Source organism: Carcharodon carcharias, chromosome 2 (genome assembly GCF_017639515.1).
Source record: "Carcharodon carcharias isolate sCarCar2 chromosome 2, sCarCar2.pri, whole genome shotgun sequence".
Classification (NCBI taxonomy): Eukaryota; Metazoa; Chordata; class Chondrichthyes; order Lamniformes; family Lamnidae; genus Carcharodon; species Carcharodon carcharias.
In genome coordinates, this window is record NC_054468.1 from 54,816,358 (window position 1) to 54,960,536 (window position 144,179).

The 144,179-nt window shown below is 42.7% G+C and overlaps 1 protein-coding gene across 1 annotated transcript; it reads right to left on the reverse strand.

Annotated features, from left to right (window-relative positions):
- Nucleotides 1-13,729: 13,729 nt before the first annotated feature.
- plch1 (phospholipase C, eta 1) lies at nucleotides 13,730-104,822 on the reverse strand. Its single transcript, XM_041205216.1, has 22 exons — nucleotides 104,807-104,822; nucleotides 94,681-94,827; nucleotides 92,388-92,618; nucleotides 91,818-91,948; nucleotides 84,148-84,318; nucleotides 80,074-80,167; nucleotides 70,914-71,117; nucleotides 69,677-69,797; nucleotides 65,192-65,363; nucleotides 59,698-59,802; nucleotides 57,873-58,034; nucleotides 50,934-51,017; nucleotides 50,628-50,716; nucleotides 45,205-45,302; nucleotides 43,354-43,533; nucleotides 40,930-41,037; nucleotides 38,868-38,992; nucleotides 37,249-37,333; nucleotides 29,766-29,912; nucleotides 29,583-29,662; nucleotides 24,917-25,262; nucleotides 13,730-15,907 (listed from the first exon to the last, which is right to left on the reverse strand). Exons 2-22 carry the CDS (start codon nucleotides 94,814-94,816, stop codon nucleotides 13,866-13,868), a joined length of 4,911 nt encoding a protein of 1,636 aa, XP_041061150.1. The 5' UTR covers nucleotides 94,817-94,827; nucleotides 104,807-104,822; the 3' UTR covers nucleotides 13,730-13,865.
- Nucleotides 104,823-144,179: the final 39,357 nt, after the last annotated feature.

Consider the following 144,179-nt stretch of genomic DNA (forward strand, 5'->3'; position numbering starts at 1 on the left):
GCCATGATACTCATGTAGAACTGAAGCTGACGGAGGGTCCTGGAGTCTCCTTCCCTACCTCATTAAAATGGGGCTGATTTTTAGCTTGGCGGGTGGGTGTAAAATGATGTGCGATGACGTTGTGATGACATCATCGTGCACTCGCACAATATTTCAGTCAGCAGGCATACGCCAGAGTCAGCAGCGCGCCTGCCAACAATCAAACTGCCTTTTAAGGCCATTAAAGAGGTAATTAAAATAAATTGTTTGCTTCCTGTCCATCCTTATGGTTGGTGGGCAGGCGAAAAGGCCAAGCGGCCTTTGAATTTTTTTATAAACCTCATCCACGGGCAGGATGATTTCCAACATTAAATAAAAAATAAAAATTAAAAAATTTATTTACTACTCATGTGACTATGTCACATGAGGGGACATGTTTTGTAACATTTTTAAGATCTTTATTTTTTACTTTGAAAACTGTTCATCTAACTGAGACAGCACAGAGCTGCCTAAGGGAGATTTTCAAGCATGCACTCGCATGCATGTACGAAGTTCACGCTCCTCCCCCACCCCCACACAGGCAGTGCTGAGCACTGCTGCTTGTGTTTCACGCTGGGCAGACCTTAATTGGCCCGCCAGTGTGAAATTGCGGTCCAGCCCTGAATAAAAAGCGGCGGTCGGTTTCCTGACTGCCCCTACCGAGCCCGCCCAACAAGGGCAAAATTCTGCCTGTGGTGTATTTTGTCTGGTTCCTTGACAGTTTGGTACTGACCTTGACTTTTCCCATCAGAATCTTCTCTCCATTGTCTTTATGTCTACTACAAAAATGCCATGAGATAAAATAGCTGATCATTAAAAAATTCTCTTATTCCCATGTTTCTTAACAATCCCTTTCATCATGGTCCATGTTTTGCAAAACTAGCATTCTAACCCCATTTTTCTCATTACTACCAAAACCACATCTTATCAAAGCTTTTCCTTGCTTAACCCAAGAAGACTTACACAAAAAGAGCTATGTTTAAAGAAACAATAAATCGGCAGGAGTGGAAGGAGGGACAGAGACAGCAAAGTAATAAGTTGGTACCGATCAGTTTGGCACAGTTGGTAGTACTCTGACCTCTGAATCAAATGCTTGTGGATTCAAACCTTGCTACAGAATATAGTGAAGTACCATGACAGTACTATACTGCATTGTCCGAGACGGCATCTTCTAGAAATTGCAAAGTGCCAACCTTCTGGTGCGAACTGGATGCAAAGAATGATCCCTGCAGTGGAACAGATAGGCCTGAGGCCCATTTAGAATTGGACCTGGGGCTTCATTTATACTAGACCAAGAAACTGCAGATGTCTGCTGTGCATCGCCAGGCAGTTCACCAGCAAAGTAAACGTGGTTGCATTTTATCCTCAGGTAGGTGTAGATCCTGGAAACTGAGGGTGGTGGGGGGCAGGTGGGGTGCAGAGGGCATTTCCTGATCCTCCTGGCTCCCCCTAAAGTTAATAACTTACTTTGAGTGGACAGCCACAAGGGTCCTCAAGAATCATGTGGGAGACAGGTCCAACATCTGTCATGGTCATCACTGATAAAGGGGTTCTTTTACAGCTGTCATGTCTCAGGAATATGACATATGTAATATGGCTTTGTCCTCCCTGAACATCTAGAAAAAGTGTCAAGTGTCTATGAGTTTAGCAGTGAGGCCACACTTGTGCAGATTGGTCGCAGGCCATCCCACTACTAAACTGACATGCTTTGCACCCATTTTACATCTAAAAATCAATATTTACATAAGAACATAGGGACCACATGGCCCGTTGAGCCTGTTCTGCCATTCAATACGATCATGGCTGATCTTTGGCTTCGATTCCATTTTCCCACCCGCTCCACATATCCTTTGATTCTCTCGGAGGCCAAAAATCTGTGTCTCAGCCTTTAATATATTCAATGATGGAGCATCCACAACCTGTGCAATAGAGAATTCCAAAGATTCACAATACTTTGTGTGAAGAAATGTCCCCTCATCTCAGTCCTAAATGATTGTCCCCTTATAATGAAGCTGCACCCCCGTGTTCTCGATTTCCCTGGCAGGGGAAACAACCACTCTAAAAAAACTCAGCAGATCTGGCATCATCGGCGGAGAAGAAAAGAGTTGACGTTTCGAGTCCTCATGACCCTTCGACAGAACAGTCACGAGGACTCGAAACGTCAACTCTTTTCTTCTCCACCGACGCTGCCAGACCTGCTGAGTTTCTCCAGGTAATTCTGTTTTTGTTTTGGATTTCCAGCATCCGCAGTTTTTTTGTTTTTATGAAACAACCACTCTGTCTACCCAGTCAGTCCACCAGAATCTTGTATGTTTCAAAGAGATCACTTCACATTCTTCTAAACGCCAGAGAATATAGACCCAATTTACTCAGCCTCACATTATAGGACAACGCTCTCATCTCAGGGACCAATCTGGTGAACCTTTGTTGTGCTGCCTCTAATGAAAGTACATCTTCCTTAACAATGGAAACCAAAACTGCACAGAGTATTCCAAGTGTGGTCACACCAAAGTCCTGTATAATTGTAGCAAGATTTCTTTGTTCTTGCATTCCATTCCCTTGTAATAAAGGCTAATATGCCGTTTGCCTTCCTAATGGCTTGCTGTACCTGCATGCTAACTTTCTGCATTCCTTGTGTGAATACACCAAAGTTCCTCTGAACATTAACATTTATAAGTTTCACACCTTTGAAAAAAGATTCTGCTTTTCATTCTTATGAATGTGAATAACTTCACATCTCCTCACCATTATATTCCCATCTGCCACCTTGTTGCCCACTAACTTAACCTATCCATATGCCTTTGCAGCCTCTTGTGTCCTACCCACAGCTTGCATTCCTACCTAGCTTTGTATTGTCAGCAAACTTAGATACATTACTCTTTCTGTCTTTGTCCAAGCCCATGGATTGCCACTCTGAAGTGGAAAGGCAAGTGTGCTCTGAAGACCTTTTGATAGATGCTGTTGGGAGCTCCTTGCTCCCAGTAGGGCCACCCACAGCAACAAGGTCGGGGTGGTGGGGTGGGGGGGAGGTGCCAGACAAAGTATGGTCTAAAAGGCCCTCAATGAGAGAACAAGTGAAGGAAAACTGTCGTCTCTCTGGTTGCGAAGGTGGAGGAAGGCTGCAGTGGCAAGGTGGGCCTGGTCATCATGGCTTGACACATCAGCGAAATCTGACCACCAACTCATTAAAATTGTGTGGACAATAATGGCACCCCAAGGTCTCCATGTTAAGAGAAATTCAGGCACAGGCTTCTACTAAGGTCCATTTGCCAAGTCCTGTGGCATGGAGAATTGATGGCAGATACAGGGCTGTGAACCTAGAAGTCCCTAGTCAAGAATCTGCACACAGATGACAGATGCATGAAGGTCATTGAACACCTATGTTTGGACAGAAATATCTTTGGGCAACAGCATCTGTGATTGAGCAGTCCTCTTCTGGGTAGCCTCTACTCACCCAAAATGGGGAAAGGGCTAGAAAATGTGCCCTAAAAACAGGCTGTCCCACTTTCTCCTGGCTGGGAAATCACACCCTGCATGTTCACTGGCTGGGATATTCCGTGCCCGCTGGCGTTGGGCGTGTTCAGTGGTGTGAGTGGACAATATGGTGCGATCAGTTTCACAAAGACGTTAAACCAGTTCATGATCGTCCGCTCAACCCGCCAATGGTGGGCCACGTTTCCTGCCATTGGGCATCGGGAACCTCATTGTAATTTATCTGCATATCATTATTAGTCAACCTGCCAGAATCGTCCCCCCCACTGCTGGATTGTCTGTCCACGCCGGTGGTAAAGCTTGCCAACGTGTTTCATAACAGCACATAAGAGGCGTGCAGTGGCGGGCTGCAATTTGAGGGGACCTGAGAGGTGAATGCACTTCAAGTTTGATTAGTGTTTTGGGGAGGGGGGAATCAAGGGCAGCCCTGGCGTTGAATACAGCGCACAAGCATTCAGGGTGGGGGGGGTAGGGCGGGCGAGAAAAGCGGCCATGCTCTAAGGAAACCGGCATAAAATTACCATCCCTCTGCAACTCAGACAGTTCAGGCGCAGCCACATTGATATGATTGGAGTCGGCCTTCTAGCTTATCTGCCCACTCAAGCAATGCAGTGGCATCAAAGTGCCACCAAGTGCTTCAAATCTTTTCACCTTCCCAGCACAGACTGCAAAGTCATGAGCATTTTAGTGGACTGCAGAACAGTTGGATGACAGCACATGTTGTACAATCTCCTTGCTACAGCTGACCATGGAACAGTCACTGCTAGAGGAACTCATAGCTCCTTGCAATTGTCAGCATCCTGGTTTGGACCAGTCTCCTCCATGGTTCAAGCTAACAGTGCAGCCTTGCAGCACGTGTTAGGAGAATGCCTGTGGCTGAACTGAGAGCACAGCATGCAGTCCAATGGGCAAAGCTGCCGCCAATCGGTCAGGTGCAGTAGGGCAGAGGTGGGTGGGGTTTCAGGTGGCCATGCAGCGCACTAATCTCTGGCTATCCAAGTGGTGGCCAGCACTCTCCGGGATGCATTAAGAGTTCTTCACACTTAACCAGGACAGGTTCTTCGTACACCTATGCTAATCATGTGTCTCTCTCTTTCATCTTGCAGGAGTATAACATCAGGATCATGAGGCCTGGTGAACTAGATGTATGCCTGATGGCCTACAGAAAGCGAAGAAGACTGAAGAGCGATTGACTGAAGCTCCTGGCCGCAGAGACAGTAGCAGCAACCTCAGGTAGTAGGGGTGGCTGGGGCTCCCACACATGCCACCGAAGAGCCACAGCAAATCGTCGCAGGCCAGCACCTAATGACACCCAGGATCTATAGACGTCACCTTTCATTCCTGCAGATAACCAAGAACCAGTGTCGCCTAAGACTGCGCATGTTTAGGGAACTGGTCAGTCACATCTGCCAGCTACTGCATGGGAACATGGAGGGCATCCACTGCCAGTGGCCGTGAAAGTGACCATGGTGCTCAATTTCTTTGCCAGTGGCTCCTTTCAGAGCTCCACAGGTGACCTCTGGGGGATCTAAAACCTCCACTGACCAATGCACCAATGAGGTCACGGATGCGACCTTTGCGAGGGCACACAACTTTGTGCATTTTGCCCGGGAACAGGACAGGCAGGATGCAAGAGTGATTGGATTCGCCCAGATCTCATGTTTCCCACAGGTGCGGGCTGTGTTCGACTGCACAGATCTCTGTCACAACACACAGTGGACTACATCAACTGCAAGGGATTCCACTTGCTGAATGTGCAGCCGGTGTGTGATCACCAGAAACGCTTCCTGCAGATGTGCGCACGGTCTCCAGGAAGTGTGCACGAATCCTACATCCTCAGTTGGTCATAGATTTCTGGAGTTTTCCAGGGCACACAAAAACTGCAGGGATGACTCCTCGGGGACAAGGGCTACCCGCAGAGGCCGTGGCTGATGACACCCGTGCGGCGGCCTCAGACTGCAGCAGAGCGACGGTATAATGAGGCTCATGCTGCAACTCACAACTTGGTGGAGCAGACCATCGGGTTGCTGAAGATGAGGTTCCAGTGCCTGGACCAGTCTGGTGGAGCCCTGCAATATAGTCCATAAGGGTGTCACTCATCGTCATTGTCTGTTGCACCCTTTACAACCTGGCACTTCAACAGGGAGGGGAGTTGGCTGAGGAGGAGATGGAGGAGCTGGAGGTCTCCTTTGATGAGGAGGACGTTGACAGGGATGAGGGTGAGGAGGTGATGATGACGGGGATGAGGCTCTTGCACTGGCTAGATGCGGTTGGGAGGCCGTCTTAGCTGACATATTTGTGGAGGATGATGACAATCACCTGCAGTGAGGTGACCCCCATAGATCCTCACATTGGATCTGTGAATGTTTGACTCTAGTCTGGCTTATGGCAACGCGAATACCCTCTGTGAGAATGCTCCTGTCAGGGAGACGCAGTGGAGGGCTTAATAGTCACCAATTGCAAGAGGTTGATGACAACATGCAGTGAGGATAATCCATAGATCTTCACATAGCCTCTGTGAATGTCTGACTCCTGTCTGGCCAAGGGCAGCTCGCTTGCGCTCTGTGATCAGGGTCATATCATAGAGACCCAGCCATGAAGCATCTGATCCTTTGTCTGTCTTCAGCATCTGACCCCTTCAGGAGCACAGCGTCACTGGTCACAGATGTTGAAGAGTTGGGGGCCAGTCTCACCTAAAAGGTGCTGAAAGCACACAGAGAGAATGATGGAACTCAGTGGTGCCTGCCCACTACATTCTAGCAGCAATGACAAGCACCGTTGAGGTGCAGGCATCAGTAATGTGTCCAGGCAGTATGAGGCCGGACCATCGCTTTGGTCTGAAAGCTGCAGAGAGCACCGGGAAGAGACCCTGGACTGAGACACTTGCCTTTATCTTGTGCAGAAAGGTTTCATGTCTGAGTGACATGAACACTGCTCATCAGAACAAGGAGCCATAGGCAGGGAGACATTCTTGGGAGTTTATTGACAATAGTGAACAATATGTATAAGTGATTAAAACCCATGCCCAGGCTGTGCAACTAATTCTTCTTAACTTTCCTGACCCTGCTGCTACAGCTTGGTGTTCCCCGGACATCCATAGCAGAGGTGGAGGCAGCCTGCTGACTGTGATGAGCTTGTCGGGTGTCCTCTGGAGGACTGAGACTTGGAGAGCCCTGGCCTGCTTTCGGGGTCCTACTGCATGGCAGTGGCACCCTCCTCGGCCTGTGGAGCTGGAGTTGCTGAGGTCACAGGAAGAGGGAATTCGGATGGGCTGGACACTCCCAGAGTCACTTGGATAGATGGCCCCGATGTACCTGGTGATCTTCCTTACTATGGGTGCCCGAGGGCCCCTGGTTGACTTCTTGAGGAGAAGGGGAAGCTGGAGTGAGATCAAGCTACCCAGCATCCCTCTCACATACACACTGTTGGAGGCCAACTATGGCATCAGTGATGGAGTTGAGCCCGCGCAGCAGTGCAGGACCAATGCCCTGGACTAAGGTCTCCATGATGGCCACCATCCTACTGGTTTGATCTCAGTGCATTGGCATGCCGACGCTATCAGCCCAGCCTGAAGGCGGACAGACACCTCCACCATGCCTTGCAATCTGAGGAGTGCAGCGGACATCCCTTCCTGATGTTCCTGAGCTTGCCTTTGCAGCTCCGGCAACTGTGATATGACCGACTGTGGATCAGACAGTGCAATGTGCTCACCAGATTGTGCTCCCGACGCTATTCTAAAGCTAGGCCCCACCGAAGTGTGTGTCTCTGCGCTGGTGGAGGGTGCGGGTGAGTGCTGTGATGGGTCTTCAAGGAGGGTGCCTTTAGACCCCTCTTCAGAGGTTTCTTCTGGGCTTGATTGGAGGCCCTGGGTCATGGACTCCATCGGCTGTTTGGCAGATGTGCCTGCAAAAGTAAGGAGAGATAATTAGTGCACGGCAGTGGCCTGTGAAACAGGACACATCAGTCACAGCATGGTTGTCTGATGGATGTTACACTGCTGGACCCTCACTTAGTAGAGCAGTGGTGACCTCACCATCAGCACAGGGCTGGTCCAGATTGTTGCTGGCCAGCTAGATGGCTCTGTTTTCAAAGTTGGTGAGAACCTTGATTTCAGACATTTCTTCACTGGCCTCCAACCCCTCCCTCTTGTTGTGCGCCAGCTTGTCCTGCATGAATAGGGATGGAGAGAGTGTAAGCAGGACACCTGCCAGAGTGGATGATAAGTATGCCTGGCATGTGTGGGTGGTGAGTGGTCCCATAGACAGGATGAGGACAATGATGGCAAATGTGAGAGAGTGAATGGTGATGTCCCTTGAACCGGCAGTGAGTGAGGGCCTTGTGGATGTGTGATGGGTTGGTAAGTTGACAGTGATGAGAAGAGTGACTTATCCTGGCGGAACGGAGGAGGTAATTCATCTTCTTGCGGCACTGGGTGGCTGTCCTCTTTTGAAGGGCATTGGCACTGACCACAGCTGCCGCTGCCTCCCAAGCCTGGTTGGTGACACCGCTGCTCATCCTGCGGCCAGAGTGGGGGTAGTGGACATCACGGTTGGCCTCTACGCTGTCCAAAAGGCGTTCCAGTGTCATGTCACTAAACCTGGGGCTGCAGTCTTCTGGCCTTTCGTGGACATCCTCCCTGCAGCAGTCATGGGCTGGAAGCACTGAGATGTGTGCACACGGCTGGATGGCACCCGGTGTGAGGAAGCTGTGAGGTGATGGCAAGCGGGTGAATGAGAGCCCGCCCACCATGGAAATGGCATGTTTTCTGGAAATGCATAAATAATGTGGCTTTTTACCTGCCCACTTCTGCACTTACTGCAAATCTGGGATGATTCCGCCCAATATCTCTATAGTCAAAGAAAGAAAACTTTAAGGTTTGCAACTTGGAATGTTAGAACACTCATGCATAATCTCAAGAGTCACCATGCAAAAAGAAGAACAGCAATAATACCACGTGAGCTATCATGACTCCAAGGGGATGTACTTTCTAATGGAAAGACTGACCGCGACCCTCGTGTCCATAGAGTTGGTTTTGCAATCTGGAATAGGATCTTGGATGCATTGCCAGAACTTGTCAATTATATAAATGAAAGGCTCGTGACACTTTACCTACAGCTCAGCCATAATCAAAATGCCACCATCATAGGCAATAATGCCCCGACCCTTGACGCTGATGACGATGTTAAGCAAAAGTTCCAATCTCACCTTGATGAAGTACTCAATGTCATCCAAAAATTAAGATCATCCTTCTGGGGGACTTTAATGTTAGGGTTGGCCACGACTTTGATGTCTGGAGTGGAATCATTGGATAAAATCATTGGTGGGAAAAGCCAATGCAAATAGTATCCTCTTACTGACAAAGTGTGCTTAGCCTCATTATAACAAACACCCTCTTCCGCCAGAAGGATAAATAGAAAACCACATGGAGGCATCCCAGATCAAGGCACTGGCACCACCAGGACTATGTAATTGTTCAGATTAAAGATCTAAGTTTGTCTGTATTACTCGGTCCATGTGGGAGATAGATGCCTGCTGAACAGGTCAGTGAATTGTTCAATCGGTGTTGAATATCCAACTTGCCTCATGACATTGCAAGGCCTAAACGTCCAAGAGGAAGATCAATGTTTCAGCCCTAAAGCAGCACAATCAGAGAGAGAAATTACAAGTGCAGCTCACAACCAATCTAGAAAATCGTCACACATCCAACCCAATTCCAGTGGAATCAAATATAGTCAGCTGTACCAGAATTCTGTGTCCAGGCCATTGGGTTCAAGCATCATCATCACTGGGACTGGTTTGATGAGAACAATGCTGAAATATGTGACCACCTAGAACAAAAACAATCAGCCTTCATTGCCTGGCAGAACAACCCAAATTCGTAGGTCAAGAAGGCAGCTTTCCAACAGCTCAAGGCTGATGCCAAAGACAAATCTGAAAGATAAAGGACATGTGGCGAAAAGAGAAAGCCCAAGAGATCTAACAATATGCAGACCAGCATGACATATGAAGCTTTTTTGAAGCCACCAGAGCCATCCATAAACCCAGGTCAAATGGACAAAGTCCCATTTGCTCACAGGATGCTGTTTCCCTCCTTAAGGATGACAATGCCTTCTGTCAATGCTGGGAGGAACCTTTTCAACACTCCTCAACCATGAATACAGAGTGGCAGCTGATACTCTCCAGTACCCCCCAGTACCATGGATGAACCACCATCAATGGGAGAGCTACAACAAGCACCAAAAGGATGAAAAACAACTAAGCCTGTTGCCCCGATGGTATTCCAGCTAAGGTCTTCAAAGCTGGTGGACTTTTGCTCCCATCAGGACTCCATGTACTCATCCTATGGATTTAGGAGCAAAAGGAACACTCCCTTTCAACTCCCAGCACCCACCCAGTCCCCAACCCCCAGATTCAGGAATGTGACAATTGTAACTATCTTCAAGAAGGAACATAAATCATACAGTGGAAACTATTGAAGTATTTCCACCTTGTTGATATCAGGGACAATCCTGAGGCACATTCTCTTGAATCGCCCAATTCCTTTGGCTGAGGAAATCCTCTGAGAGATATAGTGTGGCTTTAGGCCTTCCAGAGGAACTTGTGACATGGTACTCACTGCCAGACAATTCCAAGAAAAATGTCAAGAACACCACCAGGAACTCTACATTTCATTCAGTGACCTGACTAAAGCATTTGACTCAAGAAATCACAAGCCTCTATGGATTGTGCTCCAAAGATTTGGGTGTCCAAGAAACTTCATCACAATCCTGCAATTGCTTCATGATGATTTAACTACAACAATCTACAAACAGGCACCTTCAAAATCCAGATTGGGGTCAAGCAACGCTGTGCAATAGATCCCATACTATTTACAATCTACTGGACAGTGGCTTTTCACCTCAAACTGCCTCTTGTGTTGTATTAAATACCTCATAGATGGAAACCTCTTTAACCTCAGTCACTTCTGTGCCAAAATTAAACTGTAGACTACACACTATGTCTGAATGGCTGAAAAACAATTGTAGCAGGTCCTTTTTTCTCAATTCTTAAATGGCCAATGTTCCACGGGAAGAAAAAGTAAATGCTTCTAAGACACTTTGAAGCTTTCCATTAATGACTTGGAGAAACCTATCAATTGTTCAAAATGGTGACAGCTTGTCCATCAATTGCAACATCATGAGTCACAACCTCTTAATGATAAGGCAGAACAGTGGCAGGGAAGGGAAAAAAGGAAGCAAATCCTGCATTCCAGATCCCACTACCTCACTGAACATCCTGCCCCACGTGCCCAAAGATCTGTGGGTTGAGAATCAGCTGGTTCAGTCGCACAAAGACCCATGGCAGAAACTCTAGACCCTGAGTAGATGTCATCCTCGAATCAAGGGATTTGACAGTGGAGATGATAGATTGTAAATAGCTGATCTTTACGACACTCCACTAGTTAAAGCCTGCCAACTTGAAAATGCCCCATTTATCCTTACTTATTGCTGTCTGTCCATTAACCAATCCTCTATCCATGCTAATATATTCCAACTCCATGAGCTCTTATTTTGTCTATTAACCTTTTGTATGGCACCTTATTCAATGCCTTTTGAAATTCCACGTATACTACATCTACTAGTTCCCCTTTATTTACCCTATTAGTTATATCCTCAAAAAATTGTAATAAATTTGTCCATCACGGTTTCCCTTTTGTAAAACCATGTTGACTTAGTCTGATCATACTATGATTTTCTAAGTGCATTAAGACTTCTTAATAACGTTAGGAAATAGAGACAGTCTAAGTAAGTTATATTGGTATCTGTAGGTGTTAGAAATGAGTTTTAGCTTTAGTGTTTAAGTTTGATTTGTATTTCTGTATCTGTGTGTTAAGAAAGGTCAAATGGAGGTTTAGTTTCACTTTAAAAAGGTGCTTGCATTTCTAATGCGGGGTTTTATGGCTCCTAATGAGAAGGTAAGTATACAAGGGTAGAAGAATTGGATTGTTGGCCTAGCAACAGGGGACCAAAGAGGCAGGTCCCTCCCACAGACACACACACACAAGAGAAACAGCAGTTTGCTTTGGAAGCTGTTGGAGTTCAGTTGGTTTGACGACAGCTGTAAAGCAGAAGCAGCCTAGAAAGTACAGATATCAAGTCCCAAGCTAAAGAAGACCCAAAAAATCCAGGGGGGTGGAAGAAAAGAAAGTCCCAAGAAGACCATCTAGGCAAAGGAAGAACAGGAACCTGGGAACCAGGTCCTGTTAAATTAAGTTAAGAGTGAGGGGCAGAAAGGCTCCAAGCTTCTGATTTAAAGAGACAAAAGCTGCGGGAAGCAGATTTCAAGTGAGAACAGCTTGAAAGAGAGAACTGAAGGTTTGTAACTTTGCTATGGGCATGTGAAGCAGTGGTACTGTTGACAGTTGAGCCGGTGAGAGAGAGTGCATGGAAGACAGCTTGAATGCGTGTGGCAACCCAGGGAAGAGGAACATCGAAAGGAGAATTCGAAACACTGGAGGTGAATCCTTGCGGAAGGCAGCTGAGAGAAAGCGTTGGTTTGGGAGAAGATTCCAAGGCGAGGTCTTGGAGACTGGAGATTGGAGACCCTTGTGTGAAAGACGGGGTTGGTCTAATGTGTGACAAGTGTCTGGGGAGAGTTGAGGAGAGATCCATAGCATCTGGTTGAGGTGGCATCTATCACTTGGTTTCAGCATGTGATGTGTCTGACCACAGGGGGCCTATTGATACGTGGACTGTGTACTTACTGTGAACATTAAAGTATAAGATTGCTTTTGAAACTTGTGTTAACCTTACAAATCTGTATATATCTGTAAAGGTATAGTTGTGGGCGAAGGAGTATTGTAATATAGTTAATCTTTCCTTGTTTAATAAATGTTTTATTCTTTTGTTAAAAGTTCATTATACGTGGCTCCTGTGACTTTGTTCAGTAGCTACTTTCCACTTTTAAACAAACAAATAAAAGTTAGGATCTATCAAGCTGGGTTCCAGTCTGGGATCAGGCTTGTCCAGGGGTAACCTCAGCTAGGATAATAACAATAATAGATTCCAGCACTTCCCCGATGACTGACTCAAACTGGCCTTTAGTTTCCCTGTTTTCTCTTTCCCTCTTTTCTTGAATGAAAGCGTTACATTTTAGGTGATATGACACAGAAATAAAAGTAAATCCCATCTGTATTTATTCTGAACAAACTAAAGACATCAGAAATAATGTGTTTAAAGATAGAAATTTAGGAGTGCGTTTTCCTGTGGAGGCATAATCGTGAAGTTGCATCTGAAATTACTCCAATTCCTATGCCAATTTTCCAAATGTCAATTTATGCCAATCTAATCACTGTATGCCTGAATTTAACAATTGATGAAAACAAGCAGAAATCAGCATGAACAATCAGGCCCCAAGGAAAGTACCAGACTGACACGTTCTTTCTTTAAAAATTAAAATTAAAATTTGCAGCCTTACTAAACATCAATCATGCACATTAGACACATTAGAAGAAAATACAGTCACAGAAGCTTTCTAATTTTTAATGTCACAATACTGATGCCAAAGAAATGCATTCAAATAAACAGGAAATACAGAAAATAATAGAAATGTTTTCAAAAATTGACAAAAGCCACAGTAGATGAGGTTTTGTTTCCTGCTGTGCCTAAAATTCTGGAGCTAATTTTAAACCCATTCTGAAACATTGTAATTACAGTAAATTTTCATGTATGGCATTTAGCCTAGCAGCAGAGCTAAGATTCATTCAGGCGTGGGGATCAATAGGTGGGTGTAAAAGATTGAGGAAATTCAGTTTAATTACATACATAGCTCATGCGCTCATTTCTCAATGGCTATTTGCTTTATGTCCCAATTACACACATCCCTGGGGCACAGATACAAAGGAAATTTGTCCTCTAAATGCTATTTCTTGGTATCTATAGATCAAAAATGTGCTTCAAATTATGAACAAAATTTAAGCATCATCAAATGAAATGCATGCTTTTATTTCATCAAACAAAAAAATGTAACTTTCACAAATCTGAGCAAATTTACAAAAACAAAGCATACAAATGGGATAGAAATCATAGCTACATAAATGGATTTATTTACTCAATTGAATAACTTCCCACATCACCACTAAGACCCATAACAACAGCAGATTTTCATTTGCAGGCTCTAACATAGAATTTTATGCATTCAACTTTAACTACACTTTGTACATAAAAGTCAAGATCAGAGACATACTTTTAAGAAGATGACAACGCTTACATTTTAAACAGGTAAGGAAATACGCAACAAACTTCATTCTAAAATGATTTTTCAATAGGACAGTCATTTTAAAAAGGTTGCAAATGGCATGTTTAAAAAATCCTAAATCACAGTCGAAGTAAGAAATAAATTTCTGGCTCACTGAGAGTGCTGGGTTCAGTTTGCAAGATTGAGTTGTCACTGTAAAAGTTATCAAGATACCTGTGATGCGGTGTACTACAAGAACCTTCAGGAATACCTCGGCCTTCCAATCCTTCCTCTTCAAGCTGGTTCAGGTATCCTGCAATGTAGGAACCTGTGGAGTGCCTATTAACTGTATGGTGCTGTATGGGGGGTTTATTCCTTAAAACCACACCACCAGAAAATCTATGCTTGTTGGCTTCCTGAATTTGCTTTGCCCTGTTAGCAACATAACGGACTCTGCTCTGGCTTCTGGATGAGAGCTTTCTTACTAGTCCCCTTTGGTAACCTGATTCCGGCCTTATACTTGAAACCTGGGTTTCTTGATTCTCCTCCTGTTCTAATGATACAAGTTTGCGTAATTGTTCTGTTAAAGCATCAGCAGGCTGTGGCACATTTCTAAGGGAAGACGTTTGTTGATCTTTTATACATGGCACAATAAAGCCTTTGCTGATGAATTTGTATTTGCTTTCAAAGGTGCAGCTTATGTCCTCAGAAGTCAGATCACCAAGACTCTTGGATTTACATGCACTCGGTTGATTTGCTGCAGTAAAAGGATGGATGTCTGGTGAGGTTCTACATTTGGCTGAACACAGTGGATTCCAATTATTTGTATTAGAAGTACACAATGCATTTTCATCTGCAGCTGAAGCTGGTAAGTCCTCCAAAAATAAGCAATTGCTTAGTTTTTCACTATTTATGTTGCCCGACTGATAAAAATTCCAAGCTGATGAAGAATTTTCTGGGCCTATGTTTTCATTACAGTTTTCTGCGCCTGTCACTGGAAACTCAAAGTCATCCATTTCGACTAAACTGCTGCAAAAAGAATCAATCGGTAGAGACACATTAAGAATTGTATCATCAGCTGCTATACCTGTGGCTGTTGTACTATCACATTTACTGTAAGCATCCATCGAGCTCCAGCTTGCATCATAGATGCTGGATGTATTTGCGTTTACAAAGGTACTTGTATGGATATCCAGAGGATTTAAGGTTTTATTTAGTGTGACCTCCAACGTTCTATCAAATGTATTTCCATTTCTAGTGTTATGCAAGGAAACTGGAGAGAGAACTTCCTCATGAATTATGGTATATGTGGAATGGTCTGATGTTTCAGGGCTAGAGAAGATTGTAGTATCTGCTGTTACATCCAAACATGGTTTCTTGGTTTTAACATTCCTACACGGTGGGTCTGCAGGTGCATTCATTTCTAAGCCACAAGTATGTGACAGTCCAGACATCATGCTTAATGTATGATTGCCGGTCCCATGAAAACTTGAAACCATGGTCAGATTGGTTCTGTCAGCTGTTGTTTCAAATTGTGCAATGAGTGCTGAAATAGAACTGCCAACTCCACTTTCATTGGACAAGGACATGGCATCAATCAGATGAGAGACTGTGCTGTCAGGAGTCAAACCTAAAGATCTTGTAGCATCAAAATTGTTAACAGGGTCAGGTGAACAAATAGAAGACATTGTGATATAATGCGCCTTGTTGTTAGATTCCATTTTTTCAATATTTTCTTCACTTTCTACAAGCTTTGGATTACAAAATGGAACTGAACCAATTTCCACATTTGGTTCCTGTTGTCTTTCAGTGGGTTTTTGTTCTGGTACTAGGTTCTCTTTGGTCAGCTGACGCAAAATTTGATTACCTTCAAATTGGAGCAGTTCATTTTTGTGCAACTGTCCTTCATCACAAACCTCATCAAGGTCAACAGACTTAGCATGATGCTGCTCTTTGAAGGGTAGATTTTCAAAGGAACTATGCTCGTGTATTGGAATGTTATATGAAAAATGTTCTGTATTTACAGACAATGCTTTAGAAATATTCCTCGTCAAGTCTTGTGACTGAGATCCACAAAATTCAGTGGCAGCAGTTAATGGAACACAGTGAGGTAAAACAAATGATGATTCCATGCATTTATCTTCACAATGCTTTTTACTTGAGCTTGTGTTTGTTTTTGTTTCTGCAAAACAAATGACCAGAAAGTGAGTTTTCTAAGGAATGTCAATAATTTTATATTAGTTTAATGGTAGCTATTCCATTTTTGAATCAGATGACGGATTCAGGCCCCACTCCAGAGATTGTCAGCAAGTAAGGCCTAGAATATGGCCTCTAAATAGCAGGCTTCTTGCACTTGGATGGAATGACCACTGGTCAGTGGCAAAGTTCCCACTTGTGAGACAGAAGGGGTCAGTTTGAGCCCCAGTCCAGGCAATGCTGGTGAATGGAAACCACAGCACTGGTTCCGAATACTGGTCTGGCTTCCAGTTGGGAGCAGGGGCACTTGCATCTGATGGGTATGGGTAGTGGGTGCAATAAACATCTACCCTCTTTCCCCCACCATTGTAACTGGTAGATAGGGCTCTTTAGCCTTGCCTCAAAAGTTCAAATTATAAATGTTAACATCCATATTCTTTTGTATAAATTTAAATGCCCTATATACTTTCAGTGGTTTTGCCAATCCCAAAGGTTGGTAAGAATTATTGCCCAATTTGTGTGAAGTACATATTTTTGACCTTGGGCTGAAGAAAGTCATCTCAAGATTACCAATTTAGTCTTAACATTCTGATTGCAGATTTTAAGGATGTAAATTGAAACTTTTCATTACATCTTGAATATTCATCCCTACTGGATCCTTTCACTGAAGGGATCTGTTTTTAACAATTAGAAAACAATTTATAGAGATGCAGGTTTCATGAAAGTATTTTTAAAAACTTGGCGAGAGGAAGAGAAAAAAAATTATTGATGAGGTCCTTCACTGAGCTTCATGATATGTTTCAATTTAAATTTAATTACATTTCAAATCTGATAACAGCAAAAAAAGTTTATGAAATACATTCTTGATCCTTATCAGTGAAGCACCTTTCTCAAAGTTCAGATTTACCTGCAGAAGTTTCCTAGTCAGTTTTGAACTATAAAGAAACAGGACAGTAAAGACAGAACAAAAATAGAAACAATTTTGTTAAAATAATTCTCAAATCAGATTCACATTATAGAATTTCAAATGAAAGCAATTTAATGAAAGGGAAAAGCACAATTGATCATCGAATTTATGATACAGGAAACGTTTCGTAAACAACATTTACTTTTTGCTAGGGATCATATGGATATTTTTCATGAATTTACTTATTTTCAATTTAAAGTTGCCTTCTTAAAGAGAGAAAATTAACCGCTGATATTTAAAAAAAACAATGTAACTTGCTAGGTTGTATCAAGAACTGTTTTGATAAGACTGTGGCAGTAATTCTTTGAACAGAGATTCTTTGTAAATTCTTCATACAGCAAGTTCAGGTGAAGTGCTTTTTCGCACAAAGTGAAAACAAAATCCAGAAATAATACAGCAATGTTGATAGGGGTCAGACAATACGTCACCAGATAATTTTTAGCCAAAGAATGCATGGAATTCACATCATTTTACACCAAGCGGATGATGGAACAAACGAATTTGAAAACAAAATATTTTTTGCTTGTAATGTACATATAAAGAAGTCAATTTGTTAAAGAAAATAACTTGCCATGACTTACTAACACACTTATTACCCAGTGTCTATTTGTTTACATTGAAAGGCAATTACTTTAAGTCTCAATATCATGAAGCTGCTTTCTGTCTGAATATTCAATGTGCTAAACGTGAAAAGGCCACTGAACCAAGGCCAGAAACTTACCTGTATTGGGCGGGCTGGGTGGGGGCAGACTTGGAGCTGATTGCCACCCACGATCAACTGCGCACTGCCATTTTATGTGGGCGGGCCAATTAAGGCCTGCCTAGCATGATGCATGTCCGGTAGCGCTCAGTGCTTGGGGGGGGGGGGGGGGGAAGGCGAGAGTTGGGGCCTGCACAGCGCAGAAATCTCCAAGGCATGGAGCTGCCTCAGGGTGATAAAGTTGAAAGTGAAACTTTTTAATAAAGGAGGAAAAAAATTATTTAAACATGTCCCATCGTGTGACAGTGCTGGGACATGTTTGATGAGCTGGGACATGTTTGATGAGCTGGGACATGTTTGATGAGCTGGGACATGTTTGTGAATTGCGCAAAGATTAACTAATAATTTTATCAAGCCTTCAGGAAACCTCATCCCGCACGTGGATGAGGTTTCTTGAAAAATGCTTAGGCGTTTGCGCAACCTTAAGGTTGGATGTACAGCATTGCTAACAACTTTAATTGTTTTTTTAATGGCCTTAATAGGCCATTGACAGTTTGGCGGGCGCACAGCTGCCTCCGGCCTGTGCCTGCCGAACAAAATATCAAAATGACAAGTGATGACATCAGGACGCACACCCGACATCATCAAGCATCTTTTTGCATGTCGGGCCCGCCGACGGCAATATTCTGGCCCAAATCTAGAACATTGACTGCATGCAGAACTGGACTTGCAGGGGCGAGGGCACACACCGCACATACCATTTCACATGATCACAGACCCATATTAAGTTGGTGCTGGCAGATCATGATGACCCAGGCATTCAGCCATTATTCAATGCTTCTGGGTTTGTCCAAGGGTTGGGATATTGAGCTTCACTGGTGCTACATAAAGGAAGCTAGCATTTCTTAAAAGGAACATGCACGCTGGTCGCAGACAGCAGGAAAACTTTGCAGTGGAGAGATTACTGTAAGAGTTATATAGGGGGCATCCAGATTCTCTGAAGCTGTATTGGAAACCAAGATTGAGGCAGTGGGCAGGAGGAAAGAGGAGGGGCAGAAATCCTACCAGGCAACACCTCTGTTTCCAGTGGGCAGTGGTCGCCAAGGAGGTCATTGTCAGGACCATGGCTCCCAAAGATATGGCTACAATGCAGAAAGAAGTTCAATGGCCCCACCAGAATTTTCATAGTAAGATTTCTGCTTCTCATCCAAGGTTTCCTTTAAAGTATGGTTGTTGTGCACACCTGGTCTTTTCCAAGGAGTGGTCCCTTTGAATGCATTTGTGCAGCTGTGGAATTATTCTGGAGCATGGCCTATGAGCACTTTCCAGTCTGCTGCTTGTCTACACACTTATGCAGCTTAGCAGGAACATTGGTCTCAGCACACCTACTCTCTCCTCAGCTGTAACCTCACTATTGCTCTCTCTCACTTCCCTTCGATCTCCAGCAATCATTGCACCACACTATACTCCAATTCTTTCTCTGCTCACATAGTTAGTCTTTACTTTCATCACTTTTACGACTCTCACTTTCATAACTCAGATCTTACAAACTACATTCAAACTATCTGATCACAAGTCACCTTCTCTAAATATTCGGTGATGTTTCTCATGGCAGCCTATGGACACAAATAAGCTGGATGTTGAGGGAGTGGAATCCTTTTCTATTGAAGGTGATGGAGGTCAAACAAGGCAATGCTGGCACAATCTACAATACTTTACACCTGGAAATCCTCCAAGAGAGGTGAAACCCAGTGCTTTTTCACTCTGCTTCACTCTGTGCCTTGAGAAAGTGATGTAGCTAATCCACCTGGTATAGAGAGCCTCAGAGACCTCCCATTACAACATTGAAGAGTAAACTGGAAGGTGTCACTGGTGTCACCTGCTGCAGTCTAGAATAATTCTATGGCATAAAATTTAAGGGCCAAGATGACTTTGACAGCAGTGCTGTCCATGCATTGGTTTCAGCCTCGAGGCTGTGACTCGAGCAAATGATGTAGCTCGATGGTAACATTCTTGCTAGGTAGAAGTGCTCCAAAATTAAGAACGAAGGCCTGCTGTGACAATGGCCTCCTGCTTAGGACCCTCCTTCTTCCAGCTGCTCCTGCTCTCTCCTGTATCCTTGACAGCTCCCCCTTTTCCTTCAGCCCTAAAGATGGATCAACCAGACTACCCACAATTACAGTGAAATTCTTTTGGGGGCTGACAATACAATCCAATGCTGGCAAAATGTGAGGGCAGAGGACAAAAATCAGTTGTAGGTGGAGGAAAATATACCAAATCCGCCTGCAATATCCTCCCCCTCCCCTCCACCACAACCCCAGAAATGAGCCAGAAGCCTAAAATAAAAAGCCAGCACCTAAACCGCAGTGAGTGAGCTCTTTAAATAAATAAGAACAATCCATCCTGCCTGTTAACTCACTCAGCTACTCAGAGGGCTATCACATGACAAATCTTTTCTCTTTCTTTCTTTACATGCACTAGATCGGTCATGGAGGGGGAACCAACTAGTGTGAATTCTTGTACTGCTACGTAAGTCAGGTGAATTTTGCTTCCACCAGTTCTTTTTATTGAATCTCTCATTCTGAATGCTAACACTATTTCTTTGATCAATACAGGCAACAATAATATCCTAATAATGGAAACAATGCATCATCAACTTAAGCATTTTTAAATAAATAAGGATTAATCTATCACATACAAAGGAACTTTGCACATTGACGTGGACTTTCTTTCTAAGACAGGGAAGTCAGTTTCTTCATATACAAATTCTTGGAGGTTGGAAAGATATGGCCAAAATGAATGGTGGGATTTTGAACACTTGTACTTCAGGTGGAAATGGATTGAGTTCCAGAACCTACAACACAGATTGGTAGGTATACCTCTGATTTTCGCTGTATTGGACAAATATTTTCCATTTAGCTTTATAAGTCTTCAGAGTCTAGGCTTTTTGGAATGCAATGTATCAGCACCAATGATTGCTAACAACATTGGTTCCTAAGTGCCCTCTTCGGCACTAAGCTCTCAAACATAAGTTCACGGTGCATATTTGGCCTTTCATTCACAATCAAAAATTCTCTCTATAGAATTCTGAAAATATTGACCCATGCTGCAAGACAGAAGCTTTGAAAATTTAGATGTCCTTGGGTACAAAGTAATATGAAAATTAATATTATTTCTTCTTTCCTGATATTGGGCCAGGAACCAATGCAAGAATGGAAAAGAGGAATGTGTGTTTCGACTTGGCACAATTTTCTTATAATTTATATAAGTAGTTCAATGGGCTCAACACTAAATTTTATTAAGATAAATAGCTGACCAAATATCGGTAAGACACTGCACATTTAATGACATCAATTTTTCTTGCCATTTGTTTTGTCCTTGTCCGTGCATCCAGTGACAAAGATTCTGCTTCAAAGAATTAGGCCAGTGTTGGAGTGTTGTGATTGCTATTAGGATCATTAAGGCATTCATATGAAATGTCTCTTCATCTGGAGAGTAAAGAAGACATACTATTCTTCTCTGACCTGTGGACCATAATTGGACATTATGCCATGCCTGGGATTCTTAGAATCAGGGAGTAGTACAGCATAGAAGACAGTCCAAACAGCACTGTGGGTGTGCCTACACCACATGGACTGCAGCGGTTCAAGAAGGCAACTCAGCACCACCTTCTCAAGTGCAAGTAGGGATGGGCAATAAATGCTGGCCAAGCCAGTGAAGCCCATATCCTGTGAATGAATAAAAAAAGTCATTCAGTCAGGTTCTGCCTCAGCTCTAATTAAGGGTAATCCAGTTAGTCCCACTCTAGCACTCTTTTCCTGTATCCCTGTCAACTTTCTCCTTCAAGTATTTAACCAATTACTTTTTGAAGGCTACTAGTGAATATGTCTGCACCACCCTATCATGCAGTGCATACCAACTCCTAACCACTGGGTGCAGAAAAAAGGTTTTCCCTCATATTGTCCCTGGTTCTTTTGCCAATCCCTTAAATCTGTGCCCTCTGGCTATTGACCCTATTTACTCCATTTAAACCCTTCATGATTTTAAAATCTTCCATTAAATCTCCTCTTCTCTGCTCCAAGAAGAACAACCCCAGTTTCTCCAGTCAATTCACTAATCCCTCATCTCTGGAGCTATTCTAGTACCCTCTTCTGTACCTTCTCCAAAGCTGTCTGTTTTTCCTAAAATGTGATGCCTAGAATTGGATACAATGCTCCAGCTGGGTGTGGATAGTGTCCATATAGGTTTAGCATAATGTCCTGACTTTTGTACTCCATGTATCGCTTATTTATGAAGTCCAGGATTTCATATGCTTTATTAACTGCTTTGTTAACCTATCCTGCCACCTTCAAACATTTGCACACAAACAATCTAGGTCTTTCTCTCTTCTTGTGCCCCTTTTAAAATTGCACCATTCAACTTGTATTGTCTCTTCTCATTCTTCTTACCTAAATGTATCACTGCAAACTTTTCTGTGTTCAATTTCATCTGCCATGTGTCTACCCCTTCCACCAACATGTCTGTCATGTTGAGTCTATTACTATCTTCCTCACTGTTTGCCACTCTTCCAAGTTTTGTGTCATTTGTACTTTTCAAAATTGTATCCTGTATCCCTAAATCCAAGTCCAATGCATATCAAAAACAGTAGCTATCCTAGTATTGAACCTTTGGAAATGCCATTATACACTTCCTTCCAGTCTGAAAAACAGCCATTCATCACTATGGGCAGAATGTCCCCCCTGTTGGGGGGGGAAGTTGATGGGCGGGCATATATGGACGCGCTTCCAATCAGCACCCCTGATCAAAGGCATGGCGCCATTTTAAGTGGGCGGGCCAATTAAGGCCTGCCCAGCGTGACGACTGCAGGAAAGCGCTATGTGCTCCCTGTGTGGGCGGGGGAATACCTAAAATCGAGAGTGCGCTTTTTCGCACATGCCTACAAAAGAACGCACTCATCTCCCTGAGGCTAAGTGCTACCTCAGGGAGATGGCCTCTACTTTCAAAAATATTAATAGAAAAAAAAAATTCCCTTACAGATCCCTCATGTGACAATGTCATATGAGTTGGGACATGTTCATAGTTTCAAAAAAAAAAAATTTATTAAAATTTTAAAAACTCTACATGAAACTTCATCCCGCCCGTGGCAGGTCCATTAATTACTAGGCCATTGACAGATCGGCAGGCACGCAGCTGATTTAGCTGTGCCCCCACCTTCCTGAAAATTTAAACGGGGCATGGTGACATTGACAGTTCCGTCCAACGTCATCGCACGTCATTTTACGTTTCGGCAAGCGGGCCCTGCCCTTGCTCGCCGACGGTAAAATCCTGCCCTATGTTCTGTTTCTATTCCTTAGCCAATCTTGGACCATGTTGCTACTGCCCCGTTTATCTCAGGGGCTTCAATTTTGCTAATAAGCCATAATAACTTTATCAAAAAAGTTATTGTAATAACTTTATCAAAAGCCTTTTGAAAGTCCATAGACAAAACTCCAACTGCACTGCCTACATCAACCCTCCCTGTTACCTCATCAAAAAACTCAATCAACTTGGTCAAACACACTTTGCCCTGAACAAATCCACATTGGTTCTCCATTATTGGTCCATGCTTATCCAAGTGGCTATTAATTTTCCTCCCAGATTGTTGTTTCTATAGGTTCCTCACCGCCAATGGTAAACAGATTTGCCTGTAATTGTCAGATTTATCCTTCTCCCCTTTTTTGAATAGTGGTATAACATTTGCAATCCTCCAGTACCTTCAGCACAGCCCCTGTATCTAAGGAGGAACCTAGGATGCATCTCATCTGGACCAGGTATCTCATCCGATGTAAGCACCGCAGCCTTCTTAGGCCTTCCTCTATCTATTTTTACTTCATCCAGTATCCAATCCTTGTTTACCATAGCTTTACAAAGGAAGATGATTTTGTCAAACAGTGATGCAAAGTATTCATTTAGTACCTCAGCCATGCCTTCTGCCTCCACCAATAGTTCTCCATGTTAGTTGCTAAGTAGACCCATTGCTCCTCTGACAACCCTTTTGCTGTTAAGAGTGCATATGGAAAATCTTTGGATTCCCTTTAAGTTAGCCATACTGTCTCTCTTTGGTCCTTTTATTTTGTTTTTCATTTGCCCTTTGTACTTTTGATATTTGGCCTGATTCTTCCATGTATTATCAAACTGTGAAGGATGCCCTGACCCTCTATTTCTGCTTCATCCTGCTCTATAACTCCCTTGTCATCCAGGGAGCTCTAGCTTTGATGTCCTCTCTTTTCCCCCTTGTGGTAAGGGGCTCCTTATTGTTTTAAAATAAAAATAAATTAAATCAAATAGCTCCTTTATTGTTTCTCAACTCTAACCAAATAGAGTTGGTCTTTGATCTCTCAAGGACCCCATTCTCTTTCTAGCACTGTAATAATTTCCTTAATCATAACTGCTACCCCTCCTCCATTTTTTCCTTTCCTATTTTTCCAGAATACTTCATTCCCAGCAGCATCCTTATTTTGAACCAGGTCTCAGTATTGTTACCATATCATATTTCCACGTGGCTATTTGTACTTGCAACTCACCAATCTTATTAACCACCTTATTGACTTTTGCTAAAAATGGTACTTGACATATTTTTCACCTGAATTTAGAATATTCATCAGAATGGCTTTCTAGTAAGCAGCACAGTAATGTTAGGTCTTTTGTTAAGTTTGAAGCATGCTTCACATTTCTGAAAGTGGAGTGACATTAAAAGAAAGTATAAGGTATTGTAGATACTGACCATTGGGAAGGATTGCGATTTATCAAACAACTTTTAATACTAAGAGCTGGCTTTGATCAATTCGGAATTGATGGAGAAAGGTCTCAATGGGCTAATGGTGAATTGCAATGAAATACTGATCAAGAAAATGGGTGTAAATGATTAAAGGAAAGTAAAGTTTAGCTAAAACAAAATGGGGTAAGTTGTCTGGAATTACTTATGACCAAACTACACCAATTTAAATAAATTTTAAAAAATGAAACAAGAAACTCATTGCTTTGGTCAACAGTTTTACTTTGCTGATGAAAATATGGGGCTGCAGTTGAGAACAAGACTTTATATACATATAAACTAGGGATCAATGGGCCAGAACAGGAGCACTTTGCCTCAAATTTCTCAAGACACATCTAACTAATTCCCCTTTCCGCCATGTGACATCAGAAAATTGTATTTTTGTTATTGATAAATAGGAATAAACACTCTCTAAAATGTCAACTTTCTTTCTAAAAAGAACCATATTCCTGTGTATAACACTACTTAGAAATATGAACTGATTTTGCATTTTTATGTTTCTGTAGTGCCTTACCAGAGGTTTCTTGTCTTTCATCAACAGGTGGCGTTATTTCTCCATAAAGCAATTTATCAACTGGCATAGAAGTAGGCCGTGTTTGGAGTTTTTTCGTTCCACGTTTGCTGTGTGTTTCTTGCCTGCTGCAATTAAGAGGATTGGATTCTCGTTGCCGCAATTCAGTGCACATTTCCAGAAGCACACTTTTGCTCTTTTTGCTTCCCTTTGTAGGCGCACTGGCAGTGCGGCGTAGAATTCGGTTCCCAAAGGATTTCTTTTGTGTAAAGTTGCCACTGTTTCTGTTTACAGAGGCATACTTGGTGTTCTTGTTAAATAGACCTTTGAGTCCCATTAGTTGCTGCATCTGGTGGTTAAAGCATCAGTAGCTCAGATCAGGAGAATCAACTATGTACTTTTTGGCATTTTATATTCCTGATTAAGAGTTGAACATTAAAATAAAAGCTAAATACTGTGGATGCTGGAAATCTGAAATAAGGGAGTGGTAATAATAGTGTTAAAGACTAAGACAGGTGCTAATAGTGGCATAAAGGTCAGATAGCAGAATGAGTCTTCAACACTATCACTACCACTTTGTCTTGTGTCAATGACATCTTTGTCAAATCTCTCCTGAGCTCCCACCTATGCTTGTCCTTTTATTTTGCTCAACCCCCTCTCTTCAACAGTATAAAACCTGTCACATTTCTACCTCTATTCAGCTCTGAAGAAGTCATACAGACTTGAAATGTTAACTCTGCTTTTCTCTCCACAGATGCGGCCAGAACTGCTGAGTTTTTCCAGCATTTTCTGTTTTTATTTAAGAGTTGAAATTTTTGGTTTCAGATTTTTCCATACATCGGGAAAAACATGAGCAATTATATACCAGGCATGCTAATGAATAAATACAGTTCACAATGCCTAGTATACACCACTATAGAAACTTCAAAAAAATGAAGCTGTGCATTTTAAATGGTTATTTACCAAACTGGATGTGGTTTCCATTTGTTTTACAATTGTATATAATGGTCTTTCAAAGTTTTTGATTTATCTTAAATAATTCTAAGAATTAAATAATTGAGCCAAATGAAAACAAAATGACCCGTATTGTGTGTTGTCAGTATCACCATTGGTACTGTTTAAAACTGACAATAAATTCTGGTGTTCACACATGCGCTGTGAAATTAAAAAATCTAGAAGTTTCTGTCAGTGATGCCCTACTTCAGTTTTCACAGATACGATCAACACAGAATCAATGATTTGACATGAATGTAGGCGCTATTCTCACTAAAAACCATTGAAAAAGTTAAGCATTGTTGATTGAGGTGTAACTAAGTTTTTGACAAGTTTTAAGTCATCAATATTTCTGAATTTTCTGGAAAATCTAATTTTACAACTGTGGAGTGTCATTTCCTCACCATAATATGTAAAAAAATAGGATTATATTTAAACTAATAAGTTAATTTCTTTAAAGCTTATGATATTTCAGTTTTTACCTTAATCTTAATTATTATGTCCCAAGCTTTATTTTCCTCTCTGTAAAATGCATAAAAAGTGAATTATGATCTGTGCTTTTATTTCCTGGCATGCCAGCTGTGAAAATTCTTCAATCTGATTAGCTGATCTGCCAGTTTATGACTTCAGTGCTCTGGATGTCACAGATCCCTATAGATGGTGCCACATTCAAAGTCACATCTAGGAAAGGAAGGAAAAAGAGAAAAAGGAAGGAAAAAAATGAAGGAAAGAGGAAGGCTAGAAAGAAAAAGGAAAGGAAGGAAGGGAGAGAGTGTGTGTGTGCATGAGAGAGTGAGAGATTGTGTGAGAGTGAGAGAATGAGAGATCGAGTGAGCGAGAGCGAGAAAGTGTGTGTGTATATTGGAGAGAGACAGTGAGTGTGTGTGTCTGTATGGGAGAGAGAGTGAGTATGCGTGTGTGTGTATGGGTGAGAAACAGTGAGTATGTGTGTGCGTGTATAGGAGAGAGCGAGTATGTGTGTGTGTGTATGGGAGAGAGAATGAGTATGTGTGTGGGAGATAGTGAGTGAGTGAGAGTATTTGTATATGTGCCTGCGCGTGTGTGTGTGTGTGTGCACGCGCGAGAGAGAGCAAGTGAGTGAGTGTGTGGAGGGCGAGTGTGTGAAGATAAATGTTATTATTTCTTCAATATTTTTGGGAATATAGTGGTATTCTGTAAAGAAGGGTGTGTGTGTATCATTAAACTGGGGGAAGGTTAGTAAAGACAGCTTGTCTGTGGGAGCAGAGAGGTGAAAGGCAAAGGTGCTAAATGCACGCATTTGTAATGAGAGGCTATGGTGAAGGTGAATGTTCAAGTAAATAGGTTGGGTTTGAAATTTTCCTTATTAGATAGATACGTAGGAACTTGACTTTTCAGCTGTTAAATTTCAAAGAGGAGTTTAGAAGCGACAAGGGACTTTTACAACTCACAAAGGTTTCGCAGGTAAATAAGGGAATGGTTATTAAATTTTATTTGACCCAAAAGTGGAGGCAATAGGAAAACATGAAAAATTTATATATTTTGGAAAAATTGAGTTCAAAAAGATGCTTAGGTCAATGGAGTCATAGATCAAAGGGGAAAAGGATATTTAAAGAAAAATGTTTAGTTGAGTTGTGTTGACTGTGTGGGGGAGATGCCCTGAGACCAGCTCAGTGCTGAGAAAAGTTGCGAAATTGAGGCAGCCATCCAGTTTCAAGCCAGAAAAGTCTTTGTTTTCAGAAAGCAGCCTGTTTCTGAATTTCATTCGGTTCCACAGCAGAGAGTGGAAGAGAGTGAGATGCCGTGTGGTGTACTTTATTAAAGTAGCAGCAGTTTTTGCCTTGGGTAAGATTACTGGATTTTTATGGTTAAAAATCTATAAGGGAGTTGTTGCCAAGTAGTTACTTGTATGGTTTGACCAAGTGGGTTCTTTGGGGGGGAATGTTTTGTAAGACAGTTAACTGTGTAATTTTAATCTTTTGTGTGCTTAAGTATTTTTTTCTTCTTGTTAATAAATTGCCTAATTTTAAAATCCTATAAGTGTTACTGGAATTCTATGATTCTGGGATTAGTAGTTTTCCCCTCGTTTTCAAAATATTTTAAAAAATGTTATGATTAGTAAGACAAGTTTCCCTCTGGGATTTGGCTTGCTCAGCGAATATCAGCTGCAGTTGTAACAGGTGAGTGAGTGTGTATTGGTGGGAGAGAGAGAGAGAGTGTGTGTGTGGGTGGGAGTGAGTGAGGGGGAGAAGAATGTGTGTGTGTTTGTGTGTGTGTGGGGCGGGAAGGAGGGTGAGAGTGTGTGTCAGTGTGTATGTATGTGTGGGAGGGAGAGAGTGTGTGTGTGGGAGAGAGTGAACGTACGTGTATTTGTGGGAGACTGAGTGTGTATGCATGTGTGGGAGAGAGTGCGAGGGTGCCTGTGTCTGCCTGGTTCACTCCCAGTCTCAGGATTCTCAGTCACCCTCACCCCACACACAAACACAAATTCTCACCCACTTTCACAGTGGTCAAGGGTGAGCGAATAACCACCCTGAGACTGAGCCAGACACACTGACCCTGTTACAATCTAATGGTAATTTTTATTAATTACTCTTTTTAAAAATGCTTTTACATTGCTTTACTTTTGCTCAGCAGTTGTTTCTTTCCTTCATACTCAACTTTTTTTTGCAATTCATGTATCTTTCTGAAACCTGCTCATTGGCCCCTTGAGTGAGAAAAAAATGTGAATATGTCACCCCCCCATCCCACGCAAAATGGTTGGACAAGCCTGCTGTAGAGCCACTAAATCTTTGTGGCAGCTTTTTCTGAGATCTAGCATGCATCTTCTCTTTGCCGCTGGTTGTAATATCCAGGTCCAATATATCTATTCAATACGGTCAGCATAGTTTGGTGAGTTGCAGAGGCAAAAATTCCATAGGTTGGTTTAGAGAAATAACTTTTAGCAGTCAAATATAAGTGAGCTTTCATGCAGCAGCAATAGCCGTGCCTGTTTGCCACATGTCTGTGATCAAGAATATGCAAGGAAGTTAATGAAATCTAGCCAAAAAATCTAGTGGGAACTGCAGCAAAAACATCAACTCATGAACTCAGTCTCGAAAAACGAAAGGACTATTACTGGAAGTCCTAGAATATGTATAACATCAAGTTGCACTGACTAGGGGCGCAAATCCAAAGCAAAAGGCTGTTTATTGTGAACACTGGCAAGATTGATCAGTTTGAGAATGCAACCTTGAGATATTCTCATAACTGTCAAAAACACTCTGAATATAATGCCTAATTAGGCTTATGAGTTAGGAAAACTTAATTGTCATTTTAAAGGTAACAGAGGTACTTGGCATATCAGAGTTGATGAGCAGCCATTCCATTTCTAATAACATAGCAGGACCATCTCATTTCTAAGTAATAATTAACATTTGAAGGGGATCATTTACTCATCCTAATTTCAATTTGGATTCACAATTTAAACCTTTTATTGTTTATTATTGTCAATCCCTTTTCAAGTTAAATTGCTAACTTGCAATTTTACCTCATTCTACCTGAAGCTTTAAAATCACGCGAATTTGCCTTGCTAGATGTATTAAACAACTAATTTTGTATCATCAAAGAATACATTTCATACAAATAAAGCAGCAGTTTGAACAATAATATTTCCAAATCAGAGATGAAAATAAATAAACCCAAGTGAGTTACATACCTTTCCACAAATGTCATGAATCATCACATGCACAAAGAGCGAAGCTTCTTCCATGCCCTCCAGGTAAACATGCCTATATCCTGTGGAAGAAGGCATGTTGTTCAAACCTATATGTTACTGTTAACCCACAGCGATGCAATAATGAATGGTGTTTTCACAAATGATTTCAGAAGGTGTACTGACCAGGCATGAGAGTACTAAATGGCACCGTTCTTTGACCAACAAAGTCTCGACCAATAGGATCATGATCCCAGACTAGAAACCGAACCAGGGCTATTTCGGGCATGTGCACTGTAAAAGTTACAGTTTCCTCCCAGACAGGATTAAATCCTAAAGATGAGAATTAAGTTTAGAATTCCACTTATGTTTTGAACATCTCTTTATATCACATACACACACCTACCTCTGTCATTAACTGCTTTATTGGAAAAGAACCAATTTTAATATTGCTTTTGAGAGTAGAGTTAAGGAAATGCTGATGCTGCAATGTTAATCATACTGCTCTGATTGGTACCATTTTCTCACAATAGCTTTATGTGGTGAAAATTAAAATATGGAGTGTAATATTACATATTATATTGGATATGTAGAAACTCTGGGCAGAATTTTGCCCTTGGTGGGCATGCGGGCCCCACCGGCTCAGCGGCGGGCAGACAGCTGACCCCTGCTGGGGGGGGGGGGGAAAGGAAAGCCCAGCTGTCAAAGTGCTCTCTTTCGCGCATGCACACAAAAGAGCGCACTGCTCCCTGAGAAGAAGTGCTGTCTCAGGGAGATTAGTGACACTGTCAAAAATGTAAAAAATAGAGAAATAAAAATATTATTAATATGTCCCCCTCATGAGACAATGTCACATGAGATAGGACATGTTTTATAAATATCACATGACGTTTATTAAAGTTTTTAAAAAGGAACGTGAAACCTCCTCCCGCCAGTGGATGAGGTTTCATGTATTATCAGAAGCTCGCTGGCGCTCCTGGCCTGCCTGCTAACCTTAAGGTTGGACGGGCAGGGCCTTTAATTACTTTAATTACCCTGTCAATGGCCTCAATTGGCCATTGACAGGTCAGCGGGTGGACAGCTGATTTTGCTGTCCGCCTGCCTTCCTGAAAATTTAAAGGGACCGGGATGATGTCGGGGTCATGACGTCCTCCCGACGTCATCCCGCGTCATTTTCCCATTGGCGAGCGGGCCCTGCCCTCAAATCGCCGACGGGAAAATTCTGGCCTGTGACACTGAAATTTAAACAGCCTCATTTTATTTAGAGCTATCCAACCAATAGCATGCTAATTAATCAAAGACTGACAGTATAAAGCAATAAATGTAAATGTGGCAGATGAGTTGATCTGTACGAGAGAAAGAGTGTTTGTGCATACATGAGAGGAGGAAAAGAACCATGAACATATGAATGACTGAGGATATTGTTAATCAATGTGTAGTGTGGAGCCAGAGTCTCATGCCAGCTGGACTGGGTAAGGAGTGAAGAACATTAATGAACCAGTTGGATTTACAATAATCCAGCAACTCTACATTCTTTTTAAAATTCCTTTGCTAGCCCACAGATTACCAAATTTGTTGAATTCTTTTTCATAATAGGATTTGAACTGTTAGTTGCTGAGTGACTAATCCATTGCCAAACTGCTACGCTATTAAATCTGCAGGATCACATACCTAGGAAGTCTCCCTAATGGTCCTAGAGACAGGGCACCAAGACCCCAAGGCTTTTCCCAATGTAAATGAGTCCCTGGTACCTTTCACCTCTTCTCCAGTGCTCAAGAACTTAGAATACCTCTTCCCTCACTATATCCATACCCCAGGAATACTCCCCACTGCAGTTTTGACACCATCCAGTGCTCCGTTTCATCGTACTGACAAACCCTGGTACATCCTGCACTCAACCAGATTGCTACAACTCCATCTCAGTGCGACCACAACCTGGAAGCCAGAAATTTGGATACAAGCTAGGGCTGCCTCAGTGCTCCAGAACAAAGCACCCTTCCCATTCCCACTAATTTTTGGGACCCTCCAATGTTAGCGGTAACAGATGGTTATACCTCTGCAATGCCACATGTAAAAAATTTAGGTTGCATTTTAGTTGAACTCGACCATATTTATACTATATTCACTGTAATAACTAACAAGGTAAAGGGAGCCATTTTTACACTAACATGTGGCTGAAGAAGATATGTATTAATCAAAGTATTGTATTAAAATTAGTCTCAGTAATAGTGACCATGAAACCATTGTCAACTGGCGTAAAAACCCACCTGGTTCATTAATGTCCTTTAGGGAAGAAAATCTGTTGTCCTTACCTGGCCTAGCCTACATGAGGCTCCAGACCCAAAGTAATGTGGTTAGCTCTTAACTGCCCTCTGAAATGTCCTACCAAACCACTCAGTTCAAGGTCAAGTAGGGATGGACAACAAATGCTGGACTTGCCCCCCGACACCCACATCTCATGAAAGAATACATTTAAAAAAATACAGAGGCCAGATAGTATCAGAAGGGAAGTGAAAGCCAGCCCTATTTACCTAGCAACAGCTAGAGCCAATCAATAATAATAGTAATAATAATAATAATAATAGTTATACAGGGCATTGGTGAGACCACATCTTGAATACTGTATGCAGTTTTCGTCTCCTTCTTTAAGGGAGGATGTAAATGCATTGGAGGTGGTTCAGAGGAGGCTTACTAGATTGATACCTGGAATGAGCAGGTTGTCTTATGTGGGTGGGTTGGACAGACTGGGCTTGTTTCCACTGGAGGTTAGAAAAGTGAGGAGTGATTTGATTGAAGTATATAAGATCCTGAAAAGTCTTGACAAGGTGAACGTGGAAAGGATGCTTTCTCTTGTGGGTGAGTCCAGAATGAGGGGGCACTGTTTTAAAAATAGGGTCACCCTTATAGGACAGAGGTGAAGAGAAATCTTTTCTCTGAGGGTTGTGCGACTTTAAAACACTCTGCCTCAGAAGGCGGTGGAGGTGGGGTCATTGAATATTTTTAAGGCAGAGGTAGACAGATTCTTGTTAGGCAAGGGAATCAAAGGTTATTGGGGGTGGATGGGAATGTGAAACACAAACAGATCAGCCATAATCATATCGAATGGCGCAGCAGGCTCGAGAGGCCGAATGGCCTATTTCTGTTCCTATTTCATATGTTTGTAATAGTCTGACACTGACATGGTATGATGGTAATACAGCGATTCCATAACGTTTTGCTGCTAGCCGTCAATTTTTGAAGACTCGAGTAGTTCGAATTGCTTGACAATCTCCACAAGTGGGTTCCAGGCCAGACCAGAGACCTGAGAGAGTGAATCCTGTGGCCTATACTTCAACAGACCATGCAACCAGCTGAAGCTGTAAAAGCCATTATCCTAAGTTTTTAAGTTCTTTAATAAACTTCCTAAAATTTATGATCAAAGGCATCCTGTTTTGCCTTAATTCGTTAAGTCTCGTCTAATCAAAAGTCAATTTATTAAGTCACTTACAATTTGAGTATTGCTGAAAAGAAAGAGACATGCAGTTGAAGCTTTTCGTCTTGCACTCATCAGGACAGATTCGCAAAAATATTAAATCTCAAAGGGAATAGTAATTTATACTGCATGAGAAGAGGGGGCTATCAGCATGTCTCTTTTCTCAGCAATACTTATTCACTTACAATATTGGCAATTTGAGTGACTGAAATCAAATTAATACAATCAGAGTAAACCAAGTTACACCTGTCAAATTAACAGTTAATTAAAGTAACACAAATTAACAACTGACCCTCATTGGAACTGCCAAGTCCCAATCTTCTTACCAATAACTACAAATTCCTATGTTATCTCTCCATTTCTTCCAGATTCAGAAAGCAATATAGCAATATGACTTCAATTTCTATATAATTTCCATAAAGAATTCTAATTATCTTAACATTAACTTCCTATAAGCACCATCCATGTTGTGCCAAACTGTGGCAAAGTCTACCAGCATAACAATATATTCTGTTGCCTTGCTTAATAATGTACTTTTTAAATGTATCCCCAGAGCTACTATAAGAAAACTCATCTGGCCAAAACATCAGAACCTACACTATTACTAAAACAGTAATGTGCAGTGGAGCTTCTGATTTTCTCAAAGCCAAACCTGCCCAAGACTTAAGCCCTGCTCCTCCCATATCTACAGCATCCTTTAGCCCAGTTCACTTGGACAGGAGACAGGTACAACTTGTACTTTGGTAGACAAACTCCATCCTGTCTCTTGCTTCCAATCTCTATCTTTGTTTGCTGAATGTTTTTACAATGAGATCTCTATCTACCCTCTCAATTATTGAAGCTTTAAATATGTCATTTTGTATGATCTTTCACGCCATGGTGTTTGATCAAGACACCAGTATCTTTCCTCTTATTGATTCTTTCTCAGTAACTCAAAATGTAGCATTCCTGAAATCTCTCAGACTTTCCCTCCCCTTAAATCCTGAGGCATATTAAACTTCCTGCTTACTTTATCTCTTGTCCCTTCTAACTTGGTCACATCCTATACTTTGAACCGTGAACTTCAGCTTGATATCTCAATACAAAAGCCCTTTGCGGTGACCACAATTTCTCCAAAACATTTTCTTCTGATTAAATTCTTCCAGAAGAACAGGAAGTATGAAGGCAAATCGTATTTCAAACTATATTCATAAAAGCAGAGATTATGCATGCACAATAGAGAATCACCTGACATCCATTTGATAAGTTGAGACATCAGAAATCCATTGGTGCTGATTTGCAGATTCAGGCCTGAATTTTCGCAAAGCTGGAAGGGCTCCACACCTTAGCTAAAATGGCACCAGAGCTCTGATCCTGCAGTTCCTCCCCTGAACCTGGCACCCACCATTTTCGCTGAATGGGGTGGGGGGGTCAGGGGAAACGGGCAGGTTGTAGTTTGCACATCTGTGATTCATGGAGACAGCTGCACATGTAAAAACGCAGCTGCCTTCAAACAAGTGCAATTTTCATAACTGGGATGTCAAAAACAAGACTCACAGGCTTTAGGCATTTGCAGAAAAGATCTAAAGCTGCCAAATCCTTTTGGAGAGGCCCAGGTACACCTTTGGGAGAGGTCAGGTGCCCTTTGGGATTATTAAGAATAGACTTGGATGTGAATAAAAAGTGAATAAACACAGTGTAACTATCAAGCTGTCAAGTCATTTAAACCCCCAAGACCTGTGAATATTTGAAAATAAAACAGCCTGCTGTGGTTGCTTGCAATTTCATTAGTTGTCTATTGACATAAGCCTGAGGGTTACCATTATAGGATTAGTGCTGCATACCTGATTCCACAAACTATCATTACCGCAGTGGGGGGCCTGTAAGTTCACAGTTTGATTGACAGCTTCAAGCGGTTATAAAATCTTTGATGTTGGGCTATGAACACAAACAGTTTTCATAAGGGATTAAATACTTGAAGGAATTTAAATGTATTGAATGGGTTTTTATGAATGACCGTTTTTTAATAGTGAAGTCTGCAATACACATTCAAGTTAAGGTAGATGAAAAGAAGTAGTTTTGAGGTCTGCCCGTGGATGAGTTGACATGAAGGGTGTAAGAGAAAAGGTTGGTGGGTGGGGGTCATGGGTTGACATGAGTTGGCACTAAGTTGGCAAAGGAGCTATACTGAGCTGTGGGGTGGGTAGAGGGGCACAGGTTGGCAATGAGGGTATGAGAGGCCATGGGGGTGGGTAGATGGGCATAGATTAGCATGGAGTGCATGAGTGGCCATGAGGAATGGGTGGGGAATGAGGTGGCATGAGTTGGCAAAATGGGGCATGGGGAGTGTGTGAGGGGTGAGGGATGAGGGCTGTTTTTTGTTTTCTTATTTTTATTGTAACTGGGACAAAGTTCCAGAGCACAGAGGCAAACCTTTTGACCAGTCCGCTTTGGCAACCGGTAGACCAGGTGTCTGCCTCCACACAGTTTCCGTGGGTGTTAACACATATCCCTCTGGAATGAAAATCCAAGGATTCAGGCCATTTTCTCCCAAGTTGGGTTTGTGAAGTTGGGAATTTTCCTGACTCTGTACTCCCGACTCAGGAGCAAAAATTTGGCCCTCAGGCTTGCAAACCCAGTTTGCACTTATGACAAGTATTACTGAATGCACCAAGCTTTCCTCTCTAGTTGAAGGGATATAAGTGTTAGAACCATATCTACAAGAACTATATTTTCTTTTAAAATTTGGAAGGACATTGCATTATTGGGACACTTGGATACTAACCTGGATTTTTTTTTAAAAGAAAAGATCATAAGTTCATCTTGGACTGCAGCAAGCATGTCTTTTCCAAAAAAATCACAAGATGTTAGCTAAATGACCAGCATGGCAATTGTGGGGGAGAGCTATTTGTTTATTTGAACTGCAATCACTTTAATTGATGGGGAAAAAGTTCTTTTAAAGGCAAAAGCCTGGTGATTTACTGGAAATCACCTGATGGAGGAGCTTTATGTTTTGAACTTGTTTTGAAGTCAGTTGGGAATGAACAGAGAAGGGGAAAGGCTACCCAGCTCATGTTCTCCTTGCCTTGCTTGAAATAAAATGCGGTTATCAGTATCCAGCTAGGAATCCTCATCTCATGGAACTTGTCTGCATTTTGAAACCCAAGAGATTGAGGCCAGAAGGATTGATCGGCTCTATTTTCTTCCATGCTGAAGCTCTGTTGGTGAGGACCTCCAGACAGCTACTGGGACTAGCCACCAGTCCTCGCATGAGGGAGGACCAGATCAACAGCATCAAATCTCTGCAAACTTTATCTTTTTTTAATAAAGATTTTTTCTTCAACCTCCCATCTCTGTAGAGACCCTATTAATTTGTCCTTTGTTTGTGTGTGTGTGTGTGTGTGTGTGTGTGTGTGTGTGTGTGTGTGCGTGCGCGTGTACGCGTGTACACTGGGGAATTTTAAAAGGGACCGATTACAAATTGTGTGTTAACCAGTTCTTGCAATTAGTTTTTAAGAAGATGTTTTGTTTTATAATAAATCAATAATTGTAAGTTTATTGAAAAAAGTCTAGTTAGAGTCTCTATTATTCTAGGTCTAACAGTAACAATGGTAAACAATTGGCCATCTTGGTAAGTGGATTAAACATTTATACTAACAATATGACCTGTGGAATAGTGGGGCTTGATAAACATTGCTCTCCTCCCATCCTGATCGTAACATAATTTACAATAAGTTTTTATGGAAACTATTTGACTATCTAATTTTGCTTTTATCATTTTGACTGTAGAGAAAATAGAACACAATGAACACCTTAAATTTTAACAATTTTTGATCAGAACTCCTCCAAATTCCAGCATCAGAGGCTCCTTTTCCAAAAAAATATAAGGGAAAGCATCACCCTACGTTGAACATAAAGTTGTAATTCATATTCGAGCACAACAGTTTGTAAAAAAAAATGTTTGACAACTCCAGATGATGATCTTTATAGCAACTAGGAAATGTCCCTATAAAAGACACAACTTTATTATACACAAGTTCTGCTCTTATCCTGTAAATTTAAACAGGTGGCAGCAGACAAACATTTGTGACTAAGTGAGCAATGCAGAATTGAGCCAAAGCTGCTGATCAGCACTTCTGTTTCTTCATTGATAAAACTAACAGAACTATTTAGAACATACATAGACAGCATATAACATAATAGGCCCTAAGATCTCACCATTATCATCCACCACTCTGGTCTGTTCCTTAGAGCAATCTATTGGCAAACCAATGATTTCCACTTCAACAAAAGGATCAATTATCTGTTGAAGATCAAGCATATGAAAAGCAAAAATATGTGAATATTTTCTTAAGAGTCTCTTGATGCACTTGTTCAGTTTAATGAGCAAGAAATAATGTAATTAAGAAAAAAATACATATTGCATTAAAACACTGTATCTGTTGCTTTAGGAATTATTTGAATGTGTCACAAGAAATATAACTGCTGTTGCCTTGGAACCAGGGCCATATTTCCTCTCCACTAATTTTAGCAAAACAATAAGCAATCAATGGTTCAAATGGCTACCATCTTTATTTACATTTCTAATTTCTAGATTCAGCACTGTAACTTTTCACTAATGTTCATGTTTTATCTCTGTGTTCTGTGCTGAATCAGGCAACACCTTCCAGTCCTCTGTGCACTTGACAAAAGTATGAAGAAGTGGTACTTCTGGTTATTGCACAATACACACATGTAGATTGTATGTACAAGATTTCAAGCAAGTGAAGTTGGGCCAACTTTGACAGGAGAATGCACTTATGGGAAAGCTAGATAAGTACTTAAGGAAGAAATGAGTAGAAAGGTGTGCTAATAGGATAAGATGAAGAGGGGTGGGAGAGACTCATGTGGAGCGTAAACACTGACATGGGCCAGTTGGCAAAATGGCCGATTTCTGTGTTGCACATTCCACGTTGTTTCCTTTAAAATAAATGATAGTTCTATATCTTTATGTCTTAACTTGGTCTCTGTCCCAAGGATATGTTTATAAACTTTTTGTGGAAACTGAACAGTACCCACAAGAATAGTCTCATTCTAGAGCAGTCTATTGAGCAAGAACACTAATATCACCATAATTGGAGGTTCGTCAGTAATTCTTTTTAAACAGAAATGATTTTCCGGTCGGTGAGCAGGGGTAGGGCCCGCTCGCCGACGTGTAAAATGACATGGGATGATGTTGGGTGGAACTCCCGGCTTCACTCCACGTTATTTCCATTTTCATGTCGGCGGGGGCACAGCCGAATCAGTTGTGCACCCGCCATCCTGCCAACGGCCTATTGAGGCCATTGAAAAAGTAATTAACATCATTAATGGACCTGCCTGTCCAACCTTAATTTAAATATTTAATAAAGGTTTCAATAAAAGTTATGGACATGTCCCAACTCATGTGACAGTGTCACATGAGGGGACATGTCAGGGAAATCTTTCTATCATTTGTTTAACAATTTTTAATTTGGAGCTGATCTCCCTGAGGCAGCGCTTAGCCTCAGGGAGATCAGTGCACTCTTTCGCACACATGCACAGGGAGTGCATAGCGCTTCCTGGCAGATGTCACGCTGGCGGGTCTTAACTGGCCCGCCCATGTAAAATTGCAGCGCCCCCCACCTCCCACTATTGGATGCGTGCCTGCTTGCACCCGTTCCTGCACTTCCCCCTGCCAATAGGGGGAGGCGGGGTGAATTTTTCCCTTAATTTTCTTAGTTTCTTGGAAAGACAAATCAAAGCAAGGGTTTAAACAAAACATGAATTTTATTTCCATGATTAAAATATATACCGACAGCCCATTGAAATGATATTACCTCTCCTCTGTCCCCAAGCATAGAATGAGGTGGTTTTGGCAACTGCTGCCCACTGATTATTTTCAGGGTTAGCTGCTTTTTTGGGTGGCCATGCAGAGGATCTTCAGAGAACGGATTAAAAACATCTGAAACAGCAATTTAGCACAGTTTAGAATACAGCTGCAGTGTTTAATTGATTGGCTATGGTTTAGTTAAGGGAAACAGATTTTAATTTAACATAGCAAGCTTGTCAATATTGGTATGAAGGTGCAAACTAATTTAGTGGTATGTTACTTCCACTTGGCATAGCTCAAAATGCATCTGCCACAACTATTAAACTCCAATGAGCTGCTTGCACGAGATTTACATATCTGCTTTGCTACACAAAATGGACTTGGCAAAAATTAAAGACAATCATCCAGAAATTATTGTTCATAATAGCAGATGAAAGCTTAATGCATTTGTTTGGGATCCCACCGCACAAAAGAATAAACTGAAGTGTTGCTGTTTAAAATGGATTTTCATAAAATTGTGTTAAATGTTGTTTGTTTTAACCCCCAAAGTAAAATCTGACAAGCTTTGGGGAATTTTAACTCCCACTAAACAAACTCCCACTGAAACTGAAAGAGGAGGGGAATCAGAAAGGAGTGGAAGACTTCCCTGTTGCTCTCCAATCAGACTGACTGCAATTAAAAATTGCAGGCACCATAGGATACTCACATGAAGCTGGAAGAGTCCTTATTTAAATATGCTGAGTGGGCAGAAGTCATCTTCAGCCCCCACCACAAACTGTGTACCCTTGCAACTGATTCTATGTACCTCCCTGATAACTGTCTGCAACTGAATCAGATTGTTCACAACCCGTCTTCTATTTTGACCTTATGCTGGGCTTCTGAGCCTCAAATCCTGTACATCACTGACACCACTTGTTTCCTCTCCGCCCCTGCCTTAGCCCATCTACTGCAAAAACTACCATCTATGCTTTGTGATACCTCCAGATTCTGGTCTCCAGCAGCGCCTCTTGGCATTCAGTTTTAATGGCCGAGCAGAAGCTTCTTGTCCATTCCTGGTAGTTTCCAACGGAACGTCAGCCAGTGACACATTAGTGAAGCGAGGCCATTAAAATTGGCTGAGCTTCCCCAGCTGCCCCTCCCAGACAGGCCAAACACTTGTTAGGCATAATTCCTAACTGGAGGCCAAAATCAACTCCATTGTTTATTTTAATTCAATTAGTCCTAAACCTCATGTTTTGGGAGTATTGGGGCAGAAAAGTAGTTATAGCAAGAAACTTATTAACGGCCAAGAAGGTTTCAGATAAATCGATTTGTTCAAATTGTTTCAAGCATGAGCTGAGAGTTCTTGAAGCGCAGGCAATAACTTGCCTTATTGTAGGTTCTGGTAACAATCCTATCCACTGCAGAGATGCAGGGGGAAATGAGGCAGCTCATTCTTTTAAATTACAAAAAAGACAATTGATCGCCTGTACAATCAGATTGTACAAATTGTATACAGCATAAATGAACTACTGTTATATTGGCGTTCAAGCTCTGTAATTGCGCCTTTTAAAAAAAACTTCCTTGTGGAAAAGTACGCAAGAATCTTGTTCATAAACCTGCCTCTATCCATCAACAGCTAATATGATGTAAAATAATATATTAAAAACATATTTTCAATGCCATTTTGTATTTATAATTACTCCACAAGTGATGATGATCATTTTCTAGACCAAAACCAGATGCATCTACCTAGTATACCCACCACCAAATCCAATACACGCATAGTAACATCTGATTTCAGCAGACCCAGGAGGTAATATTTTTACAACTTGCGTTTAACATAGGAAAATGTTACAAGACATTTCACAGGAACATAATCAGACAAAAACTAATGCCAAGCCAAAGTAGGAGATACAATATTAAGAGGGCTGACAAAAACTCTTCCTTTATTAAGCTACTAAGATGTGCAAAAAACTAAATTTTTAGGTTACTTTGCTTAGAGTTAATAGATAAATGGAATCTTCCACCACCTATCCTTTATTCTTTAAAAAGGTAAGAAACAGATGAAATTTTAAACAGCAGAATACCTTGACACATCGACTGAGGTTTTAGGACATATCCACAATTTCCATTTAGCGTAAATAATGCCTTGTTTAGCTGCATCATTCGACCATCAGACTGGTAGTTTAATGCCACTGTGGATACAAAAAGAATGCTAGGATCACAAACTTTCTTTTCTTCAACACCTACTTTCTAATAATGAAAAAATCTGAAGAATAATTATAATTTTACAGATTAAGCTGTAGCAAAATAAATGATTTGAACTAAAATTAAGTTGCTGCTTTTGTTTGACTATGAACTAATACTTCATTTTTAACAATTCCAAAATACCCCAAACGCAAGAAACCTGAAAGGAACAGTTTGTTTAATCCATCCTCCTGTAAAAACATTCATTTTTCTAAACTAGGAGGTGGAGGAACCAAAATATTTAAATTTCATTTTTATTGGTTATGCACATTGTTACAATAGTTTAGATAAATTACCAATTCCAGGAATGAAAATAAATCACCTTATTTTATCCTTTTTCTTTTGTTTCCTATATCATTAGGTGTGTTGGAATTACCAGTGTACATCCTGATTCAATTAATCCCTTCCCTTTAAACCTGTTTCACCAGAAGCCTACAATAGGGTTTGACAATGTGCAAGAGCACAGGAAATTGACTAATACAACAGTTTCAATATGTTCTTTCATATTTCTATTCAAAACTCCAAGCCCGCTGGCCAAGATGCTTGTAGATGACACTGTGGTAGTAATTTCCCAGTTTATTTCCACTTGAGTTACATGATGCTCCTTTAAAATTATTATTCTTTCTTTACTTTTTGCAATGTCTTTCTTGTTGCATTTTTGAGACTGAGAGCTGGAGAAGTCTTCCCCAATTTTCACTGACTTAGTGACAAGCATGCTAACACTTTTGGTCACTTTAAAAGTTAATATATGGCCTTCCAACAGCTTAGGCAATCATGCCAGGCCAACCCCTGCCTGAACAATTGGACGCTACCCCACAACATTTCTGATCTTCAAAGCCTCTGGCCATCTCCATCCACTGGCCCAGGCCTCCCAACGCCCCCTCCGAACTCCAACTCCTCAAGGCTTTTGATCTCACAAGACCCCTAATCCTCACCATCAACCTCCCCCCACCTGAGACTTACAGCTCCTATCCTCCCCAACAAAAAAGCCTCCAACCTCTTCAATATTGAGGCCTCTGACCATCCCTGGAGACCCCAATGCCCCCCTTCATATTACCCTGGGATGGGACCAAACCTCATGGGACATGCACAGGCCTACTCTGGTCTCCTCTGGACCGCTTCCCATCCAACTGGAAGCCAAGCATGTCAATCAGGCTGACTTCCAGTAGGAAAACACATCGATGGCATTACACACAGGCTGTGGAGTTACAACTCCAGAGTCTGTGGGAGAACCGTGACTTCTGGGTTCCCTGTGCTCTAGCAGAAAACCATCCCCCATGCCTGTCTGGCTTTCGGCAAGTCAGTTAAGTTAAAATCCCCCCTAATATGCTTGTTAAAGAGTGTTGAAATCCACCAATTTCATCAGTTAAAGACAAATATAATCTAATTTCCAGTACAACCATGCCTTCGCCTGTCGTCTGTTTAGCAGTTCCATTCTGTAGCTTTGGCAGCCCATTTTTGGCCATCAATACTAACTACATCAGCTATTTAGCCACTTTGCAATACATTCTTACATAATAAACTCTTTTTCAAGTGTTAAAGTAAGCCCAAGAGGATGCCAAGTACATGCCGAACTTCCAACTATGTGGAAAACCCAGTAGATCATCTACAACAGGCACAGACTCTTTTCTCTCCACTCAACCACAACACTATCCTCCTCTTGCAACCTAATATCTTGGCCTTGACTTTGTGGGCAACACCAAGGTGTTGGTGCTAGTAATTTTAAATAAGTATGTGTTCTACAACATTTACAGAGATGATTTAGTGCCATAAAGTAATTGCAGTAACAACTTCAATTTTGCTTATATGTACATAAACGTATAACATGATTTTAAAAAGCTAAAGATAGAATCTAGCTGTCTACTTGCTAATTAGCATCATTTTGAGAGATCAGAGCAATAGGTAAACTAATACATCGCCAATATGTTTACTCGTAATTTAGTAAGATTTCTGCCTTTCAGAATAAGTACGTAAACATGAATTAAAATATGAGAGTTTGCACCAGATACAAGAGAGGCATGATAGATGAGAATCTAAGGAGCAAAGATTTCAAACCCTGATGACTGGTACCTATTCAAACAGTAAACATTATAGAAGGTTGTCGAGCATTTATTAAAGTGGCCATACTACATGCATGTACAGATTTACTGGCGTGCTTGCAGCTTGGAACAGTATGTGGCATGGTGAAACTAAAGAAGGAAAGAAAATCAAATGCATTAAATTTACTCTTTGAGATTTGATTTTAAAATCACGAACACACTTACCCATCTGACAGCCAACATTCCAGTACTCTTGTGGGTTAAAGTTGCTCGAGTCTATTCTGTAGGCAGATGGGTAGATGCGGGTGAGCTGTTTTTGGTTAAAACGAATGAAGTATTCAGGTTTTTGATGTAAAAGTTGGTTGGCTTGAGTCTCACTTAAAGACAAAACTTTCCCAGCAGGACCTGTTTGAGCATATTTAAAATATTAACCAGGAACTAAGCCTTACATATTAACTAATGCATTGACAACCATGATTATTTCATCTTTGTGTACTTTACCAAATTTAAAAGCAGAGAGAGTCATAGTATGAGTGTTATACGAGGGCGGTATTAGATTTGCTGTGCTCCCACTGATTAGGCACATGTTTAAACAACAGATGCTTGTACAAGGTACTGGAGAGTGCACTCAAGGCATTTCCACAAAAATGAATCATTATCTTGAGGATAGTGGGGTGACAGGAAAAAAAATTGGCAGGAAAGAGAATAGGTGTTTTATAAAGTGTATGATCAAGTGCTAGAGGGTGCATTTGGTCAAAGGGTTGACATGATCACACACCATCCTAACTAGGAATTATATCAACATTGCTTCACTGTAGCTGAGTCAAAAACCCTGAAACTCCTGCCCTAACAGCAAAGTGGATGCACCTACACCACAGCAGCTCAAGAAGGTAGCTCACCGCCATATTTTCAAAGGCAATTAGGGACAGTCAATAACTGTTGGCCTTATCAGCAGTGCTCACATCCCACGAACAAAATTTTTAAAAAACGATTGTGACCCACTTTTACTGTGCAAAAATATTCCAGTCAACCTTGAATTCATCACAAGTTTGAATTCACATGACAAGCTGCAGCAGTAAATAAATTACTGACCACCAGATTGTGTAGTAAATGTTTTAACTATGGTGTTACTGGGTCAATTACTATAATCAGTAATGAGCTTATTTGCAGCAATACTTAATCCAGATTTTAAAACATTCAAGTAGAATTTTATTTTTTCTGAACAGGGTTTTACAGCTATTTTATTTGCATCTTTCATATTGAGAATGAATATTGTATATATTTGAGTAATAATCGATTTCGTGCAAAAGTTGACCCCCATACTTTGGCCAAAAAATCCGTAATTTTTCAGATACCTCAATTCATTATTCATTTAAACAGTATTTGCAAATTATAAACAGTACTTACATGACATTTTCCAATGGAAAATTCCCATTCCCTTCCAATTCCTTCCCCTCCCCTGACCCCTGGGCAGCATTGAAACCACAGGCCCAGCCAATGCTGCTGTTTCTTCTCCTGGGCTGTGGGGGATTGTTGGAGGTTCCCTGAAGTGGGAACACAGTCTGATGAAACCATATTAGGGAGTGGGCTCAAATTCGATGCCTCTATGGGATTTTGGAGAGAGCAATATGTTGACGGGTAATTACGTTTGCCTAACACCTGATGAGTGCATTTCAATCTGGAACCAAGTGCCATGCTATCTGACAGGCCAGGAGTTCCATATCCAGTTAAAGTTCATGGGGTTGGAAAAAAAAATCTTCACTGTGATGGGTTAGTTATCTGGTATCCAAGGGACCGATTAAGCCCTGGCATCGTGTTTGAAAGCAAAGATAAGTTCCGTGGTTTACGACTCTTCATAGACACGGACCCAAATCACGAGAGTGCTGATTGGTATTTCCATCCTTCTCAGCGAAGGCTTCTATCATTTCCTTTCAGGTGAAAGAAAACCCTTTGAAAACATTACCTTTGCAAAGGTCGACTCCTTAACTTTTTGCCTAAAAAATGGGCTTCAGAAATTCAACTCCTACATGAATATATCTGATATTTGGTCATGATGGTCTCACAAATACCACTTACCTTTCCCTAGAAGATCCTGGGAAGACACAGAGTTGGTGTATATAACCAGATCAGAAAGACCACGGTATAGTTTCACTGTTTTTCTGTGGCGGCCCATTCTACGTAAAAACATAGAGAACTTACTGATGATTGGAAAAATAGTTTAACTTCACCAACCTACTCATCACTGTTCCTTAAGCAAAGAGTAACTAATGAGCTGAATAATTCTGTTTACAACTCAATTAACTTTTGTCCTTTAAATGGGTTTTTTGTAAGATTGCTGTAGCTAAATCTCCAAAGTACACTAAAAAGCACTTCCTGGAAAAGCTAATCTTACTGTTTCTATTTTAAAAAGTTATGGGTGGAGATAGATTCTTCCTAATTTTAAAACTAAAATAGAAAAATCTGGACATACTCAGGCCTGGAAGGCATTACAGATGTACATCACATAAAAAGGAACAAACCAAGTGAAAGGGGAGAGAGAAGAGAAGCAGGGAAAAAATACAGTAAAAAATAGAATGACCTGTGAATAAAGTGAATGGGTGAAGAGCTGGGATAGAAGAAGCAATATCAGCAGGAGACAGAAGGAGGCCATCATGACAAGAATCAAGGAAATAAAATACAAAGGAGATAGAGCTTGTGCTTATCTGAGTGGCATAGGCAGAAAGAAAGGTATGGAAATCATAAAGGAGAATGGACTCCAGTCTGGGAACAAGGAGAAACAAAAGGCAGATTGAAATCAAGGATGCTGACCAGCTGACTAGTAGTGTGGGGCTGTACCCCAAGTATTAGTGGCCAGGATTTTACCTATGGCGGGCGGGCTGGGTGGGAGTGGGCGCGGAGCTGATTGCTGCCCGCGATCGGCTCCGCACCGCCGTTTTACGCGGGTGGACCAATTAAGGCCCGCCCAGCTTAAATCGCAGCTCCCAAGATCAGCAGGGAGGGCCAGGCGGTGGTGGGAGGCCAATGACCGCTGGGTCCAATGGCAACTCGGCGGCCTACTCAGAAATGGTGCAGGCAGCCGTCCTGAGGCTGCCACTGATGTCGGACAAGAGGATGTTGGACAGCGCCCTCGGAGAGTAGGCCAGGTTGGCGGGGAAGTTGACTCCGACATTTTCGGATGAGTGCCTCACTGCCCTCCTTGAGGAGGTGGCAGCACACTATGAGATCCTTGTGCCAAGGGACAGGAGGAGGCTCCCACCCACATAACAAAATGTGCCTGGCAGGAGGTGGCAGAATGGGTCAGCTCCCACGATGTGGTGAGATGCACCTGGGTGCAGTGCCGCAAGCGGCTCAATAACCTCTTGTGATCGGGAAGGATGAATACCGTGTTGGCCTGGGTCCCTTAGCACAGCAGTTAGGTTGGCCCCCGTGTCCCCCCACCCCACCAACTCAGAATTTTGTTTTTGTATTCACTCATTCATGGGATGTGGCCTTCGTTGGGTGGGCCAGTGTTTATCGCCCAACCCTAGTTGCCCCTGGGAGTGTGGTGCTGAGCTGCCTTCTGTATCCGCTGCATGTGGTGCAGGAACACCCACAGTGCTGTGTGGGGCCGAGTTCCAGGATTTTGACCCAGCGACAGTGGTGGAAAGGCAAAATATTTCAAAGTCAGGATGCTGAGTGACTTGGAGGGGAACTTCCAGGTGGTGGTATAGCCATCTATCTGCTGCTCTTGTCCTTTTAGGTGGTAGTTCGCTTGGGTTTGGAAGGTCATGCAGTATGATTGGCAAATGTGATGGAGGCAGCATCTGGACAAGGAGATAAGCCCTGGCTGCTTGCAGTGAGTTTATGGCGGCTCCAGGGTCACGAATTGGATGAGCCCTGCAAGGTTTTCCTCAGGTGGGGTTGGCCAGGCTGCAATGGTGATCCAGGTACAGGATGGACTAATCAATGCTCCTCTCTCCTTTCAGAAGACAGCACACAATAATGCTGAGAGGCTGCGGACTAGCAGAGGGTAACCCCACCTTCTCATCGTGACCAGACGAACAGGAGGCTCTCAAGCTGGAGAGGCGCCATGCGCTCAGGCCAAGCAGCCGTGGTGAGGTTGAGGTGTTACTGGGAGGTAAGATGCCGTGCACTGAGGTCACAATGTCTGTCAGTGCAAACATTCCACTGTTGACTGTATATTGATTTCAGCATCCAACATGGGATGCCCATTGATAATGGAAGGAACAGCGCATCCTGATCCGGGTGCCAGGCATGCATATTTACAGTGTAACAACTTCCACTAATTAAATGTTCTTTCAGCCTCGCCAGAGCATGCCCGGACCCAGGACGCTGAGGGACTGCCACTGACCCGAGGGCCCAGAAGATATAAGTGCACCAGCGTCACACCCTCTCAACCAGATAGGTGTGAGCAATGCAATGACCCTCATGGCCGAGCGCAATGCCTCCTCCATGGAGAGAATGGCGACTCTCACGGAGAGTCTCCTCCAGGAAAACAATCAGAGCTTCTAGGGATGCACTTGGATCTGCAAGCCCTCACACTGGCAATGACCTCAGGTGGTTAGTGTCAGTATGGGAGATGGGGTGGACACCCAGTATCCTAGCTAGGTGCCCACCCATTAATGGTGAGCAGGAAGGTCCAAAGCAACCTTATGTCAGCGCACGAGCTGCCTGTCGTCTCTGTGGGCTCCTTTCAGGGTGCTCCAGATGACTGCTGCATCCATCTCTCTGCCAGTGACTGTGGCATCTGATGAAGCTGCAGCGACAGGGGAGATGCCAGCCGTGCCACTGGCCGCTCAATCCCAGTTGGGGCCAACACAGGCTCCACGGGCCAGAGGATGCCCGCCAAGGTCATCAAGGCCAACAGGACAGCAGAGTGAGCAGGCTGTCTCCAATGCTGATGCCAGCGAGGGGGGAGCCCCCAGACGTAACTCGTTCAAGCATAAGCGTAAATCACCTTAGGCACAACACGGGCTTATCATGAGTGGTTTTCTTTTGCCTCACGTGTGTTGTTTTTAAGTTGTTTTTAAGGTGCTGTTCAACTCTTTTTAATGGACTTTGATTTCTGTATGCAAGTAGGCAATTAGTAAATGTTTTGGTTCTCAACAAGTCTCTGGGTGCTTCATTAGTTCTGCAGGTGAAGGGGAACCCATGATTCTATGAGTGACTTGTTTGTCATTGAGCTTTATTGACAAGGTACATGGTTAATATGCCTGACCAGGCAAATGTTGCTCTAAGGTATTGAGTATGGAGCCTGCAGCCCTGGCATATGTTGGTGTTCATCTTTGGTAGGCTAGCTGAAAGAGCGTTGTGTCAAAGCCTCTCGGGTGTCCCTGCCTCTCTAGAGTCAGTGTCTATCCCCTCAGCGTTCTCCTGTGCATGCTCATCCTCGGACCCACTACTGGACTCATCGTCTGCAGCCAGAGCACCTGTGTCTACACATTCTTTCTCCACTGCATCTCCCCTTTCCAGCACCAGATTGTGGAGAGCGCAGCATGCAACCACTATCAGTGACATACGATCTGGGGGGTATTGGAGTGCGCCCCCTGAATGGAAGCACATCTTGAGAAGACCGATGGTTCTCTCTATCACAGCCCTTGTGGAGGCGTGGCTCCTATTGTACCGCTGCTCGGCCTCTGTTCTTGGATGGCGGAGGGACATCATGAGCCAGCTTCTGAGGGGATAGCCCTTGTCACCCAGCAACCATCCATCCAGTTGTGCTGGAGCACTGAAGAGCCTCAGCACCTGGAAGTTTCTGAGGATGTAGGCATCGTGGGAGCTGCCTGGGTGCCTTGCACAGACTTGCAGAATCTGCATCCTATGGTCATACACACTAGCTGCACGTTCATGGAGTGGAATTCCTTCCTGTTGACGGAGGCTCCTGGCTCACCCACTGGCACCTTGATGGCCACATGTGTGCAATTTATTGCACCCTGGACGCAGGGGAACCCAGCAATCACTGCAAAACCTGGCTGGTCTCGTCCGAGTGGTAGTGCATGAAAGTCAATGCACGCCTGAACAGAGCGTCTGTCACCAGCTTGAAACAACTGTGAACAGCTGACAGGGAGACTCAACAAAGATCATCACCGACCCTGGAAAGAGCCAGAGGCACAGAAGTTGAGGGCCGCCATGACCTTCAGAGCCACTGGCATGGGCTGTTCAGTCACACAGTTGGAGCTGATTTCAGGGCCGATCGTCTGACAGATGGAGGTCATTGTCTCTCTTGAGAGACCCAGCCTCCTTCAGCACATATTGTACCTCAGACATATTGAGGTAGCTGCATCGCTGCCTGTAAACCCTGGCAGCAGGATAGAGGCATCTTCAGTGGCTCCTTCTCCCTTGGACTTCCTATTGGCCCTGCACCTCTTGTGCCTGCGTCTGCCCTCCCACAGGTGGCACCCCTGGAGGCTGAATATGGACTCCTGGTCTCCTCTCCCTTCTGGCCCTCTCTGCCTCCTCAGAGGAGGTGCCTCCAGTGGAGAACACAATCATCATTCCCAGGCCAAGGGAAGACTGCAAGGCCCAAGTATTAAGATTCCTCTAGAGTACTGATCTGAAGCCTTGGCCTGTTCTTTCTGTCAAAGCAGCTCTGAAGAGAATTGAAGTTGTCCTGTTCACATAAGCAAGTAGCAGTAAGTTAAAAACTTAAGTTATACCTGCTCGCATTAGCGAGCCCACTCACCATTCTTATCCCACCCGTGGTTGAGGTTTATAAAAATTTGGCCTACACGCCTGCCTGTTGTGCCTGTGCGACACACTGAAAAACGCAAGGGCTGCGAAAAATCGTTCTCAACTGCTGCCTCAAGGGCCTTAACTGGCCCGTTAATTAATGGCTGGAGCTCTTTGGAACTCAGTGCGCCTGCCTTCCGAAATATCACGATGGCTAGTGATGGCGCCTGACGTCACTGCATGTCATTTTATGCGTTTGTGTGTTGGGCCCACCCCCACACACCGACCTGAAAATTCTGCCCAGTCTGTTCCTTCCCCTCATCCTCAGAAACACTAGCATACAACCACACATTGCCAGCACCTATTGCAAGAGAAAATAGGAGCTGTAATTAAGGTCTGAAGTTGTTAGGTCAGTGCTAAGGTGGGAAAATGTCTTGTGGGAAAATGAGGTGCTGTTCAGGCTAAAGACAGATTAGAATAGGATGGAAGATGGAAATGGTGAGTGACAGGAAACTCAGGGTCACACTTGAAGATGAAACAGAGTTATTCTACAACACGATTACTCAATCTGCATTTGGTTTTCCCGATGTCTTCTCTCAGGATGAAAGCATTCATGCAGCGACCACTATGGCAGTGCCAAGGCAGTTGCCAGCCAGCCCAGATTGCTGCCACTTATGGTGGGGGGCAGTCTAAAGCTGTGTTTTTTAGATGCCATTTTGCAAGATAAAGTTTTTCCAAAGGAAACGAATTAATAGTTTTATTAAACATTTTTAATTTTAAAATTATGATGAAATACTAATAATGAACAAGAGAATCACAGCATTCCTTACCTACAGCACTGCCCAGTTTCTTTCCCTGTGGAATCCTGCTGAACTTCGTCACTTGTATTGTACAGTTTTGCTTTGGATTTTCCACTCTTCTGGGATAACAAATTAAATAATCATATTTAATGCAACATGTTAACTCCACTGATTATAGGCTGTACTGCTGCTAAATTCAACATATTCAATAAGGTTAAACAATTAAACTATAGTAAGTGGTCTACTGTGTACAAATCAGTTATTCTTTTAATTGTCTATGTTTTAAATAATAGCTCTAACATATTGTATCAATAGATTAAAGTTAGCAAATCCTACCTTGTGTTTGGAAAAACTACTGATAAATGAACGGTTGTGCGCTTTCTTCCCACTTTCTTTAACATTTTCTTTAACCTCTAATTTCTGGAGGGCAAGAAAAAAGGAAATTTAAAGCAGTCAGATTTAAAATATCAAACAAAGAAATCAGATATGAGCCAAAAGCTATTCTATAAAATTATTAAACTATAATAACAAAGCATTGCCCACAGTACAAACTCATCACTGATTATGATGGTTCAATTATTACAATAAAAAGGCAAATTATCTTTCTCAATCATGTTTAGCAGTTTTAGAACCCTTTGGCAGGTAAAGTGATGCACTTCAACTGGTGCATGTTTTTCAGTATTTGGGATGTGGGTTTGCAATCCTATAATTCTGCACAGTCCCAATCTGAGTCAGGACAGTTTATGCAACATTCATTTTAGTGAAATATTTTTCAAACTCATTTCATTACTTTAGTATGAATCTATTGAATTTAGGTTCTTACAATGCGAACTGTTTCTTTCATACTTGAAAATTGAAAACTCACATTTCAGGCATGTGACATCAACCAATCCAATGTTATATATGTTATTCACATGCAATGACAAGCTTCCTCTAACCTTAAAATCTTAATCTTAAAAGCACCTTCTACTATGGTTGCAACATTTTCAATTCTCCACATTTGCGTTCCAGCAGTCCCTGAGAGCAAGAATGCCAAATTAAGGGTAGTTTTGTGTTGTGGGCTATGGTTGTTGGAACTGAAGCTTACTTCATGTGAGACTTTTACAATCAGGAGACAGTCTGAGCTTGTTTAAAACTAAAAATCCCAGCGGCAAAAAGAGCATTGTAGAATCCAAACTGAGACAACACAAGAATGTTCGAGTAGCTTTTTTTTTCATTCTCTGGCATGCTATTTTTGTTCTTTGTAAATAGCTTTGCATAATGCTATATTTCCAGGATAAAAAGCTGGGTCAGGAGCAATGGTATTCCTGAGCTTCCCACTCACGATTAGTGATGTATATGAGCATGCCCCAAATGATTTGCCTGTCAGATTGTCCATTTTAAAAAGTCATGGGTAGAGACAGATTCTTCCTAATTTTAAAACTAAATAGAAAAATCTGGAAATACTCAGACCTGGCAGCATTTGTGGTGAAACAGTAAACAATCTACTCATGTTTCAAGTCTAAGGTCCCTCAGGGCTGGAAGGTATTAGGTGTCTATCACATAAAGAGGAACAAAACAAATGAAAGGGGAGAGAAGAGGAGGAAAATAATACAGTAAAAAAAATAGAATGACCTGTGAATAAAGTGCTTGGGTAAATGACAATCCAACAGGCAAATCATTTGAGGCATGCTGCAGTGCTGAAAGCTTTGGTGCTTTAACTTACTGATGTGAAGCTGGATTTTTAGCAGCACCATCACTGAAAACAAAGTACTGAGTCACGATGAAATAGAGTCACAATCGTTTACTGCACAGAAGGGAACCATTTGGCTCATCCTATGACAATAGTGTGTATTTGTCGAAGATACTGCCACGTTTTGACAGAACGCCTTACGTAAGTAAAACAAAAATAACGAATATATGTCTAATTGTGCAACTAATTTTTATGCAGGAAAATACTTGTTTTTATAACATGGGAGGGAAGCCTCAGAAGCAAACCATTATCCTAGATAATAGCAAATGTACAAGACCAAGTCTGGGTGGAAAGTCAAGCTTCCCTTTCTTAACAATTATAAAGGATATATTAGAAGAATGTTAATTTTGCTCTTTTTTCACAGTAAGCTTTGAGAATGATAGGGGGATCTTCCCTATCAGCTTTTGCTAGATATTACCTTTAAGAGTTTCTAGTTCAGAAACTCTTCCATTCATAACTTTGTTAGAAGCTGCCTTCTACTTATACTCCACTAATTCACTATGTTTGGAAACAGTTCATCCTGCAAAACTGATTTTGAAGAATTACATTTCCATGTATTACTGATATCTTAACTTCATGCTTTGCTTGCCATGCTTTGAACACCAATGAACTGTATGACAAATACAAAAGCACTGGGCTGAAGTTTAAATGTGCAGAGACATGAGAGTGGGCCAGGGTTAAAAATTGAAGAAATTGTCAGCATGTTGGGAAGCCAGCTCCAACCTGCTAACTTCTGCATTTAACTGCAGCACATGGGGCTGTGCGTGGACAACTCCTTTGGGAGAGGCCAGTTGTTTCAATATGTTAATTGTTCAAGTATGCCAATATTAATATGGCTTTGGCAATTTAATTGCGCCCTTATAGGTTTCCTGGGGTTTCTGGAACTCACCAATGAAAGCAAGGACCAGCGAAAATACAGTGACAATTGAGGGAGCTGGGAAACATACCAATAAGTACTGAAACCTCACTGTTACTTTCTTACCTACTTGCATGAAAGGCTTTAATCACAGTTCTTGTGCTGAGTGTTGTACTTTGGATGTCTGATCTCCTTTATGGAGCTCTGATCTGCAAGATTAGCATGAGTGCCACCCATGCTGTTTTACCAATGGATTAGGACCAAAATGACCAATAGCATCAACAGCACCAGCTGGAGCAGCAGGAAGACCACCAGTAGGAAAAGCAGCAGCATGCAGCCCCACAGAAGAGTGGGAATGGGCAGAGAGGTGCAGAACACAAGGGGTCATAACTGCAACACAGGGTCTGCAGGGAGAGGATAAGCTTCTTCGACCTGTAGGAACGCCAGTGTCTCAGAGGGCTCAAGGTATTGCATCATATGGTGGCAGGCATTTGTAGCCTGCTGCTAAGTAGACCTGGTGGTCAGGCTTTACAAATGGCTGTCAAAATCACCGCCATTCTCAACATCTTTGCCTTTGGAACCATCCGGGGCTCTACTGAAGACATTTGCAGGATCTTGCAGTTAGTGGCCTAGACATACATAAGTCAGGTGACTGATGTCTTGTCTGCCAGTCAGAGTGAGTGGGTGGTTGGATTTGCAGCTCTGGCTGGCTTCCCACATGTGGAAGGTGTCATTGACTGAAGACATGTGGCAATTAAGATACCCCCAGATCACCCACAAGGGCTTCCACTCCATGGAAATACAGCAGAAATAGATGTTTATGGAGGTATAGGCAAGATTCCTGGGCAGCTTTTGTCTATCAACAGTCTATCCTCTCTGATCTCTTCACACCTTTAAGCAAACTTAATAGCTTGCTGTTTGGAGGCAAGGAATGCCCACTTAATATGTGGGTGATGGCATCTGTGAGGAATCCAACCAATGAGGTCCAGGAGCACTAGAATAAAACCATATGGCCACCCGTGTGTCATTGACATGCTGAAGAAGCATTTCAGATGCCTAGATCTGGAAGCACACATGTTTACATACAAACAACATGAGAATGGCCATGGTGTTCTGCATTACATTGCATAGCAGCAAAGTTTGAACATGCAGGAGGAACAAGGCACAAAGTATACACTTAATTTAGATTCTGAGGAGGAGGAAGAGGACGCAGTGGCAAAATATGATGCATCCAAAGCACCAGCTACATGGGTCCCTCATTATTGTGAGGTTCACCTAGGTTCCACCAGGCCACTTCTTCTTCCCATCAGGGAACGGTCTCTCTTCCTGAAGGCCTTTGCAGGACCCGGCATTGCATCCAGGGAGGTGTCACTAAAACCAGGCAAGTCTGGCCTTCATTCTCCCAATTCCTTCTGTTCTTCCCCCAACTTCAAAATCCATTAAAATTTCATGTTTGGAATGACCTTTAAATACTGGAGTTGAAATCGATTCATGTAGATCATTATCATGCCCATTCACACTAATTTGACCAGGAATCCCTGAAATAACAGGATAATGCAGTGGCTGAGTTAAAAGGCCAGTGACAGAGGCGCTGCACTTATTTCATGGTCTTCCGTGTGCTACACGATACCCTGGCTTCCAGAATGTCAGGAATGTAAAATCAATCAGGACACATAACAACAATATAAAGCTCTTTCAAGATATTTACTAATTACTTTTCAATTCATCAAGCTGGAATGTTAGATTAATGAAATAAAAAAGTAATTGTTTAACTCTTGCAGTTTTCAGGGTAGCTAAAAATGTCTGGTACCCTCTGAAGTATGCTGCTAAAATAGAACGTTAGCCTTTGTTAAAAGTCACATGCCAATGAAAAAAATTCTCACACTATTCTTCATATAAATAGCAAAATTAGAATATTGCAGTCTTGCTTATATTTTTAGTTACATACATTTGTATATTCAGGGACAAATATTTGCTAAAGATCCCTAGTGTATCAAACATTATTGCTGAGCTGTAGAAATCAACATGACAGATGCTCAAAATTAAGGTAATTGATAACTAATGGCTTGTCCTCAAGCTTACCTTTTTAAATGAAGTGGTAACATTCTGTAATAGAAGCTGACTTTATTTATCTTATCAGATATATACATATTGCATGTATGAGGAATTCTGGATATAGTGACTGGTTTTACAATTAGTGAAAATTACTATATCTGATTGAGTATTATATTCCTGCTCCTCTTTGGATCTATGCACATCCTTACTCAGAAGAATCATGCAAAGGCCTCTGTAATTAAAACACTGAAGCCCCTTCCAATGTTCTTTGAAAACCAGGCCCCAGGGCCCAACAACTACTGTAAATTGTGGTCTCAGCTGGTACTATTAGCTGTGAACAAGAAGCCATTGTTGTTTTGATGCTCAGTATAATTAAACTTGATGAGCGATATCCTCTTCATAAAAATGGCTTGAACTTCAAGGGGAAAATACATTTTAGTGACTGTCAGTTTTATTATCATTGTTATATGGGCCAAGGTGATAAAGCTCTATTAACAACACTTAAAAATGTATTAGAGACTATGGGAGGAACTTTCAACTTCAGCAGGGAGATAGAAATGGCAGAATCCGATCACCCTTCTAATATGCACCCCAAATGATGATCCGTTCCATTTTCTTCAAGGCCACATTTATATGTTTCTCAAGAATTGATGACTTTAGCAATGAGAGTTGGGGGTCAATATGTTAGACATCTCCAGAGAATGAAAGGCTCTGGCTGCCTGTGAACTACTAGCATTTTTTGGGCTATGGTAGGATTTAGAACCTGTAGCATTGAAGGCCAGAAAACAAAAGGCTATGAAAAGGTTATCTTGTAAGGAGAGGGCCATTACAACAAAAATTAAAATTGAAACTAGTCTCCCATTGTGATGAACTGACGGATAAGAGATCGGTATGGTTGCCTAACCAAGTCGACATGTTACCATAACAGTAGGATTTTTGCATATGCACCGTGCATTTTATTTTGTTGTCCATAGCTGTCTTTCATTAGAGAAGAATCCAAGAAGAAAACATGGCAAAAGAAGACTACAAAGGGAACCATAAACAGAGGGAGAAGAGGAGATCAATAATCGCTTTGACAAAGCCAACTCCTTTTCTTTATCATATTCTAGCAGGCATTTTCTCTAATGAAAATTTTGCTGCCCACCTGCCAACTGAATGGTTGAGCGGGTATTTAATTAATTACTTGAGGACCTTAATAGTCTCTTAATTGTCAGCGGGTGTGCTGCTGTCTCTCACGCTAGTCCATCAAATTTTACATTCCACCCACAACAACTCCCACAGCGGGTGGGACCGGAAAGTCCTGCCCTATATTTTCAAAATATGTGCAAGCTTCCACAGTTCAAACCAACTTGAAAAGGTATACATAGAATGGGGAGTTATTCATTCCATAGGTAGAATTTGGTTCTGATCTACTGAAGACTCAGCAGTCTTAGTTGCCAAATTTGCTGATGGCACAAAGATAGTTAGGAAAGTAAATTGTGAAGAGGAAATAAAGACTCTACAAAGGGGTTTAGATAGGTTAAGTGAGTGGGCAAAAAATTGGCAGCTGGAGTAAAATGTGGGAAAATATGGACTTGTCCATTTTGGCAGGAAGAGTAGAAAACCAGTATATTATTTAAATGCAGAAAGATTGCAAAATTCTGCAGTACAAAGGGATCTGGGCATCCTAGTACATGAATCACAATAAATTAGTATGCAGGTACAGCAGGTGAATAGGAAGACAAATGGAATGTTGTCATTTATTGCAAGGGGAATGGAAAATAAAAGAAGGGAAGTTTTGCTACAATTGCATAGGGCCTTGGTGAGACCAAATCTGGGGTACTGTGTACAGTTTTAGTCTCCTTAAGAAAGGATATAATAGCATTAGAGGCAGTTCAAAGAAGGCTCACTCAATTCATTCCTGAAATGAAGGGGTTATCTTGTGAGGACAGACTGGGCCTGTATTCACTGGAGTGTAGAAGGATGAGAGTTGATCTTATTGAAACATATAAGATCATGAGGGGAACTGACAGTGGATGCTGAGAGGATGTTTCCCCTTGTCGGAGAGTCTAGAACTAGGGGCCACAGTTTAAAAATAAGAGGTCTCCCATTTAAGATGCAGATAAGGAGAATTTTTTCTCTCAAGAGAGTCATTGTTCTGTGGAATTCTCTTCCCTGGAGAGCAGTGCAGGCTGAGTCATTGAACATTTTTAAGGCTAAAGATAGCCTTTAAATGAAGTCAAAGGGTATAGCCATGGGAAGGAAAGTGGAGTTGAGGACACAATCATTAGCCATGATCTAATCAAATGGGGAAGCTCGAGGGGCCGAATGGCCTACTTCTGCTCCTAATTCATATGTACGTATGGACTCATCAACTGAACATGAAAAAAACAAACATTTGGGATGGAATGGTCATATTCTCAAAAACAAAAATTACAAGTCCATTAAAAACATTTTAAGTTACGGCTTATAAACAACTTTCCATGTATGAACTGTCCGATGTTGGCAAAGTAAATGGATTAATGATTTCAATGCATAGGGGTATCCAAACCCTCTTTCTCCTCCTCCCTCACTTGAAGTTAAACCATGGTAGTAGGGCAAAAAGGCACGGCAAAGAAGAATAAAATGTTATATACAAGATGGCAAATATTACCTGTTGTAGACTGACATTTAGGCCTTTGTGTGTAGCTTTCAGAAGTGCACAGACTGTATAGCTATCTGGATTCTCTTTATCCTGGATCTGAGATTCTTTCAGCAAGAAATCCAGTTTCTTTCTGATAAAACATTCCACTTGATGATAGTTTGTACTGTTACCCTGCATGGGTCACATATTAAGATAGTATTACATTTTATCAATAGTGTTGCTAAAAAACTGCTAAAACAGAAGATGCAAATCTAAAATTGGAAATTGTGGCGGCAATTTTTTGCTCGGCCAGAACCAAGGGTGCAGGCAGTAAAAATCAACCGGGAGGTTTATATGCTAATGTTTTGATTTCTTTCTTCAGTCTTCAAATTTAACCTGCTCTGAGCAAGAAATAGGAGCACCCAGCAGAAACATATTGCTTAAGCATGCAGATTGGATTCCAATAATGTCATCAGGGATTGATTGCTATTTTAAATAGATAGTCTTAGTGGGGAAGCTATTGAAACAACTTACAGCAAAAATAAAATGCATGTTCAGATCATTCTAATTGTAGGTTGTGGCATTACAAAATCTATCAAGTGTAAAGTTATATTAAATGCAAGTAGTGATAATGATACCATCAAACATTTTAAAGGTACCTTGAATGCCAAAGCTTACAAGTAACATTAAGAAACAGATTTGTCTCTCAACTGTTACCATATCATTCAACAAATTACACTAACCTGTCTATTGATAATGCTGAATGTAGATAAACTACAGGGGGCTATTTAAAACAGGATGTCCTTCTAAAAATAGTGATGCATGCAGAACCAATAACAGATTATAAAAGGCACATGAATACGTATTATTGATTATATACAATTTTTGCACATGGAACAGCTTTCTGCAAAAAAGTCATTATATTTAAATGCTATTAATAAGTTAAATTCTGAATTTAGTTTGAAAATGCTCAGTTGAAAAATGAAAAATTAAAGTGACTTAGGGAAAGGGGATGGGACATGTTTGAGATTTGGCACAGGTACAATGGGTTGAACAACATCCACTTTGTGCTGTAGTTATAAATACCCTGTTATATAATACATCACACATTACATGGCAGAATAATTCTGTTAGAAGATGGTGCATCTTCCAACTTGCCACTACCAATGTCACAGGAGATCCACAAGTTTCATGGCATCTTTACCTGCCTATGCCAGGATTCATTCCCCACAATTCATTATGTACACCCTTGAGTGGAAAACAAAGACTGGTTTAATTTTAATTTATTAGGGTAGGTACTTTTCAATGTTTCGTCTAGCCTGCTTTAAGAAATTTGAGTATAATTATTTGAAGCCACTTGGAATGCAATTTCTATTTATGCATGTTCAAGGAAAATTACAGAAATTTTTGTTGTATGATTAGAAGCCAAAATTAAATAATTTCAATATCATCACACTTAAATGGTGCCATACAGACAGATCAGCTCTAAAATGCAAGGTTACATGTCTCAAGAGGAAACGAAAAGGCAATTCCATTCACAAACAACAAACACTTTCTTGGCTGGATCAACCAAAACAGTGGAACTTCTTAGGTTCAGACTGTTTGCTTTGAACCAAGGGAAAAGTGTGAAAGCAGAAAGCAATGATTAACATTTTTTTGTAAAGCCACATGTTCGTGTTTAGTCATTACAGTGAAAGAGTCTGATATGACCCATCATTACATGGCAGTCTATATTATTGATGTTATACAATTTTTGCACATGAAACAGCTTCCTGCAAAAGAACCATTATATTTAAATGCTATTAATAAAGTTAAATTCTGAATTTAGTTTGAAAATGCTCAATTGAATTATTACGTTGGTTTTTAATTTGCACTCTTCTTCAATTTCGTCAGCACTATCTTCATCGGACACCTCTCCTTCTTCTGCATCAGTCCTGAGGTCAGGAGGCAGTTTTTTCCCCTGAAACAAATCAGCAATGCACAAGTTGGTCAATTCTAACCTTTAACTAGTTCAATTTTGTTTTTTTTATACTATTGAGATTATATTTGTCAAATAGATAAGGGTTTGATGCTACACCTTTGATTTTAGAACAAGGTTATATTTGGATCAAATAAGAATGACTTTCCAGTACTTCAAGAAAATGTGTACTTTAATCAGGGGAACACGCAAATCTAACAGTAATGGCCTGGCAACTTAAATATACATAATAGCTTGTGCTTTGGAAACATCCATTTCATTGTATGTTTGCTTTTAAGTCCATTACATCAACAAGGTGATAGTTATACTGAGACTTTTGAGTTAATGTGGATTGGCCTTGGGTCCACATAGTTGCAAAAGTATCAACATAACTTGAATTTTAGATTGCAAATTAACATTCAAACAACACAAGAGCTGCTCCAACTCACACCTGATTGACTTCATGTGGAATATAATTTCAGTCTTATTTGAATGCAAAATTTAAAAATGCCCAGCCACAGCACACCCTTTTGATTTCCTGGGCATCTTACAAACCTTTTCTAGTGTCATGATAAGGCATGCACATGTTGCAAGACTAAGATCTGCCTTGGATGTACTCTTACATACAACAGTACTGGTGTATAAATGGACTGTGCATCTTATGGTTAAGTGTGTTTGTTCTGCCTATTATATAATCACAATATAGTGTACCATAAGACAATCTTGTGATCAGAACTAAAAATTGTGTATTTTGCATTGACTGTCAAGTATACATCACAATTTATTTTTTAAAGTGGCCAAAGAAACAAACCAGCGTACCAGCTACGAATCATTAACCTGCTTTAGTTTACCGACAGTAAGTGAATTGAGAATAACAGGTGATAAATGCTCTCACCTATTCTAATTTCTATTCCCTTAAAGAAAAATAAATTAACTTTGTATAGCAGTCTCAGTGAGTGGTCTAATTACCAATCTTTTATATAAAAACAAAACACTGCAGATGCTGGAAATCTGAAATATTAAAGTTGAATATGACTCCTGTTCGGAACGAGTCATACCCAACTTAATTGTGTTTCATCCACAGATGCTGTCAGAACTGCTGAGTCTTTCCAGCATTTTCTGTTTTTACTTACCATTCTATTTGTCTGACTTAGCATTAAAACCAAGGCTTATGCAGGACATGCTAGGCTCTTTTCCTAAGGTAATGTACCTGGACCTTACTGGCTCCCCTCTTAGCAACTCAACAAAATGATCTCTCAACATTATTCTGACGAGAGGTTATCAATCTGAAATGTTGGCTGGAATTTTCCAGCTCCTCTGTGGCACTTGCCCCCTGCGAGCCATTGAAGATCCTGCTGGCATGAGGGGCTGGGAAATTCCAGCCGCTGGGTGGAATTATAACCTGCTAGGGCAGAGAGCTTTCGGTGTGGGTGACAGATTGAAAGATCAGAAACTGCCAGGGTGTCGGGAAGCCCACAGGAATCTATCAACTTCTGTTTTTAACTCAAGCATGATTGTTAACATGCAGGAAACCCCCATAGGGCAGGCAGGCCTGGCAGCACATGTGTTAGAAGCCTATTAAGAAATGTTTTAACCCATTATTTTGGCTTTAATTCTGAGCACACAGGCTTCCTGCAACTCATCACATTGAGCAAGGTGAGAAGACAGTGGGGATTGATAGGGCCGAGCAAGTGGCAGACAAGAAAGCTTTTAAGTACTGAGATATGACAGCTGCTTCTTTGCCTAAGTGAAAGACTATTGCTCACAAGACTTGCTCTAAGAATGTACTTTCACCATTTTGGGGGGAATTTCCAACACATTGGGAATAATTTCTACTAGTTTGGAGTTTTGTGTCTTTGATCTGTATTTTGCTGTCAATCTTCACACCATCATTGGAGCCGCTCATGAGAGCAACTCTTCCTTGGACCTCTGATGAGGAACAGGAGGGGCAACATCAGCAATAGCCTTCTCCTCAACAGCCTGCTGCTCCACATGATGGAGCAGGCAAGCACAAAGCTTGTCTCCCAGGAGTTGATAACCAACACAGTGTATGAGGCAGAGGATTAGCTTTCTGGACATGATAGAGAACCAGTGCCTCTGGAGGATCAGACATTTCTGTTAGGTCATTGTTGACATTTGCTGCCTCCTTCCAACTGGACTAGGTGGGCACGCATTGCAAGTGGCTGTCAATGTCACCACAGAAGAATTTCTTTGCTTGAGGCACCTTTCAAAGATCTGTAGGATATATTTGTTTGGTTCCACAATCTTCTGCCAACAGGTACATCACCAGGGTGATGTTTTCCAAGGCTAGCGCTTATGTGCGCTTTTGTCACTGATGAGGCCAATCAGAATGAGAGGGCCTTCAAATCTGTTGCACTGAATGTATTTCCACAGGTACAGGGAATGCTGGAATGCATATACGGCAATCAAGGCACTCTCAGATCACCCAACAGTATTCATTAAACGAAAGAGTTTCCAATCCCTTAATGTTCAGCTTGTATGAAACCACCGAAAGATCATTTTGCATGTCTGTGCAAGATACTCAAGGAACTAACAAGATATATTGATCCTGCGCCAGGCAAATCTCCCATAGATTCTCTCGCCTCCAAGTAGAATCAGTGGATGGCTCCTTAGAGAGAAGAACTACCTTTAAGGATGTGGCTGATGGCACCCATGAGTTCTGCTTGTTTCCCTACTGCACTGACACTCAGGAAAGGTACAACCAAAGCCACATGAACACAAGAAATGACACTGAGCAAGACATCAGGATGCTGAAGGCCTGATTCATTTGTCTGGACAGGTCTGGGGGCTCCCTTCACTATGTATCAGCAAGGGTTTCCAGAATGGTAGTGCTGGACTGTGTCTTGCACAACACTACACAGCAGCAAGGACTGGAGCTCCAGGAGGAGGAAGATGACCACCACTCTGCATCTTTGAACGAGGAACCTGATGTAGTGAAGGAACCTGTAGTCACTAACTTGGAAGCTTGGATGGATCGATGAGACATGCTTCAGCTAATCTAACACAATGCAGCCATCTGGCACATTAATTCTGAACCCGCTGTGTCCCTTAGCCTTCAGTACAAAGCAGTCCCACAGTCAACAATCCATCCCTCTCACAGTTACCCATTGCTCATTTTTTATTCTTGTCATACCCTTTTTCACAAGGCTGACGGCAACTAAGGAGAAAATGGGACAATGGAGCTTTGAAATAAAGTCTATGGCTGATAAACATTGAACAAGAAAATTACAATGTTACACAGTGCAAAACACCAAAGTGAGTATCCTGGTGCAACTACAAATCCTTTCTCTATCTTTTCCTATTACCCTTATTTGGCATAACCGCTGTAGCTTCAGCAGACCCGGAGGCTCGTTTCCCTGCTACATAGCTTAGCTGACATCCTCTGGGTTTTGGAGCCCATGAGAGCCACAACTAAAGACTACGTAAGTGCACATGTACAGGGGCAGACTTGGTCATTGGGACAGAGGCAGCATGTGGGTAGAAGTCAAAGTGCTTTGAGCAGAGTCTGCAATTCCATGTGCCCTTTCCCCATCTTCCCTCTCATGGCGCACCCACACTTCCCAGCTAGCCAAGAGTTGGAGAGAACTTTGCAGCACTTCAGTGAGGCTCTGAACAGCCAAGTTGAGGTTTTCTTCCACCCTGCTTCAAGTGGTAAACTGAATTTGTAGGCCATTGGTCAGGGCCAGCTTGCACATATTGCCTGCCATGTCTGGTGCTTCCTGAATGTGGCCACTCTTTCCACTGGCATAGCTATCAGATAAATGGATGAGACATCATAACATTCATGGCAGAGACAGATTCCTCCAATCCCTCTCCAGTTGTACGCAGTGCCTCTGGAAAAGCTGACAGAATTTCACACATTTTCCGCTGCTGTTCTAGGGTAGTCCTTTTCATTAAGATAAAAGCAAAATACTGCGGATCCTGGGAATCTGAAGCAAAAACAAAAGTTGCTGGAAAAACTCAGCAGGTCTGACAGCAGCTGTGCAGAGAAAGACAGAGTTAACGTTTCGAGTCCATATGATTCTTCTTCAGTTCTGAAGAAGAGTCATATGGTCGCGAAACATTAACTGTGTCTTTCTCTCCACAGATGCTGTCAGACCTGCTGAGTTTTTCCAGCAATTTTTGTTTTCGTAGTCCTTTTCATTGATGACCTCTGAGGTTGGCCATCTGTGTCCAGCTGAGCAGAGCTTGGAGCATCCGGCGCCCTCTGGATTACTGTTCCCATCTCCACCACCTGCTCCTGCTCACTTGTGATGTGTGCTCCACGATGTGACAACCTGTCTTGGCGGTCCCACTGAGTGCACTTCAAAAATTCTAAAAACATTGTGGAACAATTACCTTTATGAGAATTTTTCCCCTCAGATGCTTAGGAGTGGGAAATTGGTCTGTGTCATGAGTACCAACAAGGGATAAGTCCAGTTTGTCGCCAAGGATATCTGCAGAAAGCTTCTTCCTCTTGCCTGCAGGGAAAAGAATCTCCCTTCAGACCCTTACAGCCTGATGTCCAGGGACACATCTGAGAAATGTGGTTCAGCCTTTGCTGTTGACTCTCCATCTCTCTCAACTTGCTGGCTCGGTTTCAACAGTTTTTGAGGCTTCCAATCTCACCTTCGCAGGGTCCTGTTAAATAGTGATGCTGAAACAGATTACAGCAGGTCATCATCGCTCCTGCCAGCTCTAATGGGTTGGGAAACCAGCAGTCAGATGTAATTTTTGTAGTCGAGTTAAAAAGTCACTGACAAGCATGCTGCTGAAACTTCTGGGGCAGAATCCTCGGTTTGGTGAGCAGGGGCAGGGCCTGCTCGCCGAGGTGTATAATGACACGCGGTGATGTCGGGCATGTGTCCCGATGTCACTAGTGCATCATTCAGATTTTAATATCAAAAAGGAGCCACGGGCAGGGAAGGCAGCACCTGTAGCCCCTATGATAACCCCTGAGGGGTTTCCTTGCCAGTACTCACCCTATGAATTTTTTAAAATTTTTAAAAATCCTACCAGCTCTAGGCTACAGGGGCCCAGCGGCCACTGCTCCTGATGGCATTGCTGAAGCTGCAAGCTGCCAGCCCTCTGACTGGGCTAGTCCTTGGGGCAGGCTGCTATCAGGAGTAAGACAGCAGCCTGGTGGCAACCACCTAGTTAGCTGCTGCCCATAAAATTCAGATGGAAGGTCCATCTTACTGTTTCTGACTGTCATGGGCAATGGCAACATTTCAGTCCCCTCTGTGTACCGACCACTCCATACTAGAGGAGAATTTCTAAGCTTGGTGAACTCCATTTTAAATTAAAACCAAAACTTGAATCCTAACCCAATACAAAGCCTCGCCGTAATAAAAAATGATCAAAAATTCTAAAAACATTGTGAAACCATTACCTTTATGAGAATTTTTCCTCTCAGGCGCTTAGGAGTGGGAAATCGATCCGTGACATGAGTACCAGCAGGGGATAAATCCAGTTTGTCACCAAGGATATCCTTTAAGTATTGGGCAATCTTCTGTTGCTGCTGAATACTGCAGTGGTTCTCAATAGAGAGGATTACAGGATACCTGCCGATAAGATTTTAAAAAATTAAGCGGCTGGCAATTCAGTATTTTGCTGGGATTTGGGTGAGGGAACTCTAAACCTGAATTTAAATTCAAATTTTGTTTCTTTACATCATACATGAACACAGCTTTTTGATCATTAAGTACAACATCTCGTGTGTGGGATTATTCACATACCAATATAGAATCGTTGTGAACTAGCTTTTCCTTTTTTGGTGTAACTCATGCTACCGGTGGGATTTAGACAGACTGAAATGGAACAACAATTGTGTTGTTTATACCCAATGTGCCAGTGCCAGCTCATTAGCATTTATCCTTTCAGGGAGCAGTGTGATGATCGCAGTAATTGGATAGGAAGCAACCTGGCCTCCTGAGCTTCTACCTCCTCTTCCAACTGAAGATCACTTAGACAGATTCCCATTGTGAAAACCAGGGGGGCCAATAGTGGAGAAAAATCATTTGGTACAAAAGTTCAAAATAAAGTGCCAGGAGAAAGTAATGTAAGAAAGAGTTAAAAAATGTCTAAAATACATTTATCTTTACATTCCCTGACCTTCATATTGTTTATTGCCACCTTGCTGCTCAGAATACCCACTCAGAATTTGTGTTCATGATATGTGCACTACGTTTATGAAGGCCTGAAATGATCCCAAATTTGTGCTCAAAAACTGCCAGCTTCTTTCCACTGTTGCGAGTCCCACAAGTCCAATGTATTTCCGTTGGTTGGAATTTTACCCTATTTTCTGCCTAACTGCCCCTGTGCTACAAAACAGACAGAAAAGACAGCAGAAATTCCTACTTTGTTTGTCATTGTTAGTCAAATAATATCAACTCAGATACCCACAATTTTAAATTTGTGTCAATTCACAAGGTTTATTGAATAGTGTATGTTCAGGAATCTAATTATGGGATCATAGTGTAACCAACCAGAGGTAGGATTCAAGCCAAGTAGTCACATATTGGTCATCTAAATTAATGGTATTAAGGAGCTGACTGAATGCACAAAAAAAGTCAAACTCATGATTCAAGAAAGGGGCAGAAAACCATGTTTTTTTTTTTTCTATGGCTGGGTAATGAAAAAAAACATTTTTTTTTTATTTAGATTTAAAATTTGGCCACTCCAAAAACTGACAGGCTGAACTCCACTCAGGGCCTGGTAATTTCTACTGTATTATAGCAAATGCTTAAAAGTTGAAAACTCAATTTAATTATCCATTTTAAAAAGTCTATAATCAATGGGTGAATCACTTTTCTATTGCAGTATTTCCTCTGTTTGTGTGCCCCACTGCCCCAGCTCCACATGTAAATGCTCTCTATTCTTAGCCATTATCCAAATGATAAATCTATAACTTTTTTTAAAATCTGAAGGTGGATGATGCACAAAATGAAAGCTCAACAAACAGGTGAGGAAGACTTAACCAACCAGCACTGAAGTTTGTTAGAAACATTAGGGGGATTTTTTTCCAGGCAAGGGGAGGCTCATTTGGGTGCACATGGAGAGTTAAATCCCCTAAAAGTGACACTGGGTCGGGATCCCAACTTCATCCCGCCATCTTCTGGCTTTCGGCCTGGGTGGATTTGAAGGTGAGCGGGCAACCCCCATGCAGCTGATGCGTAAGACCTTTAAATATTAAAATATACAGTTAAGTTCTGTTGTGATCAAGGATTATACACTGGACAGCCGGCAGACCTACTTCCCAAACTGTCAGCAACTCAGCAGGGTCACCAAGATGACCACACAGTGGGGAATGCAACTTCAGTGAAAGCGAGAGGTTGGGAAGCCTTTAAACAGTGAAACTGAATAACCCCAGCCTTAGTCAGGTCAGAGGCTGCTGCTCACAGCACTCCTCCTCAGAGAGTCCTTTCACTGCTTGGAAGTCACTTCACTTACACTTCATTCACCTTCAGTTGCACTTTCCTGCTGTCAGCCTTCGCCATAACATGGAAGCAATTTATACAGCTCTACCTTGTAGGTCTGACAAAGAGCAAAGGGAAGCAGGAACATTGACACCAATGGTAACAGCAGGAGCAATACTGACAGCGCTGGCTGCCATCTCCTCAGTGACATGCCACTCTACAGGGTAGAGGGGATGGACACAGAGATCCAGCTCCAACTATGTGATGCCCTCCCAACACAGGATTTACAGGCAGAGGATCTGCACACTCCACATGTCTGAGCACCAGTGTCTCGGGAGTTTCAGGCTTAATCATCGCTGATGTCTGCAGCCTCCTGGAATAAGGTTTCCTTCCCAGTGGGCCAAAGGGGGCACACATTGCCAGTGGGCTTCAAGATGCCTGTCACCATAGGACCATGCCCTTCTGCACTCCCTGGATCTGTGACTTACCCCAAGGTTGTGCATGTTCTTCTCCTGCAAGGAGACAAAGCAAAGAGTTATGCTAGAAGTGAACTGTGTGGGGAGGAGGGAAGGACGCCATTTGCCGAAGGTAAATATGAAGTATGGGTGTGAAACGGCAATAGAATGAAATTGAGTGAGAATATTGGCTCCTCAGATGGAGCTGGGAGGTGCCTGCAGAGAAGAATGAGTTCAGATGCAAGACCCATTGCCCTGAGGAGTGCTGCACAGGAGAATGCTGGGAAAGTCAGACTAGGGGTCTTGGCACCTGAAAGTGTTGTGTGTCTCACCCTTCCAGTCTTCCTGAGATCCTGGATCCTCTTGGTGCCCTGTCTCAAGGTTTGAGGGAACAGAGTTCAGTGCTGGCTTTCTTGGCTACTTCCATCTATGCCTGCTTGGTTGGAGAGGTTGTCCTCTTCCTCCTGTCCTTGGGAAAAATCACCTCACTGCAGTCCCTCAGATTCCACAGCAGGACCTCCAGGGAAGAGTGAAAGCTCTGGGGAGCAGCCTTCCCAGGTATCCCCTCCATTCCTGTGGTTTGTGCAACCTTAAAAATCCACATCCAGCTGACCCATTCTAACCCAAGCCATCGTCCCTTTCATTAGGAATCTTTCTTTTGACAGATCCAACACGCCGTCCGACCCATGCTCCCTGATTGGTCAGGAAAGCCAGAGATGGGACGTCAATGTTGTGTCTCAGTACAAAGTCTGCTGAAGAGTTTGACAGGTTCCCAACCTGCTTATGGTCCTGCTGTTTTGACAGGGGTAAAGTGAGAGAATTCTGCCCAATTTTTTTAGTCATAGAATAAACTTTGATATTACTTTGATCCCAAAAGCTATACTATTGTTTTACCATACACACTAAACCTGCACAATGCTTTGCCAGGGAGTGCCTAATTTTAATACAGGAGATATTTAAATCCGCAGAATAAACATTGCATCTCAATTAGGGTAACATTTGTAATATATATGTGCACTGGTTTTAGAGCATTTCAGGAATATTAATAACTATATGGGATGGACAATACCTGCATAAAAGAATTATTCATACCAGACCTCTATTATGCTTCTTATATATTATTCCTTTACCATTTCAGTGCATTGAAGTGTACTTTCACTTCAGGTTGGTTGATTGTAGTGAAACTGGTGCAAAGCCACTGCATTGGTCAACACAAAATAGAGAATCCTATATAGTATTCACTGAGGGGAAGAATTTTCCTTTGTCAGGCAGGCTCGGCGGGGGTGGACAGGAAGCTGACCGCTGTCCACGATCGGGGCTGGATTGCGATTTCAGGCTGGCAGGCCAACTAAAGCCCACCCAGCGTGAATTGTGTACGGCAGTGCTGCCTGTGTGTGGGGGTGTGGAGAGGAGGAGGATGAGTGCAAACTTCACACCTGTGTGCCGGAAAAGTTCCCTGAGGCACAGGGTGAACAGTTTTGAAAATTAAAATAAAGATTTTTAAAATGTTATAAAAAATGTCTCCTCATGTGACTCTGTTACATAAGCAGGGCCATGTTATTAATTACATTTTAAAATTTTTATTCTATTTTTATTTGCTGTTGGGAACCTCATCCCACCTGTGGACAAGGTTTCCTAAAAATGCAAAGATTGCTTGGCTTCTTCGCCTGCCCACCAACCACAAAGTTGGATGGGCAGTGAAAAGTTTCATTCAATTACCCTTTTAATGCGCTTAATAGGCCTCTTAATTGTCAGCGGGAATGCTGCTGCCTCTGGTGCGCGCCCGCTGACTGAAATATCGCTTGTCATTTTACGCTCAGTCAGGTCGGGCATGCGCCCATCCAATGAATGGAAAATTATCCTCCAAGTCACCATTGATGCACAACATTTGTCAGTATAGAAATTGTGATTGATAAACATGTACTTTGCGAACTAGAAAAAAGTCAACATCAGACTCACAAACATTCAATATTAATCTTTCAGTTAATAAAAGCTATCACTTACTCATTTTTGATGAAAGCATATTTGCCAATGGTTTCAACAACATCTCTGAAGAGGACCTTGGAGGTGAGTGTGTAACCATGCTGTACAATTGGCTCACCCTCTGGGCCATCCCAGCAGTCAACTGGGATCAAGAGAAAATAGTTTAAATGTCAAGCAGGATCAAAGGTGATAGGTAAAGTAACAGGCCAGCACAGTTAGCACAGACAATTAATAGAAAACTGAAAATAAGATGTAGCTTGATCATTGCTGTGTAATATATGATATCTCTTTTCTATTTAGCCTAACCACAGTCATATCTTTAAGTTTCTAGTACTTCTGGTTGTGTATTTATACTTCATAACATTATAAGCAATTAAAAATTTGGGGCAGAGGTCACAACATTTATGAACTTGAGAATGCCTTCTTTAAATTAAACACTATTCCTCCCATTTGAAATTTTTAAAAAGCTGGCAATACACACTGGCCCTCCAATTTATCTTGATGAGTCCAAGATGAAAAGCTTTGACAACATGTCTTTTTCAGCAATACTCTGTATTACCAAATGACTGTTTGATGTTGCCTAATCATAGCAATCAATCTCTAGCAATCATTCTGCAACTAACTCAGAAATAACACAAGTTAAGGCCCAGTGATGGGAATCTTTGAAAATCCCAAGTCCAAAGACACCCTTTTCCTCCCAAGCATGGTACGCTTACCATGTCATGTCAAAAATTACTCATATATGATATCCTAAATGTTATTTTCTGAAAGAAATCTATCTAATTTGTATTTGAATGACTCATTACTAACTGCTTCCAACATCACCCTATCGAGTCTGTTCAATAAATTGACCACTCACTCATTGAGACATTGTTTCTGCAGATTGGATTTGAATTTACTCCACTTCAACCACAGGCTTTGCCCTCTGGTCCTGCTATTCTGGATAAGATGAAATAGCTTGTCATGGTGTACATTACCTAGTCCCTCTAGAATGCTAAAACAGCATATATATCACCTCTCAACATTGCATTTTCCAATGAGAACATGCCCAATCCACATAATTTATAAAATTAGACAAATTGTTACTTTAGTAAGATTAATTTAGGAGGAAACCTACACAAAATGGTTTTAATGATGGGATGAACCACCAGAGCAGAATGGAACCAAGCTCATCCATGAAGAATACAGCGCTGATGTACTACTTATGTCAGAATACCAGTACTGTATATATCATTTGAAGCATACGCTTTATAACTACCTTCCACACTGCGGCAACCAGCCTGCAGCACCCAGGAATACATATCCACCTTGGACTGAGAAAGGAGTTGATCTCCTGTCAAGTATGTGTTGTGTGATGAAGCAATAAAGTAGTTGCACAGGGGCTGATCCATATCCTGATGTACTTCATAGTACAAGGGGTTAAATATGTCACATGCAGGACTGCGCATGAAGTTAGTAAAACCTAGATGCAAAAGGAGAATTAATAAATCAGATAAAAGCAGGTTTTGTTTACAATTCCTCTATTCACACATATTTAGTTCCCCATGGAACTAAAAATCAATTAAATTTAATAAGCTTAAATGTAAAAAGCCAGCTAGGAGTAGCATATGCAGTAATGATACAAAAAGTTTATTTGTCTCAATGTGTAATTGGAAACCTCAAATGGCCAAAAATACTTTCAGAATAAGTTTACAACTGAGTTGTGGGCTTGGATTGAAGAGTTTTACTGTACATTGCAGCATTGTGCTGGTTCTATAGGTCTCCAGACCTGGGCCCTTACTTATCGTGCTGAATGAAAGAAGTTTTAACGACTCTGATTTGACATGTGTTAATGAATAGAATATATTAAATTCATTCTGGAGACCATATTGCTTGCTATTAAATTAGTTAGTCTTTTGAAGTTGTGTAGCTACTAGATGTACAAACTGATATAAGAACATAAGAAATAGGAGCAGGAGTAGACCATACAGACCCTTGAGCCTGTGCTGCCAATAGGAAAAAAAACAAAAGCCCCATTTTTGGATAGGACTCACAAACAAAGTAATGTACAATGTCTGCTGACACTCTACCAAAATCTCAGAAACAGGCCTGTATATTCCAAAGGGCAGAGTGGAGTTCTCAAATGGCCTAAAAACATTTTCACAACAGTATTGCAACTTAGTTCCTGTTTTTGGTTTTGGCTCTGAAGTTCTTCACCTGCAACTGAAAGCTCACAGTCTGAGCTGGCTCTGTATTTTTGGAGATCTGTCGTTTTAACTGCATGCATTAAAAAAAAACTTCAGATCCAACAGAGGACAAGAACAGCATACATCACTTTTTAAAGGGTGAAGTTCTGTCCAAGTTTTTCAGGATAACAACTCAAAGCAGACACAGTCCAAATTTCCTCTGGTTTCAGGATTGTGACAATAGTACTTCATAAATACAACAGAATAGAAATTGTAGCATAGGAAGCAGCTATTTTAGCCAATCGTGCCCATACTAATAGCTATTCAATCTCAGACTCTGGTCCCTTTACTAGTTTTCCAGCTTATTGATTTCATTTCATTCCTCTTAGGTTTTTGGTCAGTGGTTTTGATAAATTGTAAACTTTTTTCAATATTTCTTTCAGTGGCTGTCAATTCTTCTATTCCATGATACACTTTAACATTTTGCCCGCAGTTAGGATTCCCCAATAAATGTATTTGCTCAATTATGATATTTGTCATTGCAAAAATACAATTAAATGAAATATTTATGTTAAGAAAGAACTTGCATTTAAATGACAACTTTCACAATCTCAGGATGCTCCACATTTTTTCACAGCCAATGAAACCTATTTAAAGTGAAGTCCTTATTGTAATATTAAGAGAATTCATGTTGATAGCTCTATGCATGGAACAGATTGAAATTACTCAACTGTATCCCAAACATTTCTTTTTACTATTTCTTCTCCCTTCAAATTCTTCCTCCAAGAGAATCTGAATGCTCCTTCAGCTGACTGAACAGTTCATGTGCCTTCACATTGAAAAGTTCTGCCAAATAAGTGACTTTGTCTGTGCACTTTGCACGCTTCAGCTCAGCCTACAGAAATCACTAACCCATACATGAGCTTCATATATCCCCAGTGACACTAATATGCTGTGACATTACCCTGAGGTTGTATTGTAACCCAAAATAGTACATTCAGAGAAATATGGCATATTAAACTTTGGTGCTTAATGTTTTTTCAAGTTCTGGATTTTAAAATTAATTTCCTTGAGATCTTTATGTTTATTTAATTGGTGTTACTATGTTTTAAAATGACAGTAGTCAGCCATTTTGAAGAATATTTAAATACAATCAGCCAGCTGGTGACATACTTTAAAATCAAAGTTCAAAAACAAAAGGGCTGGATTTTCACTGCTGAGGTGGGCAGCTTGAGTTCGGAAATTTCCAACTCAGTTTAAAGGACCCTGTTAGACCCAATTTTTGCTCTGGAGAGGTGGAGGCAGGATAGAGTCAGGTCCACCAACACTGGAAGCAGATCCTAGGCAGCCACAGCAGTGGGCTGGTTAGAAAACCAGCCTCGGTTCTCTGGGACTTCATCATGTTATTTTAGATACTGTTTGGCTCTCTAGCCCCTACATCCATCCTCAATGGCCCCTCATACCCTTATGCTATCTTCATGCCCCCTAGTCATCCCCATGTCAGCTCATGCACTTCACGCACCATCCATGCTCCCTCAGACCTTCATGCCACCTCCATGCCAACTCCGGCACTCGGAGGACTGTTGGAGGCTATAAATCTGCTGAGTCAGAGTCAGATGAGGAGCCCCTGGACTCAGTCATACCTCAGTTGCTGGAGCTGCAAAGGCAAGCCCTGGAACATCAGGAAGGGATGTTCGCTGCACTCCTCAGATTGCGAGGGATGATGGAGGAGTCCACCCGCCTTCAAGCTGAGCTGATAGGGCCGACATGTCAACGCACCGAGTTCAACACTGGTAGGATGGTGGCCAACATGGAGACCTTGGTCCAGGACATTAGAGTTCAACCAGCGCAGCAGTGCAGAACCATCGCTGACACCATAGTTGGCCTCTAACAGTGTCAACGCGAGAGGGGTGCAGAGCAGCTTGATCTCACTCCAGCTTCTCCTTCTCATTAAGAAGTCAGCTAGGGGCTCTTGGGCACCCATAGGGAGGAGGTCAGCAGGTGCATATCCCGAGGCCATTCACCCAGTGACTCAGGGAGTGTCCAGCCCATCAGAATCCTCTCCTCCTGTGACCCCAGCAGCTCCAGCTCCACAGGATGTGGACAGTGCCACTGCCATGCAGCAGGACCCCCGATAGCATTCAGCAGGCTGCATCCACCTCCGCTGAGGATGTTGGGGGAAGCGCCAATCACTTGTACTTAATGTTCACTATTGTAAATAAACTCCCAAGAATGTCTCCTTGCCTATGGCTCCTTGTTATGATGAGCAGTGTTCATGTCACTCAGATGTGAAACCTTGGTTCCTGCACAAGATAAAGGCAGGTGTCTCAGTCCAGGGCCTCTTCCCTGTGCAGTGTGTAACCTTCAGAGCAAAGTAATAGTCCGGCTTTACACTCACTGGACATATCACTGATGCCTGCACTTTGATGGTGTTTGTCATTGCTGCCAGAACGTCGTGGGCAGGTGTCACAGAGTTCCGTCATTCTCTCTGTATGCTCTTAGCACCTTTGAGGAGGGGCTTGACCGATCTCTTCAGCATCTGTGACTGGTGACGCTCTGGTGCTGAAGGTTGACAATGGATCAGGTGCATTTAAAGTTCCACGGCTGCATCTCCATGATATATCCCTGATCACAGAACACAAGTGAGCTGCCCTCAGCCAGACAATGTGAAGATCTATGGAGTGTCCTCACTGCATGTCGTCATCATCCTCCTGGAATCTAGAGGCTATTAGGGCCTCCGCTGTGTCTTCATGACATGAGCCTGAGCACAGAGGGTATGTGCGCTGCCATCAGCCACACAGGAGTCAAACGTTCACAGGTGCAATGTGAGGATGTCAGGACTGTCCTCGCTGCAACTCATCATCATTCTCCCAGAATTTTGCTGCTATGAGGGCCTCCTGAGTACACATGCCTCGATTGGCTGGGACAATGGTCTCACCTCCAGCATCCTCGCCTTCGAGGGCCTCATCACCATCATCCCCTTCGACGTCCTCCTCCTGGGAGGAGATGTGTAACTCTTCCATCTCATCAGTCAGATCCTATCCCTGTTGCAGCGCCAGGTTGTGTACTGTAGTGCTCGAGGCACTGTTGAGGCACCAGGACCTCATTTTCAAAATGCCTATCGTCTGCTCCACCAAAGCCCAGGTTGTGGCATGAGCCTCGTTGCACCATTGCTCTGCTGCAGTCTGAGGCCACTGCACAGGTGTCAACAGCCACAGCCTCTCTGGGTAGCCCTTGTTCCGAGGAGCCAGCCCTGTAGCCTCTCTGGACCCTGAATGGTGTCAGGGGTCTGAGGCCTGCTAAGGACATAGGAGTCATGGACACTCGCACTCTTGCTTTCTGGATTTCTTGATCCCGGGCGAAATGCACAAAGTCCTGTGCCTTTGCTAAGATGGCTGTGATGCACTTGGGCGTGGAGGCTTGTGAGATCCTGCATAGGTCACCTGTGGAGCCCTGGAAGGAGCCACTGGCATACAAATTGAGTGCTGCGGTCACTGGCAGTGGATTTCCTTCATGTCCCCAAATCCTGCAGCAGGTGGTATATGTGACTAACTAGTTCCCTGGACATGCGCAGTCTCTGGCAATGCTGGTTTTCAGTCATCTGCAGGAATGAGAAGTGCCGTCTATAGACCCTGGGTCTACCAAAGCACCTACGAGCGACAGCTGTGGATCTTCAGCTGCATGCACAGCACGCCCTGAACCCCTTAATCATGAGGGAGGTACTCCTCCCTTTGTCAAGTCTGATGCTTCCGCCACACTCTTCTTCTTCTCTGTTCCCTGTAAGCCATGAGGCATACTGCAAAACTAACAGGCTCCATGATCCTGATGCTCTCCTCGTGCAGATTCAAAGAGAGATGCATGCGTTAGTATATGTGTCCTAAGAACCTCTCTTGATTAAGTCTGAAGGCCCTTTCACACATGCAGGAGAGTGCTGGCCACCACTTGACTGGCCACTATGTAGTGCACTCATTGGCTGTCCGGAACCCCACCCACCTCCGCCTCTGCCCCACTCTACTTGACCGATTGGCGGCAGCTTTGGCCACTGGACTGCATGCTGTGCTCTCAGCTCAGACATTCTCCTAAACTGCATGCCTTAATAAAGACACTGGAGGCTGTGACGCCTCCACCAGTGACTGCGCCATGGCCATCTTTCACAAGGGGATTCTACAACTTGCCCAGTTGTCCAATTGTTCTGCTGCCCCCTAAAGCACACATTAATTTTCAGTCTGCACCTGAGGGGTGAAAAGTTCTGGAGCGTTTGGTGACACTCTCATGCTTTTGCTTTGCTCAAGTGGCCTGACTCTAAGCACGTCAATGGAGCTCCAGCTGAATGATCTCAGCTGCAGAACCACTTTTGACAAGCATTCCCATGTGCGTGACCGCTGCCCTCAACCATCCCACCCACCTTCCCCACTCCGGCATGTGCTGCATAGCCCCCTAAACCCCCGGCCTGACCCGCACTGGAGCCGCAGCCCTGGCACCGCACTGAAAACCAGATGGGAAAAAGTGAATTGCCCATGTCCCTACTGACTGCATGAAGCCTCTTCCTTGATGTACTATGGGTGATGCTTGCACAAGGTTGAGTGCACTCACTTCCAAGTTCCCCTCACAGTTCAGTTCACCAGATGCACCTTTTAAAGGTAGTCATGAAGAACACCATTCTGAAGTCATGCTACCTGGATGATAAGTTTGATGTGGAGGGCTTATAACGAGGTGATAAAGTATTGAAATTAGGTTCCTGACGTGCAGTGGCGGGAAACCCGGCTTACAATTGACAGGTGGAGCGAACGATCGCAAACTAGTTTCACAGCAGCTTGAAACCAATTTTTAGCCTTCTCGCCATATTGCCCCTGCTCGCCATGATGCCCAACACCAACGGGACTGGACGATTCCACCCATAGAGTTCTTGAAATCGTGAGACAAATTACATCTGTCATAGGGAATGTACTAGAATCCATTATTAAGGAGGTTGCAGATGGATACTACAATGTGAACAGACAGAGTCAATGTGGCTTTATGAAAGAGAAATCATGTTTAACTAATGTAGTTAATGAACTAACAGTCAAGGTGGCTAAAGGGGAACCGGTAGATGTATACTTAGATTTCCAAAAGGCATTTGATAAGATACCACATCAAAGGTTACTACACAAGATAAAAGCACATGTAGGGGGTAACATATTAGGATAGATGAAGGAACGGTTAGCTAACAGGAAGCAGAGAGTAGGGATAAATGGGTCTTTCTCGGATCGGCAAGATGTAATTAGTGGAGTGCCACAGGGATTAGTGCTGGGTCCACAAATTTTTACAATCTATATCAATAACTTGGATGAAGAGATCGAATATATGGGAGTTAAATTTGCCAATGACACCAAGATACATGGGAAAGTAAGTTGTCAAGAGGAGGTAGAGTGTCTGCAAAGGGAAATAGACAGGTTAAGTGAGTGGGCAAAAGTTTGGCAGATGGAGTATAGTGTGGGAAAATGTGAACTTGTCCACTTTGGCAAGAAGAATAGAAATGCAATATATTATTTAAATGGAGAGAGACTGCAGAACTCAGTGGTACAGAAAAATCCGGGTGCCCTGGTACATGAATCACGTGAAATTAGTGTGCAAGGACAACAAGTGATTAGGAAGGTAAATGTAATTTTTAACATTTATTGCAAGAGGAATGGAATATAAAAACAGGGAAGTTTTACGGCAGCGTCCAGGGCCTTGGTGAGACCACATCTGGAGAACTGTGTACAGTTTTGGTTTCCTTATTTGAAAAACGGTATAGCTGCTTTTGAAGCAGTTCAGAGAAATTCACTCAACTCATCCCCGGGATGAAACGTTTATCCTATGAAGAAAGTTTGAACAGGCTTGCCTATACCCATTGGAGTTTACAAGAACGAGGGGTGATCTTACTGAAACATATAAGATCTTGAAGGGACTTGATAAGGTGGATACCGAGAGGATGTTTCCTCTTGTTGGGGAGGCTAAAACTAGGAGACATATTTAAAAATAAGGGGCCTTCTTTTTAAGACAGATGAGGAGAATTTTTTTTCTCAGGGGGTTGCTGGTCTGTGGAATTCTCTTCCCTAGAAAGTAGTGGAGACCTGGTCTTTAAATATCTTCAAGGCTCAGTTAGATAGATTTTTGGTTTTGTTGGATATATTCTTTGTATTTTTAGAAATAAAAACAAACAGAAAGCCAAGAAAGCATTATCTATTTTGATATCCTGGTAATTTTCTGACAGTCTGTTGATTCTAGGAAAGTTCCAGCCAATCTGAATCACAGTCTAGATGGCCAGGGATATTGGCAACAAAAGGCCTTGGCAATTTATTTAGCAATACAGACCGCAGCCACTGGCATTCAATGATCATTTACATTAATGGAAGAAGCAATAAGGATTTGCATATTCCAATACAATTCCATGTTATGACACAGCAGATAGTAAATGCTAAACTGCTCAAATCTCAAAGGGAAACTTGAAACAACTGTTTTGTAATTTGCATATTTATTTCGAGATGTGTGCCTTGAATTCAGTAGTAATAAGTCCACCAAGTCTTAGAGGGTTTTTACAAAACTAAATTAAGCATTTATTAATAAAAGAAATAATTTCAAGCCCATACTATGATAACTCCCAGCTCCCTCAATTAATCGAATTCCCAGTTACGCCTTCATTATAGCAACAGTAAAACATATAGGGCAGAATTTTCCTGTCGGCGAGCAGGGAACCCCTGACATCACCGCACCCCATTTAAATTTTCAGGAAGGCGGGGGCACAGCAAAATCAGCTGTGCACCCGCTGACCTGTCAATGGTCAATTAAGGCCATTGACAGGATCATTTAAAAAATTAAAAGACCTGCCCGTCCCCTTAAGGTTGGCGGGCAGGCCAGGAGCCCCGGTGGCAAACAGAAAAAACATGAAACCTCTAAAATGTTTAATAAAGTTTTACTGTAATTTATGAACATGTCCCATCTCACATGAGGGGGACATGTTAGGGAGTTTCTTTTTCTAATTCAAACTGTCACGATCTCCCTGAGGCAGCACTTTACCTCAGGGAGATATACGCTATTTCGTGCGCATGCGCAAAAGGGCGCACTCTCGCTTTTGGGGACTGCCCCCCGCCCCCGCCCACACAGGATGCGCATAGCTCTTCCCACCAGACGTCACACTGAGCGGGCCTTAATTAGCCTCCCCATGTAAAATGGTGGTGGAGCCCGCTTCTCCGGCAGGGATCGTCTCCCTGCCTGCCGGAGATTGGGTCAGGCCCGCTCACCTGGCAGGCAGAAAATTCCGCCCATAGATTTTAAAAGACCCAGGCAAAGTAACACGATACTCTGAATAATCAAATTCAAAGTAAGTTTTCTTCTCTTCATTTTGTGTAGACAGCAACTTGAGGCTTAGAGGCTGGAGGCTTTTCACACTTGTTAGATCTTAGAATACTTCTTTTCTACACACAACCTCATCTCCTTTATATTGATTTCCCCTTTGAATGCAAATTTCCATTGTTTCACTACATCTTTGAACTTAATCCCTCTAAAAATAAAAATCTATCATAGCACCAATTTTACCAGTAATCTTTGGAAAAAATAAACACACTGTTTCTCAACTCCTCCTGGCTAGGTGAAACATTTCACCCTTCTTTTGAATTCAAGCTCATCTGGTTTATTTAAAAATGCAAATGTTCCCTTTACACCTCACATGCTAAAACTTCACCCATGTTTACCTATTTAGCATTTCAAACCTAGCTTCTCTTCTTACATCAAAGCCTTCAGATCAGCTGCCTTTAATTCAATTAAGTCCCAAACACACCTACATAGACACAGGCCCCCACTATTACTCTACTTTATAACAAATTCCAAATAACATTATGATAATTATTATAACTTCCTGACACTCCATTATGTTAAGCACATCATACATTGATGTTACTAAACTGATTAAGTTACCGGGGATTTTTTACAAAAATATCGACATTTTAGCATATGATAACAATGTAACATTGATAAAAATGATAAGATCATGAGATAGAATGAATATGCAAATAATTTTCATAACATTTAAAGCATTTTTGTGCTACTCAAATTAAATTTGAAAAGGGACCAGGTTATCCAACCAGATCATGAGGTTAAAAAAAAGATACAAAAGAAAATATTTGGCTAAATCCATTTCATTAGTGTTGCAGTACTCTTTGCCATAAAGTATGGTACAAGTTCATCTTACATTTTCCACATATAAACATTTACAAAGTTTATTATTTCAATTACCTTCGACTCCCAAGACATTTTGTTGCTTGTTTTCCTCGGAGACTTCAAACTTTCTTATAATATCCATACAATAGTCTAATGTCACATTCGCCATCTGTGTGAAGAATAAATGTGAACCTAGGGGATTTTTCAAAAAGAAATCTCACCATTGTCCTGAGAAAAATACAATGTGATGAACAAAATCTCAAATCCAGGGTTTGCTGATTATATATAAATTAACTTACAGAAAACTCCAATCAATTTAATTCCCTTAAACTTCATAATATTTTAAATAGACACATGAACTTAGGGTTAAATTGGATAGCCTCTGAAAACAGGTGCAGGGATCCTGACATGCAATGGACACGCACCAATGCAGGCAGCACATTCTTTCTGTTGCCTCCTCATTTGAATGATCTGTGTCAAATCAGCGCTAATTATGTTGTTCATTGGCTGGGCACATCAGTAGGAGGCCAATATCGTGAGTGGCAAGTGCCACTTAAAGCTACCCTGCCCTGTTCCAAGACAGCCTACCTGTTTTAAAGTGGACGTGCAATGTGACTGGAGTAGGTGCTAGGAGTTGCAGTTGAAGGGAATATGGTCCAGAAAAGAATAAGGAATGGCACAACGGGGGAAAGTGTGGGCTCCAAGTTTTTTGGGCACTACTCTGGAGACCTTAGTGGAGGAGGTGGAAAGGAGAATGTCCTGTATCTGCAGTGGTTGGGGCTGGGGAGGAGGCCCTCAGACATCTTGTCAAAAGGTGGTGGGAGCAGATAGCTATGGAGGTTAATGTGCAAAGCCAAGCCCTGGAGGCCTAAATGCAGTGCCGCAAGAAGTTATTGACCTTGCTTCAGTGGTCAAGATTGGTAAATGCTTCTTCAGTGCCATATCCTCAGCTACTTTTCCAAAATCATCACATCAACATCACTTATCCAACAACAATCTCTATCCATCAGACCTCAGAACTAACATTCGTATGCTTCATCTCAATTTTGCACACTTAGCACAGCTGTAAGCTGTTGGAGATCATCCTCCAACATCATCTGCAGTCTCCTCCACTAAAATCCAGCAGCCTTCTATCAATCAAGATACAGCCACTAGAATAGTACTTCATGAGAATAATAGGACAGGAAAAGACACAGAAAAGACAGGCACTAAGGGACTGTACATAAGTGATCAAGTTGATTTCTGCATCATAATGTTTGTTTTACAAATTTGGTTTGGAATGTTTATCTTTTGTTAGTTTTTATTTTTATACTGCGGCCAAGATGAAACTGTGATGGTTAGTGACAGAAGGAAGTTGTAAGACTGTTGATATATGAGGAATTGGAGTTGCAGTTTACTGGTATTGCACTTTGATGACTGCTTCACAGCACCATGGGCAAAAGGGGGCTGCTTAGGTTGCTTCCTCCCTTCCACTTCCTCATCCTCAACAGTTTGCTGAATAATTGGTGGCAAGTGTGTTCCCTCGCGATGGCAAGGTTGTGCAGTATGTAGAAGATGACCATGCAACTTGACACTTGCTTTACAGGGTACTGTCTGGCTCCTCCAGGGCCATCCAGGTAGCGGAAGCATTGAGCAGAATCTTTGGGAGACGACGGAGGTCTTGCCTGCCAGTTGGAGAGCCAGCAAGAAATGCACATTGCTTCCTTTGGGGAAGGTCTGCCGAACTATGAGCCAGGTCAGGCAATGGAGAGGTCAGCGGCAGGCCTTTCCCTGCGAACAGGACCCCACCTACCGAAAGCTGCCAGCTAATCAAAGGTGGGCAGCCCTTTTGCTCAGCTGCACCACTGGGGGACACCAAGCAATCTGCACAGGTTTACTTGTCATGCACGATGCAAGGCAACAGGCCTGCCTGCATCCACCCCCCCAACAGGGCTAATACCAGCAGTGGTGGAAGGAGGCCCTTAATTGCCCATTTAAGGGCCTCAATTGGCAGGGCAGGTAGGTCGAAAACATGCCTTCTCGGCCTGGACTTAAACCAGGGTGGAGGCGGGAACATGGCAGAGTTCTCACGTGCCACCCTCCCACCCGATTAAATGCTCTCCCTGTCTCCAAACATGCCACTAGAGGGGGCAGAAAAATCTGCCCATTGCTTCAGTGTGCTCTCCCATCTTGTGCGATAGGATAGCTTTCATTGTATGCATGCTGTGCACATTTGCGAAGTTCCACACTGGGGTCATCAACCATGTTGTTAGTGGATGACCCTTGTCAACCAATAGCCATCCTTTGGTTTGCTTCAGTGGCTCAAATGAAACTGGCACAGTGAACTGACACAGAGTGAAGATATCATCACTGGTGCCAGGATAGGGGGCATTTACCTGCATGATTTCTTGACTATACCCACACAACAGTTAAACATTGAGGGTGTGGAATTCCTTTGGGTTCCAGTCTCAGGTAGAGTTGATATGTGGTGCCTGTGAAGTGGTGCGTATGCAGTCAATGGCACCCTCCGCCAGAGGGACTTCTGCAGTCCTAGTGAAGCCAGTTGTTTTCACAGGCAAGAGAGGATGACATGTAGCTAGCTCTCATTAAATAGAAAAGCCTCAGTGACACCCTCACCCAACAGTGGATGACAAACTGGGAGATGTTGCAAATACTTCCAGCCTAAAAGAAACCCAACGTACAAAAGTTCTCGCAATGGTCACCTTTATAGTCACTGACAACACAGTCCTTGCCCGGCTCCAAGTTGTAGTTATGGCTGAAGCAGGGGACAGATTTCAGCAAGATGTCCTTACTTAAGAGCAGATGTCTCACATGTTGTTCAAGCAGGCGTTTCAAGTTGGAGAATTGCTCCCTGAACATCCTGGGCAGATATGCCCACCTGCTGAGAGACCCTCTCCTCTCTCTTCCAGCAGCTTTTCCTGCTCTGTGTGATCTCTGTTTATTCTCCAAGTCACAATGTATTATCAGGAGAATGTCTAATAATGCACTCGTGAGAGCAACTGGTTTGCATAGAAGCCTTCAAGTCAGCAAAAAGTCTTTCAGCAACTGCCATATGATTTCCTGTCATCTTTTGCAACTTGCAATAACTATAGAAAGCATCAAACACTTGTAGAATTGTGGTAACAGCAAAAAGAAATCAACCAGCAACTAAGGTAAGGGTACTTGCTGATCCTTTTAAATAGTGCTCATGACAGAGGAGTTCTTCACACTGCTGAACACATGTTCGGCTATGTGAAGTTAAAGGGAGGGTTTTGCTGAAGCCTTGAGCTGCAAAATGGCAGTGCTGGTGTCAAATCAATATTGCAAATTGCTCTGCAAACTCTGCACAAATAGGCCACTAACAAGTTCAATCTCTCACCCCATCATTCTTTTAATAAAACACTTCTTTACATGAGGAATGGATCATCTCTGTCCAACTACTCCTCTTGTCAAGTGCGGCAAGGGCAAAAATGCAAAGTAATTATTTTGTTTCGCTGCCTCAACGATCACAATTATTGCGCACAATAATAATATGCACACAATTATTATTCCCCATTGCACTATTTGCCTTGCAGTCAGGCTTTCAGGAGGAGGAGGCATATAACAGGGTTTCAGAAACGGGATCCAATTGGGAAGTGCCATGTGGGGAACCGTACATTTACGCACAGCAATGTGTCAAATTTGCCAGACCTCTGCTCCTGATGACTACCTAGTGGGCATTGTTGCAAAGTATGATTGTGTAGGTGCAACAACTGGGCAAATCTTTGAAGTCCCCCTTAAATTTCTCCTCAACACTTAAACTCACAATTGAGGAATGGCTCCTTGTATGAGGTGCCAGAGGCAGCCTGCGTCAATAGGAAACATATTCCAGCATAAGTTATTAATGCCTTTAAGAAAGGGCAAGAGAAAATTGGGTGTTGGGTGGGAGTGGGTGGGTGAAGAGGAATTAGCCACAAGTTATTTATGGAACCATGAATTGTGCACAGACGTTGGATGATCAACAAAACTATCTTATTATTGCTGCAGCCTGAGCCTTGAATTGATTTGACAAAGACATGAAAAGGGACAAAGAGTGTAAATCAAAAAATCCAAAGTGCAATGGTGCTGCATTTACTCTGAATTGCAACTCAAAGTTTGGAGGGTTTAAAATATGGTGCTTGGCTGACTTACTTTTTGTTCCGATTTAAGAAACTGAGCAAGCTCTTCCACAGTCAGATAGTCCTTCTTGTCACTGTAAAACTTCACCAGCAGAAAGAGATCCCGTCGCAAAGACATCATCTTATAAAACACAGAGAACTCTTCAAGATTTAATGTGCCCTGATTTTCATCTGTGTCAGCTTCCTGTCAGGAATAAAAATAAAAGGAAAGTCTTCCCATTCTGCACTATAGTTAAAACCAAGATTTCATGTTATTCAGCTGTACATTTTTTTGAATTGGATTTTTGGATATATTTTCCTTTTATCACAACAATCCTAACTCCTTGTTTTTTTTCACCTCACCCCACAACTGACTGGAATTGTCCTGTTAACTGTAGTCAGTTTCTAAGCTGCTGTCATTGACCGTTGTGATCAATAAGGACAAATCATAAATTACTAGATCCCACCAATTTTCCCTTTACCTTCCTCTCCCCATCTCCCAATTCCCAAAGTGGAACAGTGCACATCTTCCTCTATTAAGCTGAGACCAGGAGCTATATAAAGGACACAAACCTGCATACATTCTCACTATCTATAATAGACAGTTTAAATCTCAAACACTCACAATCAGTCATAAAATTGTGAAGTTCTCACAGATTATCCACATGGAAGAATTTCTTCCACAATAGTTGAAGGTGAAATACAGCACTATAAAATAATTAATTTATAAAGTAAGTACCCATTTTCACATTAAAGATGAATTATGAGGAAACATTAACAATTGTTGGTGATAAAATATATACACATTTTTACAAAGTAAAAGGGTATAGACAAAATGCACCATTACTTGAAACAGAGAGTAAAATGCATCATTTCTTAAAATCGACAGTAAAGAGTGTTTTATCCAATTACAAGCACTTTATAATGGCAACTGTTATATTAGTAACCTCAATTGTTCAATTAACGTACCGCAGTTTAATTATACTCAAGTATTCACTGTTCAAATGGTAAAACTAAATCCTGTCCACTACGTTAACTGAACAGTCACCTGTGACTTAAAAGCCCAATTTCTAATGCATTTCTGAAGAAGTTTTCCCAAAAGAGAATTTATAATTGTATCTATATCTCAGTCAATGATAGCATCATCATGATAAAGCTGTCTTGTCTGACATTGTGTTAGCTCTTTTTCTACTTTACTGGCAATCAGCAGTGCGATTCTGTCATATTAATTATAAAATCACTATCTGCTCTCTCCCGTTTGTCATGCTTCATTATATTTATGAAAGAATATGAGCAACTGATTCAGTTACTGTAATTGAACTGTGTTCAATGTCATGTTTTTGAAAATATCAAAAAGTCCTCACAATAGCAGAAGGAAATTAATATTTTTCTCAAACATTGTCTGATAAAGTGGTATTGCCACACTGTTGGAAAGATAGCTGCTATTAAGGGTCATAGAAATATATTGAATAAATTATTTTAATTTACCCACTGGGCTCAAAAATTGCCAGTCGTACATGAAACTTTGCAATGGTCTTTCCATGCTCGAGTAATACCCGTCATGTTCTGGGTTTTTCACGCCCGCAAACCTTTTTTCCTCACCGAAGAGGTTTGAGAAAAAGTGTTTAAATGCATTTAACAAAAAAGGCAATAGGTACTTAAAGTGCTAATGCATTAAGCTCTAATGTTGTTTCCCCTTAGCTAAATCTTAAGTATTTTTTTTCCTGTCTTATCTATGCAATAAATAAGCACCACTTACTCATTGTGTTAGGAGGGCTCTGGTCCCTTCTGGCTAGGATGTGATGTGGTTAAAAATCCTACACAATAAGGTTCTGCAAATACTATAAAGTTAGTGAGACTTTAAATAGAAAATGGATAATGAAAGCTTTGAAGAGGCTTAAAAGTTTGGAATGCATTTTCTGCAACTGACTTGGGGAAAGTAAAGCATGTTTATTATTTAGCAATGTTACACAAGGACAGTACCAATTGAATCAAATGAATTTGGCCATATCCGTTCCTTTGTATGTCCACTTGCTAACAAATAAAGAAGCCTAGTGACTTTTAGCTGGCCTCACCTCATCAGTCTACTTTGGAAAAGATTGAAAAAGCATACATGCAAAAACACAAATAGCTAATTCAGATCATCATGATATTAATGCTGCGCCCTGAGTTAAATTATTGTGTATAGTTAAATATTTGCTATTCTGTGCACGTGCCTACATATAAAACATTCAGACTCCCTATGAGAGTGACCAGCGCCAAGAAATCTAAGGGGAGAATTTATAATCCCTTTGTGAAACCTCATCCCGCCTGTGGATGAAGTTTCATGGGCTGAAAATTCCCTTCGTTGGGGGGTGGGGGGTGGGCGAGTGAATGCAAAGCTGATTGGCGGCCCCAATCGGGTGCGCCCGGGCATTTTATGTGGGTGGGCCAATTAAGGCCCGCCCAGCATGACAAACACCCAGAAGTGCTGAGCGCTCCCTCTGCGGGCGGGGGGGATTCCCTGAGTCGGGGCCTGTGCTCTTTCATGCATGCGCGCGAAAGAGCACGAGATTAGTTTAAGTTTGAAAAATTTAATAAAGGGAAAAAAAAATTTAAGGACATGTCCCCTCATGTGAAACTGTCACATGAGCTGGGACATGTCCATTAATTTTTTTTCAAAATATTTTATTTAATTAATAAACCCTTTATGAAACCTCACCCCGCCCATGGATGAGGTTTCATGAAAAATGTAAAGGCCGTCAGGGCTCTTCGCCTGCCCACCAACCTTAAGGTTGGACAGGCAGCCCTGACAAGTACTTCGATTAGTTGATTAATGGCCTTAATAGGCCTTTGACAGTTCGGTGGGTGCACAGCCGAGTCCAGTGCATGCCCGCCAAGCTGAAGGTCAGAATGACACATAAGGTTGGATGGGCAGCATTTGTAACAACTTTAATTGCTTTCTTAATGGCCTTAATAGGCCTTTGACAGTTCGGCAGGCACACAGTCGACGCAGCTCCACGTCAGCTGAACTGACAATCTAAATGATGCACGGTGACATTGGGACACCTACCTGACATCACCTTGCGTCATTTTACATGTCAGCGAGCAGGCCCTGCCCCTGTTTGCCAGCCGGAAAATTCTTCTCCATGAAAAATGTGAAGGCCGCCAGGGCTCTTCGCCTGCCCGCCAACCTTAAGGTTGGACGGGCAGCCCTGACAAGTACTTTGATTAGTTGATTTATGGCCTTAATAGGCCTTTGACAGTTCGGTGGGTGCGCAGCCGACTCCAGTGAAGGCCCACCAAACTGATGATCAGAATGACACACGGTGACGTCGGGACGCATGCCTGACGTGCCCGACATCACCGCCCGTCGTTTTACGCCCACCCCATGTACCGACCAGAAGATTCTGCTCTGAGGCAAAGATCAGTCAGCAAATTGGAGAAATGGCTCCTGCATTAATCCCTGAAGACAGAATCATCACATCATGACAAGTGCTACAATGGAGGCAGATTTTAGTTTAAAAGTTTCTTTTTAAATGTTTTAAAGATTTTACTTGGCAATTTATTTATTTTTTCCTGTTTTGGTCTAACATCACTATACCTAATGCATATCCCTTACTGATTATTTACAAAAGATTATTCAAAGCCTTTAAACTTTTTTAGGTCCTTGCTGATCAAGAAACCATTAAATCAGTACCAGCAGATGAAGATACATTTTCACCTCAAAGGCACTTTAGAAAATTCAATAGTAGCAGTTTCTTTATTTGGCTTTCAATCATATATTTAAAAAAATGTCAAAAAGAAAAAGTTCATTGGGAAAATTCCACTGTAGGTTATGCATTACCAAAAGTAATTTTGCCAAGGTAAATCTACACAGATATTAGAAAAAAAACTCAACTCATCACTGGTTCCCTTAATACTCCCTCTCTTTCATGGATGTTTCGAGATAGTGCATAACGTTAAGAAAAAATGATAAAAGCAATAGAAAAGGGTCTTTATTCATGACTCCTATTAAATTGAGATCTATGCACAAATACATAAATGCATGCAATAAGTCTTCCTTCCCCCAAGGTTTGATCTTTTATTATATACTGAAGCTTTATCTCAATTTATGGAGGGTAGCATAAACTGATGTATTCCATTGAATTTAAGTTACTGGCTTAGGCTGTCTGCTGACTGATTAAAATCAACCTCCTGTCCTTCAACTATTTGAACTCTTATTGAATTACAAACACATTTTCATTATTTCATTTTAGGATGATAAGAAACATCAGTGGGGGTGGGGGGTGGTTTAGATTAAGTTCAGTTTTTAATAATATACAATGAATAATGGGAGCATAATAAAATTTAGTTCAATTTAGATTGGAAAAAAGAGATTCTGGAAATCCCAACAACTCATTGCATATTATAAAATGATTCAATATTTAAAATGTAATTTTTAATTTTTATACATGCATATTATTTTGTGGAGTATGTGCTCCGTACCCAGCTTGAACATAGTTTCCAGGATCGCCTCTATCACAATCTCTAGATTAATGAACAGAGAAGTGGATGCTTCAAATGTACATATGTTTGTATATATGTCGCTTCCACAGCACAAGGCAAGGTGGCTTCTGGCAAATTAAAGTTATCCTCTGATGCTGATGTGACCTTTAGTGGAGCTAGACAAAGAGCAGTGGTCTAAATAGTTGCGTCACTCAAGAGGAAAAACCTGTTCCAGTGGATGACTTAATGCAGAGGGGTAGAACGTAACTGCATTCCAGCAGCAAAATAAGGTCATCAGTTAAGTTCTCCTCTCCCTTTCCCCTAGCCTGTGTCCCTTGTTTTTCTACATTTGAAACAGCTTTAGCTGGCAAACAGTGTGAGTGAATCTGTACATAAAACAAACTGAGATTACACATACAAGGTACAACACTGTTAATTTCTGATGAGTACACTCAATCTAGAATTTTTTAAAAATTCATTTTACGGGATGTGGGTATCACTGGCCAGTTTTTATTGGCCATCACTAATTGCCCTCGAGAAGGTGGTGGTGAGCTGCCTTCTTGAACCGCTGCAATCCTGTACTTTTAGGGAGGGAGTTCCAGGATTTTGATCCAGCAACACTGAAGGAACGGTGATATATTTCCAAGTCAGAATGGTGAGTGGCTTGGAGGGGAATTTCCAGATGGTGATGCTCCCATCTATCTACTACCCTTGTCCTTCTATAAGGTAGTGGTTGTGGGTTTGGAAGGTGCTGCTTAAGGAGCCTTAGTTAGTTTCTGCCGTGCATCTTGTAGATGGCACACACTGCTGCCACTGTGCGCCAGCGGTGGATGGAGTGCATGTTTGTTTGCATGCATGTTTGTGGAAGGATGTCAATCAATCAGGCTGCTTTGTCCTGGATGCTGTCAAGCTTCTTCAGTGTTGTGGGAGCTACACTCATCCAGGCAAGCGGAGAGTATTCCATCACACTTCTGACTTGTGTCTTGTAGATGGTGGGCAGGCTTTGGAGAGTCAGGTGGTGAGTTACTTGCCATAGGATTCCTAGCCTCTGACCTGCTCTTGTAGCCACAGTATTTATATGGCTAGTCAAGTTCAATTTCTAGTCAATGGTAACCCCCAGGATGTTGATACTGGGGGATTCAGCAATGGTAATGCCATTGAATGTCAAGGGGTGATGGTTAGATTCATTAGATGGTCATTGTCTGGCACTTGTGTGGCACAAATGTTACTTGCCACTTGTCAGCCCAAGCCTGGATATTATCCAAGTCTTGCTGCATTTGGATATGAACTGCTTCAGTATCTGAAGAGTCGCGAATGGTGCTGAACATTGTGCAATCATCAGCAAGCATCCCCACTTCTGACCTTCTGATGGAAGGAAGGTCATTGATGAAGTAGCTGAAGCTGGTTGGGCCTAGGGCACTACCCTGAGGAACTCCTACAATGATGTCTTGGAAGTGAGGTGATTGACCTCCAACATCTTCCTTTGTGCTAGGTATGACTCCAACCAGCAGAGAGTTTTCCCCTGATTCCCATTGACTCCAGTTTTGCTCGGGCTCCTTGATGCCGCACTCAGTCAAATGCTGCCTTGATGTCACTCTCACGTCACCTGATTTGGCTACATATTCTGCTCATTTGAATAAGGTTTGTGCAGAATCTGTGCAGTAGAAAAAATGTGGGGAAAGATAACTGATAATTCTTGAAGAAAGGACATAAATGGTCTCAATGACCTTAAAACTGCACAAAACAATAACAATTATATTTTACAAAAGATCATCCAATAAAGTAATGAAAGGCATTGGAAGAAAAGAATGAATAATAAAATAGCTAAGATGGTGAAACATCTATTCAAGAAAAAAAAAATTACGAGAATGAAAGGGAGAACGGAAAGAGAGAAAAGATGCAGCAAATTTGAAGTTAAAAACATGAAATGTTGGAAACATGCAGTAGGTCCACTCCTCCCAAGGACAAAAAGAAACAGGTCAGACAACTGCAAATAACAGGGCCCTGTCTATTAATATACTTAGCTTTGAGTACATGCAAATATGCCACACTGCGGGCCTGACTGACAGTCTTAAATTAGTTGTCAGTGTAATTTTTAGCACACTGAGGATTAGTTAGCAAATGTCATCCAAAATCCGAATCACATCTAATATTAGACACTGTGACATTAGACACAAGGGACTCTCACGTCCTTACAATAGGTCCTCCTTGACAACGGCAGCTAGTATCTAGGCTTTTTTTATTGTTTACCCATCATGAAAGGCTAACTAACTGCTTGTTACCATTGGTAAGGTTTTGTCCATAAGTGACTCCTGGGGCAGGGTTTTGTTTTTGGATTCTGACTAAATGGGGGTCTTGATTCCACACTATCAGGAACAGCAACCCAGTGTTTTTCTTTAATTGGCCATTTAGTGGCCAGAGTGCGTACTTGTTGTCTGATTAAGTATGGCAGGTGAGCTGTCAAAGCGGAAGGGGCAATAGGAGGTTCTCCAGCACTGAAAGAGCTGTAGCCTGCCGGTGCAGGTAAGAGGGAAGATGCCTCCAGTTTGTGGCCCAGCTGCCGGGTCACCATTGTGGAGGGGGAGCCCCTCCACAGCTGTGACCAAGTAAGCAGGGAGGTCTTCGAACCTGCCTGGAGTGCTGGTTCCCTGGTCTGCTGCTGGGTGGCTGCCTCCAGACAGTTGACCTGTTCCTGACGTCATCAAGGCCCACAGACCAACTGGAAAATTCTACTCGGCCTCTGACAATTCGCCTTAATTACCCTTTTCCTTCCACCCAGATTTAGCCTCCGGCAAACGGCCGGGAGACAGGATAGTACCAGCAAACTGGCTTGTCAGCCAGTGACGCCAAATTACATGTCTGCCTGCTTCCATTCTCGCCTCTATATCAGGGCAAAAATTCTGCCCCTGGTTTCCAGGATGACACCTTAGGTGCCATTTATCACTTATAATATACAGGCTGTTCCTTGGCTGTGGATATATCTCGGCACATTTTTGAAGCCTGTGAGAAAAATATGTTTTTATAATCTTTTTAAGCAGGTAAATATTCCATAGATTAGTATTTCCATAAGAATGATAAAAGAGACAGAAAATTACTAGTAAATTTATATTCAAACATCCTGCACCATTTCAGTGGAATAATTACTTAATTTTAAGGGAGTGAAGTAAAGGAATCAGCAAAACAAATCATATTGACCAGCTTTAATCAGTTATGATCAGCTCCGAGGAGGCAACTAACCTGAAACATCTGCCTGATTTTCCTGCGAGGTAGATTCACGTTTAGTTTATGCATCAGTTGATAGATTTCTTCAATGCACAGTAAGCCATCTCCATTCCTGTCAGCTTCTTCAAAGGTCTGTTTTATCCATTTAAAAAGGGTATTAAGGAAAAATTAAATAGCAGTACGTATTGAGCAGTGCATTCAGGTTTGCTGAAAATTATTCCAATATTTGTATGCACCACTGTCCACATGCCTACAGTAACAGTAAAATTGATAAGACCATCGAGTTTTGAACGTTGCTTATTGTTGTGATAAAACAAAATGCGCTAAAGAATTATATTAGCAATGCAACAAATTTTGGGTGGTGAAAATTATTGTGAGGCATTTTAAGTACATGTAAACAATATGGTATGGACATGAAAATGAAATCATTATGGTACCTGACTTGTAGCCTTGAGGTTACGAATGCAAATCTACCATTGAAAGCTGAGAAAATAAACTTGTGATTTGTGGACTCGAAAGATTTAATCCATTCACTTAATGAGATGAGATGAAAACTGGTTTGTATCAATTACTGCAAAGGATATTGATCATGAATTCTCTGTCTTTTCGCAAGTGAATCTTCATCTTTGATTCCAGCCATTAGGTATTTTAATCCAGTTATCCAAGTGCGTGCATCCTCACAGTTGGATGTTACCAAATCCAATGCCTCCATATGACTGCCATGGTAAACACTGAAGCAGCAGCTAGGATCAAAGCTCCCTTCAGCATGCCGATGAAGGCTCCCTTCTATAACTTTACAAACGGAGTCAATGGTAACTGAGGGCAAGAAAAAAAAGTTGCAAATCATGTAAATGTACAACACTGGTTTTCACAATCTGCTCATTTATTTTACAATTTTCACCATTTATTTTAACTTGGTTTTTAATTTGAACATGGTATGGACATTGTAAGGGAAAAAACAAAGCTAAGATGCAATAATTTAATTTTTAAGACCAGTTAAACTTGGACTTTTTCCAGGCAGTACAGAAGTTGTGCTCTTCTAGAATACATCACTTTTCCTTGTTTTGCATTTCTTCTACTTTAATGGTCAAGTTCAATGTCAAAAGCTGAATGTTCGCTGATAATTGCACAATGATCGGCACCATTTGCAACTCCTTGGATGCTGACGCAGTCCATGTCCAAATGCAGCAAGACCTGAACAATATCCAGGCTTGAGCTGACAAGTGGCAAGTAACATTCTGCCAAGCAATGACAATCTCCAACAAGAGAGAATCTAATCATCGCCCCATGACATTCAATGGCTGAATCCCTCACTATCAACATCCTGGGGTTTACCAATGACCAGAAACTGAACTGGACTAACCATATAAATACTGTGGCTACAAGAGCTAGGAATCCTGTGGTGAGTAACTCACCTCCTGACTCCCCAAAGTCTGTCCACCATCTACAAGGCACAAGTCAGGAGTGTGATGGAATACTCTCCACTTGTCTGGATGAGTGCAGATCCAACAACACTCAAGAAACTTGACACCATCCAGGACAAAGCTGCCCACTTGATTGGCACCCCATCCACAAATATTCACTCCCTCCACCACTGATGCACAGTGGTATCTCATCTTTCAGTGGCAGCATTGTGTGCCATCTACAAGATGCATTGCAGAAACTCACCAAAGCTCCACAGGCAGCACCTTTCAATCCCATAACCGCTACCATCTAGCAGGACAAAGGCAACAGATGGAAACAATACCGTCTGGAAGTTCCCTTCCAAGCCACACACTGCTTTGACTTGGAAATATATCGCCATTCCTTCACTGTCACTGGGTCAAGATCCTGGAACTCCCTTGCCTAACAGCACTGTGGTTGTACCTACACCACATGGACTGCAGCGGTTCAAGGCAGCTCACCACCACCTTCTCAAGGTCAGTTAGGGATGGGCAATAAATGCTTGCCTAGTCAGCAATGCCCACGGCCCATGAATGAATTTTTAAAAAAGCTCATGTATGCTACAGATTTTACAATGCAAATTATTCAGTCATTGGCACTTTTTCAGTTCACTGAATGAATTTTGATATTAGGTTTGCAAATAACATGAAAATCTATATTTTTTTCCAAATATTTAAAAGGCATGAGGTGAATTTTATCAGGGGTCTTGTTGCTTGCCAACCACTGTAGTTTGCAGTTGGCTTTAAAAGTATAACAGAGCAGGTAGTGTTAACAAGCCAAGAGTGAGACTTTTGCTCTTCAGTGGAAGGAAGTCCCATCCATGAGAGCTGCCAGCCAATCGGTTTGGCCAGCAGCTCTTGCAGTCCCAACAGTGCCAGACAGTAGTGGGCACTTTTGGGACTGCAAGAAGTTCCATGAAGACAACAGCAGGGATACCAGAGTGAGGCAACTGCAGGCTTTTTGGATGGGGAGGGAATGGGTGCTGTTGTATGGGATGGAGGGATAGGATGTCAGGTTTGGAAGGCTGGGGAGGCAGGGCACAAAGTTGGTGTACCACCTTGGGGCCTGGCCCCTGATGCACACAGGGCACCCCCCCGAAGGGCGTAACCCCCCTTCCTTCCCACCTTTTCACCTCAAATGGTGAAAAAGCAGGCTTCCCACACTCATCCTCCTTCCACTGACCAGCAGGGATGTGGAATGAGGCCCTTAATTGGGCAGTTAAGGGCATCAATAGGCCTAAAGGCAGGTGGCCTAATGGGAACCTCACCCACCCATTGTATTAAGGGAAAGGGTCGAGTGTGGGTGGGTAGGAAGGCTTCCTGCCGAAAACACAGCTGGTGGGAGGCTGTAAAATTCACCCCCATGGTATTTAGTTGCATGTTTGCTCATGTATTTTAATCCAAAGTAATTGGAAAGCAGGAGTGAAAATTCTTACTTTTTGCCTTTTCGTTTTTCCTTGATGGACGCCACCTAATGCATGTCCTGTGTTCATCCAGGTAGAAAAGGCGAACCAAGCCTTTGCTCCCACTTTTTAGCTTGACCATTTGAGTTCCTGACTGCATTACACTCATGCATCTTTCCACTATGAAAAAAATCAAAAAGGCCAGTAATGGTCAATTAGTAAGGATAAAAAAGCAGGTTTGATATTAAAAAAAGTCTGTTGATTAATATGCAAAGTATCTCAAAAGCTATATTGACAGATCCCCTCAGTAGTAAAATCTATGGGCAGAATTTTCCCATTGTCATGCGGGAGCGGGACCTGCATGCCGACACGTAAAATGACATGCAGTGACGTCAGGCGAGCGTCCCAATGTCACCACGCGCCATCGCGATATTTCGCTGGGCAGGCACACGATGATCTCCGATGCGGGCCTACCATTAATTAATGGGCCACTTAAGGCCCTTGAGGCATCAATTGATGGCAATTTTCCGGTGCCCATGCGATCTTTGAGCCGGCGCATGGGTGCAACAGGCAGGCGGGTAGGACACATTCATCCACTTGCACAATAAGAGGGCTTAGTGGGGTCACGAGTGTGCACTGTCAAATATTGATTTTTTAAAGTTACTGATACTTGTGTGATCTGCAATACCTCAAAACGCATACCAGCTGTTTGGACTGGGCTCACAACCTTCAGGTCAACACTCTGCAGTGAGGAATCTTTTTTGGGCCTGCAGGTTTCAGGAAGCCTCCCCTTAGCCTGGGAATGGGAGTTGATCTCTCCACTGGAGGCACCTCCTCTGAAGAAGAAGGGAGGGCGAGAACTGGGAGGAGACCAGGAGTGCACATTCAGCCTCCAGAGGAGCCACCTTTGGGAGGAGAGGCACAGGCACAAGGAACTTAAGAAAACAAAATGACAAAGATGTTAAAAATCACACCAACTCATAAAGACCTCATTGCGGGCCAACACAAAAGCACTAGTGATAAACCCGTGGTGTGCCTAAGGTGCCTTATATTTACATTTTCGGCTGCTATGTATTGATGCTGCTGTCTTGCTGGAAGTGGCATCTGAGCCAGCCTGCTCACTCTGCTCTCCTGTTGGCCTCGATGACCTTGGTGGTCGTCCTCTGGCCCATGGAGCCTGTGATGGCCCCGGCTGGGAGGGAGCTGCCAGTTCCACAACTGACATCTCCCCAGTCGCAGCCTCATCGGATGCAATGGTCAATGGCAGAGGAGTGGAGGATCTGCTGCCATCATCCGGAGCGCCCTGAGAGGAGCCCACAGAGACGTCAGGCAGTTGCAGCGCCGTGAGGTCACTTCGGACCTCCCTGCTCACTGTGGATGGATGGGCACCAAGCTGGGAAACTTGGTGCCCACACCATCTTCCATACTTGCACCGACCAGCTGAGGTCAATGCCGATGTGAGTGCTTGCAGGTCCAAGCACAACCTCAGGTAGTCCTGATTGGTCTCCTGGAGGAGCCTCTCCACGAAAGTTGCCACTCTCTCTATGGAGGACGAATGGCGCTCGGCCATGAGGCTCATTGCATCGGCAACAGTCGACGTAGACTCCTCCACCATGAACACCAATGTCAAGCATAGCCTCGGGTATCTCTACCAGATGCTCCCGCACACCTGGCAGCATTTCGTGCATTTGCTGTGTCGCGGACAACTCCAGAGGCACATCATCAGGCACTGTCTGAGCATGTGCCTGGTCTCCTGCAGTCCTCCGACTGCTGGCGTCATGGCACTCTCTGTCTCTACCAGCTCCTCCAGCGACCATGAAGTGCCCTCACCCTGTGCCCTGGGACACTAGCCGAAGTTCGAATTCCCACCAAGGTGCAGGTATCTGCGCTGGTGCCTGCCTTGCAGAGATGGTGTTGACGCTGGTGAGACGTCAGGGCCCTCAGGTGTGAGAGGGGCCTCTGCAGCTCCTCCTCCTGGCCCTGCTCCGCTGATGCTGAAAGGAAGAACAATTGGATGAGTTAATGTGGAGACAATGTCAATGTGCATCCCTGTCCCCTGGATCATTATGCGCTCAACCTTCCATGAGTCAATAGTCAAGCCACGTCGCAAACTTCAATCACAGAACAACCAGCACGGCCAAGGCTGCTGGGAGAACAATGCTAACCTCACTGCTGGGCAAACATTCCTGCCCATGGCACCCCAGCCTCACCGACACCGGTGGACCTGGGCACATGACGCCTCTCCAAATCTAGGGCCTCCTGCTCAAAGTGGCTGAGAATCGCCACCTGTGCCGGCCTGCCACCAGTCCTCATCTGCTCGGCTGCATTATGAGCATTCTTCTCCTGAAAAGGAGAGAAGAGCATTGATTAGTGCAACTTGTACCTGGACTCTCTTCGTAGACGGTCCACCCCATCCAGAGTGGGACATATCAGGGCTCCAGTGCCTCCTCACCCTGCTGCTGCCGAACACTCACACAAAGATGCTAGGCCTGTCCCTCCACACCACCCCCCCACCCACCCCAGCCCCACTCCCACCCCCTTGGCCACATGCTGCCTACATTTGGCACCACACTGTCTAACCTTACATTGCAAGGAGGCATAAGCACGTGGAGCGCAGAAGACAGCAGATCAATCGGTGCCCCTCCCAGGCATGTCACCACCCTGACTTGGACATGTCCTGGAGTTCCAGCACTGCACCTAGGTGCAGCTCCTCCAGGTTGCCCCCAAAACAGTAATGTGGGTCTCAGCGTACCACATGCTGCGGGTGCAGAACCCATCTCTTCACCACCCTCTCAGGGTGACCTCGGGTAATATCCGCTGGCCCACCCAGCAAAGGGCACATGTAGCCAATGATTCAATGCTGTCACTACGCTCAGACTTGGTTGGGAGGGACGCCTGGTGGAAAAGCCTACCTTCTGGGTTAAGTGACCAATGCCAACATGGTACTCACCCTTCCCAAGTGCAACAGGTCATTGAAGCGCTTGCGACACTGGAGCCAGGAGCGTCACACCACATATTGGGGGCTCACGATCTCCGCCACTTCCTCCCAGGTAGGTTTGGTCATGTGGGGGGGTGACCTCCTCCTCCCGTCCTGGGGTACGAGCACCTCCTGCCATGTTACCACCTCCTCGAGGAGGGCAACAACGCAGTCATCAGAAAAATAAGAGGCATGGTGCCCCCCGCTGTCCTACCCTCCTGCCTAGCCTCAGCAGCAGCGCTCTGGGAAGCCCTTCCACTGGCCATGATTCACAACCTTTGAAAGGCTGCAGGAGTTTTTTTTAAAACAGGCCACCGAGAAGCCATTGGACCCAGTGGTCATTGCAGTCCAGCTGCCGCCCGCCCATTCCTGCTGTCCTCAGGATTTGCGAATCACGCTGGGCAGGCCTTAATTAGCCCGCCCATGTAAAATGGCAGCGTGGACCCAATCGTGGGTGGCGATCGGGTCGTCCGTGCCCACTCCCACGCCATCCGCCCAACAGGCAGAAAATTCTTCCCACATGTAAATTATTCCAACAATAAAACAATTCCCAAGAGCTTTTTCTTTTATAGATGGGAAACGAGAAGGATTGAAGAAAGAGCAGTATGCAATATTGTTAAAGTTTGCATACATTTCATAACTTTTATCAAAAGATGACACAAACTCCCAACATTGACTTAAAGCCTGTCAGTTCAAACATAAATATATTTGTGAAATTACAGTAACTTTGTAATGAAATGGAAAATTTAATATAACCTTTAATATAGTCATAAAAAGTCAGGAGCAAAAATATTATTCCTTAAGAATATTTTTGTATTGATGTATTGAAGAAAAAGACAGGTGTGCAAGGAATTTCAGTTTAATATAAAATTTGTACCGTCCAATTGGCTCATTGATGTCTTGGAGCTTGCAACACCAAATTCTCATCTCGTGACCCCATTGGTCATAACCTATGGCTTGGGAAGCTAAGTATTATAATCTGCAATTGATTCTAGTTCACCAAAAGGTAGCACCAAGTCTTAATACACCTTCGGTCTGTCCGCAAGCATGACCCAGACCTCCCTGTCGCTTGCCATTACAACACTCCACCCTGCTCTCATGCCCACATGTCTGTCCTTGGCCTGCTGCAATGTCCCAGTGAAGCTCAATGCAAACTGGAGGAACAGCACCTCATCTTCCAACTAGGCACTTTACAGCCTTCTGGACTGAATATTGAGTTCAACAACTTTAGATCATGAACTCTCTCCTCCATCCCTCCTTTCCGATACCCCTTTTTCCAATAATTTATTTATATTTTTCTTTTCTCACCTATTTCCATTAATTTTAAATGTATTTCCATCCATTGTTTTATCTCTACCTTTTAGCGTATTTCGATTCCTTACCCCCACCACACCCCCATTAGGGCTATCTGTACCTTGCTTGTCCTGCTTTCTACCCTTAATGTCACCTATTAGCACATTTCTTAGCTAATATCATTTCGTTGTCCTTTTGTCTATGACATCTTTGGCAATCCCTTCTTTGCCTCTACCTATCACTGGCCCTCTATCCAGCTCTACTTGTCCCACCCCCGCTTAAACCAGCTTATATTTCACCTCCCTTCTGTTTTTCCTTACTTCTGGTGAAGAGTCATACGGACTCGAAACGTTAACTGTGTTCCTCTCCGCAGATGCTGTCAGACCTGCTGAGTTTTTCCAGATATTTTTGTTTTGGATTTCCAGCATCCGCAGTTTTTTGCTTTTATCTTAATACTGGTGTTTGCCACATTACATGTGGACGGTATCAAATTCCTATCAGCACCAACAGTAATGAACCAGGGAGTGGAGGACCTAACTTATATTTATAAAGCACCTTTTTTGCATTCTCAGAAAGCCTCAAAACATTTCACAACTAACAAATTAGTTTTAGAGTGCCGTGCTGTGATAAAGCCAAACTGCTGGACCAAAGTTTCTCACAACAAGAGCCAAAAAACACCAATAAAATGAACAACCAGTTATGATGTTGGCTGAGAGGTGGTTATTGGCCAAGGCACTGGGAGAACTCCCCGCTGTTCATGAGTGTAGTGGGATCTTTATGTCCTGCTGAACAGCCAGATGGACCTAGAGATAAAGACTTCACTGAACAGGGTTTCCAACAAAACCTGCACCCCATCAGAAAAATGATTAAATAGCATTTTGATGCCTCATCATCTGATGCTGCGCTGGCTGCCGGTGCTCACTCTTCGCTCTTTTCTCTTTCCTCTAGGTCATTCTCCTGATTTTGCAAGTTACTCTTTGAAACTTTAAGCCCTTCTCTTTTCACTTATATGATTCTCTGTTCCACTCTTAGAGCCGTTCTGCTAGAATTTTCACTTGAAAACGTGCTTTAAAAAGCACAAAAATCACATGACCCCTCTAAACTATTTGACAGTGAATTCAGTCCAGCAAAGAGTTTACTACTTTTCTACTGCTGCTCCAGGCTACAGCCACTCGTTTTTATTTAAAGGCTACACTGATAATTTCCAATCTTTCCCTGTGCAAAGCTCTCATATTACATAGGATTTGCAATAATGAACCACCAAAAGTATATGCAGGTGAGTTGATCCCACAAATTACAATGGGGTCAGCACTGGAGAACAATTGGCAAAAGCCAGCCGATAGGCACAACACTGGCATAAATGGCCCAGATGAATTTTGGAGCCAAAATATTTAGATAACACTTGCTAATTTTTTTTACAGAGTTCTATTTGTCTCGCCCAAATCTTGAAAAAAATTCTAAAAAAATTATTGATACATCAAATGCTAAAAAGCACAGGCACAAAATATTAAAAAATGGAGCTCAGATTTCTAAAAAGAAGTTTGTACCTTCATAGTGTCCTTTAACTATAGAAAGACAAAAAAGTCCAAATAGCTTTATTATTGAGAAAATTTTAAAAACCAAGGCTTTATAGGCACACAAACATTATGTCTAAAGTAAGTTATCCATATACAATGTAATGTGGTTCACATCCTTTTCTTTTCCTGCGAGTTTCTTCCAAAACGTTTTAAAGCAATCACCAAGAAGCTCTTGATAGCCGCAGCGAATATTCAATTTTTTGCATAATTTGAAATAATTGCACAAATTTTCTCCTTGGTATTCCTAAACATATATAATTCCTTTTCTAAACAGATAGTAAAAGCTAATTCATGACTGAGAACTTTCAAAGCCCATCACAGTACACAAATAGATCAATGAAACCAACCTATTTGCTCCAATCTGAATTTCTGTGAGGCAGCACACCACAGCCCATATTTAACATCCCCGATGCCGAAAGGAAAGACATTCTAGCGGACAAGGATTCCAGATATTGCTTAAAACAAATCCACATTCAGCTGTCCACTGCTTCTTCTGCTCGACAAGAACTGGCTCCCTTTATCAAGTCAGATGCTGCACTCTCTCTGAACAGTATGATACACTAATCCACTAGAGAGGCCTAACTTGCTGACATTAATCTAATCATCAAATCTTGTGTTGTAATATACAGGAACATAATACTACAGCACAGAAATATTAAAAGTCTTGCACATTTGTAAACGTGTATCTCCTAATGCATTGCTGTACATCAGGGATGCATCAACATTGGCCTCCAAGCCCATGGAAGCCAGCCCTCAAAACTCTGACAAGTCAGCCATATTTGCATTTATGCATTTTATTTACTGGTTTTCCCGGTTTGAAATTTGTGGCCCTAGATGCTTAGAAAGAACTGTTCACAGTACAGTTACCTCTTGGCCAAAGGAACAAAGAAAGACTTGCATTTATGTAGCATTTCATGATCACTGGACATCCTAAAATGCTTTGCAATGAAATACTTTTTGAAGAATGGTCACTACTATAATGCAGAAAATACGTTATTGGTTCAGAATACCAACACTGGTTAGTAGCAGCAGTTTGAAATACATACAAATTAACAGGAAAATTGATTTAAACTGTTGTGGGCCAGGATTCCATTGTGTGTACCTATCTGACCAGCTGTGAAATCTTATTAAATTGATAAAATCACAAGCTGATACATCACAGTCCTTTCAACCAATTCTGAACACGTCTCAAGTCAGTTCTTGTTAGCAATTTTGAGCATTCTTTGTCAACTGAGCTATCAAAAGAGATATTAAGAGAGATAACTAAAAGCTTGGTCAAAGAGGTACACGGTCTTAACAAGAGGTAGGTCAATTTAGAGAAGGAATTTCAGAGCTTCAAAGGCTGAAGGCATTGCACTCAGTAGCAGGGTGAAATGAATGGGTTTAGAGTGCAGAGTTTTTGAAGGGTTTTAAGGTTGGAGAAAAGTGGTTTGGGGGGATTTAAACATGATTCATACATTATTCAATATTCATTCACAATCTGGAGTCACAGACCAGGTAAGGACATTAGTGAACCAGATGGGTTTTTGACGACAATCAAAAATGGTTTTATGGTCCAGGTTTAATTTCAGGTTTTTATTGAATTCAAATTTCGCCATCTGCCATGGCAGGATTCAAACCTGGGTCCTCAGAGCATTGACCTGGAATATTAGTCCAGTGACATTATCACTATGCCACCACCTGCCTGATATCACAGAGATGAAAGTAGATGGTTCCTGCGATGGAGAAAATGTAGAGTCAGAGGCTCAGCTCAGTGTCAAACAGAAGGCTGAAATTGCATTCTATCTGTAATCAGGAATCCAAATTACTGATGCATCTTAAAACCTTAAACAGAATCCTAAATAATTTTATTCTTGTGACTTATGCACCATATTAAACTGAATTTCAACTGCATCAGCTATCACTACTCTACATAAAACATCAAAACAAAATCCAGAAAGTGTCCTATTATACCACTCCCAATGGTATTTCGATCATTATAAATTGCCTGCTTTAAGCACCAGTTTTTAAATTTAAACTTTCTGAAGTTCAGTCATCTTACAGTTTGTTTACTCTATTACATAAATACAGCAAAAAAAATCAAAACAATAACAAGCCAACTGAGTTTTTTGCAGAAAAGGGCAAAAAATGAAATATTCTCCAGGTTAGCATATTGCATTTCTGCGCAACAAAATTGTAAACATGATTTTACTATCCATAGCGCACAGAGAAAATTGCCATTTATTGTCTAATGTAAAAGCAACTAACAACTGCAGATCAACTTTGGCACTTAATGCCTGCAAGTGCATGGAACAATGAAATTGAGACAAGCTATTCTTTAGCACTGCAGCAGCCATTAGCTTAGGACATGAGCTGTGAGAGAGAAATCCTTTTAATGCTCTCAGCTCTTCCAGTTGAAGCACTGTACCAGTTTTTCTGGATGAAATATTTAAACTTTGGATGGCATCCTAGATACTCGAGATGGCTTAACCATCAGGGAGGACAACATAAAATTCACCTGTTTACAGATCTTGAAGAAAGTTGTGCATAGCATTATCGCTAAAGGAAAGCCAACTGGGAATAATCAACTCATTAATTTTTAAACATCAAGTATTTTGCAATCCATTAATGGATGAAGATGAACAGATTTCACCAATTGGCACTATAACTCATCCAGTGATGATCTAGCTAATCATTCCTAGAGCTGCTGAGCAAATACTTATTTTCAGTTTAGACAGGAAATTCAGAGTCCAAATATGAAAAGAATTGCCAGCCTATATTTCTGTTTCCAAACATTTCAGTGCAAGACATGTGCTTCAATTTGGAAGAGATCAGATTATTAAGGGGTTTCTCATTCACCATCTCATCTCTGCTTTGACAGATACTGCTACAGAACACAATAATAATGACAGCTACATCAAAAGTGTGCACGGAAATTCATTAATTATAATACATGCATACCAACTCCATAATACGCACGACACACAAAAGAAAGCCAGTGTTGCTGTATTCTTTTAAACCGCAGGAGGCTATTTCAATGAATTGGTATACATTTCAATGCCTCCCTCTCAAGATCAATGCAGAATATATTACTGATGAAATTTGACAAATGTGCACTGGGCTGCATCACTATCCACTAACATGTCAAACCAAATTTACTTTATAAATAGTTCACATTAAAGCTGCAAACAAGGTTGTATTTCCCTATATACATATTTATTAACCAGAGCCATATTTCAGCTTCATTTTCTGTAAAAACATTTTTATACCAAGAACATACTGTTAAAAAATATGGCTTGAAGGGATATCTCTATACTGCAAGTCAAAAGCATTTGGATGGTAGCAAACAGCCAAATTTTTCAACTGTCAAGCATGCAAAATGTAAGATTTAACCCTTTTTATTGTTTCCTTTGCAGCTAGTAAATTGACAGCTGTCAAGTAGATTTCTAGTCAATAACACTCAGGAGACAGCCTGCCTACAGAAAACTGTTGTTTGGGAGTTAGAACTAGATTTGTAACAGCAAATGTACTTATTCATATATTTGATCAATGCATAATTGTTACCAATATATTAAGCACCGTTTAACAGAAGGTCCTTGTTTTTCTCCTTTAAAAAAAAGTAGTTTTATTCACTAGGAAAATTAAATGAAATGCTGCATAAGTAAATGAAGTTCTATGAAAATATTTGCAGTTCGACTGCAGTTTTATTTTGTGATAGATCTATGCTTTATGAATTAAACACACTTTAGTACTATATCCCAAAGTGCAGTTAATTTTAACTAAGGTGTATTCTTTTAATGAAACCCATATCATTCCAATTCTCTTAGAAGAAAACTAATGTCAGCTCTTTAAATAGCAACCTGCTCCCCATTCAAAATTAAAAGCCCAATCATTACATTTTACAAAGCGCAAATTAACCACAATTATGTGGATGACAAATATACCTTGCAATATTCACATGACTTGCACTATAAGATAGAGAACACAAAAATGTGAAAATGAAAGCTTTAAAATTATTAGAGACTGAATTTATTTTAGGGACAAAATATATTTTACTGAATTGATGTAAAACAGCTGTCTATAATTTAACATTTTGTGAAAATAGCTCATGAATGTTCATCTTTGAAGGGCTCTGGATACTGAGTACCCCCATAAAGGATGAGTTCTAAGTTAAATTTTATATCAAACCAGTTAAAATATGTGCTTTTGAAATATTTTGATTTTACCATCTTTTAACAAATATACCATTTAGCATCCTTAACTGTAGTTTTTCACAAATGTAAATAGGGCAGCTTACAAAATTACCCCCAGTGCATATAGGAAAAGCACTTACCTCTGTCAGGACGGACATCCTTATAAAAATCTAGGTCTGCCATGAGTGATATATTTCTTACACATCACTGGATTAGTCAATAGATTTCCTTAATAATTTCATTTAGAGTCTTCCCATTCACAACACCCAGTGCTCTAAGTTTCATACTGTATGCCATTCCATATAAAAACCTTAAACTGAAAGATCACAATTTTGCCATTCATAAAAGGATGCCTCCATCCAGAGTGCTGAAATAGTTGATGTAAATTTCACAGAATTGTGCTTGAAGAGAAGTGCTCAATAAGTATAAAGCTCAAAGCGATAAAAAGGAAAACAAAATCATTGGTCAGTGCCTGTTTCCAAGTACTGCTTCTGTGAGGACGCAGTGGGTGTGACTACAATGGGAAACAGCTACTTATGCTTGATATCGATACGGGGGCTCCCAATAATTCTAAATGCAAATGCAGTGCAGGACACTGCAGGTAATGCTTGGAGGTAATAAGATACTTAAAATTTGGTCTTCAACATGCCACAGGGACAGATTTGCTATCGATAATTAGGCAATTAAAAATCATAGAAAACTAACTCAAAAGGAAATTATGCAAAAAATAACACACATAGAAGTGTAGCCCCGCTAACACTTAAACTTTGGTAAACAAATGCCCATCAAGGTTGACTTAACTTCAATAATATTAATATTTCGGCATGACCTTCAAATCTTGTTTCATCCAATGTGCATTCTAGACCCTGAAAAGGTCATCATTACTAGGGCTAAATTTCCTACTAAAGACTGATCAAGCTTTGTACAATTTCTAAACAAGCCATCAAATCTGAAATTGATATTTACATTTTTGAACATATTCTCAGATTTTCTTAAACTAAAGTTTACATTCATCAGCTCATTTCTGATACCTTACCACATTACACAGAACCCTTTTGGCTAGAGTGTGATCAGCTGATTAGAAGATGCTTACTTCCATCTGGCACAACTTAGCAATTGACAAAGTTGAAAATATGGAATTCACTCAAACTAGCTTGAGCAGCAGAGAACTTTAAAGAAACAAAGCAAGAGTGAAGGAGGGAGGGGAGGGGAGGTGAGGGGGCAGCTGCAGACATTAGGGCTGGATTTTTGTTCTCGAGGCAGGTAGCAGGAGTCAAGAAAATGCCCGCTTGGCCAGCTTGCCTTGGGAGAAAATGCCATGAAAGACCGGATTTTCATTGTGGGGGAGGGGCTGGGGGTGAGTGCGGGCTGCTGTTGGGCCAGCCAACCAGGGCAAGAGTTCAGAGGCAGCCACAGGGGCTGCCAGGAGCTGAGGCACATTGTTGTGCTGCGGGATTTTGTCCCATTTAAAATGAAAAAAGCCATCTAACTCTCACCCCTCCATATCCCCTCACCTCCCACACACTCCCATGTCCCATCCATGCCACTTCAAACCACCCAACCACTCCCTAAGGCCCTTCATGCCCCCATGCCAAACTGTACTCCCCACCCACACCCATGCATGGGGTTGCCGGGGGTTGGGGGGCAGAGGCATGAGGAAGCCCGTTTGAACTTAGCTTTCAAAAGGTTTCCTCATGCAGACTATGGTTCAGGACACCTCTGAGGTGCCATAAACCACAACTTTTAGAAAAGCTGGCCCAACTCCATGCAAATTGAGGAGGACTAGGACATGCCTAACTCCGCAATGGAACCAGCCAGATCAGGACTGCAGGTTGTGGGCCCAAACCAGCTTGTATCCTTAAAAGGCACTCTCGCAAATCAGAAACCCCGGGGATGGGATCAAGGGTCTTGGAATTAGTTGCAGGCCACCATTTTCACCCCTCAACGGAGTCTCCCCGACTCCCTGAAAATCCAGCCCATGGTCGTTATTGTATTTAAAGAGTCCATCTATTGAGACCCAGTGTGTTTTCTTTTTCTGGGAACGTGCAAAATAAACTACCAGATGTGGAGAAAATGTTCTCATCTTGTAAAGAATCCTAATACCTTCCTGTACACAAGCCTGTGCTTATGCATTTCTCTTCTCACTCAGGCAGGCAGGAGAAATAACTCCAATATTCAGCAAATGGAGTGTTGCAAGTGCAACTCCACATTCTCCTACTCTTGACTTCCCTGGCTAGGACTTCAACAGACAGGCCTGATGTTTTACCTGCATTTTGTCTGTGGATCTTAATTTAAAATCACACACACATGGGGCAGAATTTTGTCGTTGGCGAGCAAGGGGCGGGGCCAAAGTCAGTGAAGTGGAGGCAGGTTACATTGTAAATGCAAATCTAGTGTTTGCGGGATCTTGTTGTTGGTGCAAATTGCTGATTATGTTTCTTGCTTAACAGCAAAGATTGCACATCAAGTACTTCATTCACTTCAGCACATGAAACCCTCTATACAAATGCAAGCTGCGTAGGAGAAATCATAAAATGGCATTGCAGCATGAGGTAGATGTAAATTTACAGGTAAACATTTAAGTTACTTACCTATAGCTTAAACTAGATCAAGTAATTAATTAAAAAAAAACCTGGCTGATTAAATGCATGAGCTTTAATTCATTAGATAAAGCAAGATTATATGGAGATGGCAAGGAAGATGGGGTGTAGCAATTGTAGCACGAGAGGTTGTGTAGAGAATCAGATACAGGACAGCTACATCTGCTAAGTGACAGCTAAGAGTTATTAATCTGGAGTGGAGTCTGAGATGCAGACATGGCAGGGCATCGGGGAGAGGGAGAGTTACCTGGGCAATTTGGTCCAGAGTTTAGCTGCTGAGGCAGGTAGCTTGAGTCAGGAAATACCCCTACTGGGCAGACCCATCTCAGTTTAAAGGGCCCTGTAACACTCAATCTTCACTCTGGGGAGGCGGGGTAGGATAGAGTCAGACCTGCTGATGCCAGAAGCAGACAGTAGGAAGCCACGGGGGTGGACGAGTGCTGAGGCGTGCTGGTTAGAAGGCCACCTCCATTCCCTGTGACTTTGTCCCATTTGTATTAAAAGTGGTTTGGCCATCTGGATTCTCCACTTGTACTCATTATGAATTGAATTCGGAATTGATTTTTTTCTCAGCATTTCAATATGCCATTGTTATTAAATAGCTCATTCATTCTGTACATAGTGCATAATTTATGAATGGGAATGCAGGGAGCTTAGAAGCCATGGAGAGAGCAAGGAAGGGGCACAGGAAGCATGGGGAAGGCCTTTTGAACTTACCTTTCAAAAGATTCCCAAATCCAAACTATGGTTCACAATGCCTCTGAGATTTGTGAGCCATGAGTCACAGAGAAGTGGCTTGAGTCCATGAAAACTGCAGCGGACTATGAGATGCCTAACCTGACAATGGAGCTGTCCAGGTCAGGGGTGCAGGCTCATTGCCTGCATTCTTATCTCACGCTGCCAAAAATAGCCAGTGCCGGAATGGGGCAGGAGTCCCAGAGTCGGTTCCTGCCCGTCATTTATAAATAGCTCTGGAGTTTTCCTGACTCTGTGTAAATCCAGGCCTTTACTTCTGGAGATGGCTGCGTCCCTTAGGTTAGGGAATTGCATAAGTTTGGTTAGTGGTCAGGGAGAGGTGGGTGTGACTGCAAGCCAGGCAGGTAAGGGGACATCAGGTGCAATGCCTTAACCCGTATCCAACTGGCACAAGGTTCTTGCTGCCTGTGTGGATAAGGGAAAAGTCAGCAAGGCGATGAGCAAATTGGCTACGGTACAGTGGTACAGGAAGCCATTTAAGTTGCAGGGGGGTAGTAAAAAGGAAGGTGGTAGTGGTAGGGATAATTAGGGAGATGATTGCTGTTTTCTATGGCCATGACCAGACGGATTAAGGACATTTCCTCAAGGATGAAGAACTTGGTATGGGATTGGGTGGACCCAGTTGTCATGGTCCAAGTTTTAATCAATGACATACCTTTAGGTAGGACTTGGAATGAGGTTCTGCTGAGAGAGTTTGAAGAATTAGGGTCTAAAATTAGAACACAGAACGTCACAGGTAAGAGTCTCTGCGTTGTTACCTGAGCGATGTGCAAATTGGCTTACAGTCAAGTAGATTAGAAGGTTAAATGCATAACTGAAAATGTGGCGTCAGAGGCAAGGATCTGATGCATAGGGTACTGGCAACAATATTGGAGAAAAAGAGCTGTTTCATTGGGTCAGGCTCCACTTGAACCCTGCTGGAACTAGTGACCTTGTGCTTTGAATAACTAGGACTATAGGTAGGGCTTTAAACTAATGGAGGGGGGAAGTGGGGCTGGAGAAACAGGGAAGGGTAAATTCAAAAGTAATAAGAGAAATGTTGAAGCTGTAGAACAGAGTAGTGATTTTAGTAAAAATCAGTAGAGTGGTTCAGGACAGGACAGAGAACTTAACACAGGTAATGAGGCAATAGTTACTAGGATGACATTAGGGAAAATAGAAAAAAAAGCTAAAGCTATTTGTATGTGTGAGATATTTGTAACAAAATAAATGAATTAATAGCACAGATAAAAAATAAATGATTTCGGTCTAACAACTATTACTGGAATATGGTACTATATTTGCACTCCTATATAGGGGTGAGTGCGGAGGTAGTCAAACATGAAAATTTGTGCCACAGGCCAGCGTGCTGGTTTGTCAGCATCGTCCTGTCCCCAGGTCTTTTTCCTGGAGGCACGAATAGTGTCAGAAGGACCAGCCACCTGCAAGCAGCCAATTAAGGGGAATTAAAGGTCCATTAAGGCCTATTGTCAGAGGTCGACTGGAATTTACCAGTTGGCCCTTAGGTCCCCTGACTAGGGACTAGGCAAGTTGCCTGGAGGTGACAGGTCATGGGTTTCATACTCCAAGCAGGCTTTAAGGTCCTCCTGACTGCTTGGCTACAGCTGCAGCCATAGGCCACCCTCCCATTCACAATGGCTGTAGTTCCTTAAATTTAAAAGCTTGAAAAATTGCAGAGAAGGCACCTCAAAATGGAGACACCTTCTTCCCCTCTTACCTGAGCTGCGGGCTGCTGATCCTTCCGAGCTAGAGAGCCACCTATTGACCTTCCATTTCCAAGAGCTCTCCCGCCATCCTTAAATGGACAGCAAGCCTCACCCTATGGTCAATAATTGGCCAATTCGGGCTATATGACTACCAGGTGACTATTTTCCACTCAGTGGGCAGAATTTAATGCCCTCAGTGGCAAGTTTGGTGGTGGGGAGGGTATTTAATCAAGTGGCAGGATAGCAGGTGGGGATTAAGTCCGTGACCGATAGGCTCACGTATGGCCTTCTTGCCTGATGCCAACTGGTATTAACCCAGCAGTGGCCTGAGATCCAACAATGATACTAGGTCTCGTGCCTCCAGGAAAATGACCTGGGGACAGGACGATGCTGACAAACCAGCACGCTGGCCTGTGGCACAAATTTTCATGTTTGACCACCTCCGCACTCACCCCTATATAGGAGTGAAAATATAGTACCATATTCCAGTAATAGTTGTTAGATCAAACCCATTAATTTTTATCTGTGCTATTAATTCATTTATTTTGTTACAAATATCTCACACATACAAATAGCTTTAGCTTTTTTTTCTATTTTCCCTAATGTCATCCTAGTAACTAATGCCTCAGTACCTGTGTTAAGTTCTCTGTCCTGTCCTGAACCACTCTACTGATTTTTACTAAAATCACTACTCTGTTCTACAGCTTCAACATTTCTCTTATTACTTTTGAATTTACCCTTCCCCGTTTCTCCAGCCCCACTTCCCCCCTCCATTAGTTTAAAGCCCTACCTATAGTCCTAGTTATTCAAAGCACAAGGTCACTAGTTCCAGCAGGGTTCAAGTGGAGCCTGACCCAATGACACTAGGAAGTGCCCTGCTAACTTCCTGTGGAATGCTGTTCAATAGAGCTGCCAGCCTCCAATTGGCTGATTGCTTACCAGGGGTAGGACTTCTGCCCCCTAGTTCTTGATCCTGTGAAGGTCCACCGCTGTCTGTCCAGTGCCTAAGTGGCACTTAATTCGGTGGGCCTTCTCCAAAGGGTGCAACACGAGGCTGCTGCCGGCTCCCCACTTGGCGGCAAGACCGCTGTTACTTTCATTAAATCCAATCCAGTGTATGGTTGTGTTCCCCATCTGACCCCAACACTGGGGTCGTGACCAAAAATCCTCCCCGTGGTTACAGTGTGACCAGGGTTGGGAACTAAATATTCCTAGATTCGCAACCTTTGGAAAGGAAAAGAAAGTAAAGGGGGGTTACCCTGATAACAAAGGGGCCTTCATTGATCCTCCAGCCTCGGGAGCCCGCCTACCATCCTGAATTGGACACTGGACATTGAGCGTGCCATTAATTGGCCAGCTCACCAAAAATGTTGGGTGACCATTCCTGACGTGGTGTGGGCCAGGACCCACATTTTATCCTGCCATCAGAATCCCGACTCCAAATGGAAAGTCCAGTCCTATATATCTGTCTGCATGGAAGAAAGGAAATACAGGGTAGTATATTAACATGTATTGAGGACTGAGGAACAGAAACAAGGAATAAATAAGACATTTTCGGGTTAGCAAGGTGTAACTAGTGGGGTGGATTGGTGCTTGGGCCTTAGAAATTGACAATCCGTAACAATAGCTTAGATGAGGGATTTGAGCATAACGTATCCAAGATTGCTGACCATGTAAAATTAGATGGGAAAGTAGTCTGTGAGATGGATACAAAGAGGCTCCACAAAGATTTAGTTAACCGAGTAGGTAAGAATATGGCTGATGAAATGGAACATGGTGAAATGTGAAATAATCCACTTTGGTAGGAAAATTAAGGAAGCAGGGCTTTTTTTCCAACTGGAGAGAGGCTGGGAAAGGTTCAGAGGGACCTTGATGTCCCTGTACGCAATTAAAGAAAGTTAGCTTTCAGGTACAGCAAGCAATTAGGAAAACAAATGGTATATTAGCCTTTATTACAAAGGGATTGGAGTATAACAGTAAAAAAGTCTTACTGCAATTGTAAAGAATCTTGAGAGACCGCACCTGCGGTAGTTTACAGATTTGGTCTCCTTACCCAAGGAAGGATATTCTTGCAAGGAAGGTTTAAAAGACTGGTCCTGAGAAAAGGTAAAAACAAAAAACTGCGGATGCTGGAAATCCAAAACAAAAACAGAATTACCTGGAAAAACTCAGCAGGTCTGGCAGCAGCGGCGGAGAAGAAAAGAATTGACATTTCGAGTCCTCATGACCCTTCAACAGAACTAAGTGAATCCAAGGAAGAGGTGAAATATAAGCTGGTTTAAGGTGTGTGTGTGTGTGTGTGTGTGTGTGTGTGTGGGGGGGTGGGGGGGGGGGGGGTTAGAAGTGGAGGGGGTTGTGGTTGTAGGGACAAGAAAGCAGTGATAGAAGCAGATCATCAAAAGATGTCACAGACAACAGAACAAAAGAACACATAGGTGTTAAAGTTGGTGATATATATCTAAACGAATGTGCTAATTAAGAATGGATGGTAGGGCACTCAAGGTATAGCTCTAGTGGGGGTGGGGGGAGCATAAAAGATTTAAAAATATTTAAAAATAATGGAAATAGGTGGGAAAAAGAAAAAGCTATATAATTTTTTGGAAAAAAAACAAAAGGAAAGGGGAAGAAACAGAAAGGGGGTGGGGATGGAGTTCAGGACCTAAAGTTGTTGAATTCAATATTCAGTCCGGAAGGCTGTAAAGTGCCTAGTCGGAAGATGAGGTGTTGTTCCTCCAGTTTGCGTTGGGCTTCACTGGAACAATGCAGCAAGCCAAGGACAGACATGTGGGCAAGAGAGCAGGGTGGAGTGTTAAAATGGCAAGCGACAGGGAGGTTTGGGTCATTCTTGCGGACAGACTGCAGGTGTTCTGCAAAGTAGTCGCCCAGTTTACATTTGGTCTCTCCAATGTAGAGGAGACCACATTGGGAGCAACGAATGCGGTAGACTAAGTTGGGGGAAATGCAAGTGAAATGCTGCTTCACTTGAAAGGAGTATTTGGGCCCTTGGACGGCGAGGAGAGAGGAAGTGAAGGGGCAGGTGTTGCATCTTTTGCGTGGGCATGGGGTGGTGCCACAGATGGGGGTTGAGGAGTAGGGGGTGATTGAGGAGTGGACCAGGGTGTCCTGGAGGGAACAATCCCTACGGAATGGTGACAGGGGGATGAAGGGAAGATGTGTTTGATGGTGGCAGCATGCTGGAGTTGGCGGAAATGGCGGAGGATGATCCTTTGAATGCGGAGGCTGGTGGGGTGATAAGTGAGGACAAGGGGGACCCCATCATGTTTCTGGGAGGGAGGAGAAGGTGTGAGGGCGGATGCGCGGGAGATGGGCCAGACATGGTTGAGGGCCCTGTCAACGACCGTGGGTGGAAAACCTCGGTTAAGGAAGAAGGAGGACATGTCAGGGGAACTGTTTTTGAACTGTAGCATCATCGGAACAGATGCGACAGAGGCGAAGGAACTGAGAGAATGGGATGGAGTCCTTACAGGAAGCCGGGTGTGAGGAGCTGTAGTCAAGGTAGCTGTGGGAGTCGGTAGGCTTGTAATGGATATTGGTGGACAGTCTATCACCAGAGATTGAGACAGCGAGGTCAAGGAAGGGAAGTGAAGTGTCAGAGATGGACCACGTGAAAATGATGGAGGGGTGGAGATTGGAAGCAAAATTAATAAATTTTTCCAAGTCCCGACAAGAGCATGAAGCAGCACCGAAGTAATCATCGATGTACCGGAGAAAGAGTTGTGGAAGGGGGCCGGAGTAGGACTGGAACAAGTCCTAGATCCCAAGGGATGATGTTTTCCCTGACTGGCGAGTCTAGAACTAGTAGCCACAGTCTTAGAACTGAGATGAAGAGAAATTATGTCAAAGGATTCAAAATCTCTACCATTCAAACTGTAGATGTTTAGTCTTTGAGTATATTCAAGTCAGAGTTCATCGGACTTTTGCATACTAAAGGAATCAAAGGACATAGCAATACTGTGGGAGGTTGAGGTCGAAGACCAGCTAGGATCTTATTGAATAGTGGAGCAGACTTACTCCTGCCCCTATTTGTTATGTTACTAAAAAAATGCACCTTTATTACTGTGAAATACGGTATAAATACTTAGAATGCTAGAGAGATTCATTTCATAAAGAAAAAGCTTTGCATTACAAAAATTGTATTGAAATTAACCCATTAAAATTATTACTGTATCACTGCCTTTGAAGCAAACTTGAGAAATTCCATAGAGCAACACCCCCTTTTTGCCAAAGAAAGTAATAAAAATCCAAATGCTTTCAGAACAATTAAATTATTGGTTAAATTATGTTGAACCTTTATTAAGACTGTTGTGACAAGTTTAGTATGTGAAACCCATTGCAATGTAAACCTAATTGACAGCAACGTTCAGAAAAAAAATGGTGCCTCCATATAGAAATTTTGGAACCAGAGGGAGCAACGATTGAGAAAGCTTGAACAAGTATTCAAAAACTTACATAAATAAGAATAAGTATTTTAAAGGGCAGTCTAATATTTAGGGGCATACAATGCAAATCTCCATCAAGCTGGTTGAGCTCGTCCCCTGCTCCAGGACTAAAGCAAGTTTACTTCGGCATACAATATAACAACAGCACTGTCGGTGAACCTACACCGCATGGAATTCCATGGTTCAAGAAGCTCACCACCACCTTCTCAAAGGCAATTATGGATGGGCAATAAATACTGGCCTAGCCAGTGACACCCATATCCCGTGAAATAATAAAAAAACAACGAAGCTGTGAAAGAAAGGTTTGAGTATATGAATCTTCTGCAGTTCATGAAGCTCCATCTAGTGGCAAATGTACACAGGTGCAAGTATGTGACAGGTACATCTGGAAAAAGAAAATCTAATTAAGGTACCATCTGTTGGCATGAAAGAATGAATGGTAGTGTCCAAATGAGCAACATTTGCACAAGCACCAACATGAGCAAAGTAATGAACAACATAGCAAATTTATTGGAACAGGCAAAAACAGAAATTGGCCAACAGGCTACAATTGGGTAGAAGGTCATTATCCAATGGGAGGGTAAAGAAGACTTTATAAACAAAAAACCTCCAAGGGGGATCTAATAGCAAATTAATGAAAGCGCTGTGCATTGAAAAAAACTGCCTATGGCCTGAAACCTTCGAAATTCTATGCTGGGAAACTGTTACATTTCTTTTTGTCCCTTGCTGAACATAAAAGTTGAATTTAAGTGTTTATCATTTATTCCTTTAATTTTTTATTGAAGTATAACATTGCAGTAGAATTCAAAAATCCAACCGTCTCATCATAATACAAATCTTTCCAAGGGAGGACCTCACAATGACTTAGCACATACAATACTCTTTAATCACTGATTTGCCTAGACTAATTGCTGACATACTGGCCTGCATTAATTGGACCAATATTTGCATATATTCAAACCCTACACTTAACTTGAAGGATTGGCCACTCATTCGGCGGAACCAACGCTATCATGATATTATCAACTTAAATACAGCTCAAAAGTTATTTATTGGAGTTTTACATCTTGAATGCAAGAGACCTGTGCTTACTTAGTGCTCCAATATTGCACAAGCCAATGGTACCAGAAAATTAATGAATGGAATTCAACTGTTCTACCAATTACATCAAAAATTGTCAAAAGATCATTTTCCAATTTAACTCATAACATTTAGCACAGCCAAAGGAAACTTAGATACAATGGCACCAGACTCCCAGCTAGGTTATTAAATTCACCCTCAAAGAGCAATTGGTAAATTCCACCAATTCTTTAAAGAGAGAGCAGGACAAGTTGGAGAAGGCTGTTAAGAATGTATACGTGATCCTTGTCTTTATGACTACAAAAGTGAGGAAGTAATGCTCAACCTTGATAAAACACTGGTCAGACCCAGCTAGCATACTGTGGCCAGTTCTGGGCACCACAGCTCAGGGAGGATGTCAAGACCTTACAGAGGGTGCAGATGAGATTTACCAAAATGGTACCAGGATGAAAGAGTTCAGTTACATTGGGAAACTAAAGAAACGGGTTGTTCCCCTTTTAATAGAAAAGGTTTAGGGGAGGTTTGATAGAGGAGTTCAAAATGTTCAGAGGTTTGATAGAGTAAAGAAGAACAAACTGCTTCCAGTGATATATAAGTCGGTAACCAAGGTACACTGATTTAAGATAATTGGCAAAAGAACCAGGTGTAACACGTGGAAACATTTTCTTACGCAGCAAGTTATGATCATCTGGAATGGATTGCCTTAAAATGTGGTCGGTGCAAAGTCAGTAATAATTTTCAAAGGGAATTGGAGAAATACTCAAAAAAGACGAATATACTGGGCTATGAGGAAAGAAAACAGGGGAGTGGAACTATTTGGATAGCTATTTCAAAAAGCCAGCACAGGCTGGATGGCTTAAATGACCTCCCTGTATCATTGTATGATTCCTGGTTAAACCATTATGTTGGTAACATGGCAGGATAGCACCTCAACAACAATAGTGATTCGTGTAAGTTTGAGGTAGTATTTAAAACATTGTTGTGTTTTAGTGCTTGGTGCAAGTTAGTGTGTAGCAAAATCTTGCAACAGTCTAAAAAATAAATGTTATAAATAATTTGAACTAACGTATGGCAGAGCAGGTTGTGTACCTGGGCATGCAATATGTGGGAGTTTGTGGACAGAAAGACTGTCCTAAGCAAACAAGTCTGCAGTAGATGCCTCCAGCTCGAATCTCCACAGCTCAGAGTCATTAAAATGGAGTGCAAATTCGAGAAACGCCAACACCTAAGAATGGGGTTGGATTTTTGGACAGCTTGCTCCAGTCCTCATTCACACCTCATTGAGAAAGTTGAGTAATTACTTTACATCAGTATTTACAGAAGAGGAAGAGATCAGCGTGCCGGACATCCCTAGGAAATGAACATAGGGCGGAATTTTCCAAGCCTGCTGGCGGCTGGCATGATAGGTGGCATGGGTGGAAAATACGGCGTGATGGCAGGTTGCGATCTTCCGCTCAGCCCACCGACAGCAGGCTGCGTTTCCCGCCATCAGTCAGCGGGGAGTTAACTGTAATATGTTAGCATATAATTAAAAGGCCACCCCACCAGGCTTTTGGAACCCCGCCTTATTGTCCTTCCACGTCGGCGGGAAAGCACACAGACTGTTTCACAACAGTGCGCAGGCGATGTGCACTTGGCGGCCTTCACTTTGGGGGAGCTGAGGTGAGTGAGCAGCAGCGTTCTCTACAGTTCACCCATGGTTTATAGGCCTCAGGGTCACCGGGGGCCAGGGGAAACTGATGCCTGGCCCTGCAGGTGACTGCTGAGGCGTGGGAGTTATCTGGGGGCAAGTATTGGCCAGCCTCGGAGGTGACTGCTGAGGGCGGGGGTCCAAGTGCTGCCCTGGTGCTGCATCCCACACACAGGTGGGGGGACAAGGTAAGCAAGGGGAGGGGCCACGCATTAGGGACAGCTGTATAAACTGACCATGCCTTTGCAACTGAGACAGATCAGGCGCAGCCGCACTGATATGATTGGGTCAGGCTCCTAGCCTGCCCACCCATGCATGCAAGCAACGCGGATGCACCAAAAGGCCACCAAGCACTCCGTACCTTACCTTCCCACCCCCTGGCACAGGCTTCAAGTCTGCCACCACTTTATTGGACCATGGAGCAAATGGACTGCACACATTGTACAATCTCCTTGCCAATGCTGGCCGTGTAGCAGTCATTGCTGGACGTGCTCACAGCTCCTTGCAATCTCAGCATCCCGGTTTAAACCAGTGTCCCCCGTGTTGCAGGCTGACAGGGCAGCCACGCAGCGCACTCATCTCTGGCCATCCAAGGGGTGACCAGCACTCTCCAGGAAGCATTAACGAATGGTCACACAGGGCCAGGAAAAGAGCTAGGTACAGCCATGATAACCACGTCTCTCTGACTCTTTCATGCTGCAGGAGGACCACATCAGGATCACGGATCTTGATGGCCTATGTAGACCATAGAAGAGAGGAGAGAGCAACTGAGGTACCTGGCTGCGCAAAGGCAGGAGCAGCAACCTCATGAAGAAGGGGCAGCAGGAGATCCCACACATGCTGCCCAGGAGTGACTGTGGCTGGTCGGTGCCTAGCGACACCCAGTGTCTATAGACACCGCCTGCCATCCCTGCAGATGACTGAGAACCAGTGTTGCTGATGACTGTGCATGTCTAGGGACCCGGTGGCTCATATCTGCCACTTACTGCAGGACTTGGCACCAAGGGGACATGCAGGGCATCCGCTGCCAGTGGCTGTGAAAGTGACTGCAGCACTTAATTTGTAGCCAGTGGCTCCTTTCAGGGCTCCACAGGTGACCTCTGGGGGATTTCACAATCCACCACCCACAAATACATCCAATGAGGTCACGGATGCCAACTTCTCCATGGCACACAACTTTGTGCATTTCGCCCAGGACTGGGACAGCCAGCAAGGGCCATTGGATTCACCCTGATCTCGGGATTCCCACAGGTGCAAGGTGCAATTGACTACACTCATGTGGCGCTCAGGTCTCTATCGCTACACTCATTGGACTTTATCAACCGCAAGGGCTTCCACTCACTGAACGTGCAACCACCAGAAATGCATCCTGCACGTATGTGCACTGTTTCCAGGGACTGTGCACAACACCTACATCCTGAATCGCTCGCAGAGTCCACAGAGGCTGCAGGGTTGGCTCCTTGGGGACAAGGGCTATCCACAAGGGCCGTGGCTGAAGATACCCGTGTGGCAGCCTCAGACTGCAGCAGAGTGATGCTATAATGAGGCTCCATGCAGCAGCTCACAACTAGGTGGAGCAGACCATCAGGATGCTGAAGATGCAGTTCTGATGCCTGGACCAGTCTGGTGGAGCCCTGCAATACAGTCCGCAGAGGGTGTCACACATCGTTGTCGTCTGCTACACCCTTTACAACCTGGCGCTGCAACGGGGAGAGGAGCTGGCTGGAGGAGGAGATGGAGGAGCTGCACATCTCCTCTGATGGGGATGAGGGTGAGGGGGTCCTGGGTGGTGACGACGACAGGGATGAGGCTCACGCACTGGCTAGGTGAGGCGGGCGCACTCGGGAGGCCCTAATACCTGCCAGATTTGTCGAGAATGATGACGACATGCAGTGAGGTGTCCTCGTAGATTCTCACATCGCAGTTGTGAACGTTTGACATCAGTCTGGCTTATAGCAGCGCCAATACCATCTGTGAGAATGCTCCTATCATGGAGATGCAGTGGAGACCCTAATAGTCACTCAATTGCAGGAGGATGATGACAACATGCAGTGAGGACAATCCATAGATCTTCACATGGCCTCTGAGAATGTCTAACTCCTGTCTGGCTAAGGGCAGCTTGCTTGCGCTCCATGATCAAGGCATCTCAGGGATGCAGCCATGAAACTTTAGATGCATCTGATGCTGTGTCTGCCTTCAGCACCTCAGCCCTGCAGGAGCTGGTGCACAGCATCACTGGTCGCAGATGCTGTTTGATGGGGGCCAGCCCCACCTTAAAAGGTGTTGAGGGCACACAGAGACTATGAGAGAACTCTGTGGCGCCTGCTCACTACATTCTAGCAGCAATGACCAGCACTGCTGAGGTGCAGGCATCAGTAATGTTTCCAGGGAGTAAGAGACTGGACCATCATTGAGGTCTGAATGCTGCACAAATCACAGGGAAGAGGCCCTGGACTAAGACACCTGCCTTTTATCTTGTGCAGAAAGGTTTCACATCTGAGTGACAAGAACACTGCTCATCAGAACAAGGAACCATAGGCAGGGAGACATTCTTGGGAGTTTATTGACAATAGTGAACAATATATACAAGTGATTAACATTCATGCCCATGCTGTGCAACTGATTCTCCTTAATTTTCCTATCCCTGCTGTTAACGTCTCCCCGGACATCCATAGCAGAGGTGGAGGCAGCCTGCTGACTGTGATGAACTTGGCGAGCGTCCTCTGGAGGACTGAGACTTGGAGAGCCCTGGCCTGCTTTCGGGGTCCTGCTGCATGGCAGTGGCACCCTCCTCGGTCTGTGAAGCTGGAGCTGCTGAAGTCACAGGAAGTCAGATAGGTTGGTCACTCTCAGAGTCACCTGGGCGGATGGTCCTGGAATGTGCACCTGCTGATCCTCCTCCCTATGGGTGCCCGAGGGCCCCTGGCTGACTCCATGAGCGGAAGGGGTAGCTGGAGTGAGATCGAGCTGCCCAGCACCCTCTCACATAAACATTGTTGGAGGCCAATTATGGCATCAGTGATGGAGTTAAATCTGCACAGCAGAGTAGGAGTGACATCCTGGACTAAGGTCTCCATGGCGGCCGCCATCCTGCCGGTGTTGATCTCAGTGTGTTGCAATGCTGGCTCTATCACCTCAGCGTGAAGACAGATGGACTCCTCCATTGTGCCTTGCAATCTGAGGAATGCAGCGGACATCCCTTCCTGATGTTCCCAAGCTTGCCTTTGCAGCTCCAGCAACTGAGGTACAACCGAGTCCAGACACTCCTCATCTGACTTGGACTCAGCAGCTTTCTGACCTTCTGCAGAGCCCTGAGTGCTGGAAACCTGTGAAGTCCTCACCAGGTTGTGATCCCGAGGCTACTCTAAAGCTAAGTCCCACCGAAGTGTTTGTCTCTGCGCTGGTGGAGGGTGTGGGTGTGCGCTGTGACGGGACTTTAGGGAGGGTGCCTTCAAATTTCTCTTCAGAGGTTTCTTTGGAGCTTGCTTGAAGGCTCTGAGTCATGGACTCCATCAGCTGCTTTCCAGATGTGCCTCTCCAAGGGGAGATAATTAGTGCATGGCAGTGGCCTGTTAAAGAGGACACATCACTCACTGCATGGTTGTCTGACGGATGTTGCACTGCTGGATCCTCACTTGATAGAGCAGCGCTGACCTCACCGTCAGCACAGGAATGGTCCCGGTCATCGCCGGCCAGCTGGATGGCTCTGTTCTCAAATTCTGTGAGAACTTTGAATTCCGGCATCCGTCCACCTGTCTGCGACCTTTCCCTCCTGTTGTGAGCCAGTTTGTCCTGCATGGATAGAGATGGGGAGAGTGTATCAGGACATCTGCTGGGCCAGATGATAAGTATGTCTGGCCTGTGTGGGTGCTGAGTGGTCCCATGGACATGATGAGGACAATGATGGTGTGTGTGAAAGAGTGAATGATGATATCCCTTGCACTGGCAGGCCCTGTGGATGTGTGATGGGTTTGTGAGCATGTGAGTTGCGACTGATGAAAAGAGTGATTTACTCTGCCGGTACGGAGGAGATCATTCATCCTTTTGCAGCACTGGGTGGCTGTCCTCCTCTGCAGGGCGTTCGCGCTGATCACCGCTGTCGCTGCCTCCAAGCTGGGTTGGTGACATTGCTGCCCATCCTGTGGCCAGAAGGGGGGAGTGGAGCACATCCCGGCGGGCCTCCGCAGTATCCAGCGTCGCTCAAGGGACCCGCCATTGAAGTGGAGGGCTGCAGTCTTTTTTTCCTTTGCAGACCATGTCTCCCAGGTAGTGGTGTTGATCTGGTGGCGATGAGCGCTTTGCTGGCGGCTGCCTTCTAAAGATGGCAGCCGGTGTGATGCAACAGCGGGGTGATGGTGAGCAAGCAAATGAGGAACCACCCCCCCCCCCCCCCCCCCCCCCCCCCCCCCCCCCCCACCCCCCGCCAATGGAAACAGCATGTTTCACCAGAGTGAATATATAATGAAGCGGCCTCGGGAAGATATGGCGTGAAAACCCGCTAATTTCATCGGCAGATAGGACTCCATTTTACCCGCCCGCTACCGCACTTGGTGCAATTCTGAGAAAATTCCACTCATGGAATCAGAGACGGAGACTCACCAAAGTTGATGTAGGCAAAACAACAGTAATTTTTTTTAAAATGGCGCTAAAGAGTGACAAAACTCCAAGACCAGATGGTTTCTACCCCAGGGTTTTAAAGGAAGTTGGTGAAAACATTGCAGATGACCTAAATCTCCAAAAATTCTCTCAATTCGGGAACCATTCTTTTAGATTGCAAAATTGTACATGTCACTTCACCATTTAAAAATGGTGAGAGAGGGAAGCCAGGGAATTCTACATCAGTTTAGCTCAACATCTGTTGTCAGGAAATTGAGAGCTATAACTAAGGATAGAGTGACTGAACATTTTGAAAACTTCCAGCTAATTAGAGAGAGCCAACATGGATTTGTATAGGCTATGCCATGCCTGATGAACATGAGTGAATTTTTTGAAGAGGTGACTAAAGTATTGGACAGGGAAATGTCTGGAGAAGATATTTATATGGACTTTCAGAAGGCATTTGATAAAATCCCTCATGAATTTCTGTTAACTGAAGTTGAAGCTCATGAAATTGAAGTCAAATTATTGACCTGGTTAGGAAGTTGAGTGAGTGGCAGGAGACAGAGAGTAGGTATAATGGAAAGGATATGCCTAGTGGTCTCTCATACGATATGTGTTGGGCCCTCAATTATTCACTGTATGTATTAAATATTTAGATGATGGGATAGAATCGACATTTGCCAATGGTACAAAGATAGGAAGCCCTATAAGCAGTGTAGATGGAAGCATAAAGTTACAAAGAGATAGAGAGGTGAAATGAATGGGTTAAACTGTGGCAAAATACCTTATTCAGTCCTTTTTAGATCTAAAATGAATGATCTCATGAGTATTTTCTAAATGGTGAAAAAGTGGAAACACTGAAGGATCTAAAACAACTTTGTGGGGCAGTGGGGTGGGAGGGGGTTCACATACTTAAATCATTAAAAAGTCACGGACAAGTACAAAAATAATCAAAAAGGCTAATGGAATACTGTCCTCTATATCTAGAGGGCTAGAGTACAACGGAGTAGTCAAAGTTATGTTACAGCTGTACAAAACTCAGATTCTGTAACACCCACAGTACTGTGAACAGTTCTGCACATCACATCTTAAGAGGAGTATAATGGCCTTGGTGGGAGGGTGACAGAGATTTATCATAATGATACCTGGGTTCTTAGAGTTAAATTAGAAGGGTTTTATTTCCTGGAATTTAGGTTAAGGGCTGAGGCTGATTGAAGTTTTCAAGATATTAAGAGGAACACAGAAGGTGTGCTGATTGTGGGGGGGGTCTTCAGATTGGGGGCATTGTCAAAAAATTAAAAGCAAGCCTTTCAGAAATGAAGATAGGAGACAGTTTGGAACTCTTCCAAAAAACAGCAACTGATGCTAGTTCAATTGTTAATTTTAAATCTGAGACTGATTGATTTTTGTTAACCAAAGGATTAAAGGATGTGTATCAAAGGTGGGTAAGTGAAGTTAGGCACAAATCAGCCAGGATCTCATTGATTGGCAGATCAGGCTCAAGGGGCTAAATGGCTCTCTCCTGCTATGTTCATATAACTTGCATTTATATAGAACCTTTAGCATAGTAAAACATTCTAAGGTTTTCGCGGGAGCATTATCAAACACATTATCAGGAACTAGGAACTAAATTAAATAACAGGTCCTCAAGGGTTATAATCTCCGGATTACTACCCGAGCCACATGCAAATTGGCATAGGGACGCGAGAATAAGGGAAGTAAACATGTGGCTAAAGGAGTGGTGTGGGAAAGAGGGGTTCCATTTCATGGGGCACTGGCACCAGTATTGGAACAGAAGGAATCTGTACCGTTGGGATGGTCTCCACCTGAACCGATCTGGGACCAATGTTCTAGCGAAAAGGGTAAATAGGGTGGTCAATAGGACTTTAAACTAGAAAGTTGGGAGGGAGGGAAGGGTAAAACTCCAAGAAGTATGACTAATGGGAAACAAAGCAGCAGATTAGCGTGTGTGTGTGTGTCTGTGTGTTGGGGGTGGGGTGGATTCAACTTCATGGAAAATTATGATAAAACTGAAAAGAAAGGAGAGCCCAGGAGAGGCTATTAAAGTCCCCAGAACAACACAAAATAGGACAGAGTGTTTGGAAACGGCTAGGAATCTAACTTCAAGCACATCAGATAAAGGGACGACAATGAGCAAGGAGACGGGAGATAAAGAACTGAAAGTGCTGAAAGTGTTGTATCTGAATGCACGCAGTATACGAAATAAGGTAAATAAGCTTGTGGCGCAGATTGAAATTGGCAGGTATGATGTGGTGGGCATCACGGAGACATGGCTGCAAGGGGATCAGGACTGGGAGTTAAATATCCAAGAATATACATCCTATCGAAAAGATAGGCAGGTTGGCAGAGGGGGTGGGGTTGCTTTGTTAGTAAGAAATGAAATTAAATCGATAGCAAGAAATGACGTAGGGTCAGATGATGTAGAATCTGTGTGGGTAGAGTTGAGGAACCGCAAAGGTAAAAAAACCATAATGGGAGATATGTACAGGCCTCCAAACAGTAGTCAGGATGTGGGGCACAAGATACACCAGGAGATGGAAAAGGCGTGTAAGAAAGGCAAAGTTACAGTGATCACGGGGGATTTCAATAAGCAGGTAGACTGAGAAAATCAGGTTGGTAGTGGATCCCAAGAAAAGGAATTTGTAGAATGTCTACGAGATGGCTTTTTAGAGCAGCTTGTGTTGGAGCCCACTAGAGCACAGGCAATTCTAGATTTAGAGTTGTGTAATGAGGTGGATTTGATAAGGGAGCTTAAGGTGAAGGAACGCTTAGGAGGAAGTGACCATAATATGATAGAATTCACCCTGCAATTTGAGAGGGAAAAGCTGGAATCAGATGTAAAGGTATTACAGTTGAATAAAGGCAACTATATGAGGGAGGTGCTGGCCAGAATTGACTGGGAGATGAGCTAGTAGGAAAGACAGTGGAACAGCAATGGCAGGAGTTTCTGGGAGTAATTTGGGAGACACAGTAAAAATTCATCCCTAGGAAGAAGAAGCATACTAAAGGGAGGACAAGGCAACCATGGCTGACAAGGGAAGTCAGGGACAGCATAAAAGCTAAAGAGAAAGCATACAACGAGGCGAAGAGCAGTGGGAAACCAAGAGATTGGGAAGCCTACAAAGACCAACAGAGGACAACTAAAAAAGAAATAAGGAGGAAGAAGATTAAGTATGAGGGTAAACTAGCCAGTAATATAAAAGAAGATTGCAAGAGTTTTTTTTAGATATATAAAGAGTAAGAGAGAGGCAAAAGTGGACATTGGGCCACTGGAAAATGATCCTGGAGAAGTAGTAGTGGGGAACAAAGAAATGGCAGAGGAACTGAATAGGTACTTTGCATCAGTTTTCACAGTGGAAGACACGAGTAACATCCCCAAAGTTGAAGAAAGTCGGGGGGCAGAGGTGAGTGTGGTGGCCATTACCAAGGAGAAGGTGTTAGGAAAACTGAAAGGTCTGAAGGTGGATAAATCACCTGGACCAGATGGATTACACACCAGAGTTCTGAAGGAGATAGCTGAAGAGATAGTGGAGGCATTAGTGCTGATCTTTCAGGAATCACTGGAGTCAGGGAGGGTCCCAGAGGACTGGAAAATCGCTAATGTAACCCTGTTTAAGAAGGGAGTGAGGCAAAAGACGGGAAATTACAGGCCGATTAGCCTGACCTCGGTCACTGGTAAGATTTTAGAGTCCATTATTAAGGATGAGATTTCAGAATACTTGGAAGTGCATGATAAAATAGGGCAAAGTCAGCATGGTTTCATCAAGGGGAGGTCATACCTGACAAATCTGTTAGAATTCTTTGAGGAGGTAACGAGTAGGTTAGACAAAGGAGAGCCAATGGATGTTATCTACTTGGACTTCCAGAAGGCCTTTGACAAGGTGCCGCACAGGAGGCTGCTCAGTAAGATAAGAGCCCAAGGTGTTAGAGGCATGGATAGAAGATGGGCTGTCTGGCAGGAGGCAGAGAGTGGGGCTCTCTTAAGGTTAACTTGCAGGTTGAGTCGGCAAATACAATGTTGGCATTTATTTCGAGAGGTCTAGAATATAAAAGCAGGGATATGCTGCTGAGGCTTTATAAGGCTCTGGTCAGACCACATTTAGGATATTGTGAGCAATTTTGGGCCCCATACCTCAGGAAGGATGTTCTGGTCCTGGAGGGTCCAGAGGAGATTCACGGGAACGATCCCAGGAATGAAAGGCTTAACATATGAGGAACGTTTGAGGACTCTGGGTCTATACTCTATGGAGTTTAGAAGGATGAGGGGATCTGATTGAAACTTACAGAATACTGAAACGCCTGGATAGAGTGGATGTGGGGAAGATGTTTCCATTAGTAGGAGAGACTAGGACCTGAGGGCACAGCCTCAGAGTAAAGGGAAGACCTTTTAGAACAGAGATGAGGAGAAACTTCTTTAGCCAGGGAGTGGTGAATCTATGGAATCCCTTGCCACAGGAGGCTGTGGAGGCCAGGTCATTGAGTGTATTTAGGACCGAGATAGATAGGTTCTTGATTGGTAAGGGCATCAAAGGTTACAGGGCGAAGGCGGGAGAATGGGGTTGAGAAACTTATCAGCCATGATTGAATGGCGGAGCAGACTCAATGGGCCGAATGGTCTAATTTCTGCTCCTATGTCTTTTGGTCTTATGGTCTTAAAATTTGACACTGAGTCTCATAAGGAGGTATAAGATAGTTGACCAAAATCTTGGTCAAAGTGTTGGGGTTTAATGAGTGTCTTAAAGGACAGAACAGTGAAGACACAGAGGTTTAGGGGGAAAATTCTAGAATGACGGCCTACATAGCTAATGGCACAGCTGTCAAAGGTGCAGTGATTAAAATAAGGGGTGAGCAAGAGACCAGGATAGGGCAAGGGTGTTGTGTGGGGGAGGGAAGGGGACGGCAGAGATTGCAGACGGCTGTAGAACTTCAAGAGGTTACAGAAAGAAGGCGGCATGAGGCCGTGGAGAGATTTGAAAAAAAAAAGAGAATTTTAAACTGCAGGTACAACCAATGCAAACCTGCCAAAGCATACCTTCAAGGTCCCAACCAATGAACAAAATAATTGCAGTAGTGAAATAGTCAGCCAATAGGACCTTGCATGCTATTGGCTAGAAAAGAAAACATTTCAGAGATGAGAAAAAGCAACTGTGCATTTGGCCAATGTCAGGACAGAAACATAATCAGAAAAATAGACATAAAAATTATAGTATCAGAAATACTGTAAAGTCAAAAAGAAATCATATACAATTCTTAAATCTTACATAAGGCTATATGAAATCCAACTTGTCCATAGGATTTCCCTCAATTTCCGAATCCTCACTAACAAAAACTATTTTATGACTTCCTTACGGTCACCAAGTTAGAACTTAAGGTGCACCAATGTGATGTTGGTTGTACAACACAAAAGCAATACATTCAAGATATTCTTCATTGAACATATACTTTAGTTTAATTTAACAAAAATGATGTTTGATGTTAAACTGGAAAATTCCAGAAAATTTAATAACCCTGCCAGTGATATAGATAAGTTGCACCAAAGCCAATCATAATCAGCCCAGCTCCTCCTACAAAAGAAAACGCTGGAAGTGCTCAGCAGGTCTGGTAGCATCTGTGGAGAGAGAAACAGAGTTAACATTTCAGGTCAATGATCTTTTGTCAGAACATGACCTCTCCCAGAAAAGTCTGATTTGTCAGCATGTACAACAAAATGGTAACACAGCCATGGTCCAGCTGAGAACAGTTTCCATAATCATACATCGAATCACAGGTATTATTGTCACAAAAGGAGTTCCAGCAGCTTCCAACAATAGGTTATTGTGCCACATTACCAAGGAAGATGACAAAATACTAGGGTCAGGATTTTCCCTCTGGGCTTCAGGACCCTGTCGTCAGGCTCAAGTGAGGGACAGAAGCCCACACTGTATGCAAAGCAGTCATTCACTTGTGACTTTCCCCGAATTGGCCATGTTATTTGGGATAGGAGTATAATGAATCTTGCAGATCATTGCAATTGGTTGCGGTTACCACACCCCGGGACATGGCAATGTATTATTGTGAGACCAAGAGCCTCCCATCCATGCATAGTAAGACTTATGAGAGAAAGAGATATATGCATGTTGAGACTATCTATCCGCAATGACAATTGGTCTGTAGTCATGTATATTGAGAATGTGAACGATAAGGGTAACGCATTTTGTCGCACACTCCATCAAGCAGTCGACACATTTCCCACAGCAAAGAATTTATCTGCATTTACAGGACAAAGTATGGATGATGTTGTAGGTAAATATAAAACAGATAGCAAGAGTTTCTACAAATATTTAAAAGAGAAACAAGTTACCGAAGTGAGTGTTGGTCCTATACAAAATGAGTCTGGGGAATTGATAACGGAAACAAGGAAATGGTAGATGAATTGAACAGGTATTTTCTATCAGTCTTTACTATAGAGGATACAAGTAATATCCAGAAGCAGTTATAAATCAGGAAATGAAAGGGAGAGAGGAATTAAGGAAAATTATAATCACCAGAGAAGTGGTACTGAGTAAATTGTTGGAGCTGCAGGTTGACTAGTGCCCAGGTCCTGATGGATAAAAACAAAAAAACTGCGGATGCTGGAAATCCAAAACAAAAACAAAAACAGAATTACCTGGAAAAACTCAGCAGGTCTGGCAGCATCAGTGGAGAAGAAAAGAGTTGACGTTTCGAGTCCTCATGACCCTTCGACAGAACTTGAGTTCGAGTCCAAGAAAGAGTTGAAATATAAGCTGGTTTAAGGTGTGTGTGTGGGGGGGCGGAGAGAGAGAGAGAGAGAGGTGGAGGAGGGGTGGTGGTGTGGTTGTAGGGACAAACAAGCAGTGATAGAAGCAGATCATCAAAAGATGTCAACAACACCTATGTGTTCTTTTGTACTATTGTTGTTGACATCTTTTGATGATCTGCTTCTATCACTGCTTGTTTGTCCCTACAACCACACCACCCCACTCCACCTCTCTCTCTCTCTCTCTCCGCCCCCCACACACATACCTTAAACCAGCTTATATTTCAACTCTTTCTTGGACTCGAACTCAAGTTCTGTCGAAGGGTCATGAGGACTCGAAACATCAACTCTTTTCTTCTCCGCCGATGCTGCCAGACCTGCTGAGTTTTTCCAGGTAATTCTGTTTTTTATTTTGTTCAGGTCCTGATGGACTTCATCCTGGGGTCTTAAAAGAAATGGCTAGCGAGATAGTTGATGCATTGGTTTTAATTTTCCGAAACTCCCTAGATTCAGAAAGGCCCCATTAGATTAGAAGATAGCAAATGTAACTCTGTTATTCAAAAAGGGAAGGAGACAGAAAGTGGGAAACCACAGGCCAGTTAGTTTAACATCTGCCATAGGGAAGACATTAGAACCTGGATAAGTTCGAGGCAATCAGGCAGAGTCAACGTGGTTTGTGAAAGAGAAATCATGTTTAACCAACTTACTGGAGCTCTTTGAAGAAGTAATATGTGCTGTGGATAAAAGGGAACCAGTGGATGTACTAAACTTAAGATTTCCAGAAAATATTTGCTAAAGTGCCACATCAAAGTTTATTGCAGAAAATAAAAGCTCATGGTATTGAGGGTAACATATTGGCATGAATAGAAGATTGGCTGGCTAACAGGAAGCAGAGAGTAGGCATAAATGGGTCCTTTCAAGGTTGGCAAGATGTAACAAGTGGCCAAAGGGATCACTGCTGGGACTTTAACTGGTTACAATTTATATCAATGACTTGGATGAAGGGATGGATTGGATGGTTGCCAAATTTGCTGATGACACAAACTTGCAGAATCTGCATTCTGTGATTACACACTATCTGCACTTTCATGGAGTGGAAGCCTCTCCTGTTGACAAAAGCACCGGGCTCACCTGCTGGCGCCTTGATGGCCACATGTGTGCAGTCTATTGCACCCTGGACGCGGGGGAAGCCAGCAATGGCCGCAAAGCCTCTGGCTCGCTGTGTCTGGCTGGCCTCATCCTAGCGGTAGTGGGTAAAAGTCAATGCACGCCTGAACAGAGTGCCTATCACCTGCTTGAAACAAGTGTGGATAGCTGACTGGGAGACTCTGCAACGATCACCCACCAACCCCTGGATAGGACTGGAGGCATAGAAGTTGAGGGCAGCCATGAACTTTAGCATCATTGGCATGGGGTGCCCACCCACAAAGTTTGCACAGATCTCAGGGCCTATCATCTGACTGATGGAGGTGACTGTTACCCTTGAGAGGTAACCCTTCAGCACTGCACCTCAGACATATTGAGGTAGCTGCTTTACCGCCTGTATACCCTGGCAGCAGGATAGTGGCATCTTCTGCGGCCCCCTTCTGCTTTGGACTTCCTGTTGGCCCTGTGCCCCTTGTACCTGGGCCTGTCCTCCCAAAGGTGGTTCCCCTGGAGGCTGAATGTGGACTCCTGGCCTCCTCCCCCTTCCTCCTCAAAGAAGGTGCCTCCAGTGGAGACAACAGCTCCCATTCGCAGGCTAAGGGAAGGCTTCCTGAAACCTGCAGGTCCCAAAAATGATCTTCACAGTAGAGTCCTGACCTGAAGGCTGTTACTCCTGTCCAAGCAGCTGTGAAGAGTTTTGAAGCATTCCTGCTCACACAGGCAAGTATCAATAACTTGCACAATTAAATATCTAACAGATAACATTTGCGACCCGACTCACCCCTCTTATCCCGCCCATGGATGAGGTTTATACAAATGTCTCTTACCCGGCTGCCTGTTATGCCCGTGCGACAACCTGAATATCACATGGGCCCTAAAAAATTGCAGTCAGTTGCTGCCTCAAGGACCTTAACTACATGATTAATTAATGGCAGGTGCACATCCGAGAACATCGTATGCCCGCCCACCTAAATATTGCAATGGCGCGTGGTGATGTTGGGACACTCGCCCACCTCCACGCGCCAACGGGAAAATTCTAGCCCAGGTGTGGTCTCACCAAGGCCTTGTATAACTGCAGTAAGACATCCCTACTTCTGAACTCAAATCCTCTTGCAATGAAGGCCAACATATCATTTGCCTTCCTAATTGCTTGCTACACCTGACTGTTTACTTTCATTGACTGGTGTACAAGGACACCCAGATCCCTTTTTATATCCACATTTCCCAATCTATCACCATTTAAGTAACACTCTGCCTTTCTGTTTTTCACACCGAAGCGTATAACTTCACATTTATCCACGTTATAAAGCACCTGCCACGTGTTTGTCCACACACACTACACACAAACTTGTCTAAATCACCCTGAAGTCTCCTTGCATCCTCTTCACAATTCACAGCCCCGCCCAGTTTTGTGTCATCAGCAAACTTGGAAATATTGCGTTTGGTTTCCTCATCCAAGTCATTTATATATATAAAACAAAAACAGAATTACCTGGAAAAACTCAGCAGGTCTGGCAGCATCGGCGGAGAAGAAAAGAGTTGATGTTTCGAGTCCTCATGACCCCTCAACAGTACTTGAGTTCGAGTCCAAGAAAGAGTTGAAATATAAGCTGGTTTAAGGTGTGTGGGGGGGGCGGAGAGAGAGAGAGAGAAGTGGAGGGGGTTGTTGTGGTTGTAGGGACAAACAAGCAGTGATGAGAAGCAGATCATCAAAAGATGTCAACAACAATAGAACAAAAGAACACATAGGTGTTAAAGTTGGTGATATTATCTAAACGAATGTGCTAATTAAGAATGGATGGTAGGGCACTCAAGGTATAGCTCTAGTGAAGGTGGGGAGAGCATAAAAGATTTAAAAATATTTAAAAATAATGGAAATAGGAGGGAAAAGAAAAATCTATTTAACTTATTGGAAAAAAACAAAGGGAAGGGGGAAACAGAAAGGGGGTGGGGATGGGGGAGGGAGGTCAAGACCTAAAGTTGTTGAATTCAATATTCAGTCCGGAAGGCTGTAAAGTGCCTAGTCGGAAGATGAGGTGTTGTTCCTCCAGTTTGCATTGGGCTTCACTGGAACAATGCAGCAAGCCAAGGACAGACATGTGGGCAAGAGAGCAGGGTGGAGTGTTAAAATGGCAAGCGACAGGGAGGTTTGGGTCATTCTTGCAGACAGACCGCAGGTATTCTGCAAAGCGGTCACCCAGTTTACGTTTGGTCTCTCCAATGTAGAGGAGACCACTTTGGGAGCAACGAATGCAGTAGACTAAGTTGGGGGAAATGCAAGTGAAATGCTGCTTCACTTGAAAGGAGTGTTTGGGCCCTTGGACGGTGAGGAGAGAGGAAGTGAAGGGGCAGGTGTTGCATCTTTTGCGTGGGCATGGGGTAGTGCCATAGGAGGGGGTTGAGGAGTAGGGGGTGATGGAGGAGTGGACCAGGATGTCCCGGAGGGAGCGATCCCTACAGAATGCCGATAGGGGGGGTGAAGGGAAGATGTGTTTGGTGGTGGTATCATGCTGGAATTGGCGGAAATGGAGGAGGATGATCCTTTGAATGCGGAGGCTGGTGGGGTGATAAGTGAGGACAAGGGGGACCCCATCATGTTTCTGGGAGGGAGGAGAAGGCGTGAGGGCGGATGCGCGGGAGATGGGCCGGACATGGTTGAGGGCCCTGTCAACGACCGTGGGTGGAAAACCTCGGTTAAGGAAGAAGGAGGACATATCAGAGGAACTGTTTTTGAAGGTAGCATCATCGGAACAGATGCGACGGAGGCGAAGGAACTGAGAGAATGGGATGGAGTCCTTACAGGAAGCGGGGTGTGAGGAGCTGTAGTCGAGGTAGCTGTGGGAGTCGGTGGGTTTGTAATGGATATTGGTGGACAGTCTATCACCAGAGATTGAGACAGAGAGGTCAAGGAAGGGAAGGGAAATGTCAGAGATGGACCACATGAAAATGATGGAGGGGTGGAGATTGGAAGCAAAATTAATAAATTTTCCCAAGTCCCGATGAGAGCATGAAGCGGCACCGAAGTAATCATCGATGTACCGGAGAAAGAGTTGTGGAAGGGGGCCAGAGTAGGACTGGAACAAGGAATGTTCCACATACCCCATAAAGAGACAGGCATAGCTGGGGCCCATGCGGGTACCCATAGCCACACCTTTTATTTGGAGGAAGTGAGAGGAGTTGAAGGAGAAATTGTTCAGTGTGAGAACAAGTTCATCCAGACGGAGGGGAGTAGTGGTGGATGGGGATTCTTCGGGCCTCTGTTCAAGGAAGAAGCTAAGGGCCCTCAGACCATCCTGGTGGGGGTTGGAGGTGTAGAGGGATTGAATGTCCATGGTGAAGAGGAAGCGGTTGGGGCCAGGGAACTGGAAATTGTTGATGTGACGTAAGGTGTCAGAGGAATCACAGATGTAGGTGGCAAGGGACTGGACAAGGGGAGAGAGAAGGGAGTCAAGATAACGAGAAATGAGTTCTGTGGGGCAGGAGCAAGCTGACACGATCGGTCTACCAGGGCAGTTCTGTTTGTGGATTTTGGGTAGGAGATAGAAGCGGGCCGTCCGAGGTTGGGCGATTATCAGGTTGGAAGCTGTGGGAGGAAGATCCCCAGAGGAGATGAGGTCAGTGACAGTCCTGGAAACAATGGCTTGATGTTCAGTGGTGGGGTCATGGTCCAGGGACAAGTAGGAGGAAGTGTCTGCGAGTTGATGCTCAGCGTCCGCGAGGTAGAGGTCAGTGCGCCAGACAACAACAGCACCACCCTTGTTTTTATCATTTATATATATTGTGAATAGCTGGGGCCAAAGCACTGATCCCTGCGGTACACCACTAGTCACCGCCTGCCATCCAGAAAAAGACCCATTTATTTCCAAAGAACATGGCCGCGCTCTTGCCATGATTTTCCTTGGCTTCCATGACACTCTCCCTCCTCCCCCCACCAATTAAGGCCCGCCCAGTGTAAGACACGAGCCACAGCGCTCAGTGCTACCTGTGCAGGCAGGGGGAGGAGAGAGAGAGAGTCGGGGCCAGCGCTCTTTTGCGCATGCGCACGAAAGAGGGCTTCAATCTCCCTGAGGCATGGAGCTGCCTCAGGGGGATTGAAGTGGTTGTTAAAAAAATAAATGGATTAAAAATTTAATTAAACATGTCCCATCATGTGACTGTGTCACACAAGATGGGACATGTTTTGATATTTCAGAACAAAGTTTTATTTGATTCATAAAAGCTTTAGGAAACCTCATCCCGTCGTGGATGCCTGCCTTAAAGTTGGACTGGCAGCGTAAACAATTACACTGATTAATTCGTTAATGGCCTTAATAGGCCAACCAGCTATTGGCGGGCACGCAGCCGAATGAAACATCGCGAGACAGCGCAATGATGTCGGGATGCATGCCTGACGTCATCGCGCATTGGGCCTGCCTCCGCATGCTGACTGAAAAACTCAGGCCATGGGGAAGTTTAGAAACATGGATGTCAAGGGGCAATTTGCATTTTTAAATGAAGTATTCAAAAGAATGGGTGAAATCTTGCTCCCAGCTAGAAGATGCCAAGCAATGTGTTTATTTTTTTCAGCTTACTAATACAATTGGTGGAATCAAAGGATGTTATTGTTAGAAGAAGTAAAATTAAAAACCTTGTAATATACTTCCAAAGCAGGCCATTTAAAACATTCTAACCCAGCAGCATGGTATCACGAGATTTGCTAAATGGTTACCAGCAGCATACCTCACATTGTAATGTCGCAGTTGCAAACAATGACCAAACTGATCACAAAGCCATCACAGATGCAACTGGTTCCCATTTTGCATCCCTTGGAGATGATTCATAACCGTTGAACCCCTCCTTACTCCCAGGCCATATGCCATCTGTTCTGATCTGCCAGGTTCAGCCATGGGAGGTCAGTCAAGAATTTAGGAGAATCGAATCCCGAAAAGCAAGCTCTCCTAACATCTCTACCAGACTCATCCATCAGTTCCCTTACAAAATTGCTGAGCCTTTGGCAGCATAATCAATGCACCACACAACAGATAGTCCCAGCAGAGTGGAAAAGGGCGCATATCATTCCTATCCTGAAATCGTCACCCCCAGCATTGACAATCTGCGACCAGTCGCTCTAACCAACCATTTCTCCAAAATCGCAGATTACTTAAAAGTACAATAAACAATAGAGGTAATGCAGCACGGCCTTGATCACACAGTTTGGAAACATTAATGGCATATCAACTTTACATTGCCTGATCAATATCCTGCACTCAATCCATCAGCTGATACATCAGGAGCAATATCATTGATGATGCTTATGGACTTCTGCAAAGCATTCAATCACATGATCACCATCTCAAAATCCCTACAAATAAGAGCCAATTCATAACAAAAACAAAAATACTGGAAAAACTCAGCAGGTCTGACAGCATCTGCGGAGAGCAACACAGTTAACGTTTCAAGTCCGTATGACTCTACAACAGAACAAAGGAAAAATAGAAGAGGTGAAATATTTTCTATTTTTCCTTAGTTCTGTTGAAGAGTCATACGGACTCAAAACGTTAACTGTGTTCCTGTCCGTAGACGCTGTTAGACCTGCTGAGTTTTTCCAGGTATTTTTGTTTTTGTTTTGGATCTCCAGCATCTGCAGTTTTTTTGCTTTTATCTGAGAGCCAATTCATCTCTTGTTTCTTAAGAAGCAACTTAATTTCAAATCGTGAACAATGTGTCAGGTTCGATGATGAAGTGCCTGAACTTAGATGGGCCTGTTGTGTTACTTGCTGTGATCAACGATATCTGCTGCAGAGAAGTTGACATTGGCATTCGCTGCTTCAAATTGTTGACCTGATAGTTATTGAAAAGCATAGCACTCGCACTGAATTTCGCATGCCAGCTGTTCACAGGCCAATTGGTCTGTAGAGAACAGAATGCATCTTAAGCTCCATACATGAAAGATTGTTAACATCTCCTTCGCTCAAAACAAACCGGCTGCTCCCAATCTCAGTGAATGAGGTCACAGTCCAACTTTGTCAATCCGCTGGGTTTATTTATCCTGGCAGATCTAAAATAGTATGTACACATAGGTTCTATTGTTAATCGAGCTAACAGACATCTGTACATGCTTCAGAAGCTGAGTACCATCCCTTCTAGAGTGATAGTTTTTCCCCTTGTGACAATTTTCACGCTTTTTGTTCGCTCTGTGTTGGAATATGGGGCACCTGTGTGGTCAAGCTGAGTCACAAAACAGCAATGTAAAGCCATTAAAACTGTTCAGAAAGGGGCTTGCCCTGATTACCATTGTTACTCAGATGCTTTACTGAATTGCAGTCCGGAGGCTGCCAAGAACAGACATGATCAATTCTACTAGATAAAACAAAAACAAAAAACTGCGGATGCTGGAAATCCAAAACAAAAACAGAATTACCTGGAAAAACTCAGCAGGTCTGGCAGCATCAGCAGAGAAGAAAACAGTTGACGTTTTGAGTCCTCATGACCCTTCAACAGAACTGATTTTTCTTTACAATGAGAGGGGTGAAATATAAGCTGGTTTAAAGTGGGGGGGGGGGGGGGGGGGGGGGGGGGGGGGGCAGAGAAGTGGAGGGAGGTGGGGGTTGTTGTAGGGACAAGCAAGCAGTGATAGGAGCAGATCATCAAAAGATGTCACAGACAAAGGAACAAAAGAACACAGAGGTGTTGAAGTTGGTGATATTATCTAATGTGCTAATTAAGAATGGATGGTAGGGCACTCAAGGTATAGCTCTAGTGGGGGTGGGGGGGCATAAAAGATTTAAAAATAATGGAAATAGGTGGGAAAAGAAAAATCTATATAAATTATTGGAAAAAAAACCAAAAGGAAGGGGGAAGAAACAGAAAGGGGGTGGGGATGGAGGAGGGAGCTCAAGACCTAAAGTTGTTGAATTCAATATTCAGTCCGGAAGGCTGTAAAGTGCCTAGTTGGAAGATGAGGTGCTGCTCTCCCACACATCCACCCTCACGCCTTCTCTTCCCTCCCAGAAATATGATAGGGTCCCCCTTGTCCTCACTTATCACCCCACCAGTCTCCGCATTCAAAGGATCATCCTCCGCCATTTCCGCCGACTCCAGCATGATGCCACCACCAAACACATCTTCCCTTCACCCCCCCGGTGGCATACCGTAGGGATCGTTCCCTCCAGGACACCCTGGTCCACTCCTCCATCACCCCCTACTCCTCAACCCCCACCTATGGCACCTCCCCATGCCCACGCAAAAGATGTAACACCTGCCCCTTCACTTCCTCTCTCCTCACCGTTCAAGGGCCCAAACACTCCTTTCAAGTGAAGCAGCATTTCACTTGCATTTCCCACAACTTAGTCTACTGCATTCGTTGCTCCCAATGCAGTCTCCTCTACACTGGAGAGACCAAACGTAAACTGGGCGACTGCTTTGCAGAACACCTGCGGTCTGTCCGCAAGAATGACCCAAACCTCCCTGTCGCTTGCCATTTTAACACTCCACCCTGCTCTCTTGCCCACATGTCTATCCTTGGCCTGCTGCATTGTTCCAGTGAAGCCCAACGCAAACTGGAGGAACAGCACCTCATCTTCCGACTGGGCACTTTACAGCCTTCCGGACTGAATATTGAATTCAACAACTTTAGGTCTTGAGCTCCCTCCTCCATCCCCACCCCCTTTCTGTTTCTTCCCCCGTCCTTTTGGTTTTTTTTCCAATAATTTATATAGATTTTTCTTTTCCCACCTATTTCCATTATTTCTAAATCTTTTATGCCCCCCCACCCCCACTAGAGCTATACCTTGAGTGCCCTACCATCCATTCTTAATTAGCACATTCATTTAGATAATATCACCAACTTCAACACCTCTGTGTCCTTTTGTTCCTTTGTGTGACATCTTTTGATGATCTGCTCCTATCACTGCTTGCTTGTCCCTACAACAACCACCCCCCCACCCCCACACAACTTTAAACCAGCTTATATTTCACCCCTTTCATTGTAAAGAAAAATCAGTTCTGTTGAAGGCTCATGAGGACTCGAAACGTCAACTCTTTTCTTCTCTGCTGATGCTGCCAGACCTGCTGAGTTTTTCCAGGTAATTCTGTTTTTAATCAATTCTACTGTTCTTTTGGGAGATCGCTGCTGAACTCCAAACTTCTCTTCTTCTTACCCGTAGACAGATTTCATAGCAGTTACCAGCTACGGAACTCAAAAAAAACTAACTGAGGTAAGATGTAAAACATCAAGATTTAAGAATATTCCAAAGCCATATTTCATACACAAAATGAATAAATTATAATGACTGATAAACTTTGAACCCTGATAACATAAAGGCTTAATGATCAATACACTATGTTACTCTACCATATTTTGTATTTTTATATTTTACTTGGATTGATTGTAACACTTACATCAATTCAGCCCTTGGCTGTAACGGAAGTTGATTTTAAATAAATCAATAAACCTTTGATGATGATGATGAATTAATGGTCAGAGGGTGGGATTACCGCCCAATTAAGGATGTGGGCAAGCTCAAAGCTGGAGGAGCAATAGGAGGCCCTCCAGCCTGACAGCAGCAGAATGCTACAGCAGATATGTGAGGGAGAGGGCACCCTCAAATGGAAGCGCCCTCGCTCTAACTTTTTCAAACTTAAAATAAAAAGGCTGTTGCAGTTGGGCCACTCTGTGAAGGAGGCTGCAGCCATAACCAGGCGGGTGGAGGGGGGAATGGGGGCGGCTGTAAGCCTGGCTGGAGTGCTGGCCCCCAGTGTGCTACAAAGAGACTACCTCCAGGCAGCTGTACTGTCCTCCACTGCCTCCAGGAAGATGGAGACCAATTAGGTAATCCCAGTCCATCTCTAACAGCAGGCCTCAACAGACCTTTAATTCAACTGGCTACCGCCACTTGCAGCCAGGTAGCCTTGTCGCCCTCGCCCACCCCCACCACCCTTCCCCATATTCTGCCTCTGGGTGAATGGCCCAGGAGCCAGTACGGCGTCCAGCAGCGCTATTTTTAGCACCTGCTCGCTTTGTACAGTGAAGCTGGGTGAAGATTATTGAGAATCACTAAAAATATTATCTTGAAGTAATTTTAACTCTCCGTTTTTAATATTCAAAATAATTCGAAGATAAAGAGGGGAAACCTTACTCTGACATATTTTAAATAGGAAAGTTGGTCTACCATTTTATGTGAACACTAAAAATAAACCATCCATACTGCATACTTCATTATTAACTTAAGAAATACATCATCAGAGTTCTATACACTGGCCTGGGGCCCAAGAAATCTTGCATTCAATCTATATTGTGTACATACATCATCTGTTCATTTACAAAGTATTACATTTGTACTGCTTATAAAAGGACAGGTTTGAATAGCGTAGAGCTGCTTTCTCTCTTTGCAAATGCTAAATAACCTAGTATTCGTGGTATCCATAGTCTTTTTTCCCTTTTATCATGAGCGTGTTCTTCAATTTTTAAGCATTGACTTATCACTTGTAATCTAAAGAATTACATCTACATCTTGTTTAAAAGGTAAAGCAAGACAACTTACCATGGAACACGCTATTGTCTGCTAGGAAGTGTCTGCAGTATTGAAGGCCACTTTTTTTGTTCAGGACCCAGGAGCTCATTGTAAATCAAACTATAGCCAGAGAAAAGGTGTATTGTGCTTCAGAATAATACAACCAAACTGCAAAGCAAAGAAGAAACAGAATACACATAAATTAACAAACAACATGAGCCTGCTGACAAGGATAGGGGGAGGGGATCATTGAATTTTACCTAATGAGTTTAACTAATTTAATTTTTTAATCAAACAAGTCTCTTAATAATGAAGTTGAATCATGAGCTGAGTAATGAGAAATTATTTTTGGCTGATCAACATTGATAGTTACTATTATTAAAAGACATATTATAAGATATAGTATCAAAGAACCTTACAGCAGCAAATTTCAGCTCATTGTGCCTGTGTTGATTCTTTGAAAGAGTAATACAATTATTCATTAGTATAATAACATTTTAATACAATTTTCTAAAAAATAATGCACAGTTATCCACAATGTTTTAATGGTCTAAAAATAAGCATACCTAAACACAAAGTGTTTCTCATCAGTTGCTAAATGTACAGCAATATTGATCTATAGTGATGACATCACATTGCTTGACACAATCTTTAGTCAATGTAATTTTAGCCCTGTTTTTAACTTGTATCTCAGTAAATATTATACTGAAATCTTATGTGCATATGTATTAAAATGTAATGGATGAAATTCAATGAAAGAATGAAAAAACTGTGGATTCAGAAAACATTCAAGCCATGTCCTTGCGATTTAAGACATAATTGGAACATTGTGATTAAAACACGTCTTTGCTGTTCACTTCCAAAACTCTATAATTTTAGATATTCTTAGCCCTTGAAATTGGGAATGGATTACGTCTCTATTCATAAATTTATTTTAAAAAGAAAATTATCAGTTTTAGTTAAGGGAAATAACTAATTTCATGAAGAATTTATTCATAAGATTGTGTACGTTTTAAAAGTCTGAAATGTGCATGGTGATGGAAATCGATGCTCTTTGTGACTTTCCCACTCTTTTACACAATTAATATTTTGTTTATATTGAAATGCAGTGTCACCAGTCTGCAAATCTGTCTTCATAACTAGACTGGTTATATATGACACAAACATTTATCAAGGTACATGTTTTTTTGCCAGTTCCTGCAGTTTTCTGCCCCATTAGGCTTTCACTTAGTTCTTACTGTACGGTCTTCATTTAGCAGGGACTCATTTAATCACTTCTGAAGGGATCAATCTTTAGTAGTCACATTGTACAAGTGCTTTATGCATTATAATTTTCTTGACTATGTCTTCAGTTGGTCTTCAAGGATTTTTGTTGCTATGAACTTCAGCATCTATCATTATCAAATGAGGTACTTTAATTTTATAGATAAATAAATATTTTAATACCGGGGAAGTTGAGGTGGAATTACAGTTTCTAATCTAGTTTCTATTGCTGTAAAACATTATAGACAGAACACAAGTCTTTGCAGATGTTTGTAGGCAAAATGTCCTGTGTGATAATTAAAACAACAGAGAAATAACTCTCTTTACAAACAAATCTGTCTCAGAAACAGAATCGGAAGTTCTCAAGTGAGGGGTTAAGTTAAATTTCAAAGATTGTGCGTTCATGTGAAGATTGATTTACAGATTCAAGTTGGAAAAGTTAGTGTTTAGTGTGAGAGCAGAAGTCTTATTATAGGAAAATTACATCTAAAAAGTTTTATTTGTGTATTCTTCGTAACAAAACTTGAACATTTGATTTTCTTATAACGTTGTCCCACGCACCAGAATGACCTTGGTTCAATTCTGATTTGCACTGAGTTTATTGATCTCAGCTGGATCAGAAACTACACAATAATTAGGTTCAGTGCCCCTGAGGGAGAATCAGCCAGTGTTCCTGATCGGTATCTAGTGTGTCCTGCTGGAAAACATACACATGGATATTGGTTGATGACAGCATTGTGCTGGGTTTTAATGCTTCCCATATTTGAATTGCATACTTATACTTAATGTCCAGGCTCGGAGATCAAAGCTGACATTTGGTTGAGATCCTTAAGAATAATTGATGGCCATGGAGCTGTATTGCAGAAGAAGTCAGCATCTTTAGAGGAAGTGTGGCGTTTCAGGCTCAGCTGTGTAATTATTGGGAGATGTTGAAGCCAAATACTATTGCGGGGGAAAAAGAGTGAGCGACTCTAGCCACTCTCATGCATCTTCTAGTGGCTTGTCACAGACACCAACTGATGGAAACCTGGGAAAAGTTGTCTGGCTGACCACTGTCTCAAGCAGATCCAAAAGAAAGGGATGGAGGAAAATAATTAAAATAGCTTAACTGGTTGATAATGTTATAATAATGTACAAAGTTCCACATCTGAAATAATACATTACATGGTGGTAATAGATTTTAACTTGAAATATAACATCAATGTCACGGTGGTGACATTTAGATAGTTTTGTAAGGTGCTCTAGACTTATAATGTTCATTGCCTCTTTACACCAGTGTGTTGCACTTTATGCTTTTTGTCTTTAGAGGGAGTTTTTTTAGTACATGGTGATAAATGTTGTTTACTCCACAGATGAAACATTTTTCATATTTTGTTGGTATAATGCAGGGCTTTCTCGATTCCTCCAAATTCTGCAAATAGTTTAGCACTACTACAGAATCTAACTCTTAGAGCAAGCAGAAGCATATATATTTTATGACAGATTGGACAACTGGAAGAAGGACATTGATGTACAATGGGTTTGAATGTGGCTTAGATGCACATCTAGTAAGTTGAAAAAAGAAACATGGAAGTCATGCAACTGCTTCAAGGACTCAAAAGACTCAGCAACACTATCCACTAAAATCAAGCTTTACTCTTATCCCTCTCTCTGCAGTGAGCAGATTCGTTAACTCCAACTCAATATCCAGTTGCAGTTGGCATGGTAACCAGCCACACATGAACCCCCTTGGCCCCTGAGTTTTTCCACAAAGAAAGAAGTGTGGGAAAGATTAAGAGTCAGAACAAATCTGTTTGTATTTCAACTTATCATATTGTGATTGAACTTAATAAAATCAGATATCACCATTTTGTAAGCACGGGGATGTTGGAAGATTATGAGGTGTGCTTTGAGATTGAAACTTCTTAGCACTTTCTATTCAACTTGAGTTGCATCATACTATAGCAGATTGAAAAACATGCACTTGGAATTAGTAGGATTTACAAATGTATAAAGGTATTAGAATAAAGCATTGCTCATGTGCTTCCTGGTTTACAACTGTACTAGTTAGCCTAATTGCACAATGTTTCACTGTTAACTACTGGATTTTGTAAATTGCACATTAGTCAGAAATTATTCTGCAAAACCAACTAAATATCTGAATCAGGTTCAACAGCTTGTTGGGATTGCTCATTATTTTTTTAATTACAATAAAAACTGCACAACTTAATGCATGGAATTGGAACACCATAGCTGTCTAACATAATCTATGTCATACAATACAACAAAATTGGTATTATTTAGGAACTAGGAGGGGGTAGAGAATCCACTAACTAGGTCAGTGTTCTCTCAAGGGTTACTGCACAAGGTGCTTTTGCAGTACAAAGGACTTATTTCATTCTTGCCTTCTCAACACTACTCTATTGCAGGTTGAAGTGAGAATGTTAGTGCCAAGCACACAGCAGCTGTAAACTATGGGTTTAGCTTTCTGGTGACCAGATGGAGACTGATGACATCAATTTAACTTATAAATCTTAACAGCCATTAGAAAGGAAGCCTTAATCTCATCTGTTGTTTGGACTGGATTCAAATTCAGCTCCCAGAGGTGAAAGGATACAAGTTCCAAACAGTGTTCTAATACACAATGCCATTCAGTTCTCGAGAGATCTGCATTTTAGTTAATTCTGCACCTGGTCCCTATTCTAAGTCACAAACAATAATGTGCATAAAAATCTGTGGTAATCAGGAGCATGAGAAGGAAACAAGAAATTATCTAATATTACAAGGAACTTACATCAGATGGTAGATAGAACACTAAACTATTTTCTACTATAAGCTCTTACATTTCACAGATCAAAATAAAATGTCAGGTATATTACCATTATCCTATTCTATTATCAATTTTAGCAACACAAATGCACATCTCATACACCAAGCATGAATGTTGTTTAACTTAGATAATTAAAATGTTATAATTACACTAATTGTGGACTGTGTTATGACAACATTTGTCCACAATGTAAATTGAAACAATGCTGTGATTTGAACTTGAATTGAATCCAGATATAACTTTATATACTAAAATGTCAAGCAACTGCCCATGTTTGCCATGAGGAGCTATTTATGTGGTGTCAAATAAAACCTGAATGACTGATAACCATACCTCTATATCATTTTTTTAAAAATCTGTATGCTGTAGGGTGCTGGCAACAAAACTTAAAATCATTGTTGTACTTTTCATACAACTGCTTACTGCTGCTGAAATAAAAATAAACTGTAATGCTGGAAATCATAAATGAAATAGAAAACTTCCAGCAAATTGATCAATAGGCAACAATAATATTCATCAGAACTTGCCAATGCCGATGATCAGATGTAACAGACAGAATTTGTGTGTCTTATTGTTGTCCGTGATTAAAGTGCTTTAATGTGTGAGGTTAGTGTGTTTTCTTATCCTCGGAGCAGTTTGTCCCAATTTAAATGGTTCCAGCAGCAAGCTTTTGTGAATTTAAAAATAAAAATGATTAGTTATTACCACACAATTGCCCTGGAGGCTTAAACGCGATGCCTCACACGTATTATCACATATGCAAAGATCAGTTACAGGCGAAGGAACAAAAAACAATAGTTACAATCTAGAATAATTTCAGTCTCTTTCATAGCAGGCCTGTAGTTTCTTGGATGAATTGATGCTATAGCTGGAATGGAGGTCTTATAAAAACAGAGGATTCTCAGTAAGCTACAAGGCTTCTTCTTGTTGAATTACCAGGAGGTCAGCTCTCAGGTGTATTTGAAGTTGGAACAGGTTTTGGAGGGGGGTGTGTGGGGTGAATTCCTTCTCTCATTTTCAAGGTATAGCTGCATATTAGAACCAAAAATACCTGGAAAAACTCAGCAGGTCTGGCAGCATCCGCAGAAAGGAACACAGTTAACGTTTCAAGTCTGAATGACCCTTCAAAAGAACT

Coding starts and splice junctions, on each gene's coding strand:
- plch1 (XM_041205216.1), bottom strand. CDS start 94,816: ATGAGTGTAATGCAGTCAGGAACTCAAATGGTCAAGCTAAAAAGTGGG. Junction 41,038..43,353: donor GAATGTTGGCTGTCAGATGG/GTAAGTGTGTTC, acceptor TTGTATCCACAG/TGGCATTAAACTACCAGTCT. Junction 29,663..29,765: donor ATTTAGTACTCTCATGCCTG/GTCAGTACACCT, acceptor CTTCTTCCACAG/GATATAGGCATGTTTACCTG.